At 43.0% G+C, this 138,068-nt stretch overlaps 3 protein-coding genes, 2 long non-coding RNA genes and 1 pseudogene across 7 annotated transcripts; 3 read left to right on the forward strand and 3 right to left on the reverse strand.

Moving 5' to 3' along the window:
* Positions 1-357: 357 nt before the first annotated feature.
* On the forward strand, positions 358-14,773 carry LOC146894611 (glutathione S-transferase A1-like). The gene is made up of 7 exons (XM_087905419.1): positions 358-510; positions 2,789-2,894; positions 5,963-6,014; positions 9,186-9,318; positions 11,098-11,239; positions 13,617-13,748; positions 14,542-14,773. Exons 2-7 carry the CDS (start codon positions 2,808-2,810, stop codon positions 14,665-14,667), a joined length of 672 nt encoding a protein of 223 aa, XP_087761545.1. The 5' UTR covers positions 358-510; positions 2,789-2,807; the 3' UTR covers positions 14,668-14,773.
* Positions 14,774-33,036: 18,263 nt separating this feature from the next.
* Positions 33,037-37,413, reverse strand: LOC148122235 (uncharacterized). The gene is made up of 2 exons (XR_015737682.1): positions 36,992-37,413; positions 33,037-36,867 (listed from the first exon to the last, which is right to left on the reverse strand). It is a non-coding gene; the product is annotated as an uncharacterized LOC148122235 (long non-coding RNA).
* A 2,948-nt stretch (positions 37,414-40,361) lies between these two features.
* Positions 40,362-52,387, forward strand: LOC125401436 (glutathione S-transferase A2-like). The gene is made up of 7 exons (XM_087905409.1): positions 40,362-40,504; positions 42,980-43,085; positions 45,300-45,351; positions 47,277-47,409; positions 49,372-49,513; positions 51,227-51,358; positions 52,156-52,387. Exons 2-7 carry the CDS (start codon positions 42,999-43,001, stop codon positions 52,285-52,287), a joined length of 678 nt encoding a protein of 225 aa, XP_087761535.1. The 5' UTR covers positions 40,362-40,504; positions 42,980-42,998; the 3' UTR covers positions 52,288-52,387.
* Positions 52,388-70,083: 17,696 nt separating this feature from the next.
* Positions 70,084-91,327, reverse strand: LOC148122236 (glutathione S-transferase A2). Of its 3 annotated transcripts, none has more exons than XM_048435711.3 (7): positions 91,304-91,327; positions 82,829-82,934; positions 78,249-78,300; positions 77,345-77,477; positions 74,427-74,568; positions 71,228-71,359; positions 70,084-70,420 (listed from the first exon to the last, which is right to left on the reverse strand). In XM_048435711.3, exons 2-7 carry the CDS (start codon positions 82,913-82,915, stop codon positions 70,298-70,300), a joined length of 669 nt encoding a protein of 222 aa, XP_048291668.3. In that variant the 5' UTR covers positions 82,916-82,934; positions 91,304-91,327; the 3' UTR covers positions 70,084-70,297. The 3 variants fall into 3 exon arrangements, with proteins under 3 accessions (XP_048291668.3, XP_087761536.1, XP_087761537.1); XM_087905410.1 differs by lacking the exon at positions 91,304-91,327 and adding an exon at positions 87,959-88,114; XM_087905411.1 differs by lacking the exon at positions 91,304-91,327 and adding an exon at positions 84,349-84,522.
* Positions 73,120-74,420, reverse strand: LOC148122237 (alpha-1,3/1,6-mannosyltransferase ALG2 pseudogene; annotated as a pseudogene).
* LOC148122238 (uncharacterized) lies at positions 83,912-87,092 on the forward strand. The gene is made up of 2 exons (XR_015737683.1): positions 83,912-84,337; positions 86,654-87,092. It is a non-coding gene; the product is annotated as an uncharacterized LOC148122238 (long non-coding RNA).
* Positions 91,328-138,068: the final 46,741 nt, after the last annotated feature.

Raw genomic sequence — 138,068 nt, forward strand, 5'->3', positions numbered from 1 at the left:
TTATCATCATAGCTGAGGGTTCCGTGCTTTCCTCTGTGACACCATTCATGCTTCTAGCTCAGTCCTCCCTCCCGTGTTTCTTCTGTCCTGAGCAATTGCTTCATTATGGTTGTTCACAGGAACACACATAAGAGGTTACTTAGAGGCACATTAGCGTTAAACCATTGAAAACATTGAAGGATCCAGATCTACAGGAGAGTGTTGGGCCCATGGGTCTACTTTCAATCTCCAGGCCTTTGCCCGGCTCTTTTATAATACTGTGGCACTCAAACTGTACCTAGACAGTAAGGCAGGCTTTTCAGAAGAGGGCGGGGCTTGTGAGCCCCTCCCTGATTTGCCAGTTCCTAGTCTATCACGAAACTTTGGATCTTGAACTCTATGTGAGTCAACAGGAGTGGCTGTGGGGCCCCACCCCGTCCGTGAGATAGGTCACCTTATTAAAGAAGCTTCCTCATTCACATGGAACAGAAGTTGGGGAGCTGAGCAGAGCAGAAGTCTGGACTCTCATAGGTCAGTTTTCTCTTTTATAACCTGTATAGCAAGTTTTCATCTTTGCGTCAGTGAAAATAACTTTTGAATGTTTTATTTAGCAAGCATTGATTGTATGAAGGAGCCAGTTTTATTACGTAATTTCCATTTATTTATGAACTTTTACATATTCACTGCTCAGTACCATTGACTTTACCTGTATTTGATTCTATTTCATATAAATTACTTTGTACTGAATGTTGAGTAGCAAGCTATTTTTCCTTCCTCCTCCTCCTCCTCTTTCTCCTCCTCCTCCTCCTCCTCCTCCTCCTCCTCCTCCTCCTCCAGTGTCACCGAGCTGAAGGGTGGGGTTTAAGGTGTTTACAAAGGAATCTAAATGCTTGGGATTTAGGACAGTGAGGAGCAGACCTGGATTGTGCTCTCAGGCAAACCTGAGATCAATAACGTTCTTCTCTTGAATTGTGTTCCAGTCTCCCAGAGAACGTGCAGATTCCTCTCACGTGAGAACTAGAATTCACCCAGACTCTCCCAGGCTCCCTCCTAAAGCCCTTCCCCAGTTTGGATTTCTACCACATTTGCTAGTGTCCTGTGGATTCTGATTGCTTTGATGATTCTGTTTAAATAGCAGAATAGCAGGTTTCATACTTTGATTTTTTACATTAGTACAATCTTATTATGTGATTAGAAACAAAGAACCTGTTTTTAGATGTTAATCCCAAGAAAACATATAGGAAAAAAAGTGTATATCTTGAATTATTGAACCATGAAATGTCCGAAGAATGTAGACTGAACTTTGCATCGTACACCAGAGAGATGGTTGTTTGCGTATTTCCTCTGTGATCACAACTGTTTGTATGAGGAAATGCATGCGAGACCAGAAAACAGTATAAATTCTGTAGGAAGACAGGGCAGGAAAAAATGGGTCTGTAGAGGAACGAAGTTAAACCCAAACTCTGACTCTCAGCAGTTACGTGGTCAAACCTATGCTAAGATTCAAAGCATTCATGGCTAATCTGGAGAAGACCAGCGGACTCTGAGACACTGTGCAGCTCTAAAACCAGGAAGGTGAAGGTTCTGCAGGACGGGGAGGGATCTGAGAGCCTCAGCATTTCAGAGTCCCTGTGAAGTCCCCAGTATTGATCTCTCCAGAGCAAAGGAGGGTTCATGGAGAAAACAGAGAAAAGCAAACAGAAAGACATAAAGAACAGAGCATTATAAAGTGTTGTAGGAAACTGTTAGGTGCCCAGGAGAAGCAGCTGTGACCTGAAGGCAGGGAGGCCGATATCTGAGGGGTAAGAATATTGCCGAGGCCTGGTGATGCTGACCTGGTAGGCAGAGCCACAGCCCTGGAAGACCTGATGTCTTCTTCTAGCCTTCTTAGCCACTTCAGCCATGGGCACTCTCTCACACACACACATACACACACACACACACACACACACACACACACACACACACACACACAAATGCATACACTCACACACACATACACAAACACACTCTCTCACCCACATATGCGGAGTCCATTTTAAAATACAGACTGTGAAATGTCCTATTATAACACAAATTGAAGACACTGCACATGACCCATGATGTTGACTTACAGACCACTGAGCAACAGGATCCAATATGTGGGCTCCCTGTGTACGAATTGAGCTGCACTTGCCAGGGTTTCCTCATCACCTGACTGTCTGGGCATTTATCTCTACTGGAAACTGGAAACAGGGGAAGCTCCTCACCAGCAAACTCTGTGGTGATTACATGAAGTTCGCATGAGCAACTGCCCATTATGTGGTGTGTACCAAAGGCAGTGATTTCCCTGTGATATGAAGTTGATGCATCAACTACCGCCTCCTGGATCATAGAACAGGATCCAGTCTAGCAGTGGGAAACAGACCTGCAACCAAGAGATGGGCCTTACTCCTGTGGGGAGAACAAGGGTTCAGCACAGCCATCAAAAGCTTCTAAACTGAGCAACCCAGGGACCAAAAGCCTGAGGAGGGACTTTGTCTCATGTCCTCCATGATGGCTCTGCTTTAGGATGTTCAATGAACTCCCAGTCTTTCATCACTATAGGTCCGGGATGCTCTGTCTATGTTCTTAAAGTGAAGGCATACGACCAGCTGAGACCAGTTTGGTGCAATTGCAGGTTGGCAGTCAATGATGGGTGAGAAATTAGTCATTAGACCTGCCTGGCTCCTGTAAAAGAAGGCAGACTGCCCTTCCTAGTGCTGTATTACTGACCATATCTCAGAGCACAGTCTCCCAAGGATTGATCTCTTTGTTTTTTCTTTCACAGTAAAACCACAGCTGCAGCCATGGCTGGGAAGCCCGTGCTTCACTACTGGGATGCCAGGGGCAGGATGGAGTGCATCAGGTGGCTCCTGGCTGCAGCAGGGGTGGAGGTAGGTTGTGCCTTGTTCTGAAATAGGACCTCTGACAAGTTTAAAATACTTCTCTAAGCTGAGAGACTCCACACAAGGAATTCTGGACACAATTTTACTTACATGGTAGTTGTCTTGGTACACACGACTCTGCCAATACCAAGATGGTCGGGACTATAATTATGCCTCAGTCAACCCTTACACCAAGCATGCCACCTTGATCAACCAGACCACACGCTACAGAAACCCAGTGTTTGTGGGAGATAACGGGAACACGCCCAGTGCTCACCACCACCAGGCCCTCAGGACAGGGCCTAAGTCCTGAATGCTTGAAAAACCCATAAATAGATCTCCTGATAGAAGAGGCCCCTTTTCCTGTTGCTCCCTCAGTAAAAATGTGAACACCTACCCCACCAAAAATGATAGTCATCTTGTATTAAGAAGGAAAGGGACTGATTTGAACAAATGAAAAATTTACTTTGCTCTATACCAAAGAACACACTCATATTAAAGATGTTTACAACAGAAAAAAAATTCAAATACTTATTTGGTTACTCTCTTATATGAGTTGAATCAAGTTGCAAAAAAAGACATATAGAAATAGAAATTTGAATATTGATTATTAGGCAATACTAATTGCTAGTTGCAGGTCATGGTATGATATTTTGATTTAGTTATGACACCATTTTTTTAAAAGGAGTACTTAACATGGGAGATTCATGATAAAGTGTTTGTCATAGGGACGTGTGACACCTCTGGTGTGTCTGACCTTAATGTCAAAGTTACAGAGAAGGTGGACACAGAGATGAACCCAGTGTACATTAGCTGACACTGTACAGCAATACTCAGTAATCGGTTTGTAGAGACTTTCAAATGGTGCAGGGTTGATCGGAAGGTCATAGGTAGGATGTAATGCAGAGGTGCCATCTTCAGGTGGCCCCATATCTGCGAGCTTTCAGGAAAGTGTGAGAGTGGTCTAAGTGAGTGTCAAAGCAACATTCTGAGGTTAAAAGCTTTCTTTCCAGGTTTAGAGAAAAATATTCTGGAAGATGTTAGTGCTGCCCTCTAGAGGCGCCACTGGGAAAAATCCTTCTCAGCTCACTCCAGGGGAGCTCAGCTATTGGCATTTCCTGAGAGGAAATCCTGGAAGCTGCCTGAGATCTTGTCCTCCTCAGTCAGGAGCAGAATGGGAAGGGTAAAAGATTAAGTGGTGTCCTGTGAAGTCGACTTTGGTGTCCTCCCTCAGTGTCATGGCAATGTGTTTCCCTCAGGTGTGGAATCCACCTCCATTCCTAAAGGAACAGGGCTTCAGCTGATCCTTTCTGAACTGAAGGCATAAAAATCAAGACACACTAGTGCCAGCCCAGAAATATTGTTTTAAATAGATAAAAAGTAGGGTGCCAGTGTGTGTATGCCAGCTCTGTGGCTCAGGGGATGTCCTAAGCCACTGGACTGTTGATTTAGCTCAGGAGGAGGGGTGGGGCGTCTGTACAAGCCTTCCTCTTCCCTGTCCATAGTGACTGAGAAGGCAGTGGGCAGAGGCCGCTAGAGACCCCGGCTCGAACCTTCCAGCTCAATGTGCCCACAGGATGCCATTGACATCATCCCCCTCACATGCACCAAGCCCATCACAGTTCAACCTCTCTCTGTGAAAACTGTCACCACTCCCTGCACCTCTGTGAGTGCTGAGAACATTGTTGATGTCATTTCTGTTATTCCTTTTGGTGTCTAGTCCCTTCAAGGGGCTAACCACGCCCACTCCCAGCCACTTCTGACCTCCCTCGCTGCCATCTTAACTCTCTCTCTTCTGTCCCCCGTCTCTTGGCGTGTGTACATGTGTCTGTCTCTCTCTATGTTTCTCTCCATGTTTCTCTGTTTCCCTCTTTTTTAAGTAATAAATGTCTCCCTCTTCTTTAAGTAATAAATATTTAGCTTATTTTTAGCCTTATATCTATTTACTATGTCCTATGAACCTTTTATCGGCTGTACCTGCCCGCATGACTCGCCCGCTGCATGGCGGGACCAGCCTGCCACCCTGGAGATCTTGCAGAGACCCACAGCCATCCTTGTCGGACTAGCAGCTGCTCTGCGAGCCTGCCAGGGAACACACCCGCCTTTTAAAGAACAATAATTTCATTGTCTGTCAGTCCAATCTGTCGGATTATGGGATTGTCAGCAAATGTCTCATTACGCAGGGTAGAAGCTGATTTTCAGCCTTCCATGACTGAAAATTTTCTTTAAACTGTGAAAGGAAAAAAGTGATTTAAATTACTCTAAATGGCAGGAGAGATGGTTACATGGCTAAAGACTAAGCCACATGGGTTCTGATCCTAGGAACCCATATGAAAGTCCAGAGTAGACCGCCATTGGGTTTGTGTAACCTCACACAAAAGTGTGTAATTTTCATAAGCAAAACAAATATTTTAAAACCAGAACAGCAGCCCTGCAATGTAAGCAACTTGCTGTGGGGCTGGAGTAATGGTTTGGCTTCTAAGTCCTTATTGCACATGCAGACAATCTTCTATTTCTCCCGGCACCCATGCATGAGAGTTAATAACTGCCTGTCACTCCATCTCTAATGGAATCTCTAATCTCTGCCCTCTATGAACTCTAACCCCTGAGATGGATGTATTCCCATGCGCAAGAACCCCACCCCCACCCCACACACACACTTAAAACTAGCAATACTAAATCTTAAAGGAAAAAAGAAAACCCAGGTGATCCCAGGTCTATGCAATGGCCATGATATAGACATAGAAACTTCTATTCTATGCCATTAGAGTTGGCTTTCCTGAGAGCCCAAAACCTCAATCTCCCAGTGCTGGTCCTCTAGTGAGATCACTCTCTTAGGACCAAAGCATGGACATGGTCAGGGTGGAGGAACACTACAGTAATGAGCAGCTTGTAATGATCTACACCTCTTCTTGATGAGTTTAATCTGAATTTCCACGTGGTCACGATCAGATCCTTCATATCTACTGCAAGTCACAACTTTGGCAGACCTATTAACACAGGGAGCTCTCAGGTTCAAAAGTATACAGTGATACAGAATGCGCTAATGAGATTGCACTTCCTTTTTCTGCTTTTAGTTTGAAGAGAAGTTTATAGAAACCCCGGCAGATATGGAAAAGTTAATCAAAGGTAACACCAAGTGTCTGTGGTGCCTACTAGAAGCAGTAGGCGATTTTGGTGGGTGATGCATGGGAACTGTCAGGAATATCAGAAGGATATGATGGAGGTGGTGGGGCTCCTTGAAGGATCTGAAAATGGAGACAGTAATAAAATTGGGATGTGATGCGGGAGAATTGTCTGTATTCTGTCAATCATATTTTAATAAAACGCTGATTGGCCAGGCAGGCAGTATAGGTGGGTCAACCAGACAGGAAGTGGAGGCAGGGCAATGAGAATAGGAGAAGGCTAGGGAGGAGGAAACTTCCTCAGCCACTCCTGCGCAGACCACTGAAGAGGCAGCATGTAACTTGCCCAGCTGAGAAAGGTACGGAGCCATTATGGCTAACATAGATAATGATAATGAATTAATATAAGTTACAAGGACTAACAAGAAGCCTGACCTAATGGGCCAATCAGTTTATAACCTTATGGAGTCCTGTGTATGATTTTCCTTGGGGTATGCCGGTTGTGGGGTACCGGGTGGGACGGAAACCCCAACAAGCCGGCCCCTTCATGCTACAAATGGCCCCCACGTGGATAACTGAATCCACAGAAAGCTTGAGAAAGCTTGGGAAAGAATAGAGTAAAGCATGCTTTGTTGGTAGCAGCAATTTCTCGGGTCTGCTCTGCTTGCTAGAGGCAAGCAAATGCTCTCATCTAAGAAAGGCTTCCTGACTCAGCTTTAGCTGCAAAACTTTGTAGCTCATTACGAGGTCCTGCCACGAAACACTTAAACGGTGTTGATGAAAAGCTGAACACATGCTTTTCGGTTTTCAGCCGTAGCAGGAAAAAAGCTGCGGTGTTTTAAAATGCCGGCTTTCTGGGCTGTCCTACCAGGGCAAACTCTGACTCTTTCAGGCAGTCAGTCCGACTGAGTGTGGTCTGTGAGCAGAATGCTGCAGCTTGCTGGCAAGGACCTTGAAACGCCATAGAGTTGTGGCAGGAAAAGGCTCCAGTGGTACCTCTGCCATGAGGCTGGAAAGCTAAGAAATGGGATGGCTCTAGCCGTCAAAGCCACGGCTCTCCATATTGCTTAGTAAATTAAAGGCTCATGTAGTCAGAAAAAGAGAGATACAGTAAAGAGAGATTCAAAGAGGAAAAAACCTCTAAATGGTTTGCTATGTGTTAAAAATATAGGTAGGCTAAAGGTTAAATTTCTTAGGGTAAGAAAGGAAGAAAGAAAGTAGTTGGGTGTGGTGGTACACACCTTTAATCCCAATGCCTGGGAGGCAGAGGCATATTGACCTCTGTGACTTCAAGGGGCAGAGGTAGATTGACCTCTGTGACCTCAAGGTGTGGTAGTACACGCCTTTAATCCCAATGCCTGGGAGGCAGAGACAGATCTCTGTGAGTTCAAGGTGTGGTAGCATACACCTTTAATCCCAGCACTGGGGAGGCAGAGACAGGAGGATCTCTGTGAGTTCAAGGACAGCCTGGTCTACAGTGTTATTCCAGGACAAAGATATACAGAGAACCTGTCTCAAAAAGTTAAAAGTAAAAATAAAAGAAATAGAGGTTGAAATAAAGCTGCATAAAGATGGAAAATAAACAGAGAATCTTGATACTGTATGCTATTATTCTCTCTTTGAATTGTTTGAATGCTGAGGAAGGAGCAACAGCTGCTAAAAGACTTTTGTTTATAAATGCTGCTGAACTAACCCAAGATAGGTATTTTGAAAATACCTTAGCTTCAAAATTGAAGTCAAAAGGTATGTTACTTTGGAGAAGAGATTCTGCTTTTGCTTCCACAGAAAACGAGAGGCTCTGGATTTATTCAGAGTTAAGAAAAATCACCTTTGACCAAGGGAGGCCACCTGAAAAATCTCCGACAGGAATAGATGGCCCAGATGTCTAAGTTCTACATCCAGAACAGATTCAAAATGTTGCCTGAGATGATCAAGACTCACAGGATACTCCAATCAGGACATGAATATAACTCTAAATTTTCTTTAGGTCCCCATAAGATTATCAGCGCCCCCATCCATCAGGAAGTAGCCTGAAATACTATGCCCACATTCCCAACAAATGGACTATGGGTATTTTCCTTTGTTTAAAAAAAAAGAGGGAAATGATGTGGCAGAATTGTCTGTATTCTGTCAATCATATTTTAATAAAACGCTGATTGGCCAGGCAGGCAGTATAGGTGGGAAAACCAGAAAGGAAGTAGTGGTGATGCAATGAGAACAGGAGAATTCTGGGAAGCAGGGAGGTTCCTCTGGCATTCCTGCGCAGACCACTGAAAAGGCAACATGTAAGGTATCACACTGAGAAAGGTACTGAGCCCATGCGGCTAACATAGATAAGGATAATGGAGTAATATATGTTATAAGAGTTAACAAGAAGCCTGACCTAATGGGCCAATCAGTTTATAACCTAATGTAGACTCTGTGTTATTTTCTTTGGGGTTTGCCGGCTGTTGGGTACCGGGCGGGACGGAAACCCCAACAAGTCGGCCCCCTCATGTTACAAGGATGCAGATTTCTACAAGAATTTGTCTGTGGACTTGGGAATAAATGTTTTCTCACTCTTTCTGATTCAGAGTGAGTTATTTCATTCAAGCTCCCTCTTACTGAATTATTCAGGCAGGGTTTCACCCAATAACTTGTGTCCAATAACCACACAGGTACATGGCCATTGACTAAATCATGGGTAGAAGAACAGCTGGGGTGATTTTCTTGAGTGTTTTCATCATAGCTACTGATGAGTCTCTATCACCACACAAGAACAGGCTGGAGGAACTCATGGTGGCTCACTGTGTAAGAAACTGTCACACATCACCTTGATGTCATGAACATGATGAGATTGTCAAACACCCTACTTAGTTTTGTTTGCATGGAGGCCTCTGCTGTCCCTCCTCCTCTTCCACGTGCATCCAGGGACATGAACTGACATGAAAACATGCACTAGAAATATAATATGTGTCTGGATAGGAAATAAAGATGGAAGTGAGAAGCTCAAAAGCCGAAAGAAGACAAGTGAGACAGAGGAAACAGACACTAAAGTAAATGGGGTTCAGCTTGAAAGACTGTGAGCCAATCATTTATCTTTTGTTTATATGATCAGACACTTCAAGAAAACTTTTCTGCTCCTAAGAAGTGAGACTTGGACACCTCAGACACCTTTTCCTTTCTTCTTTCACAGATGGTAGGTTGATGTTTCAGCAAGTGCCCATGGTGGAGATTGACGGGATGACACTGGTACAGACCAGAGCCATTCTCAACTACATCGCCACCAAATACGACCTCTATGGGAAGGACGCGAAGGAGAGAGCCCTGTACGGTATAGTTCCTGTTATTACTCCTAGGGAAAAGAAAGGAAGGATTTGGGTCCTTCTGTCAATGAGCAAGAGAGTGGCCGGGTTTGTGTCTAGGAGCAGGCTTGTCATGGGGATAACCACTTAGGCCAAGGATGGAAGAGTCCATGGAGGACAGAGAAGAGCAAATGGGGTGGATGCAGGTGAGTGAGAGAGAGCCGAGGATGATGTTGTCAGCACAGCACAGAGACAGAGTTGCAAACACGGTGACTCGAGGGTCTGAGCATGGGGGAGCCATGACTCCAGGTGCCCAAGGCTTCAGTGCTGGATCTCAGCCAACAGCTTAGGACAAAGGACACAGGGCTTGAGGCTGGAGGAGGAGTCCTAGGGAAGGAAGGATGAAAAAGCTGCCTCACACATCCCATGAGTAGGAACAGTGCAGAGCAAGCATCTGAATTCCCACTCAGTTGTATGGACTGTTCAACACAATGAGGCTTAGGGACCCACGGACCTGGTTTACCATAAGCAATTAATTCAGAACTAAAGCAGTTCTTTGGACTGTACCACCCATGCTGGGACACACTCTACTTGACAAAGTTTTTCACTCAAGAACCAATGTGTAGGAGTATTGCAGTTGATCAAAGAGCTAAACGTGGTGCTAGCCATGATCTATACTGCAGGAAACAATTGTCCTTGGGAAATAGAGACTCGGCTGTAACAGTGCTTGTATAGAAATACCCTTAGCAGCATTATTTATAATTTTCTCATGGTAGAATCAGCCATGATATTCAATAAAAGATGAAAGAGGAGCACAACGTTTGATTTTAGCCATGAACATACATGAAGGGATTAGGGAAGCAAAACAAGGTATAGTGTGATCATTGTATGATGTTCAGTGAGCAGACTCCAGGGCACATATTCCTGGCTCTGGTCATGTGAAATGTTCCCGAGCTCCCCTTGGATAAAGTGGAAGCAGATCAGTCCTCCTGTATCAGCTGCCACAGTGGCAGGATTGGAGTGCAAAGGGAGTGAGGATCAGACTCTGTTGACATCAGAGGACGTCAGCAGTCTTAGAATGTGACAGATGCATTGGAACACAGAGTACTACCTTTGCATGGCCAACACTGAAGTGTTTTGTTGTGTGACAGTGAAATTCTCCCAAAAGCATTGTGTGAAGTGTGAAGTGAAGAACAAGGGATGCATGTGTCTGTGTGTGCTGTGGTTGAAATGAGTGAAGAAATAGGCATGTCTTGACAAATGTTAGCATGTCCAGAATCCATCTGGAGAGTGAGCTGTTGTAAGAAATGTTTGGAGAACATTTAACACTGACATAGATGCCGCTGAGCAGAATATCAGATGTGCAGAGATGCATCTGGTGGCTCATTCAGGGCTCTGTTTTGAGCTTATCTGGGAGATATCTTGTTAGTGTTGTGAACCTCAGCATAGTCATTGAGAACATAGCATGTCAGAAAGAGAAAAAGAGAGAGAGAGCTCTCTGTAGAGTTTGATGGTTATCTTATAGGATGCCACCAAGTATATCACGATTGCATCTTTAGATGGGCCAGTGATACTGTTTGTCCTTAGGTTGGGCCATGTATGGGTTTGAAAAATTCTAAAAGTGTATCAGAACTGTACTAGAGGGGAAGTTAATATATCTATTGAATATAAAAGAAAATGATTGATTATAGGTTAGTAATTTTGGAACTACCTTTCAGTGTAAATTTCTCAGTTTTTTATATTAATATACCAAATAGTGAATCCCTGAATACCATTGACCATTTGAATAATTTTGTCTTTCAGGATCGACATGTACACAGAGGGGATTGTAGATCTGAGTGAAATGATCAAGCAATTGGTTATATGTCCCCCAGACCAAAGAGAAGCCAAGATCTCCTTGGTAAAAGACAAGACCAAAAACCGGTACTTGTCTGCCTTTGAAAAAGTAAGTAGGCTGTTTTAAGTCTGGGGACACTGTGTTACTAGGACAAGAGAAAGGCAGAGGTTGGGAGAGACAGGGTGTTGCGGCTCTGGCCTTTCATGAGCCTCCCTGTGCAGCTCCCTGCCCACAGGATGCTGTATAAAAATGGCCTGTGAAGGAGCACCGCATGGTCACGCCAACTAGGGTCCACATTCAACAGGGTTCAAGGCCATAACCAGACTTGCTCTGTGGAAGGCTGATCCACTCCAGAGATGGACCTAGATCCTGCAGACACACTGGGCTTCAATTCCAGGGCAAACTGCAGAAATACGCAGATGGGTAAATATTCTATCACATCACACAGGGAGACCAGAGAGTCATTGGCTGTCAGGAGAATAGGATAGACCTTCAAAGACGGAGAAGAACCTGACCTAGGACAGTGATGCAGGGGAGAGGAGGAGGCTGATGAAGAGATGTAAAGGAACACTGGCCTGCAGGAGTTAGGGTCACAGATGGCAGGCTTGGGAGGAGAGTCATGTACACTCCACACATAAGGTGTGTCAGTGTATACGTAGCGCCTCTCTTTGTCGTGGCTTCTCTTTGGAGTTAAATCAAGAACACTTCAGAGTGTGTTGTCAAGTAAAAAAAAAAGTCTGTCAAGTAACAGCTAAGAATAAAGCTAGGGTCCTACAGGTTTAGGAATCCTCCACATTCCTCAGAGACCTGATTTTGACCCCATTTATAATTCACTGAAAGTTCACTCATTGCTGCCTGTGCTCTGTGGAAGCAGTGAGGGATTTAGGAGCCACAGGTCCCACGCAGCCCTCTGGAGTCAAGGCCCTGTCTCACAGGACACAATGTCCAGCCATCACTGCTTGAATCATCTCTGGTGCGTGATTCATGAACTCCTGGCACACCGTGTGCCCTGTACTGAGAACATTTGACATTTCCTTTTGTAGTTTTAGGGTTTCCAATTTTCTTCTTCTTTTTCTTTTTTCTTCAAAATAGGATTTCTGTATTATATAGTTCTGCCTCTCTGAACTCTCACTGTGGACTGGCCTCAAGCTCCCAGAGATCCACCTGCCTCAACATCTTCAGTGCTTGAATTAAATGTGTGTGCCACCATGCCTGGCCTTATTTGTTTCTGAATGTGGTTATTATATTTTTCTCTGTAGACATATACAGTGTGATAAGGTGATCACAAAGCATTTTAATTCTTCTCTACTTGTAGCTCATGATGTAGCAAGTGCTTGTCCTTTAGGGTATTTGTGATTTTAATATTGCTGGGATATTTAAGTAAATGTCATATACTGTAACTGAGACAGTGCTTATTATTAAATCTTCTCACAACTAGAAATGTTGAAATAAATGTGAAATAAATAGATAGCCAAAATCAGATAAGAAGATTAGCCCCATATGGTGTTGGCATGCTCGTCTATCCATACACAGTTACTTAGGGACTCAGCCTCAGTTCCTCCTGTACAATTCAGCTCTGTCAATCATGCACAGTGAAGGTTGGGAGTCAGATCCAATGCTGTACAGGGAAGATGTATTCTGGTTCAACCGGGTGTATTTCAGATTCCAGAGAACCGAGGAGAGCAGACACAGGAGAGGACAGACACAGGGTGTTCTCTGGAGTCTGTTGTTCCCTGCAGGTGAGGCCTCTGCCCATGGGACTGAACAGACAGGACAGGAGGAGGAATGTCCTGAACTCCTGGTGCTCCGTCACTTCAAACTAATGGGAGGAGCCATGATGTGCAAGGGACTAAGCCCTCATCCCATGTGGAAAATGTACATAGGGTGGCGGTGTGAAGGCCATGGGAATGTGCAATGACAGAGAGAGGTCACCTGAGCTTTAGAGAGGAGGTCACGTGCCTGACTTCTCATGCTGCCTCTTGCATCATAGGCCTGTGTCTGCATTTGAATACCTGCCAGGAGGAGTCAGAGAACCTTTGGGAGACTTGGGAATGGAAGGTTTTCCTTCCTGCCTGCTTCTCTCAATCATTTAAGTCCCAAAGAAATGACACAGAGGTCTACATTAACTATAAACTGATTGGCTCATTAGCTTAGGCTTTTATTAACACATAACTTATTTTAGCCCATTATTCTTATTTGTGTTAGCCACACGGCTCAGTATCTTTTTTAGCAAGGCAGTCACATCTTGCTTCTTCTGTGGCAGGCTCACAACTGCAGAGAGAGCTTTCTTCTTCCCAGAATATGCCTGTTCTCTTTGACCTGCCTCTACTTCCCATCTGGTGTCCTGCTTATACTTCCTGCCTGTCTACTGGCCAGTCAGCATTTATTAAAAATATAATTAACAGATTACAGACCATTCTCCCATATCAGTGATGGTTTCAGTTCAACCTTATATGCTCATAATCTGTCTCCTTTAATTTGGCAGGTCTTGAAGAGCCACGGACAAGACTACCTTGTTGGTAACAGGCTGACCAGGGTGGACATTCACCTGCTGGAAGTTCTCCTCTATGTTGAAGAGTTTGACTCCAGCCTTCTGGACCCTTTCCCCCTGCTGAAGGTAAGATCACCTCATAGAGGCAGCTGCACACACTTGCCTCTGAGAATATAATATAATATAATATAATATAATATAATATAATATGCCTCTGGGCAGCTGAGGGCCCACCCTTCAACCTCCAACTGAGCTACTAGACCCTAGTTTCAGGCATGAAAACAATCTTTCGTGACTGACATTTGAGACTGGTACCCCAAGAAGAATATATTTTTGCACTGATAAAGGTACAGGACCCCACTGCTCTCTCCCTTCACCCCTGTTCCTTGCAAGCTGCTTCTGGCCTTCATCTTCCATCTCATGTGGCCTGTCTCTGCATACTCAGTGTCTGAGCAGGTCTCTGTCACGCTGACCCCTCCTCAGCTCTGACTCCTCAGCACTGTGCTTCCCTCTCCACGGTCCCCACCATGCTTATCTACAGTGTGAAAACTAACTGTGAGGAGCTCCTGGTCAGACTTGGATATTTTCTGTCCTCATTTCCAACTCAGTTTTTCACGTCTTCTCTTTTCTTTGGTAGTCTCTGCTTTCACACCTGAGAGACACAGTGCTCTGTGCTCTATTACAAAACCACATCTGAAGAGTGTGTCCGGGGTCCTGAGGAGAAGGCAATTGAATGTCAAAGGGGGTCTTAAGGAAATTATGCTGAGTTAAGTTTTGTAGCTCATGGATTTGTGGTTCTTCTCATGTCTACCCTGGACCTGTTGCAAGGATGTAGTTGGTCGTATTCTGGGGGGTCATGTGTTTTGGACTGTGTACTTCAGCAGTTCCTACTGTCAAGGCTGTGTTTTCTGGATCACAGGCCCTGAAGAGCAGAATCAGCAACCTACCCAATGTGAAGAAATTCCTGCAGCCTGGCAGCCAGAGAAAACCTCCCACTGATGTGAAAAAAATCGAAGCGACAAGGAAGCTTTTTAACCTTAAGTAAAGTTGCATTGTTAGAGTCCACAGACACCAGTCACTGATGTTGTTAAATTATAAAGAACAATTCTTCGTCTTGGTTCTTGTGATATAATAAATATCAGCCAATGGTATATGTATCTCATGTCTTCAACTTCTTCATCAGAAATTGCAGACATCACTTAGGTAGAAGAAGGCAAACAATAATCACTACAAATAAAAGAAAAACTTGTGAAAACGAGGAAAAACTAAACAAGAAAAACACTAATGAAAGGAAATAAGTGACTAACAACATTGTAGAATTAACCAAAATGTTGAAAAGTAAAATTAATATACAAAATGAAGAAAACAAAAGAAATATGGGAAAAAATAAAGAAGAAAAATTTAAGGTCCAAAAATAAAAAGAGAGAAAGAAAGAAATGGTGTGGGAGGTCTTTTGTCCATGTGCTGCTTTTATTAGTTAATGAATAAAGAAGCTGCTTTGAGCCTGTTGATCGGGCAGAACTTAGGTAGGTGGGGAAGACTAAGCTAAATTCTGGAAGAAAGAAGGTCTGAGTCAGAGAGATGCCATGGAGCCACCAGAGTCAGACATGCTGAATGTTTACAGCTAGGCCACGATATCTGATGATATACCGACTAATAGAAATGTATTAAATTAAGATTTAAGAGTTAACCAATAAGAGGCTAGAGTTAATGGGCCAAGCAGTGATTTAATTAATGCAATTTCTGTGTGATTATTTCATGGTTAGACAGCAAGGCAGTCGGGACCAACAATTGAGCTGCTCCCTCAAATAAAAAAAGAAAGAAGGAAAGAAAGAAAGGAAGGAAGAAAGAAAGAAAGAAAGGAAGAAAGAAAGAAAGAAAGAAAGGACGGAAGGAAGAAAGAGCGAAGAAGGGAGAGAGGAAGGGAAGGAGAGAGGGTGAAAAGGAGTGGTGGAGGGAGGGCAGGAAGTAAGGAGAGAGGAAGGAAGAAAGAAAAAATGGAGGGAAGAAAGGAAGGAAAGAAAGAAAAAGAAAGATATAGGAAAAGAAAGACTGCAAGTGGCGGGAGCAGGAATTGGGTAACTAGGAAAAGAATGTTTTTAAAAAAGGAAAAAATAACAGAAAACAAAATTAAAAATTTAAAACAGTGAGGGAGACTCTGAAAAGCCGGCTGAAAGGTGATAGGCCCAGTTATTCTTGCAGAAGATTCAGGTTAGGGCACAACATCTACAGGACATCTCATGATCATCTGTGACTCCAGCTCCAGAGAATCTGATGTCCTCCTCTGGCCTCTGTGGTCACTGGACACCCATGACACACATACATACCTGTAGGCAAATCACCTCAACACACAAAATAAAAATTTAAATTATTTTAATGGCAAATGTAAAAGAAAGGGAAAAAACACAGTCCTGCAAAATAACAATAACAGAAACTTTCTTTGAAAAATCTCTGTCTTTCGTCAAGTAGAGTGGTACAGGCTTTTAATCCCAACCCTTAGGAAACAGAGCTACATGGACCTCTGTGAGTTTGAGGCCAACCTGGTCTATATGATGAATTCCAGGACATCCATAGCTACAGAATAGCGATGCCCTCTCTCATAAAATGCAGAATATTCTGTCCTTGCCCCTGCTGGAGCCCTGACTTCATCCTTTCCAGGCAGCATCAAATATCCAGGCCCAGTCCTGTCCTGAACACCTCCTGTTGAGGTCTAGCCTGGTGTGTCCTTCGGTTCCTACTCTCTGCATACCCTCTCCTTCCTCAGATCTAGCCTGGGCTCCACACCATGGCCCTGGTGTATCTGGTGAGCTCCACTTCCACTGCCTTCAGCCTCCAGCTCAGGCCACATGCACATCTGCACACACGTCAGACCCTCCCCAGCTGTGGGAGGCACAGAGGCCCTTGTGCTCACAGATAAGCACTAGGGAACCAGGAATGCCAAACACACAGGCTTGTCCCTTCAAAGAGAGGGAGGCATTACCTGTTTCCTACCCAGGAGGCTGTTAACCACTGTAGTTAACAGCCTGGTGACCTTTGAGCTATGTATTGAAGATCACACCAGATCCTCTACCAGACCCTACCATGAGCTTGTCAATATATACAACACATGTTTATGGAAGATTCCACTTGTACTTTACAAAGAGTCTCGGTATAGTCTTGTCTTATGCTTTAGTGTGTCCAGGGGATTAAGTTTATCACCAGGAATTTTTTCAACAAATTGTGCTATGCTTAAGTCTGCCCAAAATAAACTACTCAGGGTCAAACTCCCTTCTTCCCTCCTGTGGGTTCTTACTCTGCTGGCTGTGGTGGTTGTAGAGACCCCCGCACCCAAACCCCTACTATCACCTGACCCATCCCTCACACACCATATCCACTGTCTGGTCTGAGTCATTCCCACACATTCTGTGCTTTGTGCCAGCCTGCTGTGTCCACATCAGACACAGAACCAACAAAAGAAGTCCATACACCCAATTGCCATGGAAAACAATACAAACAATATAAAAGATGATGGCAGTATCTTCTCCATGTAAACCCACCAATCCTATAAAACGTTCTCCAATGAAAATCAACCCCAGATCACAGACATTCTTAATATGGAAATTACAGATTTCACCAAAGAATTGGTGTTTAGAGAAGAAACAATTCAATAAATTTAAAGAGAATACATGTTTGGGCGATGCCCAAGGAAACACAATCACAAGACTGATGGAAATAATGAAGACAACCCAGGTTTTAAAAAATGGATTCAATAGAGACATAGGAATATTGAAGAGAGTTCAAGCTGAAATGAAGGCAGAATTGAAGAGCTTAATGATCCAATTAGAACACTGAGTGGGAAGTCTCATAAACAGAATGGATCAAGTAGAAGAAACTTTAGGAAGGTCTCAAAGACAAAGTAGAGGGAAGAGATCACCCAATGAATATGAAATGAAAAATACATAAAAGAAACATCCTGGAAATGTGGGACACCATGAATATACTAATTATTATTTATGGGCACAGGTGAAAGAGAAGAATCCCAGGACAATGGTATGGACAAGATCTTCAACAAGATCATAGAAGAAGTAGTTCTCAATCTTCTCAATGCTGCGACCCTTTAATACAGTTCCTCATGTTATGGTGACTCCCAAACTCTGATGAACAAATTTTCACAAAAAGAGTAAAGATACAGAGTAACTACAATCCAGCACTCATAGGGGGTTCAGTACTCCATAGACAAGTCTTCTTGACAAAAAAAATCGAAAACCAGAAAAATCAGAAATGAATAATGTAATGAACTTAACAGAAGTGTACAAAATATTCTACCCACACACCAAAGAATATACATTCCAGCTCAAGAAAATTTATCTAAAGCAGACTACAACCATGGTCAGATCTTAACTGTAGTGAAACAATTTTATGAAAACATTTATTGACCTTTGAAAGAGTGAACTTTTGACAGACCTCACAGAAAAGGGAATCACACTCTTGACACTGCCCTGAGGCTGCTTCCCTACTGTGTACTCAGCCTGTTTCAGTTGAAGCTGCCTGCAGCAGCACAGAATTGAAAGAATCAACCTGACTATGCCTTGGATTTTCATGTAATTAGCTTTGGCAAGTATGCTAATATAGATCTTTAATCTGAAATCTTCTACTTTCATGCCTCTTATCCAGAAAAATGTAAGTGTGTATATATGTGTGGTTGTACTCATTGATTGAAAACAGCCAACATGCTGAAAGCAACCTTATAAAACAAATACCCACCCTACATGTTGGAAACAATACTTGGATACAGTTTTGTAACACAGGTTTGCAGTGATGTTTGCTATTTTGAGTTAGTTGTTGTAGGTAAAGCAATTTTCCCTTGAAAAACTGTGAAAAGATTTTTGTAAAGGACCCCTCATGCCTTTATCATGGGATGCTTTCTGAGCTGTTCAACAAGACTGAGTAAAATCCTTGGTTCGGGGTAATACAAGAGGAACAGAAAGACACACATGCAAGCCAGCAATCTAAATGACAGACAGCAGATACAGGGAGAGAAGTGAAGAATTCAAATTTGGGGTCCCTGTGGCCAAATCAATCCAAGAAGACACCTGTTGTTTTACCTCTTCATGTAACATAAATATACTTTAGTGTTCTCTGACATTATTTTAAATGTGAAATGGGTGTACTCAACAAATTCAGAAAAATTGAAGTAAGTCCATGTGTCCTATGTGACCACAATGCAATAAAACTTAAATCAAAGACTAAAGAAACCTCTAGTAAGTACACAAACTAATGGAGATTAAACAATCGATTATTGAATGATGAATGGGTCGAAGAAGAAACCAAGAATAAAATATCCTGAGATTAAATGAAAATGAAGATTCATCCAAAATTCTGGACACTAGAAAACAATACTTCATGGGAATGTGTAACATTAAGTGCCTACATTTAAAAAATCAGAAAGAGCAAAATTAACTGGCTTATTTTTACAATTCAAGAATTTAAAAAAGAACAAACCAAATCTAGTAGAAAGAAATGAATAACAATAATCAAAAAATGAAATAGAAACAAAAGAAGCAATATAAAGAATCAATGGATCTAGGAGTCAGTTCTTTGAGAAGATAAGAAAGATTGGCATATGTTAGCCCAGCTACTAAAAGGTGAGAGAAGCCCCGGATTCACAGACACAGAAGCGGACAGAGAAACGTTACAACAGACACAAAATACATTCTGAATATTATAAGGAACTACGTTTGAAAACTACTCCATTAAGTTGGAAAATCAAAAGAACTAAATGAAATTCTAGATTCATCTAAACCATCATATTTAAACCAAAAGGAGATCAACAACCTAAACAGACCCATCACAAATGAGGATTTGAAACCATAATGAAAATCCAGTTTTTAATTTATTGATTTTTATTGAGCGCTACATTTTTCTCTGCTCCCCTCTCTGTCTTTTCTCTTCCCTTCAACCTTCTCCCAAGGTCCTCATGCTTTCAATTTACTCAGAAGATCTTGTATTTTTCAACTTCCCATGTAGATCAGTTGTATGTAAGTCTCTCTTAGTGTCCTCATTGTTGTCTAAGTTCTCTGGAATTGTGATTTGTGGGCTGATTTTCTTTGTTTTATGTTGAAAAACCACCTATGAGTGAGCAAATGTGATAATTGTCTTTCTGTGTTTGGGTTACCTCTCTCAAAATGATGCTTTCTAGCTCCATCCATTTTTTTGCAAAATTCAAAATGTTACTTTTTTTCTGCTGTGTAGTACTCCATTGTGTAAATGTACCAAATCTTCCTTACCCATTCTTCAGTTGAGGGACATTTAGGTTGTTTCCAGATTCTGGCTATGACAAACATAGCTGCTATGAACATAGTTGAGCACATGTCCTTGTAGCACGAATTAAGCATCCTTTGGATATGTACCCAAGAGCAGTATTACTGGATCTTGAGGAAGGTTGTTTCCTAATTTTCTGAGAATTAGCCACACTGACATCTAAAGGGGCTGTACCAGCTTGCATTCCCACCAGAAATGCAGAAGTGTTCCCTTTACCCCACAACCTCTTCAGCATAAGTGTTCATCAGTGTTTTTGATCTTGGCCATTCTTACAGGTACAAGATGGAATCTCAGAGTTGTTTTGATTTACATTTCTCTGATGACTAAGGAAGGTGAGCATTTCCTTAATTGTCTTTCAGCCATTTTAGATTCCTCTGTTGAGAGTTCTCTGTTTAGGTCTGTACTCCATTTTTTAAAATTGGATTGTGTGTTCTTTTGATGACCATTTTCTTGAGTTCTTTGTATATTTTGGAGATCAGACCTCTGTCTGATGTGGGGTTAGTGAAGATCTTTTCCCATTCTGTAGGCTGTTGTTTTGTCTTGTTGACTGTGTCCTTTGCTTTACAGAAGCTTTTCAGTTTCAGGAGGTCCCATTTATTAATTGTTTCTCTCAGTGTCTGTGCTGCTGGGGTTCTATTTAGGAGGTGGTCTCCTGTGCCAATGTGTTCAAGTGTACTTCCCACTTTCTCTTCTATAAGGGTCAGTGTGATTGGCTTTATGTTGAGGTCTTTGATCCACTTGAACTTGAGTTTTGTGCATGGTGATAGATATGGGTCTATTTTCATTCTTCTACATGTTGATATTCAGTTATGCCAGCACCACTTTTAAAATAGGCTTTCTTTTTTCCATTTAATATTTTTTGCTTATCAAAAATCAGGTATTCAAAGGTGTGTAGATTGATATCTGAGTCTTCTATTCAGTTCCATTGGTCCTGCTATCTATTCTTATGCCAATACCAGATTGTTTTCAGTACTGTAGCTCTGTAGTAGAGTTTGAAGTCAGGGATTGTGATGCCTCCAGAAGTTCTTTTGTTGTACAGTATTGTTTTGGCTATCCTGGGTTTTTTGCTTTTCCATATGAAGTTGAGTACCATACTTTCAATGTCTGTGAAGAATTTTGCTGGGATTTTGATGGGCATTGTGTTGAATCTGTAGATTGCTTTTAGTAAGATAGACATTTTTACTTTGTTAATCCTACCTACTCAAGAGCATGGGAGATCTTTCTACTTTTTGGTGTCTTCTTCAATTTCTTTCTTCAAAGTTTTAAAGTTCTTGGCATACAAGTCTCCCATTTGTTTGTTAAGAGTTATTCCGAGATATTTTATGCTATTTGTGGCTATTGTGAAGGGTATTGTTTCTCTGATTTCTTTCCCAATGCTTTCATCATCTGTGTACAGAAGGGCTACTGATTTTTTTTCAGTTAATCTTGTATTCTGCTACATTACTCAAAGTGTTTATGAGTTGTAGAAGTTCCTTGGTCGAATTTTTGGGATCACTAATGGAAACTATCATCATCAGCAAACAGTGAGAGTTTGACTTCTTTTCCAATTTGTATCCCCTTGATCTCCTTTTGGTGTCTTATTGCTCTAGCCAGTATAGACCTCAAGAGCTATATTGAATAGATATGGAGAGTGGATAACCTTGTCTTGCTCCTGATTTCAGTGGGATTGCTGGGAGTTTCTCTCCATTTAGTTTGATGTTTGCTGCTGCTGTATATTGCCTTTATTATGTTTAGGTATGATCCTTGTATCCCTGCTCTCTCCAAGACCTTTATCATGAAGGGATATTGTATTTTGTCAAAAAGCTTTTTCAGCATCTGATGAGATGATTTTGTAGCTTTTATTTTTCAGTTTGTTTATATGATAGATTATGTTGACAGATTTTCATATGTTGAACCATCCCTGTATCTCTGGGATGAAGCCAACTTGATTATGGTGGTTGATGGTTCTGATGTGTTCTTAAATTTTATTTGCCAGTATTTTTTTTTTAGTATTTTTGCAACAATGTTCATGAGTGAAATTGGTCTCTAATTCTCTTTCTTAGTAATGTTTTCTGTGGTTTGGGTGTCAGGGTAATTGTTGCCTCATAAAAAGAGTTTGGCAATGCTCCTTCTGTTTTATTGTGTGGAATAATTTGAGGAGTATTAGTATTAGTTCTTCTTTGAAAATCTTGTATAATTCTGAGCTGAAACCATCTGGCCCTGTTTTTTTGGGGTGGGGGAGACTTTTGATGACTGTTTCTATTTCTTCAGCAGTTATAGGTCTGTTTAATTTGTTTATCTGGTCTTGATTTAATTTTTGTAAGTGATATCCAGAAAGATGTTCATTTTCTTTAATTTTTCCAATTTTGTGGAGTACAGGTTTTCAAAATATGACCTGATGATCCTCTGTATTTCTTCCATGTCTGTTGTTATGTCCCCCTTTTCATTTCTGATTTTGTTAATTTGGATATTCTCTCTCTGCCTTTTGGATAAAGGGTTGTCTATTTTGTTGATTTTCTCAAAGAAACAACTCTTTGTCTCATTGATTCTTTGGATTGTTTTCTTTATTTCTATTTTGTCAATTTCAGCTCTCAATTTGATTATTTCCTGTCATCTTGTTCTCTTGGGTGAGTTTGCTTCTTTTTGCTCTAAAGTTTCCAAATGTTCTATTAGTTCACTAGTGTGAGATTTTTCTAGCTTCTTTATATAGGCATTTAGTGCTATGAACTTTCCTTTTAACACTACTTTCATTGTGTCCCATAAATTTGGGTATGTTGTGTTGTCATTATCATTGAATTTTAATTTTAAAATTTTAATTTTAAAGGAAGTCTTTAATTTCATTCTTTATTTCTTCCTTGATCCATTGATGATTCAGGTGAGCATTGTTTAATTTCCATGTGTTTGGGGGCTTTCTGGAATTGGTTTTGCTGTTGACTTCTAGTTTTAAACCATGGTGATCTAAAAAGATACGTGGAGTTATTCCAATTTTTTTATATTTGTTGAGGTTTTTTTTTGTTACCCATTATGTGGTCAGTTTTTGAGAAGGTTCCATGAGGTGCTGAGAAGAAGGTACATTCTTATCTGTTTGGATGGAACATTCTAGAGATATCTGTTAAGTCTATTTGAATCATAACATCTGTTAGTTCCCTTATTTCTCTGTTAATTTTTTTTTGTCTGAATGACCTGTCCAGTGAGAGTGGAGTGTTGAAGTCTCCCACTATTAGTGCATTGGGTTAATGTATGATTTAAGCTTTAGAAGTGTTTCTTTTATATATGAGGGTGCCCTTGTATTTGGGGCATAGATGGTCAGTATTGAGATTTCCTCTTGATGGATTTTTCCTGTGACTAATATCAAAATGCCCTTTTTTGTCTCTTTTGACTGATTTTAGTTTGAAGTCTATTTTCTTAGATATTAGGATAGCTACACCTGCTTGTTTCTTAGGTCCATTTGATTGGTATATTTTTCCCAACCCTTTATTCTGAGACGATGTCTGTCCTTGAGGTTGAGATATGTTTCTTGTATGCAGAAGAAGGATGGATTCTGTTTTTGTATCCAATCTGTTAGCCTTTGCCTTTTTATAGATGAGTTGAGTTCATTTACATTAAGGGATATTAATGACCAGTGATTGCTATCTCCTGTTAATTTAGTTTTTATTGTTGGTCATGTTAATTTGTGAGTTTTCCCCTTATTTTGGATTTACTGCTATGAGACCATCAATTGTCTGTGTTTTTGTTGGTACAGCCAACTTCCTTGGGTTGTAGTTTTCCTTCTAGTATTTTGTGTAGGGCTGGGTTTGTGGCTAGGTATTGGTTAAATCTGGTTTTGTCATGGAATATCTTGTTTTGTCATTCTATGGTGATTGAAAGTTTTGCTGGGTATAGTAGTCTGAGCTGGCATCCAAGGTCTCTTAATGTCTACATAATACTTGACCATGGCCTTCTGACTTTCAATGTCTCTAATGAGAAGTCAGGTATATTCTGTTGGGTCTGCCTTTTATGCTACTTTTCTTTTTTCCTTTGCAGCCTTTAATATTCTTTCTTTACTTGTTGCCTCCGCACTTTTCTGTGAACACCCGAACCTCGAAACAGGTGCGCGTTTTCCTGAACCGAGCCCACGAGAACAGATTAATATCCTAAAGGGTTAAAACAGACACACACAAAAGGGACCAGGCTCATTTACCAAGGAGCAAGTGGCAAATGGCAACTTTATTAAGCATAAGTCGGGTATATAGACTGTGGGGCAGAAAGACACCAGCCCCCCATCAGGAACAGGGAAAGAGAAAAACCAGGCGGCTGCACCCAAGGTCAGAGAGCAGCTGAACAGAGAAAAGAGGAAGCCAGGTGGTCATGCTCAGGGTCAGAGAGAAGCTGACCCGGGAACCTTGCCTGCAGCAAGAACCTTGCTTGCAGGTGGAATTACCATAACAGAAGAGGGAGAGTTCTCTCTAAGCTATACCCTTGGGCCGTAGGTGAAATTATCATAATAGGAGAGGGTGAGTTCTCTCTATGCTACACCTTCAAGCTGGTGCAGTGGAACCAGGAAGCAGAACGGCCCTGCATAGCGCCTCGGGCAAAATGGGGACCGACCTGTGTACCTACATTTACTATGTATGTTTAGTGTTTTGATTATTATGTGGTGAGGGGACTTTTCTTTTGATCCAGTCTATTTGGTGTTCTGTAAGCTTCTTCATAGGCACATCTCTCTTTAGGTTGGGAAAGTTTACTTTTATGATTTTGTTAAATATATATTCTGTGCTTTTAAGTTGAACTTCTCTTTCTTCTATACCTATTATTCTTAGGGCTAGCCTTTTCATGGTGTCCCATATTTCCTGAATATTTTACATTAAACTTTTGATAGATTTAATATTTTCTTTGACTGATGAGTCTATTTTCTCTACTGTATCTTCAGTGCTTGAGATTCTCTCTTCCACCTCTTGGATTCTGCTGTTCATGCTTGTGTTTGTGGTTTCTGATTATTTTCTCATGATTTCTGTTTCTATGATTCCCTCGGCTTGTGTTTTCTTCGTTGTCTCTATTTCAGTTTTCAAGTCTTGAATAGCTTCTTTCATATGTTTGTTTGCTTTTTCTTGGTTTTCTTTAAGAGATTTGCTGATGTCTTCCAATTTTTTGTCTTTTCCTCCATTTCTTTGAGGGAATTTTCCATTTCCTCTTTAAGAGTTTCAAATATTCTCCTGAAGTTTTCTAGGTTATTTTCTTCTGTTTCATCTATATTTGGTTGTTCAAGTCTTGCTGTTGTAGGGTTTTTAGGTTTTACTGGTGTCGTGTTGCTCTTTGTGGTGTTGCATATGTTCGTACCTTTTCTACTTATCTTTTCTTCTAATAGGTGTGGTTGGGGCTGTCTGTGATTCTGTTGATTAATCTTCTAGCTGCCAATAAATCCAAGGCTCAGATTGTAGTGAAGGACCCCAACTCGTTTTAACTTTAACCACAGTTATAACGTTTTGCAAAGGATGAACAGATAACAAGCCTAGTCAGGGCCTCCGGAGTGCTGAACAAATAACAGGCTTAATTCAGGACCTCCGGAATGCTGAACAAAGATACTTGAAGTTAGGGCAAGGACAGCCTTATCTGGCTGCAAGACCGGGATTTATGGACTGGCCATAGAAACAAAGGAAGAGAGAATTGAGAGGCCTGAGTCACGTATAAAGCGGGGCTCTCACGAGTCAGGGGCTGTGCAATCAGACATCTGGTCGCCAGCCAGGAAGGGAGGGGGCAGGATAGGAGGAACAGCAAACCGCTGAATAGTCCCCTCATTGTTACTTAGGTTAAAAATTTACCACCCTGCATCTCGCTTCTGTAAACTTTGCTTTTTGCTTTCCTATAAAAACCCCTCACCCCCAACCTGTGGCGCGCAAGTCCTCTGAGAGACTTGGTCACCCCAGGTACCTGGTATCCAATAAACCTCTTGCTGCTTGCATCCGGCTGTGTGTTTTCGACTGATCTTTGGGTACGGGGTCTCTCCCGAGGGAAGACGCCTACGGGAGTCTTTCAGTAGTTCCTCATGGTACAGTCAGTGTCACGGTTCTAGTTACCCCATTGGTCACTCCGTGTTCCTGGAGATCGCTCAGCACTACCGGTCTTTGCTCCACTCCCTTGGAGTTTGCTGTCTCAGGCCTGCTCTAGCCTAAGTTGTTGGCTCAGACCTATTTCTGTCAATGTCCCTGGTCTGGGTCTGTTCCTGCATAGGTCCCTGGCTTGGGGCTGGTCCTACAAAGGTCTCTGGCTCTGGACTATTCCCTCAGAGTTCCTAGGCTCGGGTGTGCACACACCCACAGAGGACCTGGCTGAGGTCTAGTTCCTCAGAGGTCCTAGACTCACACCCAGACACATAGGAGTTCTGGCTTAAGTCTATTCCCTTGAAGATCCCAGATTCACATCCGAACCCTCAGCAGTCTCTGGCTCTGGCTTACTTGCTCAGTGGTTACTCCCCTGTACCTGTTCTGGTGGAGTTTGCTGTCTCAGGTCTGCCCTGGACAAGGTGACTGGTTCAGTCTTGATTGACCTATGTCCCTGGACTGGATCAGCTCCTGCTTCCATAAAGCTTTGAAAATCCATTTTTAAAAAGCGCTGGCCCACCTGGATACACAGAATTCTGCCAGGGGGGCCACTAGAGAGGAAAATAGCAAGATACAAATGATATGAAAAGAATCGGGTGGTGGCGGCACACACTTTTAATCCCAACACTAAGGAGGCAGAGGCAGACAGATCTCACTGAATCTCAGGCCAGTTTGGTCTACCAAGCAAGTTCCAGGAGAGTCAGAACTGTTACACAGAGAAACCCTGTCTCAAAATAAATAAATAAATAAATAAGCAAAACAAAGAAAAAATGATATGAATGGGAAAATGGGGAAAGGGAGGTGAAATGTAAAGGGGGAGGAAATGCAATATATAAGGAATGGGAGAGGAACAAATTATTAATATGTGAAAAAGTCATAAAGAATTATTTGTCTAAAATTATACATATATGCTGGCTAGTTTTATGCCAACTTGACAAATCCGAAGTTAGTTAGGAAGAGGGAATCTCAATTGAGAATAAACTCCTCTACACACCATGGTTTGTAGGCACACCTGTAGCACATTTTCTGAATTAGTAATTATGTAAGATGGCCCAGCCCATTGTAAGTGGTGACACCTATGGGAAGGTGATTCTGGGTGTAGAAGAAAGCAGAGCAGACTGAAGAAGCCTGCAGGAGCCAGCCCATAACCAGCAATTCTCCATGGCCTCTGCTTCAGGTCCTGCCTCTAGGCTCCTGCCTTGAGTTCCTATCCTGACTTCCCTGGGTGATAGACTACAAGCTGATAGATGACGTAAACCCTTTCCTTCCCAAGTTTCTTATGATCATGGTGTTTATCACAACAACAGAAACCATAACTAAAATAAAATATAAGGTATTTGTAACTGTATATTTTCAACAGAGTTATGCCACTTGTGATAATAATGTTTCCCCCAAAGTCACAGACTATCTACTAAAAATCCCACTACCAGGTATGAGACACTCCCTTTTGGGTTGTTGGCCAGAGAAGTGAAAGAGACTTCCTGTTGGCATAGCCTGTTTGTTTCCGGCCACTCAGATCTGACATCCATTTTGTTGGCGCAGGTTGTTCATTTGTTCCTGCCTTCTCAGACCTGAAGTAATCACATAGAAATTATATTGTTTGCAATACTGTTTTTTCAAAAGCTTAAGTGTATTTCTAGCTAGCTCTTAAATCTAAAATTAACCAATTTCTATTATTTTATATTTTAACACAAGTCTCATGAATTACTGGCAAGTTTCCAGCTGGCAGCTTGTGTCTTTCTCCTCTGGTGGCTACAAGACCATTGACTCTGCCTTACTCTCTCTATGTATCTTTTCCAGACTGACTATATTCTGTTAAGCCATTGGCTGAAAACAGGTTTTTATTAACCAATGGCACTACAACATATTCATAGCATACAGAGGGGAATCTATGTATCAACTGCACAAACAACACAGGCTATTATGTTATCCTTGAAGGTAAGGACCCATGGCTCAAGACACCACACACTTCTGACACAGGACTTGGAGTATTCAAGTTGGGGCTTCCCTGACAGCCTCCCCACTGAGGACGAGATTCCATAGCACCAGCTGTGACTGTGCAAGCTGCCAGGGTAGAAAGGCAACCAATAGTCCTACCTCACTGTGATACCCATGACCCCAAACATCAACCAGCATGGCAAGACAGACCCAAAGTTCATATTTTGACAGTAACCAACAGCTATGTAATTGGACCTAAGCCTTGATCAACATGAGGGAAATCATGCCTGAAACCAAAAGAATCAGTCAACCATCTAGAGCTAGCAAAGTCAGAAATCTTAGAGGAAAAACATACAACTGCCATCTTCCTAAACCAGTATAATCCCTAACTGCATTCTAAATACTTATTCTTATAACCACAGATAGGTATAACTCTCATGGAAGAGGAGGTGATACAAATATATATTTATACTCTTTTGTATGCACCTAACAAAATCAAATTACAACTCTATTATAACTTAATGGAAATCTATGCTAAGAAATTATACAAATAGGTATAACATCACCTTGTTGTAGATTATAATAAAATAGTTACACACTCATTCAGAATGGAGTGTAATAATGGTTTATTTAGGGGAAGACTCGTAGATCAGCAGTCCTCTGAATGAGTGGGGAACAAAAATAGAATCCAACAGCCAAAGGGCCACACACATTTTTACAACTGTATATATAGTACATGAGGCTACACCCAAAGTGGGTCAGTATTTTAAAGGCTGTTGGCTGAAGGAGTGTAGGGGTCGTCCTTTCACGCCACCCACATCCCACGAGTTCCATATTGTCCTAGGGGTTAAAGCATAAGACACACACACACAGATACAAAGTTTCAGTCATCCTCAAGAAGAGAATGCCCCTTTATTTAACTAAATCCAGGGTTAAAATACCTTTGACCCCAGTAAAGGAAAACTCCTCCCACCTGGAGGGGGCTGGGGAAACTGGCCTCTGTGTGGGAGTTTTTCCCCAGGCAGGTGGTCGAGGGTACAAGGCAATGTCAGACAGGTTAGATGGACCTTGGCGCCTGAGCTTCTTTGAGGCAGGTTGAGAAATTACCATTTTAAAGTAAAATAGATCCCTCAGGCTAATGTACCAGGCTATAGCAAAACCAAGGACAAAACTAGCAGAAAGCTTAGCTGGTTAGCGTAAACATTATTTGCATCCAGTATTTTGGCCTCAAGAATCATGGAGGTCAGGGTCCCACAAAGGAGTTCCCACAGCATTACCTCTCATGAATGAAGCTTCCATTTGCAGATGTTGGGAACCATAACAGAAAGTCACAAATGCTCAAATGCAGAGAATGACTGACTGTGATTCCCAGGCCCAACTGAAAATCTATAACCCAGCTCCCACACCAAAGGCTAAGGGTGCACCATGGACAAGGGGCAGAAGGATCATAAGAGCCAAACAGACAGAAGTCTGCTGTGAAATTGTGCCTTCTATAACAGGAAAGCTACACCCATAAAATCTCAACATGGCTTCCTGAACAAGACCTGAGAAATTCCAACACCAGTTGACATCGCAATATAGATGAAGGAAATCTTATGGGTCACACCCATAAATAAAGTGTACAAGCAATTAGCAACTGTTGAGAGAGAATTAGGCTTTCTTAGGGATGATCCTCTTGATAGGATCCAATACCAAGGGGTCAGCCCTAGACACACACATGCAGGCAACACTAAACAGAGTCAGAAGAATGTATTTATGTTTATTTGTTTATATGTATATATAACAATGATTAAAGAAAAGGACACTGTGAATTTGTGAGAGATTGGGAGAGGTGCACACTGGGAGGGAGGAAAGAGAGTGGAAAATGATGTAATTACATTTTACTTAAATTTTAAAAAGAAAAAAAATCAAAGTGAATACTGGTGAAGGTGTCACAAAACGACTCACTGGTAAGGGCACAGTCATCCAGACTCACCACCGGAATTTAATTCCCTGATTCCACAGAGTGGAAGGGGAAAATCAATTCCACTAAGTTGCCATCTGACATTTATGTAAACACTGTGACATGCAAACATGTGTGCACACTTATATGTAAACACATAAGTATAAAATTAAGTGGCTGGTGACAATGTGAGGAAAGAGAAACCTTGGTGACTGCTTGTGTCTTTACCTGGGCTTTGGTGTCAGGGTAATAGTGCATCATAAAATGAGTTTGGAAACCCCTCTTCCTCTTCTACTCATGGAACAATTTGGGTACCTGGTATCAATTCTCCTTTAAGTACAGTAGACTTCTACAGTACTTCATCTGACTCTGGGCATATTTTAGTTAGGAGTCTTATTATTACTGCTTCAGTCTCGCTGCTGGTTATGAATCATTTTAAGGACTTTTCTTCTTAGCTTAATTTTGCCACATCCTGTGCATTTAGAAATTCATCCATTTATCTTAAATTTTTCAATTTAGTGGCTTAAAGGTATTAAAGTATATTCTTATGCTTTTCTGTATTTCATTAATATCTGCTGTCAATATGTACCTTATCATTTTCAAGTTTGTTTGTTTTTTGTTGTTATTGTTTATTCATTTGGCTTTTTTTTTCTATTAGGTTTTTGATTTTTTCTCGTTACTGTGTTTTCTGGTTTCCTCCATTCAGCCAGAGAGACCACAGAAGCACTGAGAGCTGGGAGAGGGGTTCCTCCCCACAGAACAATGGTGACTGGGACCCTGGGTGGGACCACTTGTGTTCATGTTCACAGGGACAGGGAATAGAGAAGGCTTAGAACCTTGAGAGGCAGGGGACATCTGTGTGGATCTAGCCCACTGCTGACATGACAGAGTAGCCCAGACTTTCTAGGGTTATTGATAATATCACCGTACTGATAAGTTAACCAACTCTAGCGTTCTGCCGTTCACTGCTGATAGGTGATCCTTCTTACGAAGATATCTTGAGTTTTCTGATACTTACAAGTGGAAGCATCTCAGATACCACATCTACAGGCAAACAGCATCAGGGAATGTGCTTAGAGGATTCTGAGAGATCAGAGACCAGTGTGGGTCTCTGTTGAAGAGAAGCTGAAGGATGGGGAGTAAGAGATGGGTTAAAACACATTGAAGTGGGAGAGAAGAAGCCCACAGGGATGTCCCCAACTTCCATTCAACCAGCAACTCAGAGATTCTTCTGAACAAACATCATTGTGTTCAGCCAAGTCTATGGGTGGAGTCGGGGATTGATGGCAGGTTCACAGTTGAGACTGTGGGAAGTTCCATAGATGGCTTGGAAGAGTCATAGCTGCTGTATCTGTCTTTTGGTGACATTTGGTGACACTCAGACTTTGATAAAAATTAAAAGTCATACAGCCATGGATATGTAGTAAGACCCTGTCTCCAAAAAACCAAATGCAAATAAAATTCAGATTCTCTAATTTGTTAATTAATTAACAAATTAATTTGTTAATTTGTTAATCTTGTGCAAGATTCTCTAATTTGTTAAATGTGCTTAAAAAAAAACCCAAAGTTTCTAGGTTACCTTGCACCAAACATCTAGTGTTTTCCAAGGTTGGCTTCAGCCCATCCGTTTAAGGGCCCACATTAACATTGGTACTGTGAACTCTTGCTTCATTGACATTGACTGTCATCTCTGTGCTCATTTACTGAATTTGAAGGACACCTGATGATAATGACCTGGGACTTTGAGTTCCAATGTCTTTTTAAATTTGCCGCACTGTTTGCTTTGGAAGTGGAAGCATCTCAGATACCACATCTACAGGCAAACAGCATCTTTTGACTAATAAACATGCCTTTTGACTAATAAATACCTATCAAGACTCAAGTGCTTCTTTGGTAAAATTCTGCCTGGCCAGACTCTTCCAGAACTTTCAGCACTCCCTTGACTCCAAGACCTGCTCACTCCCCCCTTGTGGGCCCAGGGCTGAGATTCTTACAATCTGTGGACCTATGCAACTCCTCTCTGCCCATGCGAATTATACACACAATGTACCCTAATCACAGCTGCCCTGAGGGAGTTGTGTGCCATGTAGCACATTTGTATCTCACACTATCAGTCAGGAGCTCAGCTTTCCCTCTGAGACACTGGGCTAAGCCTAAGTTGGTGACCAGTTGAGCCTTGAGCTCAGAGTTCCCAGCTCTTCGCATGCAGTTCATGTAGCATAAGACACTGAGCCAACTGGATTGATGTACAGCAAAGTCAATCCTGTGTCATACTGTCTATTCCTGTCATTTTGTTTTATGGTGCAGGAAGTTGAAGCTGTACCTTCCCACATGCTCTCCCACTATGTTCTATCCTAAGCCTTCTTTTCCACCCTTGGTTTATTATTATTATTGTTATTATTATTATTATTTCATGTGTGTATATCTTTGTGTATATATGTTGATTGAATATGCAGGTTCTCATAGAAGCAGAAGAAGGCATTGGATCTTCTGCAGATGGAGTTGGAGAGTTGTGAGCCTCCTGCGTGCTGAGAACCAACTCTCCTCCTCTAGAGCAGCAATCTCTCTGACCCCATTTCTAATTAGTTACTTCTGTATATTTACTTTAGGGACAGTGTCTTAGTTGGGGTTTCTACTGCTGTAAACAGATAACAGGACCACAGCAACACCTGTCAGGGAAAATCATTGAATTGGGCTGCCTTATGTTTTCAGAGGTTTAGTCTGTTATCGTCACGGTGCAACATGGAGGCATGCAGCAGACACAGTGCTGGAGAAGTAGCCGAGTGTCCTACGTGTTGGCTTGCAGGCAACAGGAAGTGGTATGAAATGCTAGGCTGTATCTTGAGCACATATGAGTCTTCAAAGCCCACCGCCACAGGGACACACTTCCGCCAACACAGCCACACCTACTTAATAGTGCCACTCCCTTTTGGGGTCATTTTCTTTCAAACTAAATCATTCAGAGTTTCCCTCTGTATTCCTAGGTGGCCTGGAACTCTTTCTACAGATCAGATGGCCTTGATTGACCCCTTCTGCTTCTGCTGGTCATGGGCTGAGGTGACAGGCACGCGCCACTGTTGTTCCTCAGCTCCCTTCCATCAGGACAGACAGCTTAGTAGTTAAGGGTGTTGTGCTCAGATCACGACCCCCAGAGAGAGACCACCAGAGAGGCCCAGACTGTAATAAGCAAGGTTTAATCAGCATAATACAAACATGTTTGGAACTCATCTCCATCCCTGTTACAACAAGGTAGAGAGGAGTTGTATCTCCTCTGTGGGGTAAGCTTTTAAAGGCATAACTACAAAGAGAATCTTTGAAGATGCTTTGGCATGGGTACAAGGACTTTTGCTCCCTCACATTCTGTTAAGTCAGCTTTTTTTCTTGTTTTTAGAGCAAGGCCACTGTTCCTGAGTTAGGCCATCTTTATCAGCCTGTACCAGGTGGCTGGCTGGGCTGAGCTAAGTGACCTTGTGCTCAGAATATGCTGGGTGGGAGAGGGGAAGGCCACTATCTTCCTGGGAAAACATTCTGCTAGGAAATTTCTTCTTGCCCCTTTGAGAATAAGGGGTGAGGGTCCCACATTCCCTACTCCTCTTGGTCCTAAGAATCAGCTCGATCATGAGCTGGTTTTTCTAACTTTGGCCAAATTGTCTCTTAAAATTAGAGCCTTTTTATGGTTTTTTTTTTTGACTTAGCATTTTAAACAGGGGTTATTGGACGATGTATTCTTTTAACTGCTTCCAGCTGACTTTGGGGGTCGTGGTCAAGGGTTAACAAGGGTGAAATGCTAGTCAAAAAGAGAAAATTTTAGGAACATTTGGTTTGTGGACTTTGTTGAAGAGCCAGGGAGCATTTATATCGGCTACATTGGTCCATATCAAATTTTTAGCAAGTCCACAGTCATTTGGAGCAGGTTGCAGTCAGCAATTAATGCTTGTTTGTGTCCGCCAACCAAGGGGAAACCTGTTGAGACAAATTTAAACTAGGAACAGAAGTTAATACATTTGAAACTTTTAGGCCTATATTAAAATCCATATTATAGAAATAGCAAATAACAGATATTTATAAAACAGTAAAAATAGACTTATACCTTTGAGTCCCAGCAAAAACATAGAAAATTCTGAACTTGTAACCCAAACAGTATGTAGTCATTGTTTTATTGTTTATTAGTATTATTTCAAATTATTTTTTTAACCCTTGATGTTTATGAACTTTTATATTCTTAGACCTTTATATATAATGAGCTAACAAGCTGGCTATGGCTTTTTGTAAGGATCTGGATATCCTTTTTGCTCTTAAATTGATATTATAGCTGGCCTAGCCATTAAATATAATCAGAGATCTTAGAAGGATTAATAAATTATACTTAAGTACAGACAAAACAGAAAAATGACAGAGACCAGCCCATATACAGTCATACCCAGGTCTCCATAGCGTTGGAGGCAGCAGTATCAGAACAGCAGGCTTTACCAGGCCCATAAGGTGATTGGTTTCTGTGGAAGAGGGACATGGAAAAGACTGGCCTTATTTTGTCTGGCAAAAGTGGTGCAATCAATTCTCCAAGGTCCCACTGTTTGTCCACAGTCTGGGCTGGGTCCTGGCAGCAGGTCATAGCATCTGGGCATTTCGCCCAGTGGTCAGCGTCGTCGTTATCCAGGTGGAGACATTGCGGTATCTCATACAAGGTCTCTTTGGAGACCTTGGGTCACTGTTAGGATCTCAGAGTCTCTGTCTGATATAAGCCTTTTAAATATTATTTGAAATGCCATTTTTTATAGATCTCTGAAGTATTTAGGGTTCTCCAGGTATCTCTGATTAGACAAACTTTATTATTAAAATTATTTGTTTTAAGCTTTAAAACATATATAGGGGACTAAATAAGGCTTATCCATGTACTTATATCAGTATTTGAGGATGACTGATTGTTAATTTGTATTTTTAACAGACTAGAACTATATATCATATTTTTGTTAGATTGAACCTTTAATGATTTTAGCAAAGACAATGAGGCTAAAATCTAAATATTAACAATATGAAACATTTTACAAGCATATATGTTTTATAACCTACTTTATTATAGTTGGCATTTCTATTGACTATTACCTGGCATTGGTGTTTACTTTGTAGCTGGTTTTTTTCCTTTGGGAGTCTAATCCCAAATATTCCCGGTGGTAACTGACTTTCTTGTATATCAATAAAGAACAGCATAAAACAGTTTTAACATTAATCTGTATCAAAAAGGCATCCAAATGTTTGCGAACCCGAATCTAATGACCAGAGCTCAGAGAAGAATTACAAGTACAAAATTTATAAGTACCAAAGACTAATTTTTTAACAAAATAAACATATATAATTTTTAAAGAAATAACCATGACCCTTTATCAAGACAAATAAAGCTTTTTAAAACCAGAATTAACAGTTAAACAGTTAAGTACAAGAAATTATAGCAAACATCTTTTGGTCTTTTAAAAACCTGTATTAAAAACCTTTTTAGATAATGTGTAAATTTTTATCAGAGTCTTTTTTGTGATTTTATTTAGCAGAACATTGTATAAAACAAAAGCAGAAATATGCATCTTAATTAAAGATGATAAGTATTTGTAACCCATATATTTTTTTTCCTGTGGAAACAAAAGCATTTTTAAACATAATGTATCTTTTGACATTTATTTTAAAAATCAACATTTTTTAAAGTTACAAGTTGGTATAATTGAAAACTTCTTATAAGCAGTATCAGGACAGAAAAGGATTAAGACGGGAAACTGCTGGCCAGTAGAAGAGACCTTGAGTGTTATCATACTGAAGAACTTGGTTCAGAAAAGAAAAGAGGGGGGCAGCAGCAGTGGGCACAGAGAGTGTCCTTAGCTGTTAATGCTTTCTTTAAAAAGTTTTTTGTTAACTTTTTTGACCGTGATCTCAGATTTTTTGTTTTACATTTGCACAGTTTTTTAATTGCAAGCGATCAGTTCTCTGTCACCTGTGTGTAGGTCCCTCTCTCCTGCCTAAGGCAAAGACCCTCAAGATACAGAGAGAGAACAAGGGAGGGGGGCCGCCCTGTTCTGCTGCAGCCGGCCTCTCTCAGTCATTAGCTCCACCGCCTGTCTTTTGAAGAAGCTGGGTGTATGATGATTTTTGTCATCTGCTCCGTCTCAGGTGTCCTTGTTCCCTGGCCTCAGAGTCCCCCAGCCCCCATCCAGATCCTCTGTCACATTGCATTTCTCGCAGTCTCAAGGCTTAGCTCTCAGCACCCAGACAGTGTATTCTCTTGCCATCAGACCTGGCTCAGGGCTAGGGATACAGACCCTATATGGGCTTCTGTCAAGTTATCTGCATTTTACGTTTAAGTTTTGTCTTTTTTTTTTTTAAGTCCCGTCAGTCCAGTCTTAAACATAATAAACAAAGAGACAACAGTTTTCTGGAACTCCAGGGGATCACCACGTACCCAATGTAGTAGCCCCAAAGACATTACAAGTCACAGGCATGTATTCCCTACCCTCTCTGCGCCCAGTTTCTTTTGGGTGCTCTCCAAGATTTTGCCTCTCTCCTCTCCATGCCTAACTGCTGGGGGGGGGGGGGGATGGAGCTCCAAAGGAGCCTCAAGAAAGAAAACAAAGTAACAATTACCATAACATAACATAAAAGGACTTTGACAAATTCCAGGGACAAGACACATAGTGACATTTTCTCCCACTATGGGAGAAACTCAAACAGCTGTCTCTGAGGTGGCTGCAAATGATCCAGGGTCTGTAGAATGCCAGTCCCTGTCTAATGACCCAGGAGCAAAACTCCCTGTCTGAAAATGACCCGGAGCCAGCAAGGCCCCTGTCTGGAAATGACCCGGGAGTGGGAGAATTCCGATCCTTGTCTGGAAATGACCCAGAGCCAGCAAGGCCCCTGTCTGGAAATGACCCGGGAGTTGGAGAATTCCCAACTCTGTCTGAAAATGGAAGACAAGGTGTCCCTTGCTTCTGCAGGGTCTCTGTACAAGCGCGTCCACTTCAGAGAACACCTGTCAATAACAAAATCCCAAATTGGTCGACCGGTACAAAACCAAAGCAGCCACAGCCTGCCAGACAAGACAAAATGACAGAGACAAAGAGACAAGAGACAAAAGACAACGAGTGCTCTCTCACCGGTAGATGCTAATAAACCTCTGGACTTCCATCATCCTGGTAGAATCTCTGGGGTTCCCGGTCAATGCACCATATGTTGTGCCCAGATCACGACCCCCAGAGAGAGACCACCAGAGAGGCCCAGACTGTAATAAGCAAGGTTTAATCAGCATAATACAAACATGTTTGGAACTCATCTCCATCCCCGTTACAACAAGGTAGAGAGGAGTTGTATCTCCTCTGTGGGGTAAGCTTTTAAAGGCATAACTACAAAGAGAATCTTTGAAGATGCTTTGGCATGGGTACAAGGACTTTTGCTCCCTCACATTCTGTTAAGTCAGCTTTTTCCTTGTTTTTAGAACAAGGCCACTGTTCCTGAGTTAGGCCATCTTTATCAGCCTGTACCAGGTGGCTGGCTGGGCTGGGCTAAGTGACCTTGTGCTCAGAATATGCTGGGTGGGAGAGGGAAGGCCACTCTCTTCCTGGGAAAACATTCTGCTAGGAAATTTCTTCTTGTCCCTTTGAGAATAAGGGGTGAGGGTCCCACAAAGGGCACTCGTTCTAGAGGAGTACTCGTTCACTTTCCAGCATTGACAAGGTGTAACTCCAGTTTCAGGGCATCTGAAGCTCTCCTCTCTGGGCAACAGGCACATGTTAGTGCACAGGCACACAGGCAGGCACCACTGTATATGTGAACTAAATAGAGAAAGAAAGAACAAGAACGGAAAAAAAAATCTTGGGAGAAACAGCAAAGGTACTGGCTTGAGAAGAAATAAATGTGAGTCTAGACTAGCTTTACTGTAGAAAGTATCTAGGAAGTCTCAAACTACTTTCTATTGCATATGACCCTGTGGGAAATCACATGTTGAGAAAGAAACAGTGTTAATTTGCTTTAGTTTGGCAAAAAAAAAACTTCAATCAATTTATCAGAAAATAACAGGGAGGCCCTGTACGGAGCCAGCGGTCATTCTTCAGTGACCGGGTTCTCGATACAGAGGATGAAGCGGTCAAAAGGAAACGAGACAGGTAAGTGTGAATTGGGGAAGTCTTATACAAGCTATGTCTTACATTAAAGGAAGCTTATTAAAAAGTACAGCATCTTATACTATTGTTAGGGGAGAAATGGGACAAAGTCAGCAGGAGGCTAATCAATGACATCACACATAAGGAACACAGGGTTTCTCAAGAGCATTAGAGACGAGCACACAGAGGCCTTGGGACTGATAATTCAATCTCTTCAGGAGGAACAGTCACGGTCCCAGGAACCAAAACCTTGACTCCTTCGAGGTCCAGGCCTCCTCCCCAGACTGGCCTTGCCAAGTCCACTCCTGAGCAAGGGCACAGAACTAGGTTCCTTTTGTCCTTTAATCAGGGTCCCTAAGAAAGCCTTAGATTGTTGACTCTCCCCAAGGCCCAAGACATGCTTCTAAAACATGGCTAGCACTCTTCACAAGCACAAACACTTAAGAGGCAAAGAGAGACAGCCTCAGAGTGAGATGACACAGGGGTGTTGGTGTCCACACTAACTGTCACGGTGGGGAAGAGTATTTCGGGATTTTATGCCTTTGAACTTCTCTTTTCGATGTTGGCTCTACCCCAGGGTCTTGGGAGTATGCCAGAACAAATATTACCTCCAAGTGATGCTCCCGGCCCTGTAAACTTTTCCCCATCCCAAGTTATTTTAAAGAATAAATACTTAAAGGCTACTGGCTGCAGGAATTCCTACAGCATTTCTGTAGGATACATTCATTTTCATTGAAGATAAAGTCCAGGATTTTCATCAAAGAACTTTAACATTAGTTGGTTCAGAGGTGGGCACATGATGGGCCAGCAGAATGTCTTTTCTACACCTGTACACGGTGACACATTTCAAACACTAAAGGAAAGTTGATCACACACTCACAGAGGTTTCCAGTGTGCTGCACACTTGGCCAGCCTTGGGAACTCAGAACCAAGCCCTGGAGAGCTCCTTGCTCAGGGCTTTGTGCTGTCTGGACAGGGACCTGATGGGGAAGCCCAGCATGTGGATGGAGAGGAGCAGGCCCAACTGAAGAAATGGTGAGAGCAGAGTCTGGGCTGCAGAAAGACTAAAGTGCAGACAGGCTAAACGAACAGGGTCCCGGGAAAATGGCACCACAGGCAGGCAGCTGAGGGCTCCCTTCCTTTCAGGGTAGGAACAATGGACTCAGTTTTGAGGCACCAGCACCCTCAGCAGAGCTCCTGACTCAGCCCTTGCTGTGCACCTGAGATCTCCCAGGTCTCCCCAGCAGTCTCCACAGTGCTCTCCTGGGACACTCGCCTTCCCCACAGGTTTTCTTTCTTCCTCTGCCAGGAGCTCGCTGCCTGTGACATGGACTCTCTCATGAGCAGTGTCAGACACAGCTCGTCCCTGAACTGACTGACACACTGACTTGAGACCCTGTGCTGTGCACATGCGCATCACCCTGGAGTGCAGCACTGCTGATTTGCCAGATGTTTGTAGAGCAGTGGAGCAGATTCTACAGCTGAGGAGAAATTAGCAGTGCACACCAGGATGCAATGGGGCCAGCCCTGGACACTGGGAGGGCGTGCAGACTCCGGCAGTGACGTGTATCTCTGAGGCCACTGAGGTCAGCAGGTAATGATTAATAGCCCAAGACCTATGAACCAATGATTATAATTAAAATCACAAGTGAACTTGTGGGTCTGTGAGTGAAGTCAGCGACAGATGTCCTTGTTTGTGGATAAGATCCCTGAGTCTGAACTTGGCAGGAAGTAACCATAATTCTCACTGTCTTGTAATGACATTGCTAATGGTGACATTACAGCTTTCCCACAGCAGTAACTGCAGGGATGCCCAGATGCACAGAGACACAGAGCATGCTGGGACAGAGTGTCGATGGTCATTCAGGTGAAGTTAAGTGTGAACTGTGAAATTCTTTTCTGCCCTTCACTTCCTGATTAAAACAGGACAAAGGTTGAGACAAATATTCTATTACAGGATATTAGCATTATTATCAGATACTGTAAGGAGGGGACATTGTAAATTCAACTTAGCCTTGAATTTAAGGCAATGTGTTAATTATGTAATTTCAGGCTACTTTACAAACTTTCCCCCAAATTCAGTAGATGTAAGCACATCTTATCATCATAGCTGAGGGTTCCGTGGTTGACTCTGTGACACCATTCATGCTTCTAGCACAGTCCTCCCTCCCGTGTTTCTTCTGTCCTGAGCAATGTGCTTCATTAGGGTTGTTCACAGGAACACGTAAGAGAGGTTTCTTAGAGGCACAGGAGCATTAATCCAATAAACATTGAAGGATCCAGATCTTTGGGAGAGAGTGGTGGCTTGTGAGCCTCTCCCTCTGACTTGTTATGTTTCTACTCTAAAATGAAACTCTGGAATCTTGAACTCTTTGGGAATCGATGGGAGTGGCTGCTCCCTATTGGTCCCCACCCCATTGGTGAGAAGGGTCAACTTATTAAAGTAGCTTCCACACTCATCTGGAACAGGAGGTGGGGAGCTGAGCGGAGCAGAAGCCTGGACTCCACTAGGTCAGTCCTCTCTCTTATAACCTGTGTAACAAGTTCCATGTCTGCATCAGTGGGAAATAGCTTTTCAGTGTTCTATTTAGCATGAGTTAATTGTACAAAAGAGCTGGTTCTATTATTTAATTTCCATATATATGGAAATTAAATAATAGATATTTATAATAGATATATATATATATATTCTTTTATCATATTCACTGCTCAGTACTACTGATTTTATCTCTGTTTGATTCTGGTGCATATGAATGTTTTGTGGCTGAACATGGAGTAGCAAGCTATTTCTCCCCCTCTCTTCCTTCTCTCTTTCTGTCCTCCCTCCCTTCCTCCATCCCTCCTTCCTCATTTCTCCTGTTTCCTCTGTCCTGGTCTTCATTCTTCCCTTCTCTGTTCCTTCCTCCTCCTCCTCCTCCTCCTCCTCCTCCTCCAGTGTTACTGAGCTGAAGGGTGGGGTTTAAGGTGTTTACAAGGGAATCTAAATGTGTGGGATTTAGGACAGTGAGGAGCAGACCTGGATTGTGCTCTCAGGCAAATCTGAGATCAATAATGTTCTTCTCTTGAATTGTGTTCCAGTCTCACAGAGAACATGCAGATTCCTCTCACTTGAGAACTTGAATTCACCCAGACTCTCCCAGCCTTCCCTCCCAAAGCCCTTCCCCAGCTTGGATTTCTACCACATTTGTTTGTGTCCTGTGGATTCTGATTGCTTTGATGATTCTGTTTAAATTGCAGAACAACAGGTTTCATACTTAGGATTTGTTACTTTATTACCATCATATTTAATTAAAAACAGAATAAGCTGTTTTTAGATGGTAATCCCTAGAAACAAATGAAAAAACTGTAAACCTTGAACTATTGCACCATGAAATATCTGAAGAATGTAGACTGAACTTTGCATCATACATCAGAGAGAAAGTTGTTTGCATATTTCTTCTGTGATCACAATTGTGTGCATGAGGAAATGCATGGAGACGAGAAAACAGTTTAAAATTCTGTTGGAAGACATAGCAGGAAGAAATGAGTCTGTAGAGGAAAGAGGCTAAACACAAACTCTGACCCTCAGCAGTTATGCGGACCACCCTTTGCTAAGGCTCAAAGCATTCATCGCTAATCTGGAGAAGACCAGCGGACTCTGAGACACTGTGCAGCTCTAAAACCGGGAGGGTGAACGTTCTGCAGGATGGGGAGGGATCTGAGAGCCTCAGCATTTCAGAGTCCCTGTGAAGTCCCCAGTATTGAACCTCCAGGGCAAAGGAGGGTTCATGGAGAAAACAGAGAAAAGTAAACAGAAAGACAAAAAGAACAGAGCATTATAAAGTGCTGTAGGATACTGTTAGGTGCCCAGGAGAAGCAGCAGCTGTGACCTGAGGTCAGGGAGGCCGATATCTGAGGGGTAAGAATATTGCTGAGGCCTGGTGATGCTGAACTGGTAGGCAGAGCCCGCAGCCCTGGAAGACCTGATGTCTTCTTCTAGCCTTCTTAGCCACTTCAGCCATGGGCACTCTCTCTCTCACACACACACACACACACACACACACACACACTCACTTATACACACACACACAGAAACACACTATTGCATACACAGACACACACACTAGTTGGTGCGCAACACACACACACACTCATATACACCAACACACACACTCATGCACACACACACACAAGTAGAGTGCTTTTTAAAGGGCAGACTCTAAAATTTCCTATCATATCACAAGTTAAAGTCACTGCCCATGACACATGATGTTGACTTACAGCCCAATGCGCCGCAGGACCCAATATGTGGGCTCCCTGTGTACGAACTGAGCTGCACTTGCCAGGGTTTCCTCATCACCTGACTGTCTGGACATTTATCTCTCCTGGAAACTGGAAACAGGGACAGCTCCTCACCCGCAAACTCTGTGGTGATTACATGAAGTTCACATGAGCAACTGCCCGTTATGTGGTGTGCACCAAAGGCAGTGATTTCCCTGTAATACGAAGTTGATGCATCAGCTACCGCCTTCTGGACCATAGAACAGGATCCAGTCAAGCAGTGGGAAACAGACCTACAACCAAGAGATGTGCCTTTCTCCTGTGGGGAGAACAAGAGTTTAGCACAGCTAGGGTGACATGAAGCCATCAAAAGCTTCTAAACTAAGCAACCCAGGGACCAATGGCTGGGGAGGGACTTTGTCTCATTCCCTCCATGATGGCTCTGCTTTTCGAAGCTCAACAGGCTCCCAGTTCTTCATCACTATAGGTCTGGGATGTTCTGTCTATGTTCTCTAAGTGAAGGCATTTGACAAGCTGAGACCTGTTTTGTACAATTGCAGGTTGGCAGTCATTGATGGGCGAGAAATTAGCCCAGAAATAGACCTTCCTGGGCTTCTCCAAGTTATCCATGAAGAAGGCAGACTGCCCTTCCCTAGTGCTGTATTACTGACCGTACCCCAAAGCAAAGCCTCCCAGGGATTGACCTTTTTGCTTTTTCATTCACAGTGAAACCATAGTTGCAGCCATGGCTGGGAAGCCTGTGCTTTACTACTACAATGCCCGGGGCAAAATGGAGTGCATCAGGTGGCTCCTGGCTGCAGCAGGGGTGGAGGTAGGTTGTGCATTCCTCTTCTGTACCAGGACCTAACATAAGCCTAAATACTACTCTAAGATAAGAAGCTCCACACAAGGAAAACTGTACACAGAATAAAATTCAATTGTAATCTTGATGTACTGAGAAAAAGAACTGATTTCCGTAAATGATAATTTTACTATGCTTTATACCAAAACCTCATTCACTTAAAAACTGTTTTCAGGAGAAAAACATATCAGCAATTACTCATTGGGTTAATTAGCTATTTGAGTTGTATAAGTAACATAATGAGACAAACAGAATTAGAAACTTAAATACTGATAATTAGGCAATAGTAATTGATTTTTGCAGGTCATGCATGATATTTTGATTTAGGTGGGACACCATTCTTTTAAAAAGAGTATTTAGACTTGGAGATTCACTACTGTGAATTTGTGAAAGGGACATGTGACACCTTCCATGATTGAGAAATTTCTTTAAACCTTTTAAACTGTGAAAGGAAAAGAGTGGTTTAAAGTACTCTAGACAACTGGAGAGATGATTAGGTGGCTAAAGATTAAACCACATGGGTTTGGATCCCAGGTACCCATATAGAAGGCCATCGTGGATTGTCATTGGGTATGTGCACCCTCCCACAAAAACATATAATACTCATACATAAAACCAGTATTTTAAGAATACAGCAGTGACCCTAGGATATAAGTACCTTTGATATGGGTCTCGAGTAAAGGCTTGGCTGTTTAAAGTTCTTATTGCACATGTAGGCTGTCGAGGACCGACTTAGACAAAAATACCTCTTGTCAAGGTAGGTGAATGGGAATTTAGAAATATAAGTAAAGAATATGAAGATGCCTAGAAATTAATAAGACAGAAACCATAGACTAATACTGGGAGGGTATTCCAGTGATTACTGAAAATTTGCTTCCATTTATTTTCCCATAGCTTTTATACCCAATGTAAATGAGGGTGGGGGAGGAGGGAGGTAACAAAAGACTTTATTAATATGATACAAAGGAGAACTCAAACAGTCAGTCGCTTTAACACTCTGAGACATCCAATCATTAGCATTCTGATCTCTAGGTAGCAAAACTGCTACAGATCACTGTATCCTGAAGGCTTCCATTTCCCCAGGAGACCTCATGGTTACAAAAGAAAGAGCAAAAGTACCTATCATGATTGAATGGAGCTATCTTAACATCAAAAATATCAAGCAGGTACATCCTGAGTTGGGACATGCAATTACATATGTTGATCATTTGAGCAACCTCCAACTCTCTGACTGTCAAGGTGGAAATGGGCCCAGATTTTAGGGCCTCCACAGTAGACAATCTACTATTGTTCCCAGCGCCCACATATGACAGCTAATAACTGCTCATCACTCTGTCTCCAACTGAATCTCTAATCGGTGGCATCTGACCTCCAAAGATGGATGTATTCACATGTGAAAGACCATACATAGACACAAGAGCATCTGTCCTCCAAAAATGGATGTATTCACATGTAAAAGACCATACATAGATACCAGACACACATTCACAAAGACACACACAATTAAAATTAGTAAAACTAAATCCTGAAGAAAAGAAACCCAGGTAATCATGGGCCCATACCATGCACCGTGAAATGCCACACAGAAAATTCTAGTCTATTCTCATTGGACTTAACAGGCTTTCCTGGGAGCCCAAAATCTCAACAGTCAACTTTCTAATGCTGGTTCTCCAGTGAGATCACTCTTTTTTATTTGTTTGTTTTTTGTTTTTGGAAACAAGGTTTCTCTGTATTCTGTCTCTGGATCTCTGGAGCTTGTCCTGGAACTTACTCTGTAGATGAGGCTAGCCTCAAACTCAGAGAGACATGCCTACTTTTGCCTCCTGGGTGCCAAGATTAAAGGTGTGGGCCACCTCTGTCCTGCATACATCACTCTTTTCTTAGGGCCTATGCATGGACATAGTGGGGTCAGGGTGGAGGAATACTACAAGACTGAGTAGCTTTGTTGTGATCAATACCCTTTTGTTGATGGATCTAATCTAAATTCCAAGTGGACAAGATCAGTCTCCTTTCTATCTACCGCATGTTTTAACTTCTGTGAATGTTCTATCAGACATAGTCTGCTCAAGCTCAAAGATTTCCAGTGATACAGAATGTTCTACCAGACACAGATTGTTCCGTTTCAAAAGTCTACAGTGATACAGAATGGGCTAATGAGAATGCCTTTACTTTTCCTGCTTCCAGTTTGAAGAGAAGTTTATGGAAACTTCAGAAGATCTGGAAAAGTTAATAAAAGGTAACGCCAAGTGTCTGTATGTCCTCCATGTGGTACCTACTAGATGGTTTACCATGTTGACTGATGTTTCTCTCCCACCAGGTCCCACATCCATTTAGTCCCAAATAAACACACAGAGGTCTACATTAGTTATAAACTGATTGGCCTATTATCTCAGGCTTCTTATTAACTTTTTAAACTTATATTAGCCCATAATTCTTGTCTCTGTTAGCAACACGGCTTGGTACCTTTTCGGCAAGGCAGTCACATCGTGCTTGCTCTGTGTCTGGATGACGACTGCAGACTGAGTCCTCTTCCCAGAATTCTCATTGCCCCACCCCTACTTACTGCCTGGCTAGTGGCCAGCCAGCATACAAGTGACAGGGTACAGACCATTGTCCCACAACACTCCCCCTCTTTTTATAAATAAGAACTCTAAATAGAATCTCCTGCTTCCTGGAGAAGTCTGCTGGATAGTATGGGCCTGTAGGCTGAAGATGGATGCCCCAGTTGTACAAAAGAACTTTGGGTGATTGTCCAGGTAGTGGGATGTTTCTGTCAATTCTAGAGTTTTGAAAGTTGATTACAATGTACTTAGGTAATATTATATCTATCTATCTAATCTTTGATGGAGTTGAAGAATTGATAGTTATAGTTTTCCTTAGTTATTATAAAAGAGAAAGTAGATATAAATATTGTAACTGTAATTCTTGCTTGATAACTGTTTTGTTATATGTAATTTTACTATATTAAAGCTAAAATCTTCCTTTTCATTTAAACAAAAAAGGGGAGATAATGTGGGATTCTCCTCTGTATTCTGTGACTATCACTGTTTAATGAAAGAACTGCTTTGGGCCTATAGCAGAGCTATAGGGGAACAATGCAAGGTGGGGAAAGCTAAATGGAATGCTGGGAGAAAGGAAGAGGATTTAGAGAGGAGCCATGGAGACCCCACCTAAGATAGATGTGCTGAAACTTTGCCAGTAAGCCAGGACCTCATGATGATGCACAGATTAATGGAGATAGGTTAAATTAATATGTAAGAGTTAGCCAATAAGAAACTAGAGCAAATGGAGCAAGCAGTGATTTAATTAATACAGTTTCTGTGTGATTATTTCGGGACTGAACGGCTAGGAATCAGCAAGCAACTTCCTCCAACATTACCAGAAGGTGATGTTGGTGGGTGATGGGTGGGAACAGTCAGGAACAGCAAAGGGATGTGATGGAGGGGGTGGGGCTCCTGGAAGGGTCTGAAAATGGAGACAGTGATAAAAGTGGGATGCAGATTTCTACAAGAATTTGTCTGGGGGCTTGGGAATAAATGTTTTGTCACTCTTTCTGATTCAGAATGAGCTATTTCATTCAAACTCCCTCTCACTGACTTATTCAGGCAGGGTTTCACCCACAAGGTCCAATAACCACACAGGTACATGGCCATTGATTAAATCACAGGTAGAAAACAGCTGGGGTGATTTTCTTGAGCGTTTTCATCATAGTTACTGATGAGTCTCTATCACCACACAAGAACAGACTGGAGGAACTCATGGTGGCTCACTGCATAAGAAACTGTCACACATTACTGTAATGTCATGAACATGATTACGTTTTCCAATACCCTACTTAGTTCTGCTTTCATGGAGGCCTCTGCTGTCCCTCTTCCTCTTCCATGTTCATCCAGGGACATGAACTGATATGAAAACATGTACTAGAAATGTAATATGTGTCTGGATAGGAAATAAAGATGGATGTGAGAACCTCAAAAGCCAGAAGAAGACGAGTGAGACAGAGAGGAAACAGACGCTAAAGTAAATGGGGTTCAGCATGAAAGACTGAGAACCAATCATTTATCTTCCCTTTGTATGATCAGACACTTCAAAAAAAACTTTTCTGCTCCTGAGAAGTGAGACTTGGACACCTCAGAGACCTTTCCCTTTCTTCTTTCACAGATGGGAGGTTGATGTTTCAACAACTGCCCATGGTGGAGATTGACGGGATGACACTGGTACAGAGCAGAGCCATTCTCAACTACATCGCTACCAAATACGACCTCTACGGGAAGGATGCGAAGGAGAGAGCCTTGTACGGTATATTTCCTGTTATTACTCCAAGAGGAAACAAAGGAAATTTGGGTCCCTCCATCAGTGAGCAAGAGAGTGGCAGGGTTTGTGTTTAGAAACAGGCTGGTCTAGGGATAACCACTTAGGCCAAGGATGGGAGAGTCCATGGAGGAGAGGGAAGAGCAAATGGGGTGGATGCAGGTGAGTGTGGCTACAGTCGAGGATGATGTTGTCAGCACAGCACAGCGACAGAATTGCAAACATCGTTGCCAAGGGTCTAAGCATGGGGGAGCCATGACTCCAGGTGCTCAAGACTTCAGTGCTGGATCTCAGCCAACAGCTTAGGGCAAAGGACACAGGGCTTGAGGCTGGAGAAGGAGTCCTAGGGAAGGAAGGGTGAAGGAACTGCCTCCCACATCCCATGAGTAGGAACAGTGCAGGGCAAGAACTTGAGTTCCCAGCCAGTTCTACTGGTCAACTCAATGAAGCTTAGAGAGATTGGTTCCTAAGGACCAAGATAACCTGAATCATTTAACTCAGCACTAACACAGTTCTATGGACTGTACCACTCATGCTGGATGCACTCTTCTTGACAAAATCCTTCACTCATGAACCACTGTGTAAGAGTATTGCAATTGATCAAGAGATAAACGTGATGCTAGCCATAATCTATACTACGGGAAACATTTGTCCATGGGAAATAGAGACTCGGTTATAACAGTGCTTCTATAGAAATACTCCTAGCAGCATTATTTATAATTTTCTCATGGTAGATAAGCAATGATACTCAATAAAAGATGAAAGAGAAACACAGTGTGTGATTTTAGCCATGAACATGCATGAAGGGGTGAGGGAAGCAAAACAAAGGTAAAGCAAGAACATTGTATGATGTTCCTGGCTCATATCATATGAAATGTTCTCGAGCTCCCCCGGATAAGGAGGAAGCAGATCAGTCCTCCTGCAGCAGCTGCCACAGTGGCAGGATTGGGGTCTGAAGGGAGTGAGGATCAGACTCTTAACATCAGAGGGCGTCAGCAGTCTTAGAATGTGACAGATGCATTGGAACACAGAATATTACCTTTGCAGGGCCAACATGGGAAGTGTGTGGAAGTGTGAAAGTGAAACTCTCCCATAAGCACTGTGTGTAGTACAGTTTAGAACAAGGGATGTATGTGTCTGTGTGTGCTGTGGTTGAAATGAGTGGAGAAATAGACACATTGACATATGTCAGCAAGGCCAGAATCTAGCAGCAGTGTGTGGAGGTCATCCAGATGTTCTTCGTGAGAAATAAGTGGAGAACTTCGAACACTGACCTAGAATGACTCTGAGCCATGCAGCAGAATGAAAGATGAGCAAACATAGCATGGAGACAGAGGGACAGGGAGAGGTGGGGCCTGGAGGAGAGCCAGACAGAAAGAAACAGAAACAGTCGGAGACAGAGACAGCGAGACACAGCCACACACAGACAGAGGCAGAGAGACAGAGAGAGACAGAGAAAACCTGCCTGCTGTAGAGTTGATGGTTATTATCTTTTGTTTGGTTTTGTTTTGTTTTTCTAGACAGGGTTTCTCCATAGCTTTGCTGCCTGTCCTGGGACTTGCTTTTGTAGACCAGGCTGGCCATGAACTCATAGAGATCCACCTGCCTCTGCCTCCCAAGTGCTGGGATTAAAGTCATGTAACACCACCACTTGGTTGATGGTTATCATCTTGGATGTCACTAAGTTTATCATGACTTCATCTCTATATGGATCAGTGGTGCTCTTTGTACTTTGGATGGGTCATGTGTGTGCAACAAAAACTCTAAATGTGTATTTTGTTAGAAAGGATGTTCTAGGGACAAAGTTAATATATGTGTTATTTGCCACTATAGGTGAGTAAGTGTGCAACCACTTTTCAGTGTAAATTTCTCAGGTTTTTAGATTAAAAATCAAAATAGTGAATCCCTGAAAACCCTCGACCATATGGATGTTTTTGTCTTTCAGGATTGACATGTATACAGAGGGTATTATAGATCTGACTGACATGATGCTGAGAGTGGTAACATGTTTCCCAGACCAAAGAGAAGCCAAGATTTCCTTGGCGAAAGACAAAGCCAAAAGTCGGTACCTGCCTGCCTATGAACAAGTAAGTAGGCTAAGTAGGCTGTTTGAAGTCTGGGGACACTGCATTCCCAGGACAAGACAAAGGCAGAGGTTGGGAGGGTCAGGGTGCTGCCGCATTGACCTTCCATGAGCCTCCCTGTGCAGCTCCCTGCCCACAGGACGCTGTATAAAAATGGCCTGTGAAGGAGCACCGCATGGTCACGCCAATCTAGTGTCCACAGTCAACAGGGTTCAAGGCCATAACCAGACCTGATCTGTGGAAGGCTGAGCCACACCAGAGATGGACCTAGATCCTGCAGACACACTGGGCTTCAATTGCAGGGCAAACTGCAGAAAAACACAGATGGGAAAATATTCTGTCACATCACTATCAAGTAAAAGATGAGAACAAAGCTGTGATCCTAGAGTGATCCTACACATTCCTCAGAGACCTGACTTTGACCCCATTTAAAATTTAGTGGAAATTCACTCACAGCTGCCTCTGCTCTATGGAAGCAGTGAGGGATTTTGGAGTTACAGGTCCCACACAGCCCACTGGAGTCAAGGCCCTGTCTCACAGGACACAATGTCCAGCCATCACTGCTTGAATCATCTCTGTTGTGTGATTCATGAACTCCAGGCACACCGTGAGCTCTGTACTGAGAACATTTGATGCTTCTTTTTGTAGTTTTAGGTTTTCTTCTCTTCTGCTTCTTCTTTTTCTTTTTCTTTACAGCAGGATTTCTCTACTTTGTAGCACTGGCTCTCCTGGAACGCTTCTGTGGACTGGCCTCAAGCTCACAGAGTTCCACCTGCCTCAGCATCTTGAGTGCTGGAATTAAATGTGTGTGCCACCATGCCTGGCTTTCTTTGTTTCTGAAAGTATTCATTATATTTTTTCTCTGTAGACATGCACACTGTGATAAGGTGACCACAAAGCATTTTAATTCTTCTCTACTTGTAGCTCACGATGTAACAAGTGCTTGTCCTTTAAATTATCTGTGATATTCATATTGCTGGGATATTTAAGTAACTGTCATAAACTGTAACTGAGACAGTGCTATTATTAAATCTTGAGAGAACCAGAAATATTGAAATAAATGTTAAATAGATACATAACCACCAATCAGATATCAAGATTAGCTCCATGTGGTGTTGGCATGCTCATCTGTACAAAGTTACTGAGATGTCAACTCAATTCCTCCTGTACAATTCAGCCCTGTCAATCATGACACAGTGAATGTTGGGAGTCAGAGCTGATGCTGTTCAGGGAGGATGTATTGTAGCTTAGCCAGGTGTATTTCAGTTTCTAGAGAACCGAGGAGAGCAGACACAGGAGAGGGCAGACACAGGGTGTTCTCTGGAGACTGATGTTCCCTGCAGGTGAGGCCTCTGCCCACGGGACTGAACAGACAGGACAGGAAGAGGAATGTCCTGAACTCCTGGTGTTCCGTCATTTCAAACTAAGGGGAGGAGTCATGATGTGCAAGGGGCTAAGCCTTCATCCCATGTGGAAAATATACATAGGGTGGCGGTGTGAAGGCCATGGGAATGTGCAATGACAGAGAAAGGTCACCTGAGCTTTAGAGAGGAGGTCCCGTGTCTGACTTCTCATGCTGCCTCTTGCATCATAGGCCTGTGTCTGCATTTGTATACCTGCCAGGAAGAGTCGGGGACTCCTTTGGGAGACTTGGGAAGAAGTAGTGGCCACAGCTCAACCTTGTATGCTCATAATCTGTCTCCTTTAATTTGGCAGGTATTGAAGAGCCACAGACAAGACTACCTTGTTGGTAACAGGCTGACCAGGGTGGACATTCACCTGCTGGAAGTTCTTCTCTATGTTGAAGAGCTTGACTCCAGCCTTCTGGCCCCTTTCCCCCTGCTGAAGGTGAGAGAGTCAGAGAAGCAGCCACACATACTTGCCCCTGAGGATAAAATATTCTGGGCTGCTGAGTTACTAACCTCAGGCCTCCAAACTGAGCTATTAGATCCTGGTTACATGTATGAAAATAATCTTTTTACATATGGAGTTTTAAGGCTGGAACCCGAAGAAGACCATTTTGCCTTTTATCATGAAAAAGACACAGGACCTCACAGCTCTCTTCTTGGACCCCTGTTCCTTGCAGGCTGCTTCTGGCCTTCATCTTCCATCTCATGTGGCCTGTCTCTGCACACTCAGTGTCTGAGCAGGTCTCTGTCATGCTGACTCCTTCCTCTTCTCTGACTCCTCAGTACTCTGCTTCTCTCTCCATGGTCCCCACCATGTTGTCTCCCACCTCCCGTCCCCCTCCACCAGTGACCCATCCTTATCTCCAGTGTGAAAACTGACTGTGAGTTATTCCTCGTTAGACTTTGATATTTTCTGTTCCCATTTCCAACTCAGTTTTTCACGTCTTCACTTTTCTTTGCTAGTCTCTGCTTTCACACCTGAGAGACACAGTGCTCTGTGCTCTGTATTACAAAACCACATCTGCAGGATGTGTCCAGGGACCTGAGGAGAAGGCAATTGGATGTCAAAGGAGGTCTTAAAGAAATTATGCTGTAGCTCATGAATTTGTCATTCTTCTCATGTCTTCACTGGACCTGTTTCAAGGATGCATAGATTGTGTGCTGGGAGGGGCTCAGAGGTTTTGCACTGTGCACATGAACAGTTCTGACTCTCAGACTGTGTTTTCTGGATCACAGGCCCTGAAGAGCAGAATCAGCAGCCTGCCCAATGTGAAGAAGTTCCTCCAGCCTGGCAGCCAGAGAAAGCCTCCCTATGATGAGAAAATAATTGAAAAGGCAAAGAAGATTTTCAAGTTTCAGCCAAGCTGAGTAGACAGAGGCCACAGACACCAGTCTGTGATGTTTTGCAAAAATGAGAAGCAAGTGTGGTTCCTGGCTATTGTGAGATAATAAGGATGAACAAATGCTATATACATGTCACGTGTTCAAATGATTGACCGGGATTATGTGCATCACATTTGAAGAGTTCAGCAAACAATCATCACTACAAATAAAAACAAAACTTTGAAAACAGAAAAAAAACTTAATTAAAAGACCACCAGCAAAGGAAAGGAGTAACTAACATCGATGTAAAATAAACCAAAAATTTTAAAAGTAAAATTAGGTTACAAGTGGAGAAGATAAAAAGAAAAGTGGAAAAAAATATTTTTTAAAGACTGCAGGTTTGGTAGACAGGCATTAGACAGGTAGTAAGAGATCTTTTTATAAAAGGAAAAATTAGTGATGGAAAGACAAGACAAAATATAAAATTTAAAATAGTGAGAGACAATCTGGAGAGCTAGCTCAGAGGTGATAAGACATGTTGCTCTTGCAGAGGACCCAGGTTTGGGCCAGTATCTACAGGACATCTAACAACCATCTTTAACTCCAGCTCCAGAGAACCTGATGTCATCCTCTGGCCTCTGTGGTCACTGGACACCAATGATACACATATATATCTGTGGCAAAACACCTCAACACACAAAATAAATACTTAAAAATATTTTAATAGTAATAATAAAAGAGAGGGAAATACACATTCAAGCAAAAATAACAATAACAGAAAATTTCTTTAAAATTTTTTTTTATCTTCATCCTGGAGTGGTGACACATAACCTTAATCTCAGCACTTTGAAGGCAGAGCTACATGAATCTATGGGAGTTTGAGGCCAGCCTGGACTGCATACTGAGTTCTAGGACAGCCAGAGCTATAGAATAGTATGCCCTCTCTCAAAAAACGCAGAAGAATATTCTGTCCTTGCCCCCACTGGAACCCTGACTTCATCCTTTCCATTCATTATCAAATATCCAGGCCCAGTCCTGTCCTGTACATCTCCTGTTGAGGTCTAGCCTGGTGTGTTCTTCTGTTCCTATTCTCTGCACACCCTCCCCTTCCTCAGATCTAGCCTGGGCTCCACACCATAGCCCTGGTGTATCTGGTGAGCTTCACTTCCACCGCCATCAGCCTCCAGCTCAGGCCAGCGTGCACATCTGCACACACCTCAGACCGTCCCCAGCTGTGGGAGGCACAGAGGCCCTTGTGCTCACAGATAAGCACTAGGGAACCAGGAATGCTAAACACACAGGCTTGACCCTTCAAAGAGAGGGAGCCATTACCTGTTTCCTACCCAGGAGGCTGGGAACAAATGTAGTTAACAGCCTGGTGACCTTTGAACTATGTATTGAAGATCACACCAGATCCTCCACCAGACCCTATCATGAGCTTGTCAATATAATGAGCCCATGTTTAGGGAAGATGTCACTTGTACTTTACAAAAAATTTTGGTGTAGTCATGCCTTATGCTTTATTTGCCTAGGGGATTAAGTTTATCACCAGGAATTTTTTTCACCAAATTGTGCTGTGCTTAAGTCTGCCCAAAATAAACTACTCAGGGTCAGAGTCCCTTCCTCTCTACTGTAGGTTCTTACTCTGCTGACTGTGGTGGTTGTAGAGACCCCTATACCCAAACCCCAACTATCCCCTGATCCATCTCTCCCACATCATATCCACTGTCCGATCTGAGCCATTCCTACACATTTTGTGCTTTGTGCCAGCTTACCGTGTCCACATCAGACACAGAACCAACAAAAGAAGTCTACATACCCAGTTCTCATGGAAAATAATACAGGCAATATGAAAGATGAAGGCAGCATCTTCCCCAAGTCACATCCAGCAGTCCTATAAAATGTTGTCCAATGAGAATTAACCTTAAAAGAGAAATCACAGATTTCACTAAAGAATTCTAAGGGTTTAGAGAAAAAACAAACAACTCAGTAAATTTGAAGAGAATAAATACTTGGACAATGCTCAAGAACACACAATCATAAGAGTGATGGAAATAATGAAGACAACCCAGGATTTGAAAAAAGGATTCAATAAAGAGAGAAAAATATTGAAGAGAATATAAGTTGAAATGAAGGCAAAATTGAAAAACCTAATGATTCAATTAGAAACCTGAGGGAAATTCTTACAAATAGATGATCAAAGACTTTTAATTTGTTTGTATCATGGAAGGCTTATTCTCCTTCAGCTATGGCAGACATTTTGCTGTGCACAGCACTCTAGGTTGTCTATCATAGTCTTTTAGAACTTGGAACACACTATTCTGGGCTTTTTTGGCTTTCTAAGTTTTTGTAGAGAAATCAGCTGTTACTCTGGTGGGTTTTTCTTTTTTTAATTAATTAATTAATTTATTAAAAATTTCCACCTCCTCCCTGCCTCCCTTTCCCCTCCCCCTCCCCCATTCCCCTCCCTCTCTAGTACTAAGAGCAGTCAGGTTTCCCCGCCCCTTGGGAAGTCCAAGGTCTTCCCCCCTCCATCCAGGTCTATAAAGGTAAGCATCTAAACAAACCAGGCTCCCACAAAGTCAGTCCATGCAGTAGAATCAAAACCCAGTGCCATTGTCCTTGGCTTCTCAGTCCACCTTCATTTCCAGCCACATTCAGAGTATCCAGTTTGATCACATGCTCCATCACTCCCAGTCCAGCTGGCCTTGGTGAGCTCCCATTAGATCAGTCCCAGTGTCTCAGTGGGTGGACGCACCCCTCGTGGTCCTGACCTCCTTGCTCATGTCTTCCCTCCTCCTGCTCCTCATTTGGACCTTGGGAGCTAAGTCCAGTGCTCCAATGTGGGTCTCTGTCTCTATCTCTATCCATCGCCAGATGAAGGTTGCATATGGTGATATGCAAGATATTCATCAGTGTGGTTATGGGACAAGGCCAATTCAGGCACCCTCTTCTCTGTTGCCCAAGGAACAATCTGGACCTCTCCTTGGACCTGGGAACCTCTCTAGAATCAAGTCTCTTGCAAACCCTAAAATGACTCCCTTAATTAAGATATTTACTTCCCTGCTCCCATATCCACACTTTCTCCATCCCACCCATCCCATTCCCCCAAGCTTTCCCGAATCCTCCCTTTCTCCCTTCTCTCTACCCATCTCCCCTTACATTCACCCCCCCCACACACACCCCGTGCATCCAAATTTTGCTTGACAACCTTGTCTACAACCAATATCCAGGAGGATAACTATATGATTTTCTTCAGGTTCACCTTCTTATTTAGCTTCTCTAGAATCATGAATTATAGGCTCAAAGACCTTTAATTATGGCTAGAATCCACTTATGAGTGAGTACATACTATATTCCTCTTTTGGAGTCTGGGCTACCTCACTCAGTAAAGCATTTTCTATTTCCATCCATTTGCATGCAAAATTCAAGATGTCATTGTTTTTTACCGCTGAGTAAAACTCTAATGTGTATATGTTCCACACCTTCTTTAAACATTTTTCTATTGAGGGGCACCTAGGTTGTTTCCAGGTTCTGGCTATTACAAATAGTGCTGCTATGAACATAGTTGAACAAATGCTTTTGTAGTATGATTGGGCATCTCTTGGGTATATTCCCAAGAGTGGAATTGCTGGGTCCTGAGGGAGGTTTACTCCCAGTTTCCAGAGAAACCTCCACACTGATTTCCAAAGTGGCTGCCCAAGTTTGCATTCCTACCAACAATGGATGAGTGTTCCCCTTACTCCACATCCTTTCCAGCATAGGCTATCATTGGTGTTTTTGATTTTAGCTATCTGACAGGTGTAAGATGGTATCTCAATGTTGTTTTGATTTGCATTTCCTTGATCGCTAAGGAGGTTGAGCATGACCTTAAGTGTCTTTTGGCCATTCGAAGTTCTTCTGTTGAGAATTCTCTGTTCAGTTCAGTACCCCATTTTTTAATTGGGTTAATTAGAGTTTTAGTGTCTAGTTTCTTGAGTTCTTTGTATATTTTGGAGATGAGACCTTTGTCTGATGCGGGATTGGTGAAGATCTTCTCCCAGACAGAGGGTAGCCTGTTTGTCTTACTGACAGTGTCCTTTGCTTTACAGAAGTTTCTCAGTTTCAAGAGGTCCCATTTATTCATTGTTTCTCTTATTGTCTGTGCTACTAGGGTTCTGCCTAGGAAGTGGTCTCCTGTGCCCATGTCCCTTAGACTACTTCCCACTTTCTCTTCTATCAGGTTCAAAGCAGTCAGATTAATGTTGATGTCTTTAATCCATTTGGACTTGAGTTTTGTGCATGGTGATAGATATGGATCTACTTTCATTCTTCTACAGGTTGACATCCAGTTATGCCAGCACCATCTGTTAAAGATGCTTTCTTTCTTCCATTGTATACTTTTAGCTCCCTTGTCCAAAATCAGATGTTCATAGGTCTGTGGGTTAATATTCGGGTCTTCTATTTGATTTCATAAGTCGACTTCTCTGTTTTCATGCCAATACCAAGCTGTTTTCAATACTGTTGCTCTGTAATAGAGTTTGAAGTCAGGGATGGTAATGCCTCCAGAAGTTCCTTTATTGTATAAGATTATTTTGGCTATCCTAGGTTTTTTGTTTTTTCATATAAAGTTGATTATTGTTCTCTCAATGTCCGTGAAGAATTTTGGTGGAGATTGCATTGAATTTATAGATTGCCTTTGGTAGAATTGCCATTTTTACTATGTTGATCCTCCCAATCCAAGAGCAAGGGAGATCCTTCTATTTTCTGGTATCCTCTTCAATTTCTTTCTTCAAAACTTTAAAGTTCTTGTAAAATAGGTCTTTCACTTCCTTGGTTAGAGTTACCCCAAGATATTTTATGCTATTTGTGGCTATCATGAAAGGTGATGCTTCTCTGATTTCCCTCTCTGCTTCTTTATCCTTTGTGTATAGGAGGGCAACCGATTTTTTGGAGTTGATCTTGTATCCTGCCACATTACTAAAGGTGTTCATCAGCTGTAGGAGTTCTCTGGTAGAGTTTTTGGGGTTGCTTATGTACACTATCATATCATCTGCAAAAAACGAAAGTTTAATTTCTTCCTTTCCAATTCGAATCCCCTTGATCCCCTTATGTTGTCTTATTGTTATTGCTAGAACTTCAAGCACTATATTAAAGAGGTATGGAAAGAGTGGACAGCCTTGTCGTGTTCCTGATTTTAGTGGAATGGCTTTGAGTTTCTCTCCATTTAATTTGATGTTAGCTGTCGGCTTGCTGTAAATAGCTTTTATTATATTTAGGTATGATTCTTATATCCCTAATCTCTCTAACACCTTTATCATAAAGGGGTGTTGAATTTTGTCAAATGCTTTTTCAGCATCTAATGAAATGATCATATGATTTTTTTCTTTCAGTTTATTTATATGATGGATTACATTGATAGATTTGCGTATGTTGAACCAGCCCTGCGTCTCTGGGATGAAGCCCACTTGATCATAATGGATAATTTTTCTTATGTGTTCTTGGATTCGGTTTGCCAGTATTTTATTGAGAATTTTTGCGTCGATGTTCATGAGTGAGATTGACCTGTAATTCTCTTTCTTGGTTGTGTCTTTGTGTGGTTTTGGTATTAGGGTAACTGTAGCTTCATAAAAGGAGTTTGGCAATGACTCTTATGTTTCTATGTTGTGGAATACATTAAGGAGTATAGGTATTAGCTCTTCCTGGAAGTTCTGGTAGAATTTTGCATTGAAACCATCTGGTCCTGGGCTTTTTTTGATAGAGATGCTTTTGATAACAGCTTCTAATTCTTTGCGACTAACAAGTCTATTTAGGTTGTTCACCTGGTCTTGGTTCAACTTTGGTATATGGTACTTATCTAAAAAAATGTCCATTTCTTTTACATTTTCCAATTTTGTGGCATAGAGGCTTTTGTAGTAAGATCTAATGATTCTCTGAATTCCCTCTGTATCTGTGGTTATGTTCCCTTTTTATTTCTGATCCTATCAATTTGCGTGTTCTCTCTCTGGCGTTTGATTAGTTTGGATAGGGGTTTATCAATCTTCTTAATTTTCTCCAAGAACCAGCTTTTTGTTTCATTGATTCTTTGGATTGTTTTCTGTGTTTCTATTTTGTTGATTTCAGCCCTCAGTTTGATTATTTCCAGTCTTCTACTCCTCCTGGGTGAGTCTGCTTCTTTTTTTCTAGAGCTTTCAGGTGTGCTGTTAAGTCTCCAATGTGTGCTTTCTCCGTTTTCTTTAATTGGGCACTTAGTGCTATGAATTTTCCACTTAGCACTGCTTTCATAGTGTCTCATATGTTTGAGTATGTTGTGTGTTTATTTTCATTAAATTCAAGGAAGACTTTAATTTCTTTATTTCTTCCTTGACTCAGTGGTGATTCAGTAGTTGACTGTTCAGCTTCCATGAGTTTGTAGGCTTTCTGGGGGTAGCATTGTTGTTGAATTCTAAATTTAATCCATGGTGATCCGACAAGATACAGGTGGTTACTAGTATTTTTTTTGTATCTGTGGAAGTTTGCTTTGTTACCGAGTATGTGGTCAATTTTTGAGAAGGTCCCATGAGCTGCAGAGTAGAAGGTATATTCTTTCCTATTTAGGTGGAATGTTCTATAGATGTCTGTTAAGTCCATTTGATTCATTACTTCTATTAATTCTCCTATTTCTCTGTTAGGTTTCTGTCTGATTGACCTGTCCATTGGTGAGAGAGGTGTGTTGAAGTCTCCTACTATTAGTGTGTGTGGTTTGATGACTGCCTTGAGTTCTAGAAGTGTTTCTTTTACATAAGTGGGTGCTTTTATATTAGGGGCATAGATATTCAGGATTGAGACTTCCTCCTGATGAATTGTTCCTGTTATGAGTATAAAGTGTCCATCTCCATCTCTTTTGATTGATTTTAGTTTGAAGTCAATTTTGTTAGAAATTAGAATGTCCACACCTGCTTGTTTCTTAGGTCCATTTGCTTGAAAAATCTTTTCCCAACCCTTTACTCTGAGTAGATGTCTGTCTTTGTGGTTGATGTGTGTTTCTTGTAAACAGCAGAATGTTGGATCTTGTTTTCGTATCCAATCTCTTAGTCTGTGACTTTTTATAGGTGAATTGAGTCCGTTGATATTAAGTGATATTAATGACCAGTGGTTGTTGACTCCAGTTATTTTTATTATTTTTTTGGGGGGGGTTGTAGAGTTTGTGTGTTTCCCTTCTTTGAGTTGTGCTTGTGAAGGGTCACTAGATGTCTGAGTTATTGTAGGCAGTGTTGGCAATGTTGGATTCCTTGAGTTGTGATTTTCTTTCTATTACTTTCTGTAAGGCTGGATTTGTGGCTTTGTATTGTTTGTTTTTTGAAAGTAATTTTATTAAATTATAAAAGTTTCCATTTACGCCCCTCCTCCCAACACCCTCCCACTCCCCCCACTCCCTCTCCTCCTCCCTCTTCGTCCCTAAGGGCAGTCAGGGTTTCCTGCCCTGTGGGAAGTTCAAGTTCCTCCCCCCTCCCTCCAGGTCCAGGAAGGTGAGTATCCAAACAGACTGGATCCCCAAAATCCAGTATATGCAGAGGAAACAAGTCCCAGTGTCATTGTCAATGGCTTTTCAGAAAGACTCCGGGCCAGCCACATTCAGAGAATCTGGCCACATTCAGAGAATCTGGTTGGATCACTTCCTTGTTCAGTCGCAGTCCAACTGGCCTTGGTAAACTCTCATTAGATCCGTCCCCTTGTATCAGTGGGTGATAGCATCCCTCACAGTCCTTATTTCGTTTTTCATTTTCTTCGTCCTTCTGCTCCTCATTTGGACCATGGGGGGCTCAGTCCGGTGCTCCAATGTGGGTCTCCGTCTGTATCGCCATCCATCGTCGGATGAAGGATCTATGGTGATAAGCAAAATATTCATCAGTATGGTTATGGGCCAAGGCCGGTTCAGGCACCCTCTCCTCTGTCCAGAGAACAATCTGGGGATCTCTCCTTGGACCTGGGATCCCATATATAATCAAGTCTCCTGTAAACCCTAAAATGACTCCCTTAGTTGAAATATATTCTTCCCTGATCCCATATTCATCCTTCCTCCATCCCCCCCATCCTGGTCAACCGAGCTTTCCCCATTTCTCCCCTATTCCCTTCTCTCTAACCCTCTCCCCTTCCAACAACCCTCCCACCCACCCACCCCCCCCCCCCCCATGCACCCGAGGTTACCTGGGACTCTTGACTATTTCCTGCCTCCTGGCGGATAGCTAAATAATCTTCATCAGGTTCATCTTCTTATTTAGCTTCTCTAGGATCACGAATAATAGGCTCAAAGACCTTTAATTATGGTTAGAATCCACTTATGAGTGAATACATACCGTGTTCCTCTTTTTGGGTCTGGCTTACCTCACTCAGTAAAGCGTTTTCTATTTTCATCCATTTGCATGCAAAATTCAAGATGTCATTGTTTTTTTGCCGCTGAGTAAAACTCTAATGTGTATATGTTCCACACCTTCTTTAACCAATCTTCTATTGAGGGGCACCTAGGCTGTTTCCAGGTTCTGGCTATTACAAATAGTGCTGCTATGAACATAGTTGAACAAATGCTTTTGTAGTATGTTAGGGAATCTCTAGGGTATATTCCCAAGAGTGGAATTGCTGGGTCCTGAGGGAGGTTGACTCCCAGTTTCCTGAGAAACCGCCACACTGATTTCCACAGTGGCTGCACAAGTTTGCATTCCCACCAACAATGGATGAGTGTTCCCCTCTCTCCACATCCTCTCCAGCATAGGCTATCATTGGTGTTTTTGACTTTAGCTATTCTGACAGGTGAAAGATGATATCTCAAAGTGGTTTTGATTTGCATTTCCCTGATCGCTAAAGAGGTTGAGTACGACCTTAAGTGTCTTCTGGCCATTCGAAGTTCATCTGTTGTGAATTCTCTGTTCACTTCAGTACCCCCATTTTTTAATTGGGTTAATTAGAGTTTTAGTGTCTAGTTTCTTGAGTTCTTTATATATTTTGGAGATCAGACCTTTGTCTGATGAGGGGTTGGTGAAGATCTTCTCCCAGTCAGAAGGCAGCCTTTTTGTCTTACTGACAGTGTCCTTTGCTTTACAGAAGCTTCTCAGTTTCAGTAGATCCCATTTATTCATTGTTTCTCTTATTGTCTGTGCTACTGGGGTCCTACTTAGGAAGAGGCCTCCTGTGCCTACATCTTGTAGATTACTTCCCACTTTCTCTTCTATCAGGTTCAAAGTGGATGGATTAATGTTGAGGTCTTTAATCCATTTGGACCGGAGTTTTGTGCATGGTGATAGATATGGATCTACTTTCATCCTTCTACAGGTTGACATCCAGTTATGCCAGCACCATTTGTTAAAAATGCTTTCCTTCTTCCATTGTATACCTTTAGCTCCCTTGTCAAAAATTAGGTGCTCATAGGTTTGTGAGTTAATATCCGGGTCTTCTATTCTTATGTTGTCCTTGAAGGTAAGTACCCATGGCTCAAGACACCACACACTTCTGACACAGGACTCGGAGGATTCAAGCTGGAACTTCCTTGAAAGCCTCTCCCTCCCCTGAGGACTAGATTCCATAGCACCAGCAGGGACTGTGCAAGCTGCCAGGGAAGAAACACAACCAATAGTCCTACCTCGCTGTGATGTCCATGACCCCAAACAAACCCAGTATGGCAAGATAGACCTAAAGTTCATATCTTGACAGTAACCACCAGTTATCTAATTGGCCGGAAGCCTAGATCAACATGAGGGAAATTGTGCCTGATAATGAGAGAATCAGCCAATCATCCAGGACTAGCAAAGTCAGGGATCTTAGAGGAAAACATACAACTGCCATCTTCCTAAATCAGTGCAATTCCTAACTGCATTCTAAATTCTTTTTCTTATAACCAGATATAGGTATAACTCTTATGGGAGAAGAGGTGATACAAATAAATATTTTATACTCTTTTGTATGCACCTAACAAAATCAAATTACTACTCTATTGTATATAACGTAATGGAAATCTATGCCGAGAAATTTTACAGGTATAGAATTTTCTTGACATCACCTATTATGAATGAGGCTTCTATTTGCAGCAGTTGAGAACCATAACAGAAAGTCACAATTGGTCAAAATGCAGATAATACCAAACTATGGGCTTCCCTGGCCCACCCAACTGATACACCTACAACTCAACTCCCACAGCTAAAGGTCAGGGAACATCACAGAAAAAGAAGCAGAAGGATTATAAGAACCAAAGAGACAGAAGTCTGATGTAAGATTATGCCTTCTACGGCAGGGAAGTTACACACGTAAAATGTCAATATGGCTGCCTAAACAAGACCTGAGTAATTTCAACACCAGTTGACATCCTAATATAGACGACGGAAATCGGTGGGTCACATCCATAAATAAGGAGCTACAAACATCTTGCAATTGACGAGGGATAATTAGGCTTTTTCAGGGATGTTTTCCTTGATTGGATCCAATACCAAGTGGTCAACCCTCTTCACACACATGCAATACTAGATAGAGTCAGGAGAACATATTTATGTTTATTTTTATATGTATATATAACAGTGATTAAAGAAAAGGAGATTGAATTTATGATAGTTTGGGAGTATGGACACTGGAGAGAGAGTAGTTAGGAAAGAGAGTGGAGAATGATGTAATTATATTTTACTTAAAATTTAAAAGAAAAAAATCACAACAAATACTGGTAAATGTGTCAGCATTGACTCACTGGGTAAAGGCATTGTCATTGTCTGCCAGACTCACAACTCACAAAGTGGAAGAAGAGAATCAATTTCAGTAAGTTGTCCTCTGACCTTTACATATACACCGTGACACATATACATGTGTGCACACTTACATGTAAATACTTAAGTGTGAAATAAAATGGCTGGTGATCAAAGAGGAACCCCTATTGACTGCCTGTGGTATGTATACTCGTACAGTCACTGTGAGGAACAGCGGAGAAGGTCCTCAGAGAACACGAAATGCCAGAGGTCTTGAGAGTTGCAGCAGGTGACAACTAGTGTTCAGATGTCACCCCACCAGAGGAGTGGTTATCAGATGCAGGAGAATCCTGTCCGGGCAAAGTCTACAGGGCCATCGTCTGTTGCTCACATTTGTTAGAGCAGCTTTGTGTCTCTCCAATACCTGCACAGTAGTGTGTATCTCATGTGACATGTATATGTCATCTCATGATTACACTTCAATCTTATGGGCACATATATCTGCGGGTGTCAAGAAGATGACTTTTTATTTATCTATATAATGTTGACATATAGACTATATACTGGGACATGCTTTGTTCCTTTTACTCAGACTAACTACACACAATTAGTTCACTTTTACCTCTGAACAAAATCAAATTTGACTTAAAGGCTTCTTGTAAATGGATCATAAGTTTAAAACCTTACAGTTATACACAACGTCAGAGTCAGAGATGTCCAACAAAGGTTACTACACAAAGAACCCTAAAATCCATGCCAATTCTTCACTTGTCAGGTCTTGCTGACAAAAGACCTAGGTCTCATGTTTGTCACCGGGCCTTGTGTCAGCAGGCTGTGGTCACAGTTACTCCTGAAACCTTGTGTTGCCATGGTAAATGACTCAACTCCTTGTCACTTCCCCTAGGAATGTGCTTTTGACCACTGACAGGTAACTCCTGTAACTTTGTTCAGTGATTCAAGCCACACATGGGGGAGGACTTTTGAGGCTAGAGGAGAAGGAGCTAAGAGGAATTAGAATTCGGACAGGAGAATTAGAATAGAGACAGAACAATAAAGAGACATGTTTGGAACAGCATGGCATGAGAGTTTGCTCACCCTCAGATATATTAAGTTCCTTTTTCTTGCTGTAGTGTTTGATTTGAGCCCTAAAGAGATCTTGGGCCCTCGTTAAGAGTATAATACCACCATTATTCCATTCCTGGATATAATCCCAAAGGCTTCAGGGCTATGACCACAGAGGTAACTGCATCTCCATGGTTCACACAGCAGGATTTGGAAGCAGCCAAGATGAACATCACCAGATAACGATGTATGGTATGGCTATACAATGGAATGTTATGCAATAGCAAAAAAATTGAAATAGTGGCATTTTCACAAAAATAGAAGGAACTAGACGTTACATTAGGTGAAATAAGCGAGTCTCTGATTGACAAATGTCTCAGTTTCCCTCTTAAATAAAGAACCTCTTCATCTCACCAGATAAAGATTAAACAGGTGTGTTTGCACAAGCCTTTTATCCCAGCACTCAGGAGGCATAGGAAGGCAGATCTCTGACTTCGAGGCCAACCTGGTCTACAAAGGAAGTTCCAGGATAGGCAGGGCTACAGAGAAACAATGTCTTGGAAGCCAAACAAACAAAACAAAAATAAAGCTAAAAAAGCAACATTAGAAAGGAATAAAACCAATAACCAAACAGGCTAGCTCTTTCCCATTTGAGTCAAAAGCACAGGCCCTGTTTCCCAGCTGCACCTTTTATTTATTATAAAACCATTGAAATTAATTAAAACTTCATTTAAAAGTGAAACATTGCAATAATAAAACCAAAATACAGTTCTGAAGACTGGTAACACCACCCCCTCCCACCTGTCATGGCACTAACACATCTGGAGCTTGGCATCAGTCTCCTGGTGAAGGTGTTTCCACAGCAAGGCTCCTGTCCCCATGCTGAAGTCATGGCCAAGCATGTCCTCTGAACAATGGATGCCGCACAGTCCTCCAACTTAAATGAAGTGTCTCCTCAAGGACCACCGCACAGGACTTTGCAGGCCTCTGGCCCAGGCTCTGGCTAAAAAGGAAGCAGCTGCTGAAGCCCATGCTGGCACAGGGTTTCTACCGGGTGGGTTTGAACTTGGGCAGGCCCAGGGCTCTGGGCGGCTTGATAAAGCACAGGCTGCTATGTCTTGCCTCTCCAGTTTCTGGTTCTGTGGTAGGGGAGAAGGTGCCTCAGTGAATTAAGATTTTTAATCAGTGCCCTGGTGACCCTGATACTGCTGGGCCTCAGACTGGCTGTTGAGAAGCACAATCAGGTGAAGCTAAGCCATGGGCCATGCAAAGAGATTTGACAGACTGCATCCCTCTAGAGAGAGCAGCTCCCTAGGGACTCAATTCCACACCTGAAAACCACAAACAAGATCTTCCCTATTTGTATCAAATACATAATCCCCTTAAATGGCTACAGTTTGCTGGTCCTACTCTGAAAGATCACACCTAGAGATTGTTAGATTGGATGGTGTTTCTCAGAACTCTGCTCTCTGCCCTGGTCCTTTGGACAGTGGAACTAACTAGAGGGAACACAGAAAGTGGGGAAAGTGGCCTTTTCAGATCCCCCAGAAGAAAATGCTTTCTACCAGGATACACGAACTCATTTACCTCGATTTTGTTTTATCCGGAGTTTGCAAGCCAGCAACACAATGAGAACCAGTGTAAAAGCCCTTTCCATTCTCAGCCCATAAAGGTACAGGAGCATGTCATCTACGTCCTGCATAATGTTTATAAAAACACAGTAGGTATCCTTGAAGAGTGGAATTAGTTCATGATCCAAACCTGGGAAGGGAAGAGGTTGCTCAGCTAGGAGTAGGAGCAGCAGCCCCCAGGAAGATTGCTGGTTAAGATGGGAAAAGTAACCTGAGGCTTTAAAAGAAAAGGGAACTTTTGTGGGGCCCCCTTAAAACTGGCTGACATCTTATCTATCTTTCTAAAAGAGGCTGGATCAGGGACCCACTGGACCAGGGAGTGTAATAACAATTACCAGACCATGTTCAACTGTCTTATTCTCCAAGGGCATAGGCTCCCACCATACTCACCAAACAAGCCTTTGAAGACCCACAACTCCAGGCGGGTGGGTGGAAATTTCAAAGAGTCATTGAAAGTTGGAAACAGCTTATGGACGTGATCAATGCTCTGGTCATACAGGGGGACACAGAACCCCATCCTTTCCCTGAAAGAAAGGGGCATCAGAAGATCTTGTAAGGTCCCACCTTCTTCTAAATGGTGCCTCTGCCCTCTCCTTCCCATTGCTCCACCCCAAGCCAGTGCTTCTCTCTCAGTTACTCTCCCTTTAAAGTTTCCTTGCCATCTGTGTCCCTAGAACACTACACAAGGCTCCAAGCATGGGTATTGACAAGAGAGCTTCTGCCGAAGAATCAGCCATGTAGGGCTCTGTCTGACCTGGGACACCACGTGCCAAGAATCTAGAGTCAGAGGAGGCTGTGGTCAATGGAGCCCACACCTTCTCTGAGGAGTCCCTTATCCCCAAAGACTCCATAGTTTCATAGAGGTCTATCTCCACCTCCCATAGGGTCTGTCCCAAAGTCCCAACCTTACACTAAGTTTCAGGGTCATACATTGTAGACCCTGGACACAGACCTCAGTTCTGTTGGGCTGAAAGTCATTCAGTTAATTGTTGGCGGAAATTGCCCAGGAGGAACCCAGGTCTGAAACCCTGAAGTGAAGGAATCTGCATGTTGTCCCAAGGTCTGAGAAGAGGTGAGGATGCAGGATCCTTTCTATGTGCGTGTTTTATAGTCCCCAAGACAGCAGGCACCTGGAAAAAGCCAGTGGGCTTGCTCACAGGTGTGTACTTCCCTGCCCCCTCACAACCCAGCCCACTCAACACTACCTCTTTCTGTTTTCATCCTGCTCCTCTCCTGTGTCCTCCTGTCCATTGGGACCCTGGCTTCTCTTGTGTCCCCAACCACAACATGCTCTGGTTGGTAGCCTGCCAGAGCATGATGGGGTCTGTGAGTGATGGGAGCCAGATCCATCCTGAAGCTTTGGAATCGCCCTAACCCTTTTAGTCTGCTTCCGGGTTGCCTGCTTCACTAACAAGCCTCATGAAGCAAATAATTTGTCATACCTGTGAGTGTGTTGCATGCAGGAGTCTGAGATACACACGCTGGGGATATTGCAGTCCTGACAGATGACTGTGAATTCTGACACCAGCAGAAAAGGGCTGCTGGGAGCTGAGTGTTGTCAGAATTCTTCCAACCTGGAAGCAATCTTGAAGGCCGTATGCAGAACCCTGGCCGCTGAATCTTGAGGGTACAGTCCTGATTTGACCATTTCCATATATAATCTTGGAAACTGGAGTTTTTGAGTCAGAAAAGTAAAATAAGAAGTAGGGCGGGAAAGGGAGCTCAGGAGTTAGAACTGCTGTACCTGAGTTATTGCTGGACTCTTTCTAGGCATATTCCAGGCATATTCAACTCTCCTTCTGGTAAAAAAGGAAAGAGGTGGCTGCAGTCACTTTGCGCCTGAACACTTTGCTTTCGGTATAGTTATCAATTAATTAATTACCTAATTAATTAGTGTATGTGTGCATGCACACACGTGCATTCCTGTGGAGGTCAGAGAACAACTCTTAAGTTGGCTCCTTCATTCCAATTTTAGGTGACTTCCAGGGATCCAGCACTGTGAAAAGTGCCTTACACACTATGTCATCCCACTGGCTCTATAATAACCTCTTCTTTAAAAAGGAGAGATTTACTTATTTTTATTTTATCTGTTTGAGTGTTTGACTGCTAAATGTATGTGTACCACAAGAATGTAGTACCCAGGGAGGCCAGAAGAGGGCATCAGATTCCCTTCCCCATGCTTCACCCAAAAGTGGAGTTATAGGCAGTTTTGACCTGCTGCTGGGAACTGAAATCCAGTCCTCTGCAAGACTTTTAACTAAGTACTTTTAACTCCAGAGCCATCTTTCTATCCTTTACTAAAGCTATTTTAAGATGGAGCCTTCTCGAACTAAAGGTTCTGAGACACAGTCTTTCTCCATTCCTTCTTTCATATTTCTTTCTTTCTTCTGTCCTTCCTTTCTTAATTTTTTTTTTTGGTAGTGGAAATTGAACCCAGAACCTCCCATGATGCTCCACCCCTGATCAGAACCATATTTTCAAAGACTGATGCTTTGCCATGGCTCCTCATGTTGCACAGATGTGTGTGTAGATCTAGCGCCCTCTGTTAAGGTTGCAAATCCAGGACAAATTATCTTTGGGTGTCTTTGGTGTTTATCATCTGCTATTGCCCGCCTCTGTGTCTCACCGAGCACCCTTCAGTCATCAGGCAAAGCCCTTGGGTGGTATCAACAGACCTCTAACTAACTAGAATTCAACCAGCATACCCTGAATTTGCACAGCACAGCCAATCATGGGGCCACAGTGCAGTTTCCATGGTGCCAAGGGTTCCCCACAACTAGAGGGTTTTACGGTCAGCCTGCCCAGCCCTACGAAAGACAAAAGTTGGGCTCAGACCCGGCTGAACAGTTTTCTCAGTGGCTTTAAGCAGTGACAATCTCTAGGGCAACCATTCCCCCAGTCCTTTTTCATGCCTGCTCGGCCATGTGACCAACCTGACACCAGGAAGGGAAGGCTATTGTCCCAGGGTTGTGGTGTTGAACGACAGAGCTGGTGGTCAGCAGACAGGAAGACATTCAGAGGCAATGAGAAGCACCCGCCTGACCTGAGCGGATGCAGACCCCCTTCGTGTGCTGTGGGAAACTTTGGGAATCACATGACTTTGTGCCTGTTGGGGCACTCATCTCCCCTGGCTTGGTGTAGAGGACCAGTGATGGCAGGACAGTTTCCAGAGTTGGCTTTAAGCCCTCATTAGCCCAGAAGAATCCTTTTAGAGCATTCTCTTCCTCTAGGACTCTTTAAACCACGTGCCTGGCAACAGTTCCCCATCAGGGAGGAAGGAGTGCAAATACTTATGCTGTGCTGTGTTCCAAACTAAGTACCCTGAGACCTGACCTTAAGTCCCACATTGCCCCCAGACCCAAATCACGCGGGGGTTGGCCAACCATGAGAAGTCTCATATTAGACTGAGAAAGCTTACTAGAAGGATCTCCCAATTAACTTTCCACAGCCTGGCTACCAATGCCTTGAAAAATGTCGGCAAGTATTCTACCGCTGAGCTGTCTGCCCTGCCCTACAACTCAGCTTTAAAACATATACTGTTGTTTAACAATTTCCTCGGTACTGAAGCATTTCTTCTGTATTAGGGTGTTCTAAGTGACTGGTGTGTGTGTGTGTGTGTGTGTGTGTGTGTGTGTGTGTGTATCTATGTATATGTTCAAAGGGTATTTTTTTAGACTGTATGTGGTCTGGGTAGTCCAACAGGCAAAGAAACCAGTAGAAATTCAGTCCACAAAGCTGGATGTCTCGGTAACCTCAATCTGACACTGGGGCAGAGAAGCAACATGGGAGGAAGACACTGAGTTAAACTCCCCAAGAGAGCTCAGGATACACTTAGGGTCTGAGCATGGAGGAGGTAAAGGAAGGGGGAGCTCAGGGCCCTTGACATTGGTGAAGATCTCAAGACGCAGCTGCTCCATCCTGGGCCTGAGGGGCAGAATCAGGTGAGGGTCCCAGCAAGAGAATGAACTGGATTTAGGTCACGGGGCTGTTGTGTAATAAAGGAACGAAGCAAGCACCAAAAGAGTTCATGGCTATGGCTTCAGCCTGGCCTGGAGAGGCAGCTCAGACAAGGATCTTAGGTCACCTCGGACAAGACAATTCGAGAATATAGCTCCCACCTGGGCCTGGGCCTAGAGGGGTAACCTGACTGGGTGGAGAAGTGTGAGATTCTGGGTCAGAATCAGCTGGAGAGGGTGAAGTATTACATCTTGCTTGAGCCTGGGCCTCCTGGAAGGAGAGTAGTAGGTGGAGGGGACCTACTGTGAGTCAACCAAGACATCTCACAGATGCAGTACCTACAATGACCATGAGGGGCAGCATGGGGGCAGGGCTGCTTAGGATCCAGAGTCAGCTTGTCAGGAGTATGCTTGTCAGGAGATTGGAGCTTCCTCCTGGGCCTCAGCCTGGAGGGGCAGAGTCACTGGATGACAGGAGTCGGGGTGGGGGTGGAGAAAGGAAGGGACATCGAATCAGACTAGTTTGCTTGCTTTTAATTGAAGTGTTTTCAGTTTGCCTTCCTCTTTATGTGTGACACCAGGAATCCCAGCTCACACTTCAAACACACTAGCTACATACAGTGTTCTTCCACGCTTATTATTTCAAAATAATCAGTATCCACAGCCGCTACTCAGTTTTGAAAAACACCAGAGGCTGGAATACAAGGACTCGGTAGATGCAACTTTACTAAAACTTGAAAATCTTCCTTGCCTCTTCGATTTGTTTTGCATTAATGGGAGGCTTTCTCTGGCTGCCAGGCTGCAGGAACTTCTTCACATTGGGCAGGCTGCTGATTCTGTTCTTCAGGGCCTGTGATCAAGAAAACACAGTCTGAGAGTCAGAACTGTTCATGTGCACAGTGCAAAACCTCTGAGCCTCTCCCAGCAAATGACCAAATGTATCCTTGCAGTAGGGTAAGAGTAGAGATAAAAAGAACCACAAATCTATGAACTAGAAACCATAGCTCAGCATAATTTCCTTAAGACCTCCTTTGACATCCAATTGCCTTCTCCTCAGGCCCCTGGACAAACCATGAACAGAGTGTGGTGCAGAGCACAGAGCACTGAGTCTCTCAGGTGTGAAAGCAGAGACTACCAAAGAAAAGTGAAGACGTGAAAAACTGAGTTGGAAATGGGAACAGAAAATATTAAACTCTGACCAGGAGCAACTCACAGTCAGTTTTCACACTGGAGATAAGGATGGGTTCACTGGGGTGTGGGGGGGGGGGAGACAACATGGTGGGGACCATGGAGAGAGAAGCAGAGTGCTGAGGAGTCAGAGCTGAGGAGGGGTCAGCGTGACAGAGACCTGCTTAGACACTGAATGTGCAGAGACAGGCCACAAGAGATGGAAGATGAAGGCCAGAAGCAGCCTGCAAGGAACAGGGGTCCAGGGAGAGAGCTGAGGGGTACTGCTCCTTTCTCATGACAAAAGACAAAATATTCTTCTTGGGGTACCACCTCCAAATCTCCATTCACAGAAAGATTATTGTCATGTCTCAAACCAGGGTTCAGTAGCTCAGTTTGGAGGTCAAAGGGTGGGCCCTCAGCAGCCCACAGGCCACCATTATATTCTCAGAGCCATGAGTGTGAGGCTGCCTCTCTGAGGTGATCTCACCTTCAGCAGGGGGAAAGGGGCCAGAAGGCTGGAGTCAAGCTCTTCAACATAGAGAAGAACTTCCAGCAGGTGAATGTCTACCCTGGTCAGCTTGTTACCGACAAGGTAGTCTTGTCCGTGGCTCTTCAAGACCTACCAAATTAAAGGAGACACATTATGAAAACATACAGTTGGGCTGGAGCCATTGACTTTCCCCAAGTCTCCCAATAAGACACTTTGCCTCTATTTACCTTCTAGTAAAGAGCCATTACAAGTTTGTATATTGTTCATGCATACTGAGAAAAGAATTATAATTACCACATTGTGGTAGTTTGAATGTAATTGACACCCCTAATCTTATAGAGACTGTCACTATTAGGGGGAGTGACTTTGTTGGAGTGGGTATGGCCTTCTTGGAGGAAGTGTCACTGTGGGGCGGGCTATGAGGGTGCCTATGCCCAGGATACCACCCACTGAGTGAGCTGACTTCCTGGTGCCTATAAGCCAAGAGGCAGCCAACATGACAAATGCCTGCAAACGTCCATGCTCCCCATCAGATTGATAAGGGACTGAACCTCTGAAAAGATAAGTAAGTCACCCCAAGTAAATGTTTTCTTCATAAGAGTTGCTGTGACCATAGTGTCTCGTCATAGCTATGAAAACCCTAAGTAAGACATAGACTCAAAAGCAAAAGTAAGCTTCAAGTGTTCTTCAGTTCATAGCGCGCTGTATACAGGGAACTCAGGATTCTCAGACATGAGTTAAGCTGTGATGGCTAGATCGTGTGTCCTGTGAGGCAGAGTCTTAACTGTCAGCACCATAGGCTACAGGGGACCGTGTGAGAGCACCTAAACTCTCCCTGCTTCCATAGAGCAAGGCCGAGGTGGGAGAACGGTCGGGGGATGGAATGAGACTCAGAGAGATTCTCTGTAGGTTTACAGTCAGCGCTGTTGGAACACAGTCTGAGAATGGAGTCACGAGAAGATTTCTGAGTGCTTGTGAGAAAACTCCAAGACCCCAAGGAAAAAGTCCTCTGACCTCAGCTTCTTCAAACACCGCAGACTTGTTCTTGGATTAAGCTTTCGTGCTCTTCCAAGTATAGTGGAGAGGAGTGAGTTCACCTCAGCTTAGTCTTTACGACGGGCTACTGTTGTTTCTTTATATGCCACAATGGAAAACATGTTTTGGGCACTTTTGACTTGATCATCACATGTGATTTTCTCTTGTGACTGCATCCTTTATTCATGTGACTTCTTTTAGCCCTTAGAGTGAAAAGAGTCTGTTGCTCTGGATCGAGCTGTCTGTTGCATGAGACTTCAGTTTGCTCTCAGTCTCCCAGGTCCCACAGCCTCTAAACAGTAATAACAGTCTCTGAGGAATGTCTAGGATCCCTTATCCACTAGGATCAGAGCTTTGTTCTTAGCTTTTGCTTGACAGAAGATCAAGTCAGTCTGATGTGTTCGTGATCTTCCTCCAAAGAGAAACCCTGACTAAGAGAGACACTACATGTACACCGACACCCATTCATGTGTGGAGTGTGCATGGCTCTCCTCCCAAGCCTGCCATCTGTGACCCTAACTCCTGCAGGCCAGTGTTCCTTTACATCTCTTCATCAGCCTCCTCCTCTCCCCTGCATCACTGTCCTAGGTCAGGTTCTCCTCCGTCTTTGAAGCTCTATCCTATTCTCCTGACAGCCAGTGGCTCTCTGGCCTCCCTGTGTGATGTGACAGAATATTTTCCCATCTGTGTTTTTCTGCAGTTTGACCTGGAATTGAAGCCCAGTGCATCTGCAGGATCTAGGTTTATCTCTGGTGTGGCTCAGCCTTCCAGAGATCAGGTGTGGTTATGGCCTTGAACCCTGTTGAATGTGGACACTAGATTGGCGTGACCATGCGGTGCTCCTTCACAGGTCATTTTTTTTTCCAGACCTAATGCTTTATTCTCTTCCTGTGTCAAGCATCATTTATTGTCCAGTTGCAGTAACAAACAAACAACCCCCTCCTCCCAAAAAACACCAATAAATAATACTGAGCTCTCTGGTTATGGATCCAGGCAAAACTCAAACAAAACTTTCCTAACAGCTAACAGAGAACACTTTAAGAGAACTGAGCATGAAACCCGCAATTGCCCGTTCCCATTACACCCTGAAGTCAAATCAATCGACTGTGACAATGATGAGACCTAAACTATTAAAGCCAATTAAGACAGTGGATAATTACACCTTTATATATAAAGGAATCATAATCCAGGAAAACAGAATTAAAATAGCCTGCTAGCAGCAGGTTTCTACCATCCTTTCAACGCTGATGAGATCTGGAATGATTACAGCATTAAGGATATAGTCAGAAAAATCACAGGTAGGAGTGGCGGACAGGTGGCTCACATTCAAGACTCAAGTCTACTTAAAAAAATGATCTTACTAGCACTAGTTTCTAGCTCCTTCCTTTTGGTTTCAGAGGTGCTTCCACAACCCGGAAGGATTGCAGCGCAAGTTGCATACTGGCCCTGAGCTCTAGAGGTGCCCCGGCTACACGAGTTTGGTGACATACTGGAAGAGCTGCTCCGCAAACACTTCAGTGGAGAACTTCTCTGCCACCCTGGCTCTTCCAGCCAGGCCCATCGTGGCTTTCAAGGATGGCTTGTGGATGAACTGGTCCATTGCCTCTGAGAAGCGCACAGGGTCAGGCTCACACAGGAACCCTGTGACCTTGTGGACGACAGACTCCAAGGGCCCCCCTGAGTTGATGGCGATGACTGGGCACTGCATGTACATGGCCTCCAGGGGGACAATGCCGAAGTGCTCATTGCTCGGGGTGTAAAGCACACACAAGCAGCCGTGGAGGAGCGAGATCTTCTGTCTGTCTGAGAAGGATGGCAGAAAGGTCACGTGGCGCTCAAGGTCTGACTGCTGGACTATTTTCTTTAACTCCTTATAGTGTTCCACGTTTTCCAGGACCCTATCGTTGTAACCACCACCCATGAACAGATGAACCCTCTCCCAGTCTTGAGATGTCAACCGTTTGCGAAGCTGGACTAGGGCGCTCAGCGCCAAAGGTAGATTCTTCTTCTCACAGGCCATTTTTATACAGCATCCTGTGGGCAGGGAGCTGCACAGGGAGGCTCATGGAAGGTCAGTACGGCAGCACCCTGTCCCTCCCAACCTCTGTCTTTCTCTTGTCCTGGGAACACAGTGTCGACAGACTTCGAACAGCCTACTTACTTTTTCATAGGCAGGCAAGTATCGGTTTTTGATCTTGTCTTTTACCAACAAGATCTTGGCTTCTCTTTGGTCTGGGGGACATATGACCAATGGCAGCATCATCTCAGTGAGATCAAAAATACCCTCTGTGTACATGTCGATCCTGAAAGACGAAATTATCCAAATGGTTAAGGATTCTCAAAGGTTCCCTATTTTACATTTCAATCTAAAAACCTAAGAAATTTACACTGGAAGATGTTTGCAAAGTTACTTCATCTAGTGGGTATAAACATAAAAAATTTATATTTAACAGACATATTATCTTTCCTTCTAGGACATCCTATCTGTTCAGATACAGTTTTAATTTTTTTTTTTATACGCAATGGCCCCAACCCAAGCACAAAGAGCATCACTCACCCACTTAGAGATGCAGTCATGATATACTTGGTGGTATCCTGGAAGATAACCATCAAACTCTACAGCAGACTTGCATGCTCTCTGACGTGATTTGATCTCTATAGCCGTGCTGAAATTCTCAGAGCTACGAAATTGTGGTATTGGGAATATCATGGGAAGGTGTGTTACTTTTGTCTATGTGGCATTTGTTTAACTCTGTGAAACTGTGATGCTTCACTTCTCTATACACCCGATGGCTTCATAGAGCTCTGAATGGCAATAGTGAGGCAGGAGGAAGGAAAGGAGGGACTGGCAGGCAGAAAAAATTATATTGTAGGAGAAATCTGGGAAGAAGGGGTTCATAGAAGTAGCCACATAAATAGGAGGACAAGAGGGGCAGTCACTCAGCTACACAGCCATCCATGGAGTAAGAATGAGTTTTATAGAGTAAGAGAGTGAGAAAAACCCAGAGGCAAAAGGAGGATGGGATAATACAATTTAAGAGAAGCTAGCAAGAAACAAGTCAAGCTAAGGTCAGATGTTTATAACTAAGAATAAGCCTCCGTGTGATTCTTTTGAGAGCTGGGCAGAGGACTCTCCCCAAAAGAACAAAAAGAGCAAAAAGTATCCTACTCCTTCTACATATATACCACAACACTGCCTCCCATGTGCTCAACACCAAGCCCTGGCTGAGCCTTCAGGTGCGCCTCTCTCATTCTGCTGTATGGCTCAGAGTCATTCTTGGTCAGTGTAGAAGTCTCCTGTTCATTTCTCGGGAAGAATATCTGTATAACCAGAACACACTGCTGCTGGATTCTGGCCTTGCTAACATTTGTCAAGACTTGTCTGCTTCTTCATTCATGTAAACCACAGCACACTGGGGACATATGCATTCCCTTGTTCCAAACTGTAATTTGTACCATTCTTTTTGGACAGAGGTTCAGCATCATACAGTCACACATCACCATTATTATACCCTCAAAATGTGTTTTCCTGTTTTAGTAAGTACTTTTGCAGGATCCTAAAACACAACATTCTTCAATTGTAGAAGATTTTGGTCTCCCCCATATCCCAGTCCTGGCACCGTGGCAGCTAGTGCAGGAGGACTGATCTACTTCCTTCTTGTCCATGGTGAGGATGGGAACATTTCATATGATATAAACCATGTACTGTAAGTTTGAGGCCAGCCTGGTCTACAGAGCTAGTTCTAGGACTTCTAGAGCTGTTACACAGAGAAACCCTGTCTCACCTGTCCCCTTCCCCTCAAAAAAGAAATGAGCCATGGAACATATGCCCTGGTGTCTGCTTACTTTACACGATGTAATGTCCACGCTGTATCTTTGTATTGCTTTTCTCATGTATGTTCATGGCTAAAATCATACACTGTGCTCCTCTTTCATCTATTATTGAATATCTCGGCTGATTCCACCATAGGAAATCATAATAATGCCGCTAGAAGTATTTCTATACAAGCACTGTTACAGTCAGGTCCATTTCCCATGGACATATGTTTCCCACACCACATTTAGCTATTTGAGCAGCTGTGGTGTTCTCACACAGTGGTTCATGACTGAAGGATTTTATGAGAGCTCTGGGTCCCAGCATGGGTGGTACAGTAATCCTGGCTGCTTTAGTCCTGAATTAAATGCTCCAGGTAATCTTGGCACTTGGGAACCTATCTCTCTAAGCCTCCTTGTGTTGAGCAGTTCATTGGTGTGGGAGAATTGTCTGTATTCTGCCAATCATGTATTTTAATAAAACGCTGATTGGCCAGGCAGAAAGTATAGGCAGGTCAACCAGACAGGAAGTAGAGGTGGGACAATGAGAATAGGAGAAGGCTAGGGAGGAGGAAGCTCCCTCCACCATTCCTGCCCAGATCATCGAAGAGGCAACATGTGAGCTGACAGCTGAAAAAGGTAGCAAGCCACGTGGCTAACATAGATCAGAATAATGGGTTAAGATAAGTCATAAGAACTAATAAGTAGCCTGACCTAATGGGTCAATCAGTTTATAATCTTATGGAGTCCTGTGTGTGATTTTCCTTGGGAGTTTCTGGTTGTGGGGTACCAGGCGGGACAGAAACCCCAACAAGCCAGCCTTCATGTTACAGTTCATAGAACTGGCTGGCAATTCAGATGCTTGCTCTGCGCTGTTCCTACTCATGGGATGTGGGAGGCAGTTCCTTCACCCTCCTTTCCCTAGGACTCCTCCTCCAGCCTCAATCTTGTGTCCTTTGTCCTAAACTATTGGCTGAGGTCCAGCACTGAAGCCTTGGGCATCTGGAGTCATGGCTCCCCCATGCTCAGACCCTTGGCAATTCTGTCTGTGTACTGTGCTGACAACATTATTCTCGGCTGTAGCCACACTCACCTGCATCCACCCCATTTGTTCTTCCCTCTCCTTCACGGACTCTTCCATCCTTGGCCTAAGTGATATAACCAGCCTGCTCCTAGACACAAAACCTTCCACCCTCTTGCTCATTCATGGAGGGACCCAAATTTCCTTTGTTTCCCCTTGGAGTAACAACAGGAAATATACCATACAGGGCTCTCTCCTTCGCATCCTTCCCGTAGAGGTTGTATTTGGTGGCGATGTAGTTGAGAATGGATCTGGTCTGTACTAGCGTCATCCCGTCAATCTCCACCATGGGCACTTGCTGAAACATCAACCTCCCATCTGTGAAAGAAGAAAGGGAAAGGTCTCTGAGGTGTCCAAGTCTCACTTCTCAAAAGCAGGAAAATTGTATTGAAGTGTCTGATCATGCAAAGGGAAGATAAATGATCGACTCTCAGTCTTTCAGGCTGAACCCCATTTACCTTAGCGTCTGTTTCCTCTCTGTCTCACTCATATTCTTTTGACTTTTGAGCTTCTCACATCCATCTTTATTTCCTATCCAGACACATATTATATTTCTAGTGCCTGTTTTCATGTCAGTTCATGTCCCTGGATGCATTTGGAAGAGGAGGAGGGACAGCAGAGAGCCACCATGAAAGCAGAACTAGTATGCTTGACAAACTCATCATCAGGGAAACTACCATGAGCTCTCCAGCCTTTTTTTGGTGGTTGATAGTAACTCATAGGTAGTTTAAAAAATCATCACTGCTCTTTTCTTTCCATGATGTAATTGATGCTGATGTGTCTGTGTGTTTGCAGGGCAGTGTATGTGGAACCCTGTCTGTGTAAGTGAGTGAGTCATCCTTACTGAGATTGCTCACTCTGGAGTAGAAATCATAGAAAACAGTAACAACCCACTGGCCAAACTTTTGGAGAAACCAACTTTCCCACCCTTATCACTGTCTCCATTTTTAGAGCACCCAAGGAGCCCCACCACCTCAATCACATCACTCTGCCATTCCTGCCTGTCCCCACCCTCTGCTCACCAGCATCACCTTCTGGTAAACCTTCTACTCGGCACCTTACCGAGGACATACACATACTTAGTGTTACCTTTTATTAATTTTTCCAAGTCTTCTGGACATCCTATAAACTTCTCTTCAAACTGAAGACAGAAAAACAAGTAAAGGCATTCTCATTAGCCCATTCTGTATCATTGGAGATCTTTTAAATTGTGTGGTCTCTGTCTGGTAGAATATTCACAGAAGTTAAATCTTGTAGTAGATACAAAAGAGTCTGATATTGGCCACTAAGAAATTTAGATTAGGTCCATCAACAAAAGGGTGTTTATTACAACAATCTTGTGGTGTTCCTCCACCCTGACCCCATTCTAGAACCTAAGAAGGGAGTGATCTCTGGCAGGCCGTCACTGGGAAATTGACTGTTGAGGCTTTGGATTCTCGGGAAAGCGTTTTGACTTCACTGAGAACAGAATAGAACTTTCTGTGTCTCCGTCATGGCACATGGCGTGGCCCGTGGGCATCTACATTTCTTATTTCCAAGATATATTTATTATATTCATTATACTTTATTAAGAAGAGGCCTATTTCGGGACTTCTCAACTGTAAACAATGAGTTTATAACACATCATGGAAACACAAAAGGGATGGGATCAGACTAACTCTTACGTTGTCCTTTATGTAATTGGTGAATATTAATTAAGGAAATTAAATCCTTAGTAAAACGATTTTTATATTCACTTTTTTTTGTCTGTGCCCCTGTCTTTGGATTCACTCAAAGCAGTTCTGTCTGGATGGCTCATTCAGCCAGTATTCAATCATATCCTTTTCATCTTTGCCATCCTTGATCTTTGAATATTGTGCTTTTGCATTTATTGGCCCCATTTCAAGATTCTCTAAACAGCTGTCAATTGTTCCCTGCCAATTTGACATCTCTTTAAACACACCGATATTGAGTGCTTGTAGGTTGAGCTTAAGGTTACAGACTGTGCTCTGAGCATTTCGCCTTTCTCAATAACCGCTCCTGAAGTGTAAACATAGCTTGAAAATCCTTGCTTATTTTAATAGTCATCTCCCAGTTCTGAGACTTGAAAAATGTATATCCAATGTTTTTAAGTCTTCAGTTATTACATATTTTGTGTGCATAGGTGTTTGTCGGGAAACAAACAAGCAATCTGCGCCTACGTATGTCTGTGCACCACACACATGCCTGGTGGCCCTAGATGCCAGAAGGCAGTGGATCTCTTGGGACTGGAGTTACAGATGGTTGTGGGCCACCATGTAGGTTCTGGGAATAGAACTTGAATCCTCTGGATGAATAGCTAGTGCTCTAAACCTCTTAGGACATTGCTCCTCTCCTTATCTATATCTTTCAATTTCATATCTGGGGGCTGGAGAAAATGGTTCAGGGGCTAAGAGCACCGAGTGTTCTTCCAGAGGTCATAGACTTGATACCAGCACCTACATTTGACGCCTTTCAAGTGTCTGCACCTCCAGTTCCAGATCCAATGCCCTCTCCTGTCCTCCTTGGGCACTGCACACAAATGGTGCACCACAATCCGTCCAAGCAAAATCACATGCACATAAAAGAAAAACTTAAAATTCAATCAGTATATATGTGGTTGTGAAATCTGGATGGCTGTCACCATCTTTGGGACTTTTCCAGTCCCCCACTCTCTCAGTTCTCCAGTCCTGCAATAACACATCAGCAGGTTTACACCCTCCCCTCTGCATATCCAACCGTCCTCACCTCACACGGTCCTTTAATTATCTCATCAAATGTTATGTTTCCCACCCAAAGGAAAGTTTAAAACTGTCATGATCAAGAACTGAAAACCCAGTCGTATCCCCACTTGGATTTGACATGCTCAACACTCCCTCTCGATCATGCTAATAATGAAATTTTTCATCTTCAAAATTTTCGTATAAATACATGCTACTCCTTTCCCGTTTTGATCTGAGAAGTCTCAGAGCTGAGTCATAAATTTCTTAGTAATGTAATGAAAGGACATCCTTTGAAGCTGAGAGATTTCCCAGCTGTGAATCAGGTGCCTTTCCCTCTCATACACAAAGCAGAAACATTTTCTGCAGCTTAGGGAACAATATCTACAGCCAATTCTAAAATAAGTTGATGAATCCATCCTATCTGATGTCCACCTCCAAAATAGACCTGCAGGTTCTGGGCGTTGAAAAGTTTTATTTAGGGACAAGTTGAACATGCCTACAGCAGGTACACAGGAACTTCGATGTGGGTGCTTGCTGGTCAAGCAAGATCCAAATTCTTTATTTTTGTTATCTTTAATTACTGGTGTGTGTGTGTGTGTGTGTGTGTGTGTGTGTGTGTGTGTGTGTGTGTGTGAAAATTAGTACAGAATCCACAGAGGACAGGGGCAGCAAAGTCCCCTGCAGCTAGAGTTATTGGCAGTTCTGAGTCACCATATGTAGGTGCTGAAAACCAAACCGGGGTTCTGCAAAATTGGTAAGCACTTCAAAATGCTGAGCCATATTTCTGGCTCCTCATCTAAACTTCCTTTACTTTTGAGTATATAAATGTTTCTGTGTGAAGGCCTGTGTGTGTGTGTGTGTGTGTTTGTGTGTGTGTGTCTGTGTGTGTGTGTGCACGCACATACCAGGACAAAGCTGCGATGTGAAAAGACATACAAATTTTGGTTGTTGCATGGGTTTCTAAATCCAAAACCAGGGCTTCCCACTTTAATCTCCTGAGCCACCTTGCTACCAATCTAGGGCCGTAGAAAGGACTTCTTTCCTTTCATAGTTAAAAGGGACTTTTTAGTCATGAAAGTTTGAAAATTGGTTTCTAATGTGATTAGTAGTTTGCTGACGATCCCATAACCCCACAGATTGGACTGACAGACAATGAAATGACGTCAACCATGTGCACAACACTCACAGAGGGGCAGGGAGTGGTGACATCATCACAGAGGGAGGCTGAACTGTGATGGGCTTGGGGGGTGTGAGGGGGATGATGTCAGTGGCATCCTGTGGGCACATTGAGCTGGAAGGTCTGAGCCAGGGTCTCTAGCGGCCTCTGCCCACTGCCTTCTCAGTTACCATGGACGGGGAACAGGAAGGCTTGTACAGACGCCCCACCCCCTTCTCCTGAACTGAATCAACAGTCCCGTGTCTTAGAACATCCCCTGAGCCACAGAGCTGGCATACACACACTGGCACCCAACTATTCATGTATTTGAAGCAATCCTCCTGGGCTGGCACTAGCGAGTCTTGGTTCTTATGCACTCCTTCATTCAGAAAGGATCAGCTGAAGCCCTGTTCCTTTAGGAATGGAGGTGGATTCCACACCTGAGGAAAACACGTTGCCATGACACTGAGGGAGGACACCAAAGCCGCCTTCACAGGACACCACTTCATCTTTTACCCTTCCCATTCTTCTCCTGTCTGAGGAGAACAAGATCTCAGGCAGCTTCCAGCACTTCCTCTCAGGAAATACCAGTTCCTGGAGTGAGCTGGGAAGTGTTTTGCCCAGGGACGCCTCTAGAGGGAAGCACTAAGGTCTACCAGAATTTTCTGTCCTAAAGCTGGAAAACAAAACATTTAACCTCAGAATGTTGCTTCCACACTCACTTGGGCCCTTCTCACACTTTCCTGAAAGCTCACAGATGTGGGGCCACCTGAAGATGGGAACCCCATGTTATTCACCAGCTTTACCCTTCCAACCATCCCTGTGTGTGACATTCAAGGGTCCTACAAACCGGTTACTGAACTTTGTTCTGTTTTGAATGGCAGTTTGCTAAAGCCTCTGTGTCAGGCCTGCCATTCGTGCTGTATATTTTAAATTAAACTTTATTGACTATAAAGTGCAGTCTGTCCTTTTTAATTTTATTTAATATTATATTCAGAAAGAGTATATGTGTGTGTGTGTGTGTGTGTGTGTGTGTGTGTGTGTGTGTACATTCATGCAAAAGTGCTCATGGAAGTCAGAGGTATTGGAACCCTCTGAGGCTAGAGTAACCGCAGTTGTGAGCAGCCTGGGTGTGTCCTCTGCAAGGACACCATGGGGTTTTGACCACCGAGCCATCACTTCAGTCTCCTGTCCCCTTGAAACCATTTTTATCATGGAAATTTCTGCTTCTACGCTGTAAAACTACACACAAGATGCAAAGATCCTCCACCCATCAATCACCAGCTCCAATAACCCCCAGCTAATGTCCACCGGGTTCATCTCTGCCCACCTTCTCTGTGACTCTGACCTTAATGTCAGACTTGAGGTGTCAAATGTCCCCATCACAAACAATTTTATGAATCTTAAATACTCTTGTTAAAAGAACAGGGTCATACCTATAGCCACAATATCATACCGTAATTTGCAATAAATGATTGGAATTATTTAATAATCAATATTTGGGTTTGTATTTTTGTATGTCTCATTATGTAACTTGATTCTAATACTCAAATAGTTAATTAATCAAGTAAGTATTTTATTTTTTTTCCTGAAAATATCCTTTAATGTGAATGTGTTCTTTGATAGAGAGCATGGTCAAATTTTCAACTGTTCGAATCAGTCCATCTTCTTACTACGTGAAGATCACTATTAACAAGAAACCATGCACCATTTTCCTGGGTGGAGCCTCTCAGCTTAGAGAAGTATTTAGACTTATCTTATGTCCCATTCCAGAAGAGCAATGCACAACCTACCTCCACCCCTGCTGCAGCCAGGAGCCACCTGATGCACTCCATCCTGCCCCGGCCATTGAAGTAGTGAAGCACGGGCTTCCCAGCCATGGCTGCAGCTGAGGTTTTACTGTGAATGGAAAAACAAAAAGGTCAATCCCTGGGAGACTGTGCTCTGGGATATGGTCAGATATGGTCAGTAATACAACACTAGGGAAGGGCAGTATGCCTTCTTCATGGATGAAGGGGAACAAAGACGTCTCTCTCTCTCTCTCTCTCTCTCTCTCTCTCTCTCTCTCTCTCTCTCTCTCGGTTTTTTGAGACAAGATTTCTCTGTGTAACAATTATAGCTGTCCTAGAAAACTTTTTGCAGACCAGATTAGTCTCAAACTCACAAGTCTGCCTGCCTTTGCCTCCCCTGTGCTGGGATTAAAGGCATGCACCCCAGTAGGTTTCTATATCTTAATTTCTCACTCAGCAGTGACCAACAATGAACAATGCACCAAACCAGTCTCAGCTGGTCATAGGCTTTTGCTTTGAGGACATAAGCAGAGTAAGTAACCCTGATCCTATAATGATAAAGGATCTGCGATCTTGTTTCGCCTATTTCTTGAAAAGTTGTGTATGCTTGTTTTGTTGGGAAGTTTTGTCTGTTTTTTGGTGTGTTTGCAAGTTTTGCTGCAATCATGGAGCTGAACAAGAATTGTCAGGCTATTTTTTACTGTTTTTGCTACCAACAGCAGCCTGTTACCACCCAGCCCTGCTGTGGCTACATTTATGGTCAGGGCTCAAAATTTATCTCTGGGGTTGGCAGGAGTCCAAATGGCTTTTTGGTGTAGATAATGTTAAACCTACTTTATGCTGTTCCTTATTAAAAATCTGGCTCTAGGGATGGGGAGATGGCTCAGAGGTTAAGAAAACTGACTGCTCTACCAGAGCTCCCAAGTTCATTTCCCAGCAACCTCATGGTGGCTCACAACCATCTGTAATGAGATTTGGAGGCATCTGTCTCCTGTGGGCAGCTACATGGCTTCTCTTTGACTCCACCTTCTTTCTGCCAGCATTCAGTTTAGTTTTCCCTGCCTAGCTCTATCCTGCCCTATCACAGGCAGCTTTTCTATTCATTAAACAATAACAGCAACACATACACAGAAGGATTTCCCACACCAAGCCTTACTTAGTCCCCTGTATATGTTCAAAGTTAAGCTTAAAACAAGTAACTAGAAACAAAGTTTGTCTATTCAGATATGCTTAGACATTTCTCAAAAATATACCAGAGATCTACAACATATGGCATTTAAAATGTTGATTTAAAAACTTATGATATCAGACAGAGACTCCCAGATCCTCTCAGTGTCTCAAGGTCTCCAAGGAATATTACCCACACCACGACTTCTCCACCTGGATTTGGCAATGCTGACCACTGGGCAAGATGCCCCAGTGAAACAACTGCCACCAGGACCCGGCCCAGGTTGTGGACAAGCAGAAGGAAACTGGAGAATTGATCGCACCCCTTTTGCTTAGACAAATAAGGTAGGTCTTACCCATGTTCCTCCACAGAAAAGACTCTCAGCTTATGGGCCTGGTGAAGACTGGTACTGTTCTGATACTTCTGCCTCCAGCACTATGGAGACCTGTGCTACGGACTGGCTCAGGGGAGCCACTCAGACCGTAGGGAATCAGGGCGAAGGCACAGGGGAGATCAGGATACGGCGAGGAAAGTGACACACAGACACTCTTCAATGTTGAGACATGCTGTTGCGATTTACTTACTTCAGTGCAGGATTATATATTTTTTTACAATCAAAGAACTTGGCAAAGGCATACATCATCAAATCATAAAACAGAAAAGAACAGCATAAAATAGTTTACAAAAAGAATCTTTGAAGATGCTTTGACTTGGGCACAAGGACTTCTGATTTCTCACACTTTACAAAACAAATTCTCTCCTCTTGCCTTCAAAGAGATCACTGCCCTTGAGCTAGACCATCTTTATCAGCTTGCAGGTGGCTGGTTGGTTTGAGCTAAGTGACCTTATGTGCCTGGGTGAGAAAGAAAAAAGGCTACTATCTCCCTGGGAAAGCTTTCTGCTAGGAAAATTCTAATACATAGTCTTAAATCTCTCTGAAGTTTACTTTATATCACTAACTTCAACTCTCCTCCCTTCTCAATTCTCAGGCTCAGATAATGTCAGCTTAGGCTAGGTCTTTTTCTAGCCTAAGAAAGGTTTCATAGGCCTTCTGTTTACAATTGCACATATTTCTCAGGCAAATGCCTAAAGCTTCTAAGGTTTTTCCTAGTAAAATTAACTCCTTTTGTTTCACATCATCAAGCAATTGTCCTAATGATGATTCTGGCAAGTCCCAGAACTGGCTACTTTTTTAAGGCTTTAAATAATAGCAGAGCAGAATTCAAAAATGTCCTTAGCAGTCTTGTTTGTATCCGCAACTGCCTGGAATAGTCTGATCTGTTAGCAATATGCAAGAATCACAAAGAACATACAGACAAGGGAAAAGACACACATATGGCTCCAAGGACAGCCAGGTTGAGTCAGTATTAATGACAATTCAGGTAGCATTACACCACAACTGGTTGCCAAGGGACCGCCTGGAACATACAGCTCCTAGAAGCACAAATCCCACTCCTACCAGCAATATTTGGCCACCCAGTCAGCATTTCTGCTACACTGGCAAGACAGCCGTGGATGTAGCAGACCTGCGTATGGCTCACTGGGTATGGGCTGATCTCTGTCATTTTTAATAGATTTGGAAGCTGCTTGGTCTACACTCAGGTATAATTTAACCTTCTTGGATCTCTGAGAGTATTGACCAATGGACTAGCTATAGCTGTCAGCTTAGCAGCAGGCAGCCAGGTTCTTCCCCAAGGCTGCAGCCAGCTTGTTAGCTCATTTCATATGTAAAAATCCAGAGTTGCTTTTCCTAGAGCTACTAGGTGTCCTGTTGAGAAAAAGTAGACAGGTTTGTCTTGCTTCATAAAAAAAGATGAACAGGCTTCATAATAGTTTGATAGGCTTCATAATAAAAGATAAACAGGTTTCAGATGTAACTTTCCACTAAAGGAATATGATTAGAACGTGATTAAAAATGACTTTTCTCAGTAGTAATGGCCTGTGTCTCTGGTGAATGAAGAAATGGAATAAAAGAATAAAATCTATACAAGTTTTGAGGGTCTAAAAATGTTTTGAGTCTAAAGATATGAAAGCTTATAAATTTGAAGGGTCTTGAAAACAATTTAAGTTATATAAATAAGATATAAGTAAATACTTTAAGATATAAAAAGTGTTTCAAATTTCTTCCCCTGCTACGGTGTACAAGTTCAGAACTTAACCTTAATAAGGTTAATGATAAGTTAATAAGACTTTAAGGTACTTCTCCCTGGGCTAAGGACATCTCACTGCAATCCTTATCTGGCTCTCTGGACAGAGGATAATGTATATGCTTTTAACCCAAACTTGTAGTTTTTGCTAGGACTCAATGGTATGAGACTATTCCTGCTGTTTTACAGATATCTGTTACCTGCTTTTTCTACGATATGGTTTTCAGTAAAGTATCTAAAACTTTTATGTCTCTTTTTGTCAACAAAAAATTCATGTAAGCTTCAGAGAATCTGGGAAGTCATTAAACTTGGATTCACTTCCCACAGGTCAAAAGGACTCCAGATAGGTACAGCCTAAGGTTTCCCCACGTGTCTAGTGCTGAGAATGACATTTTTCTCTCTCTTGGTCTTGAGCGTCCTCCCTTTCCCACTTACTAGAACTATGGACCTGAATATTTTCCTTTAAGTGCATCAATTTTAACTTCTGTTCCTCGTTTAAACTTGTCTCAACAGGATTCCACTTGGTTGACAGACACATTTAAGCATCGGCTGCTGACGACAACCTGTTCTAAATGACAGAGCCCTGGACGTGCTGGAAGCTGTGGACCAGTCCAGCCCATGTGAATGCTCCCTATGTCTTCAGTGCAGTCAGCCAACCAGATGCTCCTGATGAGTGCCCCACTGCCTGAAGTCCCTCCTTGCTTTTGACCAGCCTTTTAGGCTTCTTGGGCCCTGATAACAATGCCCCAATGTTACCTTGAAGTAGTTATAGAAAAGAAAATGTCATTCTGTGCCCCCTTTCTAAAATAGGTTGAAATGCTGAGTCAAGGGCGAACTCCCTGACTTGGGGCACAAAATGGCTACCTATAATGTTCATTGCCATAGCCGAAAAATAGGCCCAGAGTTGTTAATGAATGGATTTATTAAATAAAATGGTTCTGCAATAGAATAAGATACTCTGGTCCTTTAATGCAGAAGCAAAGAGGGCATTCAGTTTATAATTTGGTTGTACTCAAAGATAACAGTTATAAGCCCTGGTGGCCAAGGATGGTCACTGCCATAGAAAAATCTGTGAGCTAATAGCTCTTGGGTCCCAATACCATCGCCTTGAAACTCTAGGCAAAGCAGGACTCGTGATTGGGTCCTGTGGTCTGTACTTGTGAAGCGGGGAATGTATGGTCCAGTCATAATAGGCTCAATAGAGATCAGCCAGTTAAAGAGCAGGCCTGAGTTTCAGGTTACCCTAAGGCAACACCAGGTTCCAGAAAAGACCACAAACTGAGACCACTCAGGCACCGCCCAGGAATGGAACCTTCAAGGGGAAAATACCTAGGGATCTAAAGAAAATACCTGACATTGCAACCATTGTGGGTAGGATCACCAGATGTCCCTTAGTCTAGCACATACCCAGTTCCCATTCACCAAGACACCCCAATCTCTGCTGTGACAAAAATCCTAGCCCAATTTGGCTTATTGTTCTCCAATCTCACTGCTGTGTCAGATGGATGCAGGGTTGAAGCTCAAGTTTAAATAACAGCTCTTTGCTTTTGTTACAAGGACAGACTCCATAGTGTTTTTTGGGTGACCCTGTGATCTGGGCATAACAAGGTGAACCGGAATCAAACACAGCAGGAGTCAATGGTACTGAGCAGTGAATATGATAAAACTATGTTACAATTACATGAGTAGAAATTACATTATAGAGCCAGCTCCTTTGCACAATTATTGCATGCTAAATAGAACATTGAAAAGCTGTTTTTCACTGATGGAGACACAGACATGGAACTTGTTACACAGGTTATAAAAGAGAGAACTGACCTAATGAGAGTCCAGGCTTCCTCTCTTTTCAGCTCCCCAGCTCCTGTTCCAGGTGAGTGTGGAAGCTACTTTAACAAGGTGACCATCCTCACCAAGGGGGTGGGGACCAATAGGGAGCAGCCACTCCCATCGACTCCCACAAGTTCAGAATTCCAGAGTTTCATGATAGACTAGAAATATGATAAATCAGAGGGAGGGACCTCTGAGACCCAATCTCTTCCTGAAATTCCAGAGTCCTTCAATGTAGTTCCTACAGTCCTGTAAATAACCTCTTACAGGCTTTCTACAAAAAACTCTAAAGAAACTCAGCCTCTCTCTCTCTCTCTCTCTCTCTCTCTCTCTCACACACACACACACACACACACACACACACACATACACACACTCATACATATATGGTGGAAGGGTAGGGAAGAAGGAAGACATAAAAACTTCATAAGAATCTTATATACTATGATCTTCCTTAATTGAATCAACCCACAAACGCTTCAGATAGAATAAGAAAATGTGACTTTAAACACCTGAGTTTAATAGATACCTTGTTAAGTAGATCCTAAATAACAGAATATACAAATTGTCGTAAATTCAATGCTAGGACAGAGTAGAGGTTACACTACCTCCTGCTTACTGCTAATGCCATGATATCAATCTTAACCTTTGTCATGTTTAATCTGGAGCTGAAGAGCAGAATGGAATTTCACAATTCACACTTAAATTCACCTGGATGGTCATCAACATACTGTCCCAGCATGCTCTGGGTCTCTGTGCATCTGTGCATCCCTGCAGTTACTGCTGTGGGAAAGCTGTGCTGTCAGGTCACCATTAACAATGTCATTTCTTAGATATATCTTTATTTTACGACCATGAATGTTTTGGCTGCCTTTTTGTGCACCACATGCTTGCCCCCAGAGTCCAGAAGAGGGTGTCACATGCCCTGGAACTGTAGTTACAGATGGTCATGAGCTGCCATGCGTTGCTGGGATTGAACCCCGGTCCTCTACAACACCAACAAGTGACCTTAACCTCAGAGCAATTTTTCCAGCCCTATCGATGTCATTTCTCAAACAGTGAGAATTTCTGTTACTTTCATGCAAGTTCCGACTCAGACCTCTTATCCACAAACAAGGGCATCTGTCACTGACTTCCCTCACAGATCAGCAAGTTCACTTGTGATTTTTAGGTATAATCATTGGATCACAGGTTTCAGGCGACTAACCATTGCATTCTGATCTCAGTGGCTTCAGAGATTCATGACACTGCCTGAGTCTGCACGCCCTCCCAGTGTCCAGGGCTGGCCCCTTTGTACCCTGGTGTGCACTGCTAATTTCTCCTCAGCTGTAGAATCTGCTCCACTGCTCTACAAACAGCTGGCAAAGCAGCAGTGCTGCACTCCAGGGTGATGCGCATGTGCACAGCACAGGGTCTCAAGTCCTTGTGTCAGTCAGTTCAGGAACGAGCTGTGTCTGACAAAGCTCATGAAAGAGTGCATGTCACAGGCAGCAAGCTCCTGGCAGAGGAAGAAAGAAAACCTGTGGAGAAGGCGAGTGTCCCAGAAGAGCACTGTGGAGACTGCTGGGGAGACCTGGGAGATCTCAAATGCACAGCAAGGGCTGAGTCAGGAGTGCTGCTGAGGGTGCTGGTGCCTCAAAACTGAGTCCATTGTCCCAGCCCTCAGCTGCCTGCCTCTGGTGCCATTTTCCCGGGACCATGTCCCTGTTCTTCTAGCCTGCCTGCACTTTAGTCTTTCCGCAGCCCAGGCTCCGCTCTCACCATTTCTTCAGCTGGGCCTGCTCCTCTCCATCCACATGCTGGGCTTCCCGTCAGGTCCCTGTTCAGACAGCACAAAGTCCTGAGCAAGGAGCTCTCCAGGGCTTGGTTCTGAGTTCCCAAGGCTGGCCAAGTGCTCAGCACACTGGAAACCTCTGTGAGTGTGTGACCAGCTTTCCTTTAGTGTTTGAGATGTGTCACTGTGTGCAGGTGTAGAAAGGACATTCTGTGGCCCATCATGTGCCCACCTTTGAAATAAGAAATATAAAAGTTCTTGGATGCAATTCCAGAACTTTACCTCTAATAAAAATGAAACGTGTTCTACAAATGTGTTCTTAGAAATAACTTTGCCTGGAGAAAAGTTTACAGGGCTGGGAATGGAACTTGGATGTAATATTTGTTGTGGCATGTTCCCAAGAGCCTGGGGTAGAGCCCACATCGAAAAGAGAAGTTGAATGACTTAAAATCCCCAAATACTCTTCACCAGCAAGACAGTTAATGTGGACACCAACACCCCTGAGTCATCTCACTCTGAGGCTGTCTCTCTTTGCCTCTTAAACATTTGTGCTTCTCAAGAGTGCTAGTCATGTTTACAAAACATGTCTTGGGCCTTGTTGAGAGTTCACCAGTCTTACACAGACTAATAGAACAGATATGAGAACAGAATCTATCATTCTGTGGTATACAAGAAACACACCTCAACTTCAAAGTCAGACTTCAACTCAGTGTAAACAATTGGGAAAAGATTCTCCAATCAAGTGGACCTAAGAAACAAGCTGGTACAGCTATCCTAATATCTAACAAAATAGAATTAAATCTAAAATTCATCAAAAGAGAGGAAGAAAGATATTTCATATCCGACACAGGAAAAATCCATCAAGACAATGTTTAAGGCCCAAATACAAGGGCACACACATTAGTAAAAGACACATTACTGAAATTTCACCAATCTCAGGCTTTCTCAGAGGCCCCAATGACAGGACAAAAGGAACCTAGTTCTGTGCCCTTGCTCAGGAGTGGACCTGGCAAGGCCAGTTTAGGGAAGAGGCCTGGACAGAGGAGCTAAGGTTTTGGTTCCTGGGAACGTGCTGTTCCTCCTGAAGAGACTTGAGTTTCAGTCCCAAGGCCACTGTAATGCTCTTGAGAAACCCTGTGTTCCCTTTCGGTGACATCATTGATTAGCCTCCTGTTGACTTTGTCGCATTTCTCCCTGAACAATAGTATAAAAGATGCTCCATTTTTTTAATCAACTGTGGCAGTTTATACCTACCAAGTAGGAGCGGGAGGATTAGAAATGTTAAGCAGGAGAAACAGAGATAAGAAATAAACACAGAGACACAGGATCGTGTTGGGAAGAAAACCCAGTGCCTGCTGCATACTGAGTTCTGCATTCTGAGTTCACCCATGGATAATTTCCCCTAGACTTTTATACCCCAATACAAAAGGGGGGTAAGAAGGCAAAAGACTGCTTTACCATGATACAAAAGACAACCAGAACATTTACTTGATCCAATACCTTGAGCCATCTATCCACTAACCCCTGAGTAAAGCATGTGTTGGTTGATGCAGTGAAAATACCTTAGGCCAAGGATCCTGCAGACAGCCATTCCCCAAGTCAAACCTCCTATTTCAAGAGAAGGAGCAGAAGGATGCTTGAATTCTCTGATCTTTGGTCAGGATGGAGCAGATCTACCTCTATGGGCCATCTTAATGTCCAAAACACCGGGTAACCAACCTTAGGTCTGGGTTTGTAGCCAAACTTGTTGTTAACAACTTTGAGCAAGCAAAATAATCTGAAACTCTCTGACCTTCTGATAAGGTGGCATAGGCTCACATATTTGGGTCTCCACAAGGTCCTGGGCCCTAAGGTGGGAGTGAGCAGGTCATGGAGTTGGGGAAATGCTCAAAGTTCTGGAAGAGACCAGATAGGCAGAATTTCACCAAAGTAGTTGAGTCAAGATAGACTATATTTATTAGTCAATAGCCAATCCAAAGCAAACAGTGTGTCAACTTTAAAAAAACATTAGAACTCAAAGTCCCAGGTCATTAACATCCGAGGTACTTCAAGTTCAGTAAATGATCCCAGAGGATGACAGTGTATGTCAATGAAGCAAGAGGTCACAGTACCAAAGTTAATGTGGGGCGTTAAAGGGACATGCTGGAGTCAGGCTTGGGAAATACTAGATGTATGGAGGAAAGTAGCCTAGAAGTTTTGTTGTTCTTTAACAGATTTAACAATTAGAGAATCTTTGCACATTTCTGACTTTTATTTTTATGTAAGCATGCATGCATTTGGAGACAGGGTCTTACTACAAAGCCCTTCTTTTGTCACTTTTGTTCTCTATCGAAGTCTGAGCATCAGCAAACGTCACCAAAAGACAGATGCAGCAGCTGTGACTCTTCCAAGCCATCTACGGAACTTCCCACAGTCTAAACTGTGGACCTGCCATCAATCCCCAACTCCACCAACAGACATGGCTGAACACAGTGATGTTTGTCCAGAAGAATCTCTGAGTTACTGACTGAGTGGAAGTTGGGGAGAAGCCTGTAGGCTTCTTCTCTCCCACTTCAATGTGTTTTAACCCATCTCTTACTCCACATCCTTCAACTTCTCTTCTACAGAGACCCACACTGATCTCTGACTCCTCAGAATCCTCTAAAACACTTAGAAGAGTTGATTCTCCCCTTCCACTCTGAGAAATCAGGGAATTAAATTCCTATGGTGAGTCTGGCAGATGACACTCTTACCCAGTGTGAGTCATTCTCTGACACCTTCACCAGTATTCAATTTGACTTTTTTCTTTTAAAATTTAAGTAAAATATAATTACATCATCTCCACTCTCTTTCCTCCCTACTATCCCTCCAGTGTCCACTCCTTCCAACCTTTCATATGTTCACAGTCTCCTTTTCTTTAATCATTGTTATATATACATAGATAAAAATAAACATAAATACATTCTGCTGACTCTGTCTTGTGTTGCCTGCATGTGTGTCAATAGAGTTGACCACTTGGTATTGGACCCAATCAAGGGACTCGTCCCTGAGAAAGCCTAATTCTCTTCCTTGAAACAGATCCTGATTATATGTAGCACTTTATTTATGGGTGTGACCCATAAGATTTCCTTCATCTATATTGGGATACCAATTGGTATTGGAATTGCTCAGGTCTTGTTTAGGCAGCCACAGTGATTTTTTTATGGCTGTAGCTTTCCTGTCATAGAAGGCACAATTTTCCAACAGAATTCTCTCTGTTTGGCTCTTACAATCCTTCTGCCCCTTGTCCATGGTGCACCCTGAGCCTTTGGTGTGGGAGCTGGGTTATAGATTATCAGTTGAGCCTGGGAATCACAGTCAGTCATTCTCTACATTTGAGCATTTGTGACTTTCTGTTATGGTTCCCAACATGTGCAAATGGAAGCCTCATTCATGAGAGGTGATGTTATGAAAATTCTAATTAACTCTATAGTTTCTCAACATAGATTTCCATTAAGTTATAATAGAGTAGTAATCTGATTTTGTTAGGTGCATATGAATGAGTATAAAATATATATTTGTATCACCTTCTCTTCCGTGAGAGTTATACCCATCTGTGGTTACAAGCATATGTATTTAGGACACAGTTAGGAATTATACTGAATTAGGAAGATAGAAGTAGTATGTTTTCCTCTAAGATCTAGGGCTTCACTAGCCCTGAATGGTTGGCTGATTCTCTCAGTATCAGGCATGATTTCCCTCATGTTGATCAAGGCGTAAATTCAATTAGATAGCTGTTGGTGACTGTCAAGATATGAACTTTAGGTCTATCTTGCCATGCTGCTTGTTATTTGGGGTCATGGGCATCAAGTGAGGTAGGCTATTGGTTGTCTTTTTCTCTACATGGAGGACATACAGACACTTGGTGCTACCTTTTATTAACTTTTCCAATCTTCTGAAGTTTCCATAAATTTCTCTTTTATTAACTTTTTCAAAACTTCTGAAGTTTCCATAAACTTCTCTTCAAACTGAAAACAGAAAAAGTAAAGGTATTCTTGTTAACCCATTCTGGATCACTGGAGACTTTTGAACTTAAGCAGTCTGTGTCTGATAGAACATTCTGTATCACTGGAGATCTTTGAACTTGAGTGGTCTGTGCCTAATAGAACATTCTATATCACTGGAGATCTTTGAACTTGAGCAGTCTGTATGTGGTAGAACAATCGCAGAGGTTAAAACGTGCAGTAGATACAAAGGAGACTGATCATGGCCACTTGGAATTCAGATTAGTTCCATCAACACCTGGGTGTTCAGTCTTGTGTTGTTCCTCCACCCTGACCACACTGTGTCCATGCATAGGCCCAAAGAAAAGAGATAATCCACGATTTGAAAAATGATTTAATAAAGAGATAGAAATATTGAAGAGAACTTAATCTGAAATGAAGACAGAATTGAAAACCTAATGATCCAATTAGAAACCTGAGGGAAAGTCTTACAAAGAGATGATCGAAAATTCTTTTATCTTGTTTGTATCATGGAAGGTTCTTTCTCCCTCAACTATGGAAGTCATTTTTGCTACGTACAGCACTCTAGGTTGTTTGTCATAGTCTTTTAGAACTTGGAACGCACTATTCTGGGCTTTTTTGGCTTTCTAAGTTTCTGTAGGGAAATCAGTTGTTACTCTGGTGAGTTTTTCTTTTTATGTAACTTGCTATTTTCTCTTCTAGTTTCAATACTCTTTCTTTGTTTTATAGATATAGTGGTCTAACTATAGTGTGTGGTGGGGAGTTTTTTCTCGTCTTGTCTATTTGGCATTCTGTGTTTTTCTTGTGACTGTATGGGTGTGCTTCTTCTTAAACTCACATCTTAGGTTGAAAGTTAACATCTAAAATTCAGTGGACCCACAAAAACGATCCTGAGCAAAAATTTATGAATACAGCATATATTATAGAATATATACATGTACACACACACAAATATATATATATGTATATATATATATATCCCCAAATGCCAAAAAACCAAATGGTCCAATTAAAAATTGACTATGGATCTGAACAAAGAGTTCTCAAAAGAAGTAATAAAATTAGCTAAAAAATGTCTTTAAAATTTTTTATTTGACTTTAGACATTAGGGAAATAAAAATTAAATCTATTTTAAAGTTTAGTTTTGCCCAGTTAGAATGGCTGGACACAACCAAATAACAGACAACTAATACTGAAGTTGGTGTGGGGAAAGGGAACCCCTTATTCACTACTCCTGGGATTGCAAACCAGTGAAAACCACCTTGAAAATCAGAATGGGGAATACCCAAAAAGTAAAAATAAATATGTCATCAAACTCCGCTGTACCATGCATAGCCATGTGCCTGCCCAAAAGGACTCAACATTACATGCACAGATATTTCCTCAGACATGATGCGGCCACTCTACCCACAATAGTTAGGAAATGGAAACAACCCCAGTGGCCTCAGTATGCCCACGACAGAATACTACTCAGCTGGAGAAGGAATGAAATCCTAGCGGATGGAACTAGAAGATATTTGAGTTCAAGTCATCTAGACCCAGATAGACCACACTGTGTGTCCTCTCTCTCCTGTGTTTCCTATTTCCAAATTTTCAGGTGTGACAATACAGCCTGCAGTCATCACAGAAATGAGACAATTAAAAGGAGACCGTGGTGGGCACTAGAGAGGAGAACAGCAAGATACAAGTGATATGAAAGGGAAAATGGCAAAAGGGAGAGAGAAAATGTAGGGGAGAAAGCAATATATAAAGAATGTGAGTGAAAAGAGAGAATCATTAAATTATGTGAAAACATCATAAAGAATTATGTTACTTTATATTGAATTAAAATCACACGTGTGTGCTGGCTATGTTTTATGTCAGCTTGACAAAAATAGAGTCATGAGGGAAGAGGGAACTTTTCTTGAGAATATATGGCTTGTAGGCTCACCTGTAGTACATTTTTCTAATTAGGAATTGACACAAAATGGCCCACCCCATTGTAAGTGGTGGCACTTGTGGGAAGTGGTTGTGGGTGTAGAAGACATCAGACTGAGAAGCCTGCAGGAGCCATCCCATAACCAGCAATTCTCCATGGCCTCTGCTTCAGGTCCTGCCTCTAGGCTCCTCTGCCTTGAGTTCCTATCCTGACTTCCCTGGATGATGGACTACAAGCTGTAACATGAAGTAAACCCTTTCCTTCCCAAGTTTCTTAGGACCATGGTGTTTATCACAGCAACAAAAACCTAAGACAACAGACAGGGTATTTGTAGAACTATAATTTTTCAATGAAGTTTTGTCACTAGTGGTAATAATGCTCTCCATCAAAGTCCCAGACTACGTACTACAAGTCTCACTACCAGGTATGAGGCACTCCGCTTTGAGTTGTTGGCCAGAGGAGTGTAAGAGACTCCCCAAACAACATAGGCTCTTATGTTGTCCATGACTCAAGACGCCACACACTTCTGACACAGGACATGGAGGATTCAAGCTGGGGTTTCCCTGACAGCCTCCCCACTGAGGACTAGATTCCATAACACCAGCTGGGACTGTGCAAGCTGCCAGGGGAGGAAGGCAACCAATAGTCCTACCTCGCTGTGATGCCCATGACCCCAAACAACAACCAGCATGGCAAGATAGACCTAAAGTTCATATCTTGACAGTAACCAACAGCTATCTAATTGGACCTTAGCCTTGATCAACATGAGGGAAATTGTGCCTGATAATGAGAGAATCAGCAAACCATCCAGGGCTAATGAAGTCAGGGATCTTAGAGAAAAACATACAACTGCCATCTTTCTTAACCAGTATAATTCCTAACTGCATTCTAAATTCTTTTTCTTATATCCAGAGATAGGTATAACTCTCATGGGAGAGTAGGTGATACAAAAATATATTTTATACTCTTTCATATGCACCTAACAAAATGAAATTACTACTCTGTTATATATAACATAACGGAAATCTATACTGAGAAATTATACAGGTATGTAGAATTTTCTTGACATTACCTCTCATGAATGAGGCTTCTAGTTGTAGTAGTTGAGAATCATATCAAAAAGCCACAATTGGTCAAAATGCAGATAATACTAAACTATGGGCTTCCCAGGCCCACCCAACTGATACATCTACAACTCAACTCTCACACCTAAAGCTCAGAGAACATCGCAGAAAAAGGAACAGAAAGATTATAAGAGCCAAAGAGACAGAAGTCTGATGTAAAACTGTGCCTTCTATGTCAGGGAACGTACACCTGGAAAATCTCAACATGGCTGATTAAACAAGACCTGAGCAATTCCAAGACCAGTTGACATCCCAATATAGATGAAGGAAATCTGGTTGGCCACGCCTATACATAAGGAGCTAGAAACTTCTTGCATCTGTTGAGGGATAAGTTGGCTTTCTCAGGGATGTTCCACTTGATTGGATCCAATACCAAGTATTCACACTCATGCAGGCAACACTAGACAGAATCAACAGAACGTATTTATGTTTATTTTTTATATGTATATATAACAATGATTAAAGAAAAGGAGACTGAAATTTTGATAGTTTGGGAGTGTGGACACTAGAGGGAAAGTAGGGAGGAAAGAGAGTGAAGAATGATGTAATTATATTTTACTTAAAATTTAAAAGAAAAAATTACAATAAATACTGGTAGATGTGGCAGAGATGACTCACTGGGTAAAGGCATTGTCTGCCAGACCCACCACCTGAATTTAATTCCCTGATCCCACACAGTGGAAGAAGAGAATCAATTCCACTAAGTTGTCCTCTGACCTTTACCTCTACACTCTTGACACACATACATGTGCACACATTTACATGTAAATGTGGAAGGGTGAAATAACACTGCTGGAGATCAAAGAGGAACCCCTATTAACTGCCTGTGGTATGTAAACTCATATAATCACTGTGAGGAGCAGCGGAGAAGGTCATCAGAGAACACAAAACCCTAAAATTCATGCCAATTCTTCACTTGTCAGGTCTTGCTGACAAAAGACCTAGGTCTCATGTCTGTCACTGTGCATTGCATCAGCAGGCTGTGTTCACAGTTACTCCTGAAACTTTGTTTTGCCATGGTAAATGGCTCAACTTACCACTTATACACCCTAGGAATGTGTTTTGACCACTGAGAGGTAACTCCTGTAACTTTGTTCATTGCTTCAAGCCACGCAAAAGGGAGGACTTTTGAGGCTAGAGGAGAAGGAGCTAAGAGGAATTAGAATTCGGACAGGAGAATTAGAAGAGAGACAGAACAATAGAGAGACATGTTTGGAACAGCATGGTATGAGAGTTTGCTCACCCTCAGATTCCCTAAGTTCCATTTGCTTGCTGTAGTGTTCGATTTGAGACCTTAAGAAGTCTTTGGCCCTCATTAAGAATATAATACCACCATTATTCCATTCCTGGGTATATACCTAAAGGTCTCAGGGGTATGACCACAGAGGTAACTGCATATCCATGGTTCACACAGCAGAAAGTGGAAGCAGCCTACATGAACATCATCAGATAAATATGTATGGTATGGCTATACAATGGAATTTTATGCAATTGCAAAGAAAAATAAGATAGTGACCTTTTCACAAAAATAGAAGGAACTGGGATTTATCTCTACTGCATGTACTGGCTTCTTGGGATCCTGTTCTCTTTGGATGTATACCTTGCTCAACGTAGATGTAGTAGGGAAGTCCTTAAACATTCCACAGGACTGGGTGCATTGACCTCTCTTAGGATTGGAGGGTGGTAGGTGGTAGGGTCTGTGGAGGGAGAGGGAGTGTGAGGAGGGGAGGGAGTTTGGACTGGTATTTTTTAAGTGATAAAATAAAAAAAAGAGATATTAATGGAAGAATCTTTCACAGAGAATGTTAAAAAGTCCTATGTTAAATGTGTCAATTTTTGTGAGCCATTGAAAATGGCATGTAAGAAGTTTCCTGAATCTATTATCTACTATTGCATGAATAACATATTACTATCTGATTCAAATATAGATACTTCTGAAAAAAGAAAAATGAAATAGTGGCATTTTCACAAAAATAGAAGGAACTGGATATTAATACATTAGGTGAAATAAGTGAGTCTCAGATTGACAAATGTCTCAGCTTCCCTCTTAAGTAAAGAAACATGTGTGATGTGTTCACATTTGTAGGTCACACAACAGAAAGAGAATTATGACAGAAGAGGAGAGATCTAGTGGAAAGAGAGAGGCTGATGGAAGGCAAGGGAATAGTCGAGCTGCCATGCCAAATGCATCTGGAAGGCAAGGGCTTTTCTTAGCTGGAGGGAGAGGGTGATGGGGCGAGGGAACAAGGGTGATGCATATGCTTGAAGACATCCTGAAGAAACCCGTTACTTCCTGACTACCTACAAAGTCTAAAAATAGATTCCTTCTGCAATTTAAAGAGCAATAAAGAAATAAACTCTAAGTTGTGACATTAACAGTGTTGTGCCTGGATTTAATAAAAATTATTATGACCTATTGTGTGTTTACTTTGATAAAAGGAAGATAGTAAGAATCTTGTTGTGCCATTCTCTGGCGTGTGGCCCTGGAGAAAGGATACAACTCCTACTCTATCTGAGGACCCAGGAAATGACCAGGAGCCATGTCATCGGGGTTGTTTCGACATTGAGAAAATCAGCAGAGTTAGCTCCTAAATGTCAGCAAAAACACCTGGAGAAGTAGCTGCTTAAATTTTTTGGTTTTCTTTTTTGAGATGATAATCTAATTATATCATTCCCCTCCCTTATTCCCTCCAAACTCTAGAACACACTCTCCATGCTCTTTTTCAAACCCAGAGACTTTTTCTCTCTGTTGGTACGGCATATACATGCATGCATATACATTTATATCTATCTGCTTTTTAAAAGTACTTTATTGCCAGGCAGTGGTGGTGCATGCCTTTAATCCCAGAACCCAGGAGGAAGAGACAAGTGGATCTCTGTGAGTTGGAGGCCAACCTGGTCTACAGGAGCTAGTTCCAGAAATGCTGAGATAGTTATACAGAGAAGATTTGCCTGGAAAACAAAACAGAACAGAACAGAACAGAACAAAAAAGCACCAAAAAACCCCAAAAGGAACAATCAAAGAAACAAAAAAATTACTTTATTTTGTATTTGAAAGCAGGGTCATCCTATGTAGGCCTGGCTGGCTGAGAATTCAAATTCTTCCGGCCTCTTCCTTCCAGATGCTGGAATCGAGGGCATGAGCCATCACTCCCGTTTTTAGATTTTACCATTCAAGAGAGTGTTATGAATTTAAGATTTAACATTACTTAAATTAGTAAGACTCTGTCTCAGATATAAAAAGCCAGACAGTGGCACCTGCTCTCAGGCGACATGGAGGGCACAGAAGCAACTGGTTATAGAGAGGTTTACAGAGAGGTCAAAATAGGAAACCACAAAGAATACAGTCTACTTGTAAGGTATGTTTTGACTTCTTAACTGTGAAACTAGTTATAAAATCACTCTGAACCCTTTACTTTGGACCTATTAAGTTCTGTTTTTAGTACACTTCTGCCATACCTCTTCTCCCATCCCCCAGTTACCACCCAGAAACTCTGCTGGGATGCAGGCCCAGGTGAGAAGCTCACCTCCAGGAGGGGACCCACAAGACTCCTCTAGAAAGCCTTCACACACAACCCTAAACTCCAGGAGGAACTCAGAGTACTATAGAAATGTGTATTTCACTTCTTCATCTCACCAGATAAATATTAAACTGGGAGGTGGTGGTGCAAACATTTTTGATCTGAGTACTCAGGAGACACAGGCAGGCAGATCTCTGAGCTCGAGGCCAGCCTGGTCTACAAAGTAATTTCCGGGACAATCAGGGCTACAGAGAAACCCTGTCTTGAAAACCAAACAAGCAAAACAAAAATAAAGTTAAAAAGGCAATGTTAGAAATGTAATGAGCATGGAAACAGATTCCTCTGAATGAATAGATAAAGGGAAATCTGTAGTGTAGATAGAGCAGGAAATTTATAGAACAAGAATGAATGCAACTTGTGTAGTGTAAAAGCATTTCTTCTAGTGTGCGATGTGGAAAATTACTAAGGAAAAATATTAAGAAACATTTGCCAGCTTAAAGGCTGCCACACCCATCTGGCCCTGCCAGTTGGGGAGGCTGCACCCAGCAATCTTGGTAATGAAGTAATTTTGCCACACGAGAGGGACCCCCACACTTATGTGGCAAGTCGATATTGATAACCTAGGACACCCGGTTATTGGAAGGATCAAACGTGAGGCAGTTTCAAACTGGCATAAAATGAGGGCAGAAGCAGGGCAGTCATCTCACTTCTCACACTGGCTTGAGCATCAAGCCTGTGGAAAGAGAGATTCTCTAAGCCTGCCTCCCAAATAGCAAAAATATTTAATGCCTTGCCTAAGCATTTAATGCTCTGTCTCCCGAGTACAGCGTTTCATCTCCAGAACGCAGACAGTACACTTTGCATTCCAAAAGCAAAGTCGCATTTCTTGAGAGTGGACATTGAAGGTCTGTCTCCCGAGACCAGACAAGATACTCTGCCTTGACGAACGCAGACAGAACGCTTTGCCATCCCAAGAGCAAAGCTCTGTCTTCTGACTCGAGAGCAGACAGAATGCTTTGCTATCTCGAGAGTGGAGAACTAAAAGCCTTGTCTCCCCAGACTCAGTCACCCGAAAAGCCGAGTCCCAAGGCCCTACATTCTGAGATAGACAAGAACCAGGCCACAGACTATGCAGTCAAGAATTGAAGTAGCACTCGATACCAGCCTAGGAGCAGGACATCGAAACCTTATCTCCCGAGCGCAGACCACGGTGTCAAGAGTCGAGCCTCGCTATCCAGCCCCTTTTAAGTTGAAGAATAACAGGTCGTATGATGCTATTTAATGCATGCATGAAATGTTAGGAGAAGAGCATAGATGTGGTAATACATATGTTAGTATATGGAATGTTAAGAGATAGCTTATACATAAGTGATAGGTTGTGTTAAGTTTAAGAAGTATTTTATAGGTAATGGATAAATTGTGTTAAGTTTAAGAAGTGTTTTATAGGTAGGGATAAGTTGTATTAAGGTTAGGAAGTGTTTTATGGATAAGTAATAAGTTAGATTAAGGTTATGAATGGGTTTTATGTATTAAGATTAGTAGCATTAATAATGTTGATACTGAATTGCCTGTGTGCTCCCTATTATCAATCCCCCATGCCTATTAAGATTATAAACACCATTGATGCCTTGCATAAGGAAGTTGCTAGTAAAGAATCATTATAGAACAATTCTCTTGCTTGGTCTGGCTGCTCATCGCTCTCTAGGGAGAAGGGCACAGAGTCCTCATAGATATTACTAGAAAAGAACCTGGAGCTGAAGTCCTCCAGCTCAATACATAAACCAATAAAACCAAAAACCAAACAGGCTAGCCCTTTCCCATTTGAATCAAAAGCACAGGCCCTGTTTCCCAGCTGCACATTTTATTTATTAAAAACCACTAAAATTAATTAAAATTTATTTAAAAGTGGAACATTGCAATAATAAAAGCAGGATATAGTTCTGAAAACTGGTAACACCCACCCCTCCCACCTGCATTGGCACTAACAGATCTGGAGCTTGGCATCAGTCTCCTGGCGCAGGCGTTTCCACAGCAAGGCTCCTGTCCCCATGTTGAAGTCATGGCCAAGCATGTCCTCTGAACAATGGATGCCGCACAGACCTCCACCTTAAATGAAGTGTCTCCTCAAGGACCAACACACAGGACTTTCCAGGCCTCTAGCCCAGGCTCTGGGTAAAAAGGAAGCAGCCGCTGAGGCCGATGCCGGCACAGGGTTTCTACAGGGTGGGTTTGGACTTGGGCAGGCCCAGGGCTCTGGGCAGCTTGTTAAGCCCAGACTTCTATGTTTCACCTCTCCAGTTTCTGGTTCTGTGGTAGGGGAGAAGGTGCCTCAGTGGATTAAGATTTTTAATCAGTGCCCTGGTGACCCTGATGCTGCTGGGCCTCAGGCTGGCTGTTGAGAAGCACAATCAGGTGAAGCTAAGCCATGGGCCAGGCAAAGAGATTTGATAGATTGCATCCCTCTAGAGAGCAGCACTCTAGGGACTCAATTCCACACCTGAAAACTACAAACAAGATCTTCCTTATTTGCATTAAATACATAATCTCGTTAAATGGCTGCAGTTTGCTGGTCTTACTCTGAAAGATCTCACCTAGAGATTGTTAGATTGGGTGGTGTTTCTCAGAACTCTACTCTCTGCCCTGGTCCTTTGGACAGTGGAACTAACTAGAGGAAACACAGAAAGTGGGGAAAGTGCCCTTTTCAGATCCCCTGAGAAGAAAATGCTTTCTACCAGGATACACGAACTCATTTACCTCGATTTCGTTTCATCCGGAGTTCACAAGCCAATGGCACAATGAGAACCAGTGTAAAAGCCCTGTCAATTCTCAGCCCATAATTGTACAGGAGCATGTCATCTACGTCCTCTTTAACGTTTATCGAAACACTGTAGGTATTCTCGAAGCGTGGAATTAGTTCATGATCCAACCCTGGCAAGGGAAGAGGCTGCTCAGCTAGGAGCAGGAGTAGCCGAAGCACTAAACCCCAGGAAGACTGCCAGTTAAGATGGGAGAAGTAAAAAGAAAAGGGCACTTTTGTGGGGCCCCCTTAGATTTGGCTGACATCTTATCTACCTGTCTAACAGAGGCTGGATCAGGGACCCACAGGGCAGGGAGTTTGATGATCATTACCATACCATGTTGAACTGTCTTACTTTCTAAGTAAGACATTCTCCCAGGTCCCACAGCCTCTAAACAGTAACCACAGTCTCTAAGGAATGTGTAGGATCCTTTATCCTCTCGGATCACAGCTTTTTCTTAACTTTTGCTTGACAGACGATCAAGTCAGTCTGACGTGTTCATGATCTTCCTCCAAAGAGAAGCCCCGACTAAGAGAGGCACCAAATGTACACCGACATCCCTTCATGTGTGGAGTGTGCATGGCTCTTCTACCAAGCCCGCCATCTGTGACCCTAACTCCTGCAGGCCAGTGTTCCTTTACATCTCTTCATCAGCCTCCTCCTCTCCTCTGCATCAATGTCCTAGGTCAGATTCTCCTCAGTCTTTGAAGCTCTATCCTATTCTCCTGACAGCCAGTGACTCTCTGGCTTCCCTGTGTGATGTGACAGAATATTTTCCCATCTGTGTTTTTCTGCAGTTTGCCCTGGAATTGAAGCCCAGTGTGTCTGCAGGATCTAGGTCCATCTCTGGTGTGGCTCAGCCTTCCAGAGATCAGGTATGGTTATGGCCTTGAACCCTGTTGAATGTGGACACTTGATTGGCATGACCATGTAGTGCTCCCTCACAGGCGATTTTTAAACAGTGTCCTGTGGGCAGGGAGCTGAACAGGAGGCTCATGGAAGGTCAGTGTGGCAGCACCCTGGTCTTCCCAGCTTCTCTATTCATTAAACAATAGCGGTAACACATACACAGAAGAATTTCCCACACCAAGCCTTACTTAGTCCCCTGTATATGTTCAAAGTTAAGCTTAAAACAAGTAACTAGAAACAAAGTTTTTCTATTCAGATATACCTAGACATTTCTCAAAAATATATCATAGATCTACAACATATGGCATTTAAAATGTTGATTTAAAAGCTTATGATCTCATACAGACTCCCAGATCCTCTCAGTGACTCAAGGTCTCCAAGGAATATTACCCACACCACGACTACTCCACCTGGATTTGGCAATGCTGACCACTGGGCAAGATGCCCCAGTGAAATAACTGCCACCAGGACCCGGCCCAGGTTGTGGACAAGCAGAAGGACACTGGAGAATTGATCTCACCCCTTTTGCTTAGACAAATAAGATAGGTCTTACCCATGTTCCTCCACAGAAAAGACTCTCAGCTTATGGGCCTGGTGAAGACTGGTACTCTTCTGATACTTCTGCCTCCAGCACTATGGAGACCTGGGTATGGCTCACTGGGTATGGGCTGATCTCTGTCATTTTTAATAGATTCAGAAGCTGCTTGGTCTACACTCAGCTATAATTTAACCTTCTTGGATCTCTGATAGAATTGACCAATGGACTAGCTATAGCTGTCAGCTAAGAAGCAGGCAGCCAGGTTCTTCCCCAAGGCTGCAGCCAGCTTGTTAGCTCATTTCATATGTAAAAATCCAGAGGTGCTTTTCCTAGTGCTACTAGGTCTCCTGTTGAGAAAAGGTAGACAGGTTTGTCATTCTTCATAAGACTACCACAGTGTTTAGGATTTCAGAGCATCATGATAGACTAGAAACATGACAAGTCAGAGGGGAGGGACCTATGAGACCCCATCCCTTCCTGAAAGTCTAGAGTCCTTCAGTGTAGTTCCTACAGTCCTGTAAATAACCTCACACAAACAACTCTAAAGCTACTCAGCATATCTCTCTCTGTCTGTCTGTCTGTCTGTCTGTCTGTCTGTCTCTCTCTCTCTCTCTCTCTCTCTCACACACACACACACACACACATATACACTCATACACATAAGGTGGAGTGGTAGGGAGGAAGGAAGAAGGAAAAACTTCCTAAGGCTCTTATACACTATGACATTCCTTCATTGAGTCAACCCACAAAGGCTTCAGCTAGAATAAGAAAATGTGATTTTTAACTACTAAGTTTAGGAAGATACTTTGTTAAGTAAATCCTAAATTACAAAATTTACAAATTGTCTTAAATTCAAGGCTAGGCTGAAATACAGGTTACTCTGTCTCCTGCGTGTTGGTAATACCATAATATCTGTCTAAACCTTTGTCCTGTTGTAATTTGGAGCTGTAGGGAGAAAGGAGTTTCACAGTTCACACTTAACTTCACCTGGATGACCATCAACACACTGTCCCAGCATGCTCTGTGTCTCTGTGCATCTGTGCATCCCTGCAGTTACTGCTGTGGGAAAGCTGTCACACCACCATTGACAATGTCATTTTTTAGATATATCTTTATTTTATGTTCGTGTGTGTTTTGACTGCCTTTTTGTGCACCACATGCTTGCCCCCAGAGTCCAGAAGAGATTGTCATATGTCCTGGAATTGGAGTTATAGATGGTCGTGAGCTGCCATGCGGGTGCTGGGATTGAATCCGGGTCCTCTACAAGACTAACAAGTGCCCTTAACCTCAGAGCAATATTCCTAGCCCTATCGATGTCATTTCTGAAACAGTGAGAATTGCTGTTACTTTCATGCAAGTTCCGACTCAGAGCTCTTATCCACAAACAAGGCAATCTGTCACTGACTTCCCTCACAGATCAGCAAGTTCACTTGTGATTTTTAGGTATAATCATTGGATCACAGGTTTCAGGCGACTAACCATTGCATTCTGATCTCAGTGGCTTCAGAGATTTATGTCACTGCCTGAGTCTGCACGCCCTCACAGTGTCCAGGGCTGGCCCCTTTGTATCCTGGTGTGCACTGCTAATTTCTCCTCAGCTGTAGAATCTGCTCCACTGCTCTACAAACAGCTGGCAAAGCAGCAGTGCTGCACTCCAGGGTGATGCGCACGTGCACAACACAGGGTCTCAAGTCCGTGTGTCAGTCAGTTCCAGGGCCGTGCTGTGTCTGACACTGCTCACGAAAGATTGCATGTCACAGGCAGCGAACTCCTGGCAGAGGAAGAAAGAAAACCTGTGGGGAAGGCGAGTGTCCCAGGAGAGCACTGTGGAGACTGCTGGGGAGACCTGGGAGATCTCAGGTGCACAGCAAGGGCTGAGTTAGGAGCGCTGCTGAGGATGCTGGTGCCTCAAAACTGAGTCCATTGTCCCAGCCCTTAGCTGCCTGCCTGTGGTGCTATTTTCCTGGGACCATGTCCCTGTTCTTCCAGCCTCCCTGCACTGTAGTCTCTCTGCAGCCCAGGCTCTGCTCTCACCATTTCTTCAGCTGGGCCTGCTCCTCTCCATCCACATGCTGGGCTTCCCCATCAGGTCCCTGTCCAGACAGCACAAAGCCCCTATTAAGAAACTTTCCAGGGCTTGGTCCTGAGTTCCCAAGGCTTGCCATGTGCTCAGCACACTGGAAAGTCTCTGTTAGTGTATGACCAAGTTTCCTTTAGTGTTTGAGATGTTTCACCGTATGCAGGTGTAGAAAGGACATTCTGTGGCCCATCATGTGCCCACCTTTGAAATAAGAAATGTTAAAGTTCTGTGATGCAAATCCTGAACTGTATCTCTAATAAAAATGGAACGTGTTCTACAAATGAGTTTTTTGAAACAACTCTGCCTGGATAAAAGATTACAGGGCTCATAGTGGGGCTTGCATGTAATATGTGTTCTGGCATGATCCCAAGAGCCTGGGGTAGAGCCAACATGGAAAAGAGAAGTTCAAAGGCATAAAATCCCAAATACTCTTCACCAGTGTGACAGTTAGTGTGGACACCAACACCCCTGAGTCATCTCACTCTGATGCTGTCTCTCTTTGCCTCTTAAACATTTGTGCTTCTGAAGAGTGCTAGTCATGTTTTTGATCATGTTTTGGGTCTTGTTGAGAGTTCACCAGTCTTACACAGACTAATAGAACAGATATGAGAACAGGATCCGTCCTTCTGTGGCATACAAGAAACACACATCAACTTCAAAGTCAGACTTCAGCTCAGTGTAAACAATTGGGAAAAGATTCTCCATTCAAGCGCACCTAAGAAACAAGCTGGCACAGCTATCCTAATATCTAACAAAATAGACTTCAAACTAAAATTCATCAAAAGAGAGAAAGAAAAATATTTCATATCCGTTACAGGAAAAATCCATCAAGACAATTTCTATGCCCTAAATACAAGGGCACACACATTTGTAAAAGGAACATTACTGAAATTCCACCAATCTAAGGCTTTCTCAGAGGCCCCAATGAAGGACAAAAGGAACCTAGTTCTGTGCCCTTGCTCAGTAGTGGACCCTGCAACGCCAGTTTTGGGAGGAAGCCTGAACCTCAAAGTAGTTAGGGTTTTGGTTCCTGGGAACGTGGCTGTTCCTCCTGAAGAGACTTATCAGTCCCAAGGCAACTGTGTGTTCCATCTATAATGCTCTTGAGAAACCCTGTGTTACCTTTGGGTGATGTCATTGATTAGCCTCCTGCTGACTTTGTCCCATTTCTCCCTGAACAATACTATAAAAGATCCTCTGTAAGAGTCTGCACTTCCCAATGGATACCCACGCCCGACCCAGGCTGCGCGCTTCCTGAACTCGGGCCCACGAGAAGGGACGATTGTCCTGAGGGTTGGAAAAGAAGACACACACAAAGAGACCTGGCTCATCTACAAGAGTAAATGGCAACTTTATTAAACTCAAGACAAGTATTTATATCAGTGGGCTAGAAGAATCGAAAAACGCAAGGCCTCCTCCCATCCAGAAGCAGGAGGAAGATTAAAGCCTTCCCGGCCCCTCGGGCAGGGTCAGCTAGGGGAGGCAGGCTGTCTGCCCACTGCTAAGACCTTGAATACAAGTGGAATCACCATAACAAAGAGAACCAGGTTCTTGCTAAGTTAACCCCTCAAGCCAGAGCTAGTGCAGAGACTCCAGGAAGCCGGAGGTCACACGGCCCTGCAAATCGCCAGGAGAGAAGGGAAGAAACTTTGGTAGCTACAAGTCTCCATATATATATGACGACACAACCTGTCTTAGGCATCACCGGAAGTAGCCATAACAGATCCGGATCCGTCTTTAGGATAATGCCTCAGGTCTGACGCTCCCTGTCTTAGATTGGAAATGTCTGCCCAGTGATTTAGACCGGTCTCTGGTTAATGCCATCGTCCAACACGTTCAGCCAGTTTATGCTGAAAGACATTCCGAGGCGAACGCCTACTAGGGCCAGGCCGTGGCGGACCTGAAGCCACTGGCCAGGAGAAGACACTCCAGCATATGCATGCATAAGCATTCCTGGAAGAGACAGTGCTTGCACAATGTCTGAAACATGGGCTCAGCATAGCGCCCTTGGGTAGGGCTACATCACCGGCAAATGGGACCCCTGGTGTGACTAGCTAAACTAAATTAGAGCCAATTAGCAATTTTGTATTCCGGGGTCCGAGAAAAAGCAGCACAATCTTAACCTGTGACCAGCAGAGGTTAAAATCCACACCCTGTTGTAAAGATTGACTACAACGTCCAATCGTGAATTTGAATAGTATGGTAATTCCACGTATCTGGCAAGGTTTTAGCCTTGAGCATCCAAAGCTACTATCAGGGCAGGGGGAAGGAGCTGTTTTCCCCTCAGGGGGCCAAGCAGCCTTGGCTAAAAGGGACAAATCAGGCAGAGAGACAGAAAGCTGGGAAAGGGGTAAAATCAGGCACTGGATCATCTCTCAGGAATCTGCCAACTCCGCTGCTGCCTCTGCCGCCGTGTCCGTGGGATCTCTCGAACTCGCCTCGTCCTCAGGTTTTTGAACAGAGGAATCCACGGTCCGCACCAAACGTTCAGGAACCCAGATCGGGAGCTCTGCATCCTGTGGAAATATGCAAACCGCTTCTCTTCCCCAAATCAAACTTGTTCCGGACCATGTACATCAGTACATGACCTGGACCTTGTCAGACGCTAGTTGAGGCCAATTCTGCCTGCGTGCGCCATTGAAATTGGCTCCCCTCGTCAGTCTCTGGGAGCAATGTGCTTAGCTGTTTAGGATCTAAACTACAACCAAGCAGATCTTGGACATACAGAGATCTGTAGGTCTCTGTCTCCAAGGAGCAAATTCTATTGGCCTGTGTTACTGCAACCGGCCTAAATATTGGCCTGAATTAGCCAACCTCAAAATATTATTTTTTATTGGCCTGCACCATCATAGCAGGTCTTGAACTGGGCTGAATGGTCAGCTCCAAAACATCTTTTAGAATCAGCTCCACCTGGAACTTTTCCAGAGGCAGAAAATTATTATCTGATCCAGTACATGAGCACTTACACAACTGGACAGAATTATAAAAATTGCTACCTTTATGGGGGCACATTGCCTCCCACCAACATTAGAGAAATAATTAATAGGATCAACATATCTGGCTATAGATATGGAAATCTTTGTCAGTCATCAATCCATATAAAAAACATTAGGACTCCATAAATTAGTCCTCCAAAGAGCAATTAATAAAATTAAAATATATGCAATAAACCTAAACTGAAAACTCTCAATAGACAAACTTAAAATGACTGAAAGACATTTAAAAAATCCTCAAACATAACATCTTTAATCATTGGAGAAGTGTGAATCAAAATAACTCTTGACTCTATCTTATCCCTTAAACATGATTAAGATCAAATACTGCTCATAACTTGTACTTAAGAGAAACTTCTCCACCACTGGTGGAAATGCAAACTAGCACAGTTTGGATTTACAGAAAATTAGGCAACAAACCATCCCAAGATTAGCTAACCTCTTTTGGGTCTGTAAAACCTTTGAATCTATTACAGTCTCCACTAAAACTGCTAAAGCTGCGCTGCACAGCAGGGGGCGGGACACAGACCCGCTCCCTCTGGCTGCAAACTGTCACCTGAGATTTGGCCGGCGGATTTTAACTATTCTTTGTACCATCAAGGCTTGCTATAGTCGCTTTTTTTGGCCGCCTAGCACTCTCTTTTTATCTGTCTGCTTAGGCGCAGCCACAACCGGCATAGCCCTGCCCCAGGTACTTGCAGCCCGCCGCTCACTGGCTGCCTTGGGCGAGGAAGCCGTGAGACTGCCTTTCTGTGTCTGGTGAGCGCGGATGTGCCTCCCGAACGAGTTGCACCCGCGGCTGAGTGTACTGGCACACCGCTGCGTTTACCCTCCTTGGCCTGTCTGTAATGGCCCCGCCACTCATAGGCAGGACCTGGTGGCTGCCTGTGCTTCTCCCTGCGCGATACAGCTGCCTGTTTCTCTGCTCCTAAGTGCACCTTGCAGTATCTCAGCCACAGTGAGTGACCCTGTACGGTCCTGTTGCCTTGGGAACGGATTCCCGCTGGGAGTTAACTGCGCCCAGCCTGTGCTCTCAGGCAAAGATTAAAGTTCCCTGCATGTGAGAGCCAGGGACTGAGTTAAATTCTAAGCAGTCTCTAGTGCAGTGTCATATTTGATCTTGGCGCCTAGTCTCTTAAAGAAATTTAGCAGCTGATTTGCCCACTGGCCTTCAGCTCTGGATCAGACCTTTCAGCACCCATATTCCTAAAAATCAAACTATTCAACCTGTTCAGCCCCTTATCACCCATGCACAACTGCACATTACAAAAACTGCAAAATCTGCAAAATCTGGCCAGATTCCAGATCGTGGGGGAATGCCCTCACCTCTATTTGGGTTCTCGTGGTGGATCCACTGACGGCAGGATGCGACTCTTCAATTCTTCTTCAAAGCACACCCGAGGGACACCATCTGTAAGAGTCTGCACTTCCCAATGGATACCCACGCCCGACCCAGACTGCGCGCTTCCTGAACTCGGGCCCACGAGAAGGGACGATTGTCCTGAGGGTTGGAAAAGAAGACACACACAAAGAGACCTGGCTCATCTACAAGAGTAAATGGCAACTTTATTAAACTCAAGACAGGTATTTATATCAGTGGGCTAGAAGAATCGAAAAACGCAAGGCCTCCTCCCATCCAGAAGCAGGAGGAAGATTAAAGCCTTCCCGGCCCCTCGGGCAGGGTCAGCTAGGGGAGGCAGGCTGTCTGCCCACTGCTAAGACCTTGAATACAAGTGGAATCACCATAACAAAGAGAACCAGGTTCTTGCTAAGTTATCCCCTCAAGCCAGAGCTAGTGCAGAGACTCCAGGAAGCCGGAGGTCACATGGCCCTGCAAATCGCCAGGAGAGAAGGGAAGAAACTTTGGTAGCTACAATCCTCTATTTTTTCATCAACTGTGCCAGTTTGTACATTCCAAGTAGGAGCGGGAGGATTAGAAATGTTAAGCAGGAGGAACAGAGATAAGAAAGAAACACAGAGTCACAGGATCATTTTGGGAAGGCAACTCATTGACTGCGCCATACTGAGTTTTGCATTCTGTGTTCACTCGTGGATAATTTTCCCTAGACTTTTTTACCCCAATACTAAAGTGGAGTAAGAAGGCAAAAGACTGCTTTACCATGATACAAAAGACAACCAGAACAGTGACTTTCTCCAATACCTTGAGCCATCTATCCACTAACTGCTGATTAAAGCATGTGTTGGTTGGTGCAGTGAAAATACCTTAGGCCAAGTATCCTGCAGTCAGCTATTCCCCAAGTCAAACCTATTTCAAGAGAAGGAACAGAAAGATGTTTGAATTCTCTGATCTTTTGTCAGGATGGAGCAGATCTACCTCTAAGGGCCATCTTAATGTCCAAACACCAGGTAACCAACCCTAGGTCAGGGTGTGTAGCCAAACTTGTTGTCAACAACTTTGAGCAAGCAAAATAATCTCAAACTCTCTGACCTTCCCATAAGGTGGCATAGGCTCACATATTTGGGTCTCCACAAGGTCCTGAGACCTAAGGAGGGAGTGAACAGGTCATGGAGTTGAGGGAATGATCAAAGTTCTGGAAGAGACTGACCAGGCAGAATTTAACCAAAAAAGTAGTTGAGTCATGATAGACTGTCAAAAGGTAATCCAAAGCAAACAGTGTGTCAACTTTTAAAAGACATTGAAACTCAAAGTCACAGGTCATTAACAGATGAGGTCCTTCAAGTTCAGTTTAAATGATCCCATAGGATGAAGCAAGAGGTCACAGTACCAAAGTTAACGTGGGGTCTTAAAAGGACAGGTTGAAGCTCGTCTTGGGAAACAATAGATGTTTGGAGGAATCAAGCTGAAAGACCCCCGATTTGGGGAGACTCTCACCCGAGCCTCAGGAAGACGCGAACCCCCCCCCCCAGTAACTCACGAGAGACCATCCTTGCTGCAATCACATGAGGTTTAATGACAAGATGACAAGATGGGGACCAGTGCACTGTGGTTGAGACTCATAACCCACGCAGGGGAAGAGTTCGACCCAGAGTGACCAGGAGAAGTAGTTTTTATAGGAAGAAACCACGCAGCCCAGTAATCTGAAAGGGGGGCAGAGAGGGTGTCACAGAAAATTCCAGTGATGATTACAAGGGGGCAACTCCCTGCCTCTCAAGATCATTCTCAAGGTCATAATCAGCTAGTTCCTATACCAATGATAATTACTAGGGGGTGATAATTACTAGGGGGAATATCCCTGTTTCTCAAGATTACTCTCAAGATTACAATCTACCTTTATCTTCAGCTAGTTCCTGAAACCCTGAAATTGGCTAATCCTAGATTTCTGATTCTTCTCTTCCTGCTAGATTTTTGGCTCTGTTTTCCTGCTAGGGGGATCTGGATTTATTCAGGTCTTTCATCTTCCCACTTCTTCTAGTGCCTAGTTCTAATCATAGAACTAGATTTCAGTATCTTTTTGACGTTGTAGAGCACCATATTGGTGGCATAACATCAAAATCTGAACAGCACTTATTCTTTCTCTAATGAAGGTAATTAGCCTGTTTAATATACATGAACCTAATATCAGTAGCAGAAGCAAAATTAGGAGTGATCCCATAAGGGAGGATATCAAAGTAGTCATCCAGGGAGATCTATTAAACCAGTTCTCAAACCATCCCTGATATACTTTCTCTGTCTTTCTGTCTTTTGTCTAATCTTTCTCTAAGTTTGCTCATGGAATCTTTAATTACTCCTGAATGGTCCACATAGAAGTAACATTCCTCTTTGAGAGCAGCGCATAATCCTCCATCCTTTAAGAATAACAAATTTAATCTCCTTCTATTCTGTAAGACCGCTTCTGAGAGGGAAGTCAGTGACTCTTCGAGTTTGGAAACAGATTGTTCTAAAGCCCTCAAATCTTCATCCATGGCTATTCTTAATTCATTGAGGTACTGAGGGGCCTGTATTAGGGCAGCAGTACCTGTCCCAACACCGGCAGATACTCTAAGGCCCAGGATTACTGCTAGTGTCAGAGAAATAGGTTCTCGTCGAAAGTGAGTTGGGTGCCTGTCAAACTCATACCAGTTGTACAAGCACACAGTAATCTTTGGTATCATCAAAAACTAATGTTGACACGCAAGGCATCAAGCCTTTACTACAAGTCCATCATCTACCTAAACCAGGAACCAAGTACCTGGTGTCAGGAATCTTAGGGCTCTTAAGAGTCTCATTACATAACCTCAGTAAGAGTCCGTCTATGATTAGTCCTCCAAACATAAGCCTCCTGACTGGTAGTGTTGTCAAAAGCCCCAGATACTGCAATTCAGGTAGTTCAGGAGCTCACTTCATGTAGGAGGCGTGGATCCAGGCAGAGATGCATACTTCTTTCAGTTGTTCCCAGATCTGGCGTCTCACCACTTCAAGGGCCTTTAGATGGGGAAAATAAAGGTCTAGAAAGAATAGCATCAGGATTATACATTCCACCCGACTCAGTGAGCAGTGGCGGTCCTCCACATAGGATCTCATATGGGATAAGTTTAAATCGCCCTGGGGTATTCCAAACCCGGAACAGGGCAAATGGAAGGAGGGCTGTCCAGTCATTCCCGCAGGTCTCTTTTTGAATTCTATTCATCCTTTCTACCTGTCCTGACTCTGGGGTCGGTAAGCACAATGCAATTTCCAATTGATCCCCAGTTGGGTAGCCAGTCCCTGACTTACCTGGGCAACAAAGGCTGGTCCATTATCAGACCCAATTACCTTGGGTATCCCAGACCTTGGGAAGATTTCTTCTATGATCTTCTTAGCCACCGCATTGGCTGTCTCAGTCCTGGTAGGAAAAGCTTCTACCCAGCCTGAAAAGGTATCTATAAAAACTAATAAGTACTTGTTACCATTTCTGGCTGGCTTAATTTCTGTAAAATATACTTCCCAGTAGGCTCCAGGCCGATCGCCCCCGAACCTCTTCCCAGGAGCATATACGGAGTGTCCTGCATTAACCATAGCACAGGCCTTGCAGTTTTTGACTACTTCTGCCAAGACAGAGTCTGCCATCTGATTTCCTTCAGCCACAGCATCTCAAGCTTTTTGGTGTCTTGGACAAGTATATGTCTTTTCCTGCAGATGTTAATAGTCCTCTTCGTCTGTATATTGCTCCATGAATATGGGCAGTGGCAAAAGCATACCTGCCGTCAGTGTAGATGCTGAGACTTTTCCCTCTGCCATTCGTAGAGCTGGTATCAAAGCCACAAGTTCGGCTTTCTGCACCAACGTCCTTCAGGGAGGCTATGCCCAGACTACTTGCTTCCCATCCACCATTGCTGTCCCCGCCTTCCGCTTACCTTCAACCATGAAACAGCTGCCATCCGTATACCAGCTCGGACTTCCAGGCCAAGGCTGATCCTTCAGATCATTTTGGGTACCAGCTTCTTCTGCCAAAATGTCAGTGCAGTGATGAGTAGATGAGGTGTCATCAGTCTCAGGCAGTAGGGTAGCGGGATTGAGGACAGCAGGGGGAGCGAAGGTCACTGGTTCAGTCAACGAAAGGCTTTAATCACCTCCAGCCTGGTTCAAGTAAACCCGATCTGGGCCTTCAACTTTGTTAACAAGTCTCTTTCTAATAAAGACATAGGACACTAGGGGATAACCAGGAAGGAATGAGTCACTTGTCTTCTCCCCAAATCTACAATTTGTAAGGTGGTCCACAGATATTGTTTCTGTCCAGTAGCTCTGAATACTATAGTCTTTTTATTCTTTAGCTTCCCCAATGGTTATCACAGCACAGAGTGTTCACCCCCTATGTCCATTAGAAAATCCATAGGGGTCTCCTCCACAGTCAGGGTTACCCTAGGCACGGGGAAGGGGGTCCGAGCCCCGTTCCCTCTAATCATCTTCTTCTAGGGCCAGTACCTTAGAGGCCCTTCCTTTCTTCTTTGGGCATTCTCTTGCCCAATGTCCTTTTTCGTTGCAATAAGCACATTGTTCTTTGTCCAAGGGGTGCCTCTGTCCATCTTCACTCATCTTTGGTCTTCTGTTGCCCAGGTTCCCTATCTGTCTAGGTCCTATCTTCCCTTTCTCTCCTACCACTGCGGCCAAAATTCTATCAAATTTCTCTCTTGTCTATGATCCCTCCAGTCCTCTCTTTCTTCTGCCTCCCACCTCTTTCTCTCTTGCTTCTCTTCCTCAGTTTCTCACTTATGAAACACTATCTCTGCCTTCTTAACCAAATCCTGCAAGATATAATTCTGCAACCCTTCTATCCATTGTAACTTTCCTTAATATCTGATGCTGACTGTCCTATCAAGACCATAGCTACCACTGACCCTCAGAGATTGGGTCAAAGGGAGTATAATGCCTGTAAGCCTCCTTTAAATGCTCAAGAAACACAGATGACAGAGCCCTGTGGTGATAGACTGTCAGCTGCTCCCTACCTGCTTTAAGTCTGACCTTAAAAACATACACGGGGAACTAGATAAGGCCCATCTGTTTACATATTTTTTTAACCAAAATCTCTCTTGCTTTTTAGACAACACAGCAAAAATTTCTCTTGCTTTTTAGACAACATAAAAACTCTTACCAAAGTCTTTCTTGTGGTTTTTCCTCAGTGGAGATATATGGCTATATTTTAAACAAGAACAGCATATAAAATCCTATACCAGTGTGAAACATTTGAGATCAACAATAGGCTCTTTTTTTAAAAAAAATAAAACATTAACCAATGATAATTTTTAAACAAGAACAGCACATATAATCCTGTACCAGTGTGAAACATTTGAGATCAACAATAGGCTCTTTTTTAAAAAAAAAAAATACAACATTAACCAATGATAATTTTTAAACAAGAACAACACATAAAATCCTGTACCAGTGTGAAACATTTGAGACAGCAATGTTTTTTAACATTAACCAACAATAATTTGTAACCAGCCTCTATAAATGATGACAGATACTTATAATACTTATAACCCATAGAATCTGAAAGAGTTCTTCACAGGTGGAGTTAAGCCTTGGCCAGCTTTGACCAAAGGTTTGAGGCGCATGGCTCCCATGGCAGACAGAGGGAACTCATCCATCAGCATGGGGGGGGGGGCAGGGTGGTACACAGCACTGAGGAAAAAAGATTGTTAACCTCTTTAGGTCATAGCAATTACCCTCAGATTTTTTTGGTTTGGTGTTTGAAATCCTGTTGGGATACATCCACCTTCTACAACTGTGTCTGGCAGCCTCAATACCTTGTAACAGCAAAGCTGAATGGCCCAGCCATCCATATAAGCATGCTGCCCCGCAGCCACATGCTTGGGGCTGAGGCTGACTCGTTTTTTTATGAAATATACCCCTATGCTTATGGCCGTATCTCTAAAGTCTTGTAAGTGGTCACAATATCAAAGTCAAAGAAGTCATTATTTGAGTAGTCAGCGTCAGTCTAAGACAGGACAAAAGCACAACACATATTACACAGACATACAGGACAAAGGCGCCAAACAAACTAAAAACTTCAAGCTGCTTCACGGGTGTGACCAGCCCCACTTTTGAAATGAGACCGCTATCCATGCAGTCTCTACTGAGAACTGACCATGTCATTCATGTATCATACCACAGAACTGAGAAACGCCACCCACGTATCTCACCAGAGAACAGAACATGCTACCTGCATGTAAGACAAAACAGAGACCGAAGATACACAAGGGCTAACAAAGCTTTAGAAAGGCAAAACCACTGACTCAAGACTCAAGTCTGTTCCAGTCATCAAAGTCACAAGTAAGACAAAACAAAAGGCACACAAGACACACAAGCAGATGTCCGCCTCCACTGAGACAGACAAAACCATTCCAGAAATACAGACGGCTGAGAGGACATAGTTCCTCCAATCCAGGAGAACTTCCATATCCTCACCAGCACCCAGATGGGAATTTCCCAGGCGTCCCTGGGTCCCTTCTCACTTCCCGGGATGTCTCCCAGGGCAGCAGTCCGTGATCTAGCATGCCTGCTGATCACTCCCTCTGTCTCCTCCTGAGACACAGGCGACTGCAAAACCGAAAATACAGAACCTGAACCTGAATTTGACAGAAACACAAAGGCACGACTGTAAACCCGAATGTACTGAACTTGAATTTAACCAGCACAAAAACACAAAGGTACAACTGTACAAAACCTGAACGGCACGAAAACACAAAGGCACAACTGTAACCTCTAATGTACAAACTCGAACCTGAATTCAGCCGGCACACGAAAACACGAAGAACCTGCCTGCACACAAAGACAAAGATACATAGACAATGTCTCACCTCCAAGTGGGTCTTTGGAGACGAGGGTGGTCGCTAATCCCGGGATGAGCCCCCAAAATGAAAGACCCCCGGTTTGGGGAGACTCACCCGAGCCTCGGGAAGACGCGAACCCCCCCAGTAACTCATGAGAGACCATCCTTGCTGCAATCACATGAGGTTTAATGACAAGACGACAAGACGGGGACCAGTGCACTGTGGTTGAGACTCATAACCCACGCAGGGGAAGAGTTCGACCCAGAGTGACCAGGAGAAGTAGTTTTTATAGGAAGAAACCACGCAGCCCAGTAATCTGAAAGGGGGGCAGAGAGGGTGTCACAGAAAATTCCAGTGATGATTACAAGGGGGCAACTCCCTGCCTCTCAAGATCATTCTCAAGGTCATAATCAGCTAGTTCCTATACCAATGATAATTACTAGGGGGTGATAATTACTAGGGGGAATATCCCTGTTTCTCAAGATTACTCTCAAGATTACAATCTACCTTTATCTTCAGCTAGTTCCTGAAACCCTGAAATTGGCTAATCCTAGATTTCTGATTCTTCTCTTCCTGCTAGATTTTTGGCTCTGTTTTCCTGCTAGGGGGATCTGGATTTATCCAGGTCTTTCACAAGATCTTCTATGCCCCTTTCTTGCAGGGCAAGGATGCAGTTCAGATTTGCCATGTATTTCCAGCAGATTTGTGGTGGTTTCTATGGGATGTTTCCGACTTTTAATGCCTATGTTAGTCTTCTGCCCATCCGCCTGGAGTTGTGGGTCTTCAAAGGATCGTTTGGTGAGTATGGTGGGAGCCTGTGTCCTTAGAAAGTAAGACAGTTGAACATGTTCTGGTAATGGTCAGCAAACTCCCTGCCCTGTGGGTCCCTGATCCAGCCTCTGTTAGACAGGTAGATAAGATGTCAGCCAAATCTAAGGGGGCCCCACAAAAGTGCCCTTTTCTTTTTACTTCTCCCATCTTAACTGGCAGTCTTCCTGGGGTTTACTGCTTCTGCTGCTCCTGCTCCTAGCTGAGCAGCCTCTTCCCTTGCCAGGGTTGGACCATGAACTCATTCCACACTTCGAGGATACCTGCAGGGTTTTGACACACGTTGAGCAGGAGGAACATGACATGCTCCTGTACATTTATGGGCTGAGAAATAACAGGATTTCTGCACAGATTCTCATTGTGATGCTGGCTTGTGTACTCCGAATGCAACGAAATCGAGGTAAATGAGTTCGTGTATCCTGGTAGAAGGCATTTTCTTCTGGGGGGATCTGAAAAGGCCACTTTCCTCACTTTTTGGGTTCCCTCTAGTTAGTTCCACCTTAAATGAAGTATCTCCTCAAGGACCACCACACAGGACTTTGCAGGCCTCTGGCCCAGGCTCTGGCTAAAAAGGAAGCAGCCACTGAGGCCCATGCTGGCACAGGGTTTCTACAGGGTGGGTTTGGACTTGGGCAGCCCCAGTGCTCTGGGCAGCTTGTCAAAGCCCAGGCTGCTGTCGTGCCTCTCCAGTTTCTGGTTTTGTTGTAGTGGAGAAGGTGGATTAAGAGGTTTAATCAGTGCCCTGGTGATCCTGATGCTGCTGGACCTCTCAACCGGCTGTTAAGAAGCACAATCAGGTGAAGCTAAGCCATGGGCCAGGCAAAGAGATTTGACAGATTGCATCCCTCTAGAGAGCAGCTCGCTAGGTACCCAATTCCACACCTGAAAACTATAAGCAAGATCTTCCCTATTTGCGTCAAATACATAATCCCTTAAATGGCTGCAGTTTGCTGGTCCTACTCTGAAAGATTACACCTAGAGATTATTAGATTGGCTGGTGGTTCTCAGAACTCTACTCTCAATGGAACTAAGACTGGGTGGTGTTTCTCAGAACTCTAAACAATGGAACTAAGTAAAGGGAACACATAAGTAGAAAATGCAACCTTTTCACATCCCAGGAGAAGAAAATGCCTTCTAACAGGATACACAAACTCATTTACCTTGGATTCGTTTCATCCGGAGTTTGCAAGCCAGCGACACAATGAGAAGCAGTGCAAAAGCCCTTTCCATTTTCTGCCCATAAGGTAGAGGATCATGTCACCTCCGTTCTGCTTAACGTGTATAAAAACACTGTAGGTATCCTCGAAGAGTGGAATTAGTTCATGATTCAAACCTAGAAAGGCAAGAGGATGCTCAGTTAGGAGCAGCAGCCCCAGGAAGACTGCGGGGTAAAATGGGAGAAGAAAAACAAAAAGGGAAATTTCGTGGGGCCCCCTTAGGTTTGGCTGACATTTATCTACCTTTCTAAGAGAGGCTGGATCAGGGATCCACAGGATCAGGGAGTTTGATGACAATTACCAGATCATGTTCAACTGTCTTATTCTCCAAGGGCACAGGCTTCCACCATACTCACCAAACAATCCTTTGAAGACCCACAATTCCAGATGGATGGTCAGAACACTAACATCGGATTCAAAAGTTGGAAACAACCCATGGAAACCACCACGAATGTGCTGGAAATACATGGGAAATCTGAACTGCATCCTTGCCCTGCAAGAAAGGGGCATCAGAAGATCTTGTAAGGCCCCACCTTCTTCTAAAGGGTGCCTCTGCCCTCTCCTTCCCATTGCTCCACCCCAAACCAGTGCTTCTCTTTCAGTTTACTCTCCCTTTACAGTCTCTCTTGCCATCTGGCTCCCTAGAACACTACACAAGGCTTCAAAAGCCTGGGTATCGACAAAGGAGCTTCTGACAAAGAATCAGCCATGTAGGGCTCTGTCTGACCTGGGACACCACGTGCCAAGAATCTAGAGTCAGGGGAGGCTGTGGTCAATGGAGCCCACACCTTCTCTGAGGAGTCCCTTATCCTCAAAGACTCCATAGTTTCATAGAGGTCCATCTCCACCTCCCATAGGGTCTGTCCCGCAGTCCCAACCTTACACTAATTTCCACGGTCATACACTGTAGACCCTGGACACAGACCTCAGTTCTGTTGGGCTGAAAGTCATTCAGTTAATTGTTGGCAGAAATCTAGATTGCCCAGGAGGAACCCAGGTCTGAAACCCTGAAGGGAAAGAATCTGCTCCATGCCCCAAAGTCTGAGGGGAGATGAGAATGCAGGATCCTTTCCACATGGTTTTTTATAGTCCCCAAGACAGCAGGCACCTGGAGCAAGCCCACTCCTCTCTCAACCCAGCACACTCAACACTACCTCTTTCTGTTTTCATCCTGCTCCTCTCCTGTGTCCCCCTGTCCACTGGGACCCTGGCTTCTCTTGTGTCCCCAACCACGCATGCTCATGTTTGGTAGTCTGCCAGAGCACGATGGGGTCTGTGAGTTATGGGAGCCAGATCAATTCTGAAGCTTTAGAATCGCCCTAACCCTTTGAGTCTGTTTCCAGGTTGCCTGCCTCACTAACAAGCCAAATGAAGCAAATAATTTGCCACACCTGTGAGTGTGTTGCGCACAGGAGTCTGAGATACACACGCTGGGGATACTGCAGTCCTGACAGAGGACTGTGAATTCTGACACCAGCAAAAAGAGGCTGCTGGGACTTAAGTGTTGTCAGAATTCTTCTAAGCTGGAAGCAATCAGGAACGCTGTGTGCAGAACCCTGGCCACTGAACCTTGGGTGCAGTCCTGATTTGACTGTTTCCATGTGTGATCTTGGGCAATTCCTAGGACAGAAGTGTGAGAATGGTCAGGGGATGGAATGGGACTCAGAGTGATGCTCTGGAGGTTTACAGTCAGCGCTGTTGGAACACGGTCTGAGAATGGAGTCAGGTGAAGATATGTGAGTGCTTGTGAGAAAACTCCAAGACGCAAAGGCAATTCTCTTGTGACTTCAGATTCTTCAAAAATCGTTGAATTGTATTGGATTACTCTTCTATGTGCCACCCCATATCTATACTGGAGAAAAGTGAGTTTACCTCAGACTATTCTCTATGACAGGCTAATGTTGTTCCTTTATATGCCTCTGTGGAAAACATGTTTTGGGCACTTTAGGCTTGACCATCACGTGTGGTTTTCTTTTGTGACTGCATGCTTTACTCATTGACTTTTCTTAGCCCTAAGACTGAAGTCCGTCTGATGCTCTGGATTGAGCTGTCTGTTGCATGAGACTTCAGTTTCCTTCCCGTCTCCCAGGTCACACAGCGTCTAAACAGGAAAAACAGTCTCCGAGGAATGTCTAGGATCTCTTATCCGCTAAGATCAGAGCTTTTTCTTAGCTTTTGCTTGGCAGAAGAGCAAGTCAGTCTGATGTGTTCGTGATCTTCCTCCAAAGAGAAGCCCCGACTAAGAGAGACACTACGTGTACACTGACACACCTTCATGTGAGGAGTGTGCATGGCTCTCTTCCCAAGCCTGCCATCTGTGACCCTAACTCCTGCAGGCCAGTGTTCCTTTACATCTCTTCATCAGCCTCCTCCTCTCCCCTGCATCACTGTCCTAGGTCAGGTTCTCCTCCGTCTTTGAAGCTCTATCCTATTCTCCTGACAGCCAGTGGCTCACTGACCTCCCTGTGTGATGTGACAGAATATTTTCCCATCTGTGTTTTTCTGCAGTTTGCCCTGGAATTGAAGCCCAGTGCATCTGCAGGATCTAGGTCCATCTCTGGTATGGCTCAGCCTTCCACAGATCAGGTGTGGTTATGGCCTTGAACCCTGTTGAATGTGGACACTAGATTGGCGTGACCATGCAGTGCACCCTCACAGGCCATTTTTATACAGCGTCCTGTGGGCAGGGAGCTGCACAGGGAGGCTCATGGAAGGTCAGTGTGCCAGCACCCTGCCCCTCTCAACCTCTGCCTTTCTCTTGTCCTGGGAACGCAGTGTCCCCAGACTTCAAACAGCCTACTTACTTTTTCATAGGCAGGCAAGTACCAGTTTTTGGTCTTGGCTTTTACCAGGAGATCTTGGCTTCTCTTTGGTTAGGGGGACATTTGACCATTTGCAGCATCATCTCAGTGAGATCTAAAACACACTCTGTGTATATGTCAAACATGAAAGACAAAATTTTTCATAAGGTCAATGTTTTCCAGGGATTGACTATTTGATATCTTATTCTAAAAATTGGAGAAATTTACACTGGAAGGTGCCATGGGAGCTCCTTCAGCCAATAGCCTTTGAGATACCAGCCCACTGGAGATTGGGATCTTTAGCTTTAAAAAAGCAGTTGCAGCCCTCCATTCCTGTGTTTGCTTAGGACTCCTCTTCTGGCTTCCAGGCACATTTCCTCGTCGTGCATGAGGCTGTTGTCTAAGACGGTGATCTGTAAGTTTTTTCCTTTATATAAAAACCTTTTTATTAATCATAATTCCAAAGTGGTATGGGATTGTTTTGTGACTTACTTCATTAGGAAGGTGTTTGCAAAGTTACTTCATCTGGTGGGTACAAATATAAAAATTGTTATATTTATCAGATACATTAACTTTCCTCTAGGAAATCCTGTCTGTTCAGATACAGTTTTTAAATTACTGACAAAGACACTGCCTTGTCCTGTTGATAGGGCAGAACTGAAATAGGTGGGAAAACTGGACTGGATGCTGGGAGATAGAAGGGCAGAGTAGGAAGACGCTATGGAGCCACCACAGTCAGACATGCTGAATCTTTGCCGGTAAGCCACTGCCACAGATTACTAGAAATAGGTTAAATTAATATAAGTGTTAGCCAATTAGAAGCTAGTGCTAATAGGCTAAGCAGTGTTTTAATTAATACAATTTCTGTGTGATTATTTGGTTACGGGCTGCTGGGACAAACAAGCAACTCCACCTTCTAAATATGATAAATCATGTACTACCCTCAAAACAAGATTTATAAAAGATAGAATTTAAAAGCAATGCTTGTTTAATAAGTCATTAAATCTGCATTTCAATCGATGCTTTTTTACATAAAAATGTACCTTGGTCTGGCAACTTGGTGATTTAAGAGTCACCCAGGTGATAATGGTTTTAAAAACAGAAAGGGACCACAGGAAAGAGCTGAGGTTTGCCAATGTATGGGAGGGCGAGAGTTCCAAAGACAGTCCAGTTGCTATGGTGACCTTAACAGTTGGAGAAATGCCAGTGCCAGCTGACAGTCACCAGAAGCAGCAGCCACAGTGAAATGGAGCAGGCTGAGAGCCAGAATGCAGGCTATGTATACACTGCTGAGGGTGGGGACAAAGAGATCAGCTAAACTCCTCTCAAAAACAAAAAAAAAAAAAACGAAAGTATTATAAAGAAATCCCAGATGTTGAACTTTAAATTCCTCGAACTATTTAATTTTGCCTTATACAGATTATGGCTATGCCGTGTTCTCTCCCTCTAAAGTAAAAGAGGATACTTCATGTTTTGGTAAAGCAGGAAGACATTTGAGTGATTTTAAAACTTTTTCAGGACAGTTTTTAAGGTATTTAAATTTATAAGGCTAAGGACATTTTAAAGGTTTAAAATTTTTTATAGTGTTAATATTTAGACTTAAAATAAAAAACTAAAACATAGGGCCATAGTCATAAGCCTCACATACCAGGAAATGGGGTGTTCATTTCTTATAATGCAGCAAGACAAAGACCTAAGCAGTCTGGCAAAGGGTTTGAGGCAGCTTCTCAGCCCAGTGAGTCTGACTCTTTGGGGGTTAAACAACCTTTTACAGGTGTGTGAAAAGATGGCCTGCATGTCACATATTTACATGCGTGTCACATGTTTGCATTAAGATTCATAGCAGTGACAGAACCACAGTTCTAAAAGAGCAACAGGAGAATTTTGAATGGGGGGCGGTCACCACAGCATGGGGAACTGCATTAGAAGTTCACAACATTGGGAAAGTTAAAAGACAATGGCTTAGAGAATGCCTCTCCTACTCAAGGTCTCTTTAGGCCTTAGAATGGATGTCTATCCTCCTTGTCTTTGCTAACTTTTTGAAGTTCAAACTTTTTGGATAAACTGAGGTTATTTATAAATTTTATTTTAATATTAAAAGAGATCCAAGTCAAGATCATTACTTTTCGGGCTAAACATGACAGAAATGGGATATAAAGCCCAAGTCTTATAAAAGTTGCTAACTTATTGTAGAATGTTAGGGAACACAAGTAAACAGTCAGTCATCCTTATAAATGATCAAATTATTTAATTATGATCATGCTAAGTGATGACATAATTAACTATAGGGATAAGCCTTTGTTAAAGAGGCTGTTCGTTCATTTCCAGCAACTCATACCAATAAAGTTTCTGTCGGCTCAATCGGGGGCATCTGTATTCTGTGGGCAGCTTCATGGCTTCTCTTTGACTCCACCTTCTTACTCCAAGGATTCAGTTTAGTTTTCCCTACCTGTGTCTTTTCTGCCCTATCACTGTCAGCTTCTTTATTCACCAAACAATAATGGCAACACATATACAGAAGGACTTCCCACACCAAGCTTTACTTAGTCCCCTGTATATGTTCAAACTTAAGCTTAAAACAAGTAAAAGCCTACAAACTGAGACCACTCAGGCACCACCCACAAATGGAACGTTCAAGAAGAAAATACCTAGCATTCCAAAGAAAATACCTAACATTGCAATCGTTGTAGATAGGATCACCAAATGTTCCTTAGCCCAAAACACCCGGTTCCTATTCACCAAGACACCCCAACCTCTGCTAACAAAAAAATCCTACGCCAATTTGGCTCATCGCTCTCCAATCTCCCTGCTATGTCAGATGGATGTAGGTCAAAGCTCAAGCTTGAATAACAGCTCTTGACTTTTGCATACAAGGACAGACAAGGTTTTTTTGGGTGGGCCTGTGAAATGGGCATAACAATATGAACAAGAATCAAACACAGCTAGAGTCAATGGTACTGAGCAGTGAATATGATAATACTGTATTATATATCCATGAGTAGAAATTGCATTATAGAACCAGCTTCTTTGTACAATTAATGCATGTTAACTAGAACATTGAAAAGTTGTTTTCCACTGATGCAGACATGGAACTTGTTACACAGGTTATAAGAGAGAGAACTGACCTAGTGAGAGTCCAGACTTCCACTCTACTCAACTCCCATCTCCTGCTCCAGATTGATGTGGGAGAATTGTCTGTATTCTATCAATCATATTTTAATAAAACGCTGATTGGCCAGGCAGGCAGTATAGGCGGGAAAACCAGACAGAAAGTAGAGGTGATGCAATGAGAACAGGAGAATTCTGGGAAGCAGGGAGGTTCCTCTGCCACTCCTGCGCAGACCACTGAAGAGGCAGCATGTAACTTGCCCAGCAGAGAAAGGTACGGAGCCATTATGGCTAACATAGATGAGAATAATGGGTTAATATAAGTTATAAGAGTTAACAACAAGCCTGACCTAATGGGCCAATCAGTTTATAATCTCATGGAGTCTTGTGTGTGATTTTCTTTGGGGTATGCCGGTTGTGGGGTACTGGGCGGGATAGAAACCCCAACAAGCTGGCTACACCAGATGAGTGTGGAAGCCATTTTAATAAGGTGACCATTCTCATGAAAGGGGTGGGGACCCAATAGGGAAAAGTCACTTCCAGCGACTCCTACAGAGTTTGGGGTTTCAGAACTTCAAGATAGACTAGAAATGTGACAAGTCAGAGGGAGAAACCTATGGGTCTAGAGTCCTTCAGTGTAGTTCCTACAGTCCTGTAAGCAACACCTAACAGAAACAGCTCTAAAGCTACCCAGCATCTCTCTCTCTCTCTCTCTTTCTCTCTCTCTCTCTTTTCTCTCTCTCTCTCTCTCTCTTTCTCTCTCTCTCTCTCTCTCTCTCTCTCTCTCTCTCTCTCTCACACACACACACACACACACTCATACACATAAGATGGAGTGATAGGGAGGAAGGAAGAAGGAAAAACTTCCTAAGACTCTTATATACTATGACATTCCTTAATTAAGTCAACCCACAGAGGCCTTGTTAAGTTATTCCTAAATTACAAAATTTACAAATTGTCTTAAATTCAAGGCTGGGCTCAAGTACAGGTTACTCTGCCTCCCGCGTATTGGTAATACCATGATATCTGTCTTAACCTTTGTCCTGTTTTAATCTGGAGCTGAAGGGAGAAAGAAATTTTACAATTCACACTTTATTCACCTGGATGACCATCGACACACTGTCCCTTCATGCTCTGGGTCTCTGTCCATCTGGGCATCCCTGCAGTTACTGCTGTGGGAATGCTGTCATGTCACCATTACCAATGTCATTACAAGACAGTGAGAATTACGGTTACTTCATGCCAAGTTCACACTCAGGGATCTTATCCACAAACAAGGACATCTGTCACTGACTTCACTCACAGACCCACAAGTTCACTTGTGATTTTAGTTATAATCATTGGTTCATAGATCTCAGGTATTAATCATTGCATGCTGACCTCAGTGGCTTCAGAGATGCATGTCACTGCCTGAGTCTGCACACCCTTCCAGTGTCCAGGGCTGGCCCCTTTGTATCCTGGTGTGCACTGCTAATTTCTCCTCAGCTGTAGAATCTGCTCCACTGCTCTACAAACAGCTGGCAAAGCAGCAGTGCTGCACTCCAGGGTGATGCGCATGTGCACAGCACAGGGTCTCAAGTCCCTGTGTCAGTCAGTTCAGTGACGAGCTGTGTCTGACACTGCTCATGAGAGAGTCCATGTCACAAGCAACAAGCTCCTGACAGAGGAAGAAAGAAAACCTGTGGGGAAGGCGAGTGTCCCAGGAGAGCACTGTGGAGACTGCTGGGGAGACCTGGGAAATCTCAGGTACACAGCAAGGACTGAGTCAGGAGCTCTGCTGAGGGTGCTGGTGCCTCAAAACTGAGTCCATTGTCCCAGCCCTCAGCTGCCTGCCTGTGGTACCATTTTCCCGGAATTATGTCCCTGTTCTTCCAGCCTCCCTGCACTTTAGTCTTTCTGCAACCCAGGCTCTGCTCTCACCATTTCTTCAGCTGGGCCTGCTCCTCTCCATCCACATGCTGGGCTTCCCCATCAGGTCCCTGTTCAGACAGCACAAAGCCCTGAGCAAGGAGCTCTCCAGGGCTTGGTTCTGAGTTCCCAAGGCTGGCCAAGTGTGCAGCACACTGGAAAGCCTCTGTGAGTGTGTGACCAACTTTCCTTTAGTGTTTGAAATGTGTCACCATGTGTAGGTGTAGAAAGGACATTCTGTGGCCCATCATGTGCCCACCTTTGAAATAATAAAGTGAAAAAGTTCTGTGATGCAAATCCTGAACATTATCTCTAATAAAAATGGAACGAGTTCTACAAATGCGTACTTTGAAACAACGTTGCCCGGAGAAAAGTTTAAGGGCTGGGAGTGCAGCTTGGATGTAATATTTGTTCTGGGATGCTCCCAAGAGCTTGGGGTAGAGCCAACGTGGGCGTGGAAAAGAGAAGTTCAAAGGCATAAAATACTCTTCACCAGTGTGACAATTAATGTGGACACCAACACCCCTGTGTCATCTCACTCTGGGGCTGTCTCTCTTTGCCTCTTAAGCATTTGTGCTTCTGAACAGTGCTAGCCATGTGTTAGAAGCATGTTTTGGGCCTTGTTGAGAGTTTACCAGTCTTACACAGACTAATAGAACAGATATGAGAACCAGATCTGTCCCTCTGTTGCATACAAGAAACACACCTCAACTTCAAAGTCAGACTTCAGCTCAGTGTAAACAATTGGGAAAAGATTCTCCAATCAAGCGCACCTAAGAAACAAGCTGGTACAGCTGTCCTAATAGCTAACAAAATAGACTTCAAACTAAAATTCATTAAAAGAGAGGAAGAAAGATATTTCATATCCGACACAGGAAAAATCCATCAAGACGATGTCTATGCCCTAAATACAAGGGCACACACATTTGTAAAAGGAACATTCCTGAAATTCCACCAATCTAAGGCTTTCTCAGAGGCCCCAATGAAGGACGAAAGGAACCTAGTTCTATGCCCTTGCTCAGAAGTGGACCTTGGCAAAGCCAGTTTTGGGAGGGAGACTGGACCTCGAAGGAGTCAAGGCTTTGGTTCCTGGGAACGTGCTGTTCCTCCTGAAGAGACTTGAGTTTCAGTCCCAAGGCCACTGTGATGCTCTTGAGAAACCCTGTGTTCCCTTTGTGTGATATTGAACAGCCTCCTGCTGACTTCATTGCATTTCTCCCTGAACAATAGTATAAAAGATGCTCTATTTTTTAATCAACTGTGGCAGCTTATACCTTCCAAGTAGGAGCATGAGGATTAGAAATGTTAAGCAGGAGGAACAGAGATAAGAAAGAAACACAGAGACACAGGGTCGTATTGGGAAGGCAACTCATTGACTGCGCCATACTGAGTTCTGCATTCTGAGTTTACCCGTAGTGGATTTTCCATAGACTTTTATACCCCAGTACAAAAGGGGGGTAAGAATGCAAAAGACTGCTTTACCATGATACAAAAGACAACCAGAACAGTCACTTTCTCCAATACCTTGAGCCATCTATCCACTAACAGCTGATTAAAGCGCATGTTGGTCGGTGCAGTGAAAATACCTTAGGCCAAGTACCCTACAGGCAGCCATTCCCCAAGTTAAACCTCCTATTTCAAGAGAAGGAGCAGAGGATGCTTGAATTCTCTGATCTTTTGTCAGGAAGGAGCAGATCTACCTCTATGGGCCATCTTAATGTCCAAAACACCGGGTAACCAACCCTAGGTCAGGGTGTGTAGCCAAACTTGTTGTCAACAATTTTTAACAAGCAAAATAAACTCAAACTCTATGGCCTTCAGACAAGGTGGCATAGGCTCATATATTTGGGTCTCCACAAGCTCCTGGGCCCTAAGGTGGGAGTGAGCAGGTCATGGAGTCGAGGGAGTACTCAAAGTTCTGAAAGAGACTGACCAGGCAGAATTTCACCAAAGAAGTAGTTTTGTCAAGATAGACTATATTTATTAGTCAAAAGGTAATCCAAAGCAAACAGTGTGTCAACTTTTAAAAGACATTGGAACTCAAAGTCCCAGGTCATTAACATCTGAGGTCCTTTAAGTTTAGTAAATGATCCCCGAGGAGGACAGCCAATGCTGATGAAGCAAGCAGTACCAAAGTTAACGTGGGCCCTTAAAGGAACAGGCTAAAGCCAAGCTTGGGAAACACTAGATGTTGTTGCAAGGTAGCCTAGAAACTTTGTTATTGTGGGTTTTTTTTTAGCACATCTGACAAATTAGAAAATTTTTTCACATTTCTGAATTTTATTTGCATTTATATTTTTTTTTCTTTTTTTGAGACAGGGTCTTACTACATAGCCCTGGCTGTGTGACTTTGATTTTTTATCGAAGTCTGAGTGTCACCAAATGTCACCAAAAGACAAATGCAGCAGCTGTGACTCTTCCAAGCCATCTATAGAAGTTCCCACAGTCTAAACTGTGAACCGGCCATCAGTCCCACAGACATGCCTGAACACAATGATGTTTGTCCAGAAAAATCTCTGAGTTGCTGGTTCAGTGGAAGTTGGGGACATACCTGTGGGCTTCTTCACTCCCACTTCAATGTGTTTTAATCCATCTCTTACTCCCCATCCTTCAGCTTCTCTTCAACAGAGACCCACCCTGATCTCTGATCTCTCAGAATCCTCTAAGCACATTCCCTGATGCTGTTTGCCTGGAGATGTGATATCTGAGATGCTTCCACTTGCAAGCATCAGAAAACTCAAAATATTTGTAGCACTTTATTTATGGATGTGGCCCATAAAATTTCCTACACCTGTATTGAGATGTCAATTAGTGTTGGAATTGCTCAGGTCTTGTTTAGTCAGCCATGTTGAGATTTTATGGGTGTAGCTTTCCTGTCATAGAAGGCACAATTCCCCAGCAGAATTCTGTCTGTTTGGCTCTTACAATCCTTGTGCCCCTTGTCCATGGTGCACCCTGAGCCTTTGCTATGGGAGCTGGGTTACAGATTATCAGTTGAGCCCGGGAATCACAGTCAGTCATTCTCTGCATTTGACCATTTGTGACTTTCTGTTATGGTTTCCAACATCTGCAAATGGAAGCCTCATTCATGAGAGGTGGTGTTATGCAAATTCTAACTACCTCTATAGTTTCTCAACATAGATTTTCATTAAGTTACAATACAGTAGTAATTTGATTTTGTTAGGTGCATATAAAAACATAAAATACGTATTTGTTTCACCTCCTCTTCAGTGAGGGTTATACCTATCTGTGGTTATAAGAATAAGTATTTAGAATGCAGTTAGGAATTACACTGGTTTAGGAAGACGGCAGTAGCACGTAGATGGTTTCCTGAGAGGCTTCCTTGGTTTGCAGTCCCTTCAGGGGTGGGTAAGGGTTCCCTTTCCCAGCAATCTCTTCAGCATTTGTTGTCAGTTGTTTTCTGTTTTTGTTTTTTGTTTGTTTGTTTGGTGTACCTAGACATTCTGAATGGGGCACAATTCTTAACCACTTTAATTTTTCCTCTGAGAACTCTTTGCTCACATCCACAGGGCTTTTTTAATTGGGTAATTTGTTTCCTGGCCTTTTTTTTTGATATGTATATATGTCTTGCTCAGAATTGCTTTTGTGGTTCCATGTGAATTTTACTGCATTTTTCTAATGTTGTGAAAAGTGTTATGGGGATTTTAATTGAAATTTCATTGACTCAGTAAATTGCTTTTGATAGAATGACCAATTTCACAGTGTTAATTCTACCAACCCATGAACATGCAAGGTCTTTCCCTTTTCTGGTGTCTTTGTCAATAGCTTTCTCCAGGGAATTATAGCTTTCACTGTAAAGGTGTTTCATCTCTTTGTTTAGGCTTATTCCTAGATGTTTAATTTTTTAAAGGTTATCTCGTGGATGGGAACATGACCATGATCCCTTTCTTAGTATGGTTTGTTGCTGGTGTTTTGAACAACTGTTGATTTTTGTAAGTTGATTTATAGAAATTTTTGGTCATTTTTAGACATTTTCTGGTGAAATGTTTGGGATCTCATATATAAATATAAATATATATATATTATATATATATATATATATATATTATCAGACCATCAGTAAATAATGATACTTCAACTTCTTTTCTTATTTGTATCCCTCTAATTTCCTCCTATGCCTTATTTCTTTGGCTTGGGGTACAACCACTATATTGAAATAAACAGGGATAGTGGACAGCCCTGTCTCATTCCTTACTTTAATGGTATTGTTTAAGTTTTCTCCACTGAGAGAGGTGAGTGGGTGCTAGCCTGGGCAGCCTGCCTGCCTGTCCGGGAAGGGAGCACAGCCCTTCCCCCCTCAGCTTCTGCAGCAGGGTCTTCGGTATTCCAAGGGACCCCTCCCCTCCCCCCACTGCTGCGGGCCCTTTGTCTCCTGAGTCCTGGGAAGACCAGCTAGCCCTGTTGCCCTGCTGAGCAGTTCTTCCCAGAGAGGTGAGTGGGTGCTAGCCTGGGCAGCCTGCCTGCCTGTCCGGGAAGGGAGCATAGCCCTTCCCCCCTCAGCTTCTGTGGCAGGGTCTTCGCTGTTCCAAGGGACCCCTCCCCTCCCCCCACTGCTGCGGGCCCTTTGTCTCCTGGGTCCTGGGAAGACCAGCTAGCCCTGTTGCCCTGCTGAGCAGTTCTTCCCAGAGAGGGCTGAGGAGCTCTATCCAGAGAGTGCTGTGAAGTCCTACCCAGAGAGTGCTGAGGAGTTCTATCCAGAAAGTGCTGAGGAGTTTCATCCAGAGTGGGGGAGATGGGCAGGCGCCAATGCAAGATTTCCTCCAACAACCTGAAAGGCAACATGACATCGCCAGAATCCAGGGAGCTCGAAACTAGAAGAATTGAACACCCTACTCCAGAAGAAATAGAAGAAATCGACGCTAAGCGCTTCTTTATGAAAATAATAGAGGAACTTAAACAGGAGGTGAAAATCTGCCGTAAAGAAATGGAAGATAAGTAAAACAAAAAAATTGAGGAAATGAGTAAAGAAATGGAAAAGAAATATACCAAAAAGTTTGAAGAAATGAGTAAATCCGTAAATGAAATTCTGGGAAACTAAGAAAAAACAATCAAACAGGTAATAGAAACAGTTCAAGATTTGAAAACTGAAATGGAGTCAATGAAGAAATCACAAACCGAGGGCCGGCTGGCTATGGAAAATCTGGGTAAACGAACAGAGACTTCAGAAACAAGCTTAACCAATAGAATACAAGAGATAGAAGAAAGAATCTCAGACTCTGAGGACACCATAGAGAAATTAAACACTCTGTCCAAAGAAAACAGCAAATCCAACAAATTCTCATCACAAAACATTCAGGAACTGTGGGACACAATAAAAAAACCAAATCTAAGAATAATTGGAGTAGAAGAAGGAGAAGAATTGCATTTCAAAGGTCCAGAAAATATACTCAACAAAATTATAGAAGAAAACTTTCCCATCCTAAAGAACGATATTCCTATGAAGGTTCAAGAAGCATACAGAACACCGAATAGACTGGATCAGAAAAAAACATCCCCTCATCATACAATAATCAAAACACAAAGCATTCAGACTAAAGAAAGGATATTGAGAGCTGCAAAGGAAAAAGGTCAGGTAACTTATAAAGGTAAACCTATCAGACTTACACCAGACTTCTCGATGGAAACCATGAAAGCCAGAAGGTCCTGGAGAGAGGTACTGCAGAAACTAAGAGACAATGGATGAAAACCCAGACTACTTTACCCAGCCAAGCTATTGTTCACTATCAATGGAGAAAACAAAATATTCCAGGATAAAAACAAATTTAAACAATACGTAGCTACTAATCCAGCCTTACAGAGAATACTACAAGGAAAATCACAACCCAAGGAATCCAACATTCCCAACACTGCCTACATTAACTCAGACATCTAGCGACCCTTCACAAGCACAACTCAAAGAAGGAGAACACATACACGCTACTACCCAAAAAAATGACCGGAGTCATCGATCACTGGTCATTAATATCACTTAATATCAATGGTCTCAACTCACCTATAAAGAGGCACAGACTTAGAGATTGGATACGAAAACAGGATCCAACATTCTGCTGTCTACAAGAAACACACCTCAACCACAAAGACAGACACCTACTCAGAGTAAAGGGTTGGGAAAAGGTTTTCCAAGCAAATGGACCTAAGAAACAAGCGGGTGTGGCCATTCTAATATCTAACAAAATCGACTTCAAACTAAAATCAATCAGAAGAGATGGAGATGGAAATTTCATACTCATAACAGGAACAATTCATCAGGAAGAAGTCTCAATCTTGAATATCTATGCCCCTAATATAAAGGCACCCACATATGTAAAAGAAACTCTTCTAGAACTCAAGGCAGTCATCAAACCACACACACTAATAGTAGGAGACTTCAACACTCCTCTCTCACCAATGGACAGGTCAATCACACAGAAACCTAACAGAGAAATAAGAGATTTACTGGAGGTACTGAATCAAATGGACTTAACAGACATCTATAGAACACTCCACCCAAATAGGAAAGAGTATACCTTCTTCTCTGCAGCCCATGGAACCTTCTCGAAAATTGACCACATACTTGGTAACAAAGCAAACTTCCACAGATACAAAAAATATTAGTGACCACCTGTGTCTTGTCAGATCACCATGGATTAAAATTAGAATTCAACAACAATGGTACACCCAGGAAGCTAACAAACTCATGGAAGTTGAACAGTCAACTACTAAATCACCCCTGGGTTAAGGAAGAAATAAAGAAAGAAATTAAAGTCTTCCTTGAATATAATGAAAACAAAGACACAACGTATTCAAACCTATGGGACACAATGAAAGCAGTGCTAAGAGGAAAATTCATAGCACTAAGTGCCCACCTAAAGAAAACAGAGAAACCACACATTAGAGACTTAACAACACACTTGAAAGCTCTAGAAAAAAAAGAAGCTGATTTACCCAGGAGGAGTAGAAGACTGGAAATAATCAAACTGAGGGCTGAAATCAACAAAATAGAAACACAGAAAACAATTCAAAGAATCAATGAAGCAAAAAGCTGGTTCTTGGAGAAAATTAACAAGATTGACAAACCCCTATCCAAACTAATCAAACGGCAGAGAGAGAACTTGCAAATTAATAAGATCCGAAATGAAAAGGGGGACATAATCACAGACACGGAGGAAATTCAGAGAATCATTAGATCTTACTACGAAAGTTTATATGCCACAAAGTTGGAAAATGTAAAAGAAATGGACATTTTTTTTAGATAAGTACCATATACCAAAGTTGAACCAAGACCAGGTGAACAATCTAAATGGACCTGTTAGTCGTGAAGAACTAGAAGCTGTTATCAAAAATCTCCCTACCAAAAAAAGCCCAGGACCAGATGGTTTCAATGCAGAATTCTACCAGAACTTCCAGGAAGAGCTAATACCTATACTCCTTAATGTATTCCACAATATAGAAAAAGAAAAGTCACTGCCAAACTCCTTTTATGAAGCTACAGTCACCCTAATACCAAAACCACACAAAGACACAACCAAGAAAGAGAATTACAGGCCAATCTCACTCATGAACATCGATGCGAAAATTCTCAATAAAATACTGGCAAACCGAATCCAAGAACACATTAGAAAAATCATCCATTATGATCAAGTAGGCTTCATCCCAGAGATGCAGGGATGGTTCAACATACGCAAATCTATCAATGTAATCCATCATATAAATAAACTGAAAGAAAAAAATCATATGATCATTTCATTGGATGCTGAAAAAGCGTTTGACAAAATTCAACACCCATTTATGATAAAGGTGTTGGAGAGACTGGGGATACAAGGATCATACCTAAATATAATAAAAGCAATATACAGCAAGCCGACAGCTAACATCAAATTGAATGGAGAGAAACTCAAAGCCTTTCCACTAAAATCAGGAACACGACAAGGCTGTCCACTCTCTCCATACCTCTTCAATATAGTGCTTGAAGTTCTAGCAATAGCAATAAGACAACATAAGGGGATCAAGGGGATTCGAATTGGAAAGGATGAAGTTAAACTTTCGTTATTTGCTGACGATATGATAGTGTACATAAGCGACCCCAAAAACTCTACCAAAGAACTCCTACAGCTGATAAACACCTTTAGTAATGTGGCAGGATACAAGATCAACTCCAAAAAATCAGTGGCACTCCTATACACAAAGGATAAAGAAACGGAGAGGGAAATCAGAGAAACATCACCTTTCACGATAGCCACAAACACCATAAAATATCTTGGGGTTACTCTAACCAAGGATGTGAAAGACCTATTTGACAAGAACTTTAAGCCTTTGAAAAGAGAAATTGAGGAGGATACCAGAAAATGGAAAGACCTCCCCTGCTCTTGGATTGGGAGAATCAACATAGTAAAAATGGCAATTCTACCAAAAGCAATCTACAGATTCAATGCAATCCCCATCAAAATCCCATCAAACTTCTTCACAGACCTTGAGAGAACATTAATCAAGTTTATATGGAAAAACAAAAAACCCAGGATAGCCAAAACAATCTTATACAATAAAAGAACTTCTGGAGGCATTACCATCCCTGACTTCAAACTCTATTATAGAGCTACAGTATTGAAAACAGCTTGGTATTGGCATAAGAACAGAGAAGTCGACCTATGGAATCAAATAGAAGACCCAGATATTAACCCACAAACGTATGAACACCTAATTTTCGACAAGGGAGCTAAAGGTATACAATGGAAGAAGGAAAGCATCTTTAACAAATGGTGCTGGCATAACTGGATGTCAACCTGTAAAAAAATGAAAGTAGATCCATATCTATCACCATGCACAAAAATCAAGTCCAAATGGATTAAAGACATCAACATTAATCCGTCCACTTTGAACCTGATTGAAGAGAAAGTGGGAAGTAGTCAACAAGATTTAGGCACAGGAGGCCTCTTCCTAAGTAGGACCCCAGCAGCACAGACAATAAGAGAAACAATGAATAAATGGGATCTACTGAAACTGGGAAGCTTCTGTAAAGCAAAGGACACTGTCAGTAGGACAAAAAGGCTGCCTTCTGACTGGGAGAAGATCTTCACCAACCCCTCATCAGACAAAGGTCTGATCTCCAGAATATACAAAGAACTCAAGAAACTAGACACTAAAACTCTAATTAACCCAATTAAAAAATGGGGTACTGATCTGAACAGAGAATTCACAACAGATGAACTTCGAATGGCCAGAAGACACTTAAGGTCATGCTCAACCTCCTTAGCGATCAGGGAAATGCAAATCAAAACCACTTTGAGATACCATCTTACACCTGTCAGAATAGCTAAAGTTAAAAACACCAATGATAGCCTATGTTGGAGAGGATGTGGAATGAGGGGAACACTCATCCATTGTTGGTGGGAATGCAAACTTGTGCAGCCACTTTGGAAATCAGTGTGGCGGTTTCTCAGGAAACTGGGAGTCAACCTCCCTCAGGACCCAGCAATTCCACTCTTGGGAATATACCCTAGAGATTCCCAAACATACTACAAAAGTGTTTGTTCAACTATGTTCATAGCAGCACTATTTGTAATAGCCAGAACCTGGAAACAGCCTAGGTGCCCCTCAATAGAAGAATGGTTAAAAAAGGTGTGGAACATATACACATTAGAGTTTTACTCAGCGGTAAAAAATAATGACATCTTGAATTTTGCATGCAAATGGATGGACATAGAAAACGCTTTACTGAGTGAGGTAAGCCAGACCCAAAAAGAGGAACACGGTATGTATTCACTCATAAGTGGATTCTAACCATAATTTAAGGTCTTTGAGCCTATTATTCGTGATCCTAGAGAAGCTAAATAAGAAGACGAACCTGATGAAGATTATTTAGCTATCCACCAGGAGGTAGGAAATAGTCAAGAGTCCCAGGTAACCTTGGGTGCATGCGGGGGGTGGGTGGGAGGGTTGTTGGAAGGGGAGAGGGTTAGAGAGAAGGGAGTAGGGGAGGAATGGAGAAAGCTCGGCTGACCGAGATGGGGGGAAGGGAGGAAGGATGAATGTGGGATCAGGGAAGAATATATTTCAACTAAGGGAGTCATTTTAGAGTTTACAGGAAACTTGATTATATATGGGATCCCAGGTCCAAGGAGAGATCCCCAGATTGTTCTCTGGACAGAGGAGGGGGTGCCTGAACCGGCCTTGGCCCGTGACCATACTGATGAATATTTTGCTTATCACCATAGATCCTTCATCTGGCGTTGGATGGCGATACAGATGGAGGCCCGCGTTGAAGCACTGAACTGAGCCCCCCAAGATCCAAATGAGGAGCAGAAGGAGGAAGAAAATGACGAAGGACTGTGAGGGATACTATCACCCACTGATACAAGGGGTCTGATCTAATGAGAGTTTACCAAGGCCAGAT

Source organism: Myodes glareolus, chromosome 4, assembly GCF_982192425.1.
Source record: "Myodes glareolus chromosome 4, mMyoGla1.1, whole genome shotgun sequence".
Classification (NCBI taxonomy): domain Eukaryota; kingdom Metazoa; phylum Chordata; class Mammalia; order Rodentia; family Cricetidae; genus Myodes; species Myodes glareolus.

Bases quoted from the DNA above. Each gene is read 5' to 3' on its own strand.
- LOC146894611 (XM_087905419.1), top strand. From the start codon at position 2,808: ATGGCTGGGAAGCCCGTGCTTCACTACTGGGATGCCAGGGGCAGGATG. The intron at 9,319-11,097 runs GTACGGTATAGT...TTTGTCTTTCAG, and splicing joins GACGCGAAGGAGAGAGCCCT to GATCGACATGTACACAGAGG. The intron at 11,240-13,616 runs GTAAGTAGGCTG...TTAATTTGGCAG, and splicing joins ACTTGTCTGCCTTTGAAAAA to GTCTTGAAGAGCCACGGACA.
- LOC125401436 (XM_087905409.1), top strand. From the start codon at position 42,999: ATGGCTGGGAAGCCTGTGCTTTACTACTACAATGCCCGGGGCAAAATG. The intron at 43,086-45,299 runs GTAGGTTGTGCA...TCCTGCTTCCAG, and splicing joins TGGCTGCAGCAGGGGTGGAG to TTTGAAGAGAAGTTTATGGA. The intron at 49,514-51,226 runs GTAAGTAGGCTA...TTAATTTGGCAG, and splicing joins ACCTGCCTGCCTATGAACAA to GTATTGAAGAGCCACAGACA.
- LOC148122236 (XM_048435711.3), bottom strand. From the start codon at position 82,915: ATGGCTGGGAAGCCCGTGCTTCACTACTTCAATGGCCGGGGCAGGATG. The intron at 78,301-82,828 runs GTAGGTTGTGCA...TTCTGTCTTCAG, and splicing joins TGGCTGCAGCAGGGGTGGAG to TTTGAAGAGAAGTTTATAGG. The intron at 70,421-71,227 runs GTGAGATCACCT...TCTTGATCACAG, and splicing joins CCCCTTTCCCCCTGCTGAAG to GCCCTGAAGAACAGAATCAG.